A 143,029-nucleotide genomic window follows, 5' to 3' on the forward strand; every position below is an offset into this window, starting at 1 on the left:
TTTCCCCAAGGTTAAATTTCCTAGGGGCATGCAGTGGATCTCTCCATCCTTTCTCATTACCCACCAGGTATTTCCGGGCCCTTGAGCGAAAACAATCCCACGAATGGGTTTGTCTTGGCCTGAGGAAGGAGTAATCCAAACAGCCTTCCCTAACATACCTCTTAGATGGATCGCTGGAACTTTGTCTCCATCTACAGTGTGGAGGGATTCTGCTTGGGCAGGACCAGCTCGATTGACAGAACCTCTAGTGTTAACAAACCAGGTGGCTTTGGTTAAGTGCTTGTCCCAGTTCTTGAAAGTTCCCTCACCTAGTGCCTTCAGAGTTGTTTTTAACAGACCATTACACCTTTCAACTTTTCCAGCAGCGGGTGCATGATATGGAATGTGATATACCCATTCAATACCATGTTCCCGTGCCCAAGTGGCCACCAGATTATTCTTGAAATGAGTTCCGTTGTCTGACTCAATTCGGTCTGGAGTGCCATGTCTCCACAGGACCTGCTTTTCAAGACCTAGAATGGTATTTCAGGCTGTTGCATGTGGTACCGAATATGTCTCTAACCATCCAGTAGTCGCTATCCAAGTGTGGGTATAATCTTCGAGCCTGCGCTGTGGATTTTTTGGGTGAGGCACAGCATGCGCAGAACTGCTCTCACCTTTTACTCCTGAGGTTCATCTGCTAGGGCCTGTCGCAGACGTGGGAAAGCAGGGACACTCGAGACTGAACACACAGCACAGCAAAATATAGGATAGATAATGAGCTTATTAATATTCTGTAATTTAACTACATGATTGGTAAGAGCCCTAGAGGTCCAGACCGCCTTTATTTCTTCTTTGTGGAGACCCTCAGTTTTTCATTTTCCCAGGCTGTAGTAACAACAAGATCTTGTTATTGAGCAACGGCTATCGCTAAGAGATTAGCACGACCTTGCTTGGACAGCAGCTACACCAGCCGTGCTTAAAGTTGCTGAGGCGATACCCTCCCAGCTCCTGTGGGTCTGCATGCCTCTTTTCACGTAGCCAGTTCTCCACAAGGGCCTAGCAAGCTTGGATGGTGACAGCGAGGTCCTCAGGACATAGGTTTAATTAGAGTAACCTCCTCTTAGATGGATGAACTTACAAGGCTAAGCGAGCTCCATCTGCCCGGGTTTGAAATTAGAGTTGTCCTTCTCCTAGGAAGAAGTTGTCTCCTTCTCCTGCCCATGGACACATTTTATCTGACCCTTCAGTTTTGACCTGTCTGGCATGGGAGACCCTGCTGAAGGTATTCACCACTGCCAGCACAGCTCGCAACCTCATAGTGGCACATAAGCTGCTCCCCACTAAAATGATTAGGGCAAGCCTTTCACTCCCTATTTTGCCCCCCTCCCACCTCCTACACTCAAACCCAGGGACATTCCCTTGCCCTAAACACCCTTCCAGGACACTCTAATTCCAATACAAACCGTTTCTGGGCAGTAGCCACAGGTGAGCCAAAACAAATCGTTCCTGGACAGAAGCCACGGGTGAGCCAGACTCAGCACATCCCAACCTCGTTGCAACAATGCCGGAAGAGAAGTGATCCCAAACACACCTCTGGGTGGGGCGGGCACACACATAAGGTGACCCTGCACCCACCCGAGGCTCAGGTATCACCCATGATCCCAGCCCAGCCTGAAACCCCCAACCCCCTAGGAAAAAGAAAAGAAAAAAAAAAAAAAGAAAATAACCCCAAAACACTACCCACCCCAACCTCACCCTCTCCCCTCACCTGGTGCTTCTGGCCCTGGTTTGCCTCTGCTCTCCTGTGCCCTGTTCTGCCCCCAGGTCAGACCTGCTCGGACTTCATCAGAGGGCTTTGACCCACCTGCAGAAGAACCTTTTGGGGAGGAGGTCGCCCTTTCCCTCCTCTGCTCCCGTGTTGGCAGCGGTGTGTGTCCATCAACAAAAGGAGGGAAATCCCAGTCACAGCCAGCCGCAGACAGCATGAATTTCGTGGGAAGAGCCCCCTCTTCTCCCCCTTTCCCCTCTCGCTGAGGGGTTTGATCTCCATTTTCGGCTTCTCCCTCACACCGGGGCACCCCCGTGGAGACCGCCAGAGCCCAACAGCGCCCCCTGCCGGCCAGCACGGAGCAACTGCAGGGGCTGCGCCCCGGAGACCAAACAGCGCCCCCTGCTGGCCCTGGTTTGCACCAAAAGGCGGAAAGTACTGAACTGTTTCCTTTTTGAAGGGGATTTTTGGGTACAAGATTATTGTTTGGTTGCTTTTGTGTTCTTTTGTTGTTCTGCCAATACACATATATCCTTTAATAAAAGGCTGTTATTTTTTTCTTTCTCCATACTGCCTCAATTGGAGCCCCTTAATTTTGGGTTTACAATTGCACAGAGGGAGGAGTTTGGTCTTCCTCATAACTCACACCTGGCTACAACCTCCTTTTGGATAGTTGTAGAGAGTGATGAGGTCTCCCCTAAGCCTCCTCTTCTCCAGACTAAACAACCCCAGCTCCCTCAGCCTCTCCTCATAGGGCTTGTGCTCAAGTCCCTTCACCAGCCTTGTTGCTCTTCTCTGGACCTGCTGCAGCACCTCAATATCCTTTCTGAACTGAGGGGCCCAGAACTGGACACAGCACTCCAGGTGGGGCCTCACTAACGCAGAGTACAGGGGAAGGATCACTTCCCTGCTCCTGCTGGCCACACTGTTCCTGACACAGGCCAGGATGCCATTGGTCTTCTTGGCCGCCTGGGCACACTGCTGGTTCATGTTCAGCCTCCTGTCAATCAGCACTCCCAGGTCCCTTTCTGCCTGGCTGCTCTCCAGCCACTCTGTGCCCAGCCTGTAGCGCTGCAGGGGGTTGTTGTGGCCAAAGTGCAGGACCCGGCACTTGGCCTTGTTGAACTTCATCCCACTGGAGTCAGCCCATCTCTCCAGTCTATCCAGGTCCCTCTGCAGAGCCCTCCTGCCTTCCAGCTGATTGACACTCCCCTCCAACTTAGTGTCATCTGCAATTTGTTAATGGTGGACTCAATCTCCTCATCTAAATTATCAATAGATATTAAAGAGAACTGGGCCCAGCACTGATCCCTGGGGGACACCACTGGTGACCAGCCACCACCTGGATGCAGCCCCATTCACCAGCACTCTCTGGGCCCAGCCCTCCAGCCAGTTCCTGACCCAGCACATGTCTAAACATGCTCCTGTCTAAACCATGGGCTGCAGCTTTTTCAGGACTATATTATGGGAGACAGTGTCAAAGGCTTTGCTGAAGTCCAGATAGACACATCCACAGCCTTCCCCTCATCCACCAAGCGGGTCACCTGATCATAAAAGGAGATCAGGTTGGTCAGACAGGACCTACCCTTCCTAAACCTGTGCTGGCTGGGTCTGATCCCTTGTCCACCCTGTAGGTGCTGTGTGATTGCACTCAGGATGATCTGCTCCATAACCTTGCCAGGCACTGAGGTCAGGCTGACAGGCCTGGAGTTTCCTGGGTCCTCCTTCCAGTCCTTTTTGTAGATTCACCAACTTCCAATCATCTGGGACCTACCCAGAGAGCCAGGACTGTTGGTAAATGATGGAGTTTGGGGTGAGAGTCATATTTATATTTAGAGTGTGAGTGTCAGATAAGCGAAGTCGTGCATTGAAGGTTATGCACACACTGATGTAAGTGCCATAGGCACCAGGATGGGTGCACAGTGATTTTCAGAGTTCCTCAGAGAACAACAAGAGTTCTTGTTTAATAAAAAATAAAACCTTCTCAATGACTTCCACCTGCTCTCATGGTCTCACAACCTGTGCTGCCCCTTTCCAATATGCACTGCCCTTGGTAAGAAGTGCCAGGAATGAATTTGCAACGGGTCACTGTTACTAAAGCCAAATTCATTACATCCTCTACAAAAATCAGACATTATTAATCTGGAAAAGGTTTTACTGCACTGAACATCTATCTGCAGTCAATTAGGAACTAAGAAGGCACACTAATTGTGAGCAAATATTTTCAAGGCCTTATTTTACTCCATTGTATCCAAAACAGCTTTTCACAGTTTTTTGTGAATGGAGGCAGTAACAACTTTTCGTAGTTTGCACAAGCAAAATGAGAATTTCTCCCATCATTTATCATATACTGCAGAATAAAATCCTTGCAAGGTATTCTTGTATTTGATGACGCAAGTCTATCCAATCTCTTGCACCATTTAGGTCAGGTCACTCACTCAGGTAATTTACAGTGGAATGGGATTTGTTTGGAGAAGAGAATTTAGTTTATGACCAAAATGGCCAGCAATTGTCTGGACTTCAATTACTTTCAGTGCTAGGGAAAAAGTTACTTCCTAAAAAAAAAGACAAAATGAAAGTATTTGTAAGTAACTGACCTTGGAAAGCAACAGTTTTGAAGACTGTGATAGATGTCCTGAATAGCTACAGGAGTATCTTTGGCCATAAAATAGCATCATCTTCTCTAGTGCAAGCAATTAGTAGTATTATCTTTCATAGCTTATCCCTGCCTCCAAGGAAAAAAAAAATCACTGAAGGTCAACATTAGAGTGAAAATCATACTTACTAATATGCTGAAAACTTAAAGGTAAACCAGACTGCAAAAGTCCACAGTAATTTTCAGCAGCTCATCTCAAACTCCAGGCACTGCTGGGCAGTAGGTCACATTTATTTCCATACTTTGACACACTTCTCATGTTACAGTACTACACTTTTTATACTCTTCTGAAAAACAAACAAAGAGAAAAGTAAAGTCATTTGCTTCAATGACAAAAGACAAAACTGTGGATTTGCCACCACCAAACCTGGGCACAGTGCCCTTTCTGGGCAACAATAGAGACCCAAAGGTTACACCTTGTGAAGGGAGGGCTATACAGGTGTGTAGAGGAGCATCTCAGACACATCAGCTCAATGGAATTGTAGAATCACAGAATCCTTTTGGATGGAAAAGTCCTCTAAGACCCCCAAGTACAACGATTGGCCCAGCATTGCCAAGCCCACCACTGAACCACATCCCCAGGTGCCACATCCACTCATCTCTTCAGCACCTCCAGGGGGGGTGACTCCCTGGGCAGCCTCTTCCAGTGCTTGAACACCCTTTCCCTGAAAATATTTGTCCGCATATCCAGTCTAAATCTTCACACCATGGTCTACATTATACTCCTAGTATTGTGTCTGATACCTCAGGGTTTTGATTTTTTAAAATGTTGTCGATTTTAGAAGTAGTTATGTAGTGAATGTAGACTTTAAAGTAGCAGCACATTATCCCTTACCCTTTAACACAAGTAGTTACACATAGCAAACCCTGTTACCCATTCCCATATCAATTCCCCTAAATTCCATTAGCCTGTTTAGCCTCATTTTCAAGGTAGAATTGTAGAGAACACCCCAAAATCTGCGCAAGAAGATATAGCCATAGACACAACGACCTTCAGGCCCAGAGCTTTGGAAAGCCTCCAGGAACAGCATGTGCTCTGAGGAAGAGGAAGATGAAGATGAAGGGGTCCTAAAAGGCCCCCAGACCCAATTCCATGAAGGCGTGTCGAGGCGGGGGGGGGGGGGGGGGGGGGGGGGGGGGGGGGGGGGGGGGGGGGGGGGGGGGCAGAACTGGGGTGGCAGAACTGGGGTGGTGGCCGGGTGGGGACCGGGTGAAAATCATTATAAAAACTGTAAACACCTGTATTCAGGTGAGTTCGGTGGTGGTATTCCTGAAGGCCTGGGGGCTCATTAAAGCCTTTTAGTATCCTTATCTTACCGCCTACCTAACTTGGCCTGGAGTTTTTTTTCCTCTGCAGTTTTTAGGAAACATGTCCAAAGCTGATAGGGTGAGGGGGGTGTGATGTGTGGAGAAAACGCAGACTCTTACACTTCCGTGGGGTTTTTGCCCATGATTGCTTATCAAAGAGTGACTAAAGGCCTGAAAGTGCAGTTTTGCCTTTAATTTTTATCACAGCTATTAGCTACCAGTTCTCTTTGGCCCTGTAACTAAGTCCACCAAAATCCTCCAGCGCTCAGGACCGCGAATTCCTCCCCCCGTCAAGGGGAGAAACCATTACTATTGTTGTCACTGTTGTTATTATTTAAAACCAACAAAATAAATTCACAGGAGATGGGCAGAAAGGTTTCGGGGCGGGTCCGTGGGCGGTAACCTCGCCCCACCCGTCCCGGTCCCGCGGGACCAGAGGAAATTTGGGCACTACCGGCCGCCGTAGGCGGATCTGCCACCCGGAACGAACCGCTGCGTTGTTTTCGCCCAGGAGCGGGCGGGGAGATGGCGGGGGCTGGTGGGGCCGCGGCGCGGAGCCGGTTCGCGGTGGTGGGCGGCGGCATCGCGGGGGTCACCTGCGCCGAGAAGGTAAAAGGGGCCGGGGTCGCGTCCCCCCCCCTTCACCCCTTCCGCGCGTGCGCACAAGACCCCCCCACCCCGACCCTTCCCGCCTTGCCCGCGAGAGCGGGGGGCGCGAGGCCCCTCAGGGGCGGCAGCCATGTTGGCCCCGGGCCCGTCGGCTCCGCCCGGCTCCAGGCGGGAATTGTCTCCAGGCGGGAATTGTCCCCAGGGACCCCGCGGAGGGGCGGCTCCCTTGCCCTATGGCGGAACTTCAGAGCCCCTGCCGGCCCCATGCAGCAACCTGGGCCGGCCGTGCGCTGGTGGTACCGGGCTGTGCGGCTGGCGGGACCGCTCGGGTGTCTGCGCTCATTTAGAGACATAAATCCACCTCTCATACTCGCCTTGCGCGCTCTCATAGAAACATTTCGCTAGAGTTACATAGTGACTGCATAAGCATTCTTGTTTATGCAGTTGTTCCATATTCTGGCCTACCTTCCACCCTCATTTCTTACAAATATTTTGCCCCAGTTGAAAAAAAGCCAAAAGCCAAACCTAGTCCCGGGGCTGCAATGTTGTAATATAATCCTATCTATCTGTCCAGAAGTACTCCTCAAGAGGTTCAAACTGTGCTGCAAACAACCTGATAGGGTTATTTTGAAGCAGCTTATTGCTCCATAAAAAGAAGGCTAAAACTTCATAGGTGCAGAAAGCTGGCGTTCTGTTTGCTGGCCCAGAGCTCAGGGAGGTGTAGGAGCCCCGCAGGATTTATTCCATATAGCCATAAAGGACTCTGCTGCAGCCAAGGTGAAGGCAGCTGTGTTGCTCTCCTATTTATAAAAATAATGCTCAGTTTGTAGCAGATCCATGTTTTAGGGCTGTACACCTGTGGAGCTTGTGTAGTTTTGCTCAGCTCCCCGTGAGCAAAACCTCTAAAAATAAATTAGTCCTGTTCCTTTGTTTTGAGGTTCATGATGCCTTTAACGCAACAGTAACTGGAGGTAATTTTGTACCTACAATGTGGAATGAAATGTGCAAATTAGTTCGGTGAAGAGTGTTTTATCTATTGAAAGTGCAGAGCAGTATAACAATTGTTTCAGATATACCTGTTCTCTGGTGATGTCAGGGTCCCTCTGGATTGCATCCCTTCCCTCCAGCTGACAGCACTGCTTGGCTTGGGTTACCTGTAAACTTGCTGAGTTTAAAATGGGAACTCTGTCTTTGGCTTGGGGCCTTAAAAGTCTTGCGTTACTTAGTAGCACTCTGAAGGTGATAATCTGTTAAATAGCATTTAAAATACTCAGTAGAAATCAACATTTCATCTTTTAAAAACCTGTAAACAATTACTCACTGCTGTGCAATAAGAAAAATGTGTATCCAGCAACTGGGTGTCTCCAGACACCACATGATCATAGTCTGTTCTGCAGGGTGGCCTTTGGAATACTGTGGGAATAAAGTAGTCCTTTACACACCATGGCTGCAGTTCTTGGAAGTGTTTTTGTGTGTGAAGTAATTGAAATACTGGGTCTCCAAATTCTCTTCATTTCCACAATCTTGAAGTCATGTTTGTACAACAGGATTTTACAAGACTAAAGTAATGTATTAACACATATTACTTTTCACCAATAGTTTTATTGTCATGAAGTCAAAATCTGATGGTGACTCCCATCACTGTTTCTGTTTCTTTACAAGCTGGCCACGGAATTCCCATCAGAAGACATTTTTTTAATGACAGCTTCCCCAGTTATAAAAGCTGTAACCAATTTCAAACAGGTAAGAGAGATTTGATTTTTCTTATGGCAAGACCTCTTCAAAGTTTATATGTACAGATAATTTAGAACCCAGTTTGAAGATGCTCATGACTTTGAAATTGCTTCCACATTAGTGTGATTGCAGTGGTGTCAGGAGGACTGATGAGATGTTTTGTAGTTTTTCAGAATCATTAGTAACTGCTGAGTATGTTCACACCATTTGAGCAAAGGTTGAACCGGGTACTTACATGGTTGAAGTGTTTTCAGAGTTACTGAAGTTTTATTTCATTGCTTTGGTAGTAGGTACTCCATTTTAAGCACTGAAATGGTATCTTAAGTCTTGCCCATGGATCTCATACAGTAGTGTGTTTGAACCTGGGGCAGAATCAGACTTCTGACAGAGTAGCAAAAGAAGGGAGAGCCTTCTGGGAAGTTGCCTTGAGGTTTATCTGTGTCTCCAGCAGCTGGTGATTCAGTGACCTCTTCCCTGCTGGTTTAAAAAAGAAAATAAAATCCCTGCACGATTCAGATTTCTGGCCAATAGTGGTTCATTGGGCTAGTTTTGTAGACGTACTAAGATCTTGGAAAACACTGCTCTTTTCTCCACTCTGAAGGAACTTAATCTCTATCCTTAGGGTTAAAATTGTCTGTAGTACTTTGACTCTTTAACCAGGAATAGGCATGAGAATATTCTATATAGTAAAGGGAACTTTTAGCAGTAACATGATTACATGTTTTCAGGCAATATGGGCTTTATGTTGTGACTTCTGTACTGGAAATGAACATAAGACATTCTGTTACAAACTTTAGGAGAAGAGAGGGATAAATGATCCATATTTTTAAATACCTGTCTTTTTCCTACAGGTGTCCAAAACACTCGAGGAATTTGATGTAGAAGAGCAACCAAGTTCCATATTAGAAAAACGATACCCCAATATTAAAGTTATACAGTCTGGAGTAAAACAATTGAAAAGTGATGAACACGTAAGTTAGTATTTCCTTTTTATGTGGTTTTTCAAATTATTTGTATAAAAAATAATTTTGGAAGCAGTTGAGTGTTTTGGATGAGAAAATTCTGTTCAAGAACATTCTAGTTATTGAAGTGTTAAGTTACCAAAATTTAAAGAAAATACTTCCTAAATTTAATTCACTTATTGCTTACACTGTTTTTCAAGAAGAAGTATGTACAGGGGACCAAATTGTCCATCAAAAATTACTGGCTACTGTGATGGTGTTTTAGTTTAGGTCTCTGTGGACATAAATAATTCATGTATTTGGAGGATCTTTTGCCCAAAACCTTTAAAAACTATTTTTGTGCAAAACCACTATGTAGTTTCTAGTTTGTAAAACAACAGGTAAGGTCATAAACCAGTTACATTTAAGATTTTCTTTTTTTTCAGAAGGACATAGCTTTAGTGCTTCCCCTTTATCTTCAGCAAAGAACTGAATTTGCATTATTTCTAAACCGTGTCCTAGCCTATGCCTGGTTAACACAGTTAACTGCTGTTGAAGTGTTTAGAATGAGATTCTTAATTGCTAATATACAGCAATGCATAGATCTGCTTCTGTTACTGGAGAATAAAGTGCCACCAAGTGGTAAGCTTGGTGTTTCTTGGAGTGCACAGTGTACTTGCCATTTCATCGGTCATATACTTAAGTCTGTGGTGAGTGCTGCAAATAAATGCCACACAATCAGTGACATTTAAGGCTTGCTCATTAAGAAGCCAGTTACAGCTTTTAATATGTGCAAATTACTATGATATTAAGGAAAAAGAAAGCTGAAGTTCTCTCAGATGTCTTGATTTAGGGGAATTCTCTTAAATTAATTGGTTTTTCTTTTTTTAACAGAAAATTTTCACTGAAGATGGGAAGGAATACGTATATGAAAAGCTTTGCTTGTGTGCTGGAGCAAAACCAAAATTAATTTTTGAAGGAAACCCATATGTATTAGGAATCCGGGATACTGACAGTGCACAGGTAAGTGTGTTCTGGACTTAAAAGTGTTTAATGCAGTCCTGCATCTGGTGCAAAATACTAAAAATTGTTGTGGAGGAAAATGAAGAAACAGAAGATGATGTTTGTTATTATACATCCTTAAATAGGAACATTTTCAGTAGCAGAAAAATAGCCTTTTATAGATTAATTAGCCACTAAATTTGTTAAGTTTATAGATAGCTCACACACAGGATTTGTAACATGATAATACAGAAAAAAATTATATTTATTCGCCCTCCAGGCAGAATCCAGTCTGAAAATAGAAAGAGGAAGTAGGCACCGGTAGAAACTTCCCTGGGAAGGTGTGTCTGGTACATGGTACAAAGGGCTGCTTCTTACAGTGAAAAGCCACTGAAGGAACAGTGGGAGAGAGAATAGAATCCAGGATACTTCTAAAAGCTCTATCTAGTTGGCTTAAATGTAATTATTTAATTCCTATCTCAATTTGAGGCTTGTAAGGCTGTATCAGTTACTTCATCCCTTCAGAGGTTTCATGAGCTTCTGTTACAGATCTCAGCCTAACTAGATGTGTATCATTAGACTGCAAAAATCAAAGTAAGACTAGGAGCAAGAAAATATTGACAATGGTATAATTGATTGGTGTGAAGGAACGTGATCCAAGTTGTAATTGACATTTTTCCTTTCTTAATGCAGGCTTTTCAGAAGAATTTGGCTCAAGCTGAGAGAATAGTAGTGGTAGGAAATGGTGGGATTGCCCTTGAATTAGTGTAAGTAAACAGTAGAGACTTTGGAAGATACATATTTAAATAAAATCTTTAACAATGCAATGTTAATTCTAGTGAACATGAGTTTGGGAGAAGGATAACTTCCAAAATTGTAGCTCTTAAAGCATTTAGTAGCAAAACTGATTACAGCTATTTTTTTCTCAGTATAGTGGTGCCTACTGTCACATCAAACAGTGGTGTTTAATGACACAATTAGGAAGGCTTCCAAAGAAGCTTTGACACATAGATGCCAAGAATACACAGCTCATGTTCCATATAGTACAAATGAGATCCAAGTGTCTGGTTTTAGTAGTGGGCAAAAATGTCAGAACTTCTTTTACATATGGGGAGCAGGAAATAAGTAGTAGTAGTATTATAAATTTTATTGGCCTCCCCTCATCCCCTGCCCTGGTTCAGTCGAGGCTGTGCTCGTAAGAAAGCTTGATGAGTTGTTTTTTTAATGAGTTCCTTGTGTAAATATTTAGAAGTGGATTTAATAGGTTTGAAAGTCTTGGATCCCTTAGTTCTGGCTTCTGGGGAACTTTACACACTTCTAAACATGTTGCTTTTCAGGTAGCCTGTCACTTTATCCGTTTTTTAAATGTCCACAGGTATGAAATTCAAGGCTGTGAAGTCATCTGGGCTATCAAAGACAAAGCCATTGGGAACACTTTTTTTGATGCAGGAGCAGCTGAATTTCTCATTCCAAAGCTGACTGCTGAGAAACAAGAGACTCCAATCGAGTGCAAAAGAACCAAGTACACAGTGGAAGGTGTGGTGCTTTAGACTCCTAACGCTGTAGCAGCATTTGATTGATTCAGAGAGTCCTGAAATCAGTTAATTTATTAATGTTCTGTGCAGTGGAGGGGAAGTGCACGTCTGCTACCAAGCAGACATCAGTTTAAATATGAGTGATACTGAGCTACGAAAAACTGTCTGCAGTGGGTCTCCAGAAGCTGCTGCAGTTGGGGGCTGGCTGGCTGAGAAAGTCCACGCAGGCACGTAACAGGGTCACAGTTGTTTCAGAGACAGGGAAGTAATGAGTGGTATGAAGTTGAAAGGTGTTAAAAATACTGGTCTGAATTCTGATTTGTCTGCAAATTAATGTGGTTTTCTGGGATACTACACACTTTTGCCTTCCCTTTTGGCAGCCCAGTGGTACTTCTATTAATTGAGAATCGTTGTCGTGAATTCTGTGGGCAAGCAAGTGTGCACACTAAATCTGATATGCTCCATCTGTTTCCTTCAGGAAGCCAGGAAAAAGAAAGACCTGCAGCAGCATCTGACAAACTGGGCAGTGCCTTAGGACCCGACTGGCATGAGGGCTTACATCTTAAAGGGACTAAAGAGGTGTGGAACAGTCTTGCTTACACATTCATTTGAATGTTGCTTTAACTGGATGAGGACAGAACATGAAATGTCACATTCAGGGTTATTACAAAAATAAAATGTGCTTGATATGGTTCTCCTGTAAGAATCAAACGGCAAAATACATTAACACAAATAAAGTAAAATTTTCTGCTTCAGGAAAAAGGTGGTTAACAGGATCCACTGGCACAGTTTTAGCAAGTTCGTGTTGAGACTGAAACATAAATGTTGGCTTGCACATTTCTGAAGGACTGATGTCAATCCTAGCTATGATCAGAAGCAGTGGTACTTCTATTGTCCTGATTTTTAGCTGCCATATAAACATTTTCTTATGTGCAAAATGGAACAGTAGGATTGAACATCAGCATCCTGTCACAGCAGATAATAAAATGCAAAATCAGTAGTGGATATGGGCATTGCAAAGAGTTTCATGTTTGAAATAAATGAAAAATCCTCACATTTCATATTTTTTATCCATTTTTTTATTCATTTCTTAGCTGTTAGGTATTTGCATCTTTTTTGCTTTTTTAGAAATGACCTTTCAAAGGTGATCAGTCACAGATTCACACAAAGAAGTGGCTTTAGAACACCAACTAAAGGATGTTTAGGATATTGAGCAGCTTAATTGGTGGTGGTTTGGCTGTTGAAGGCTGTGGAAAGGTTTCTGTAGTGGAGAATAAAGCACTTCAAGACCGGAATCCACAAAATAGTTCAAAAAACAGGGATCTCCACCTTCTGTCTTAAGCTCAGAATAGGTGTAGTAAGTGGTTGAAACATGGGTTGCTGAAAAAGAATATATGTTTTTACAGCCTTTAGACCATAAACTTAATATTGTTAGTAGGATTTCATTCATGGTAGAAAAATTAAGTATTTGCAATCCTGAAAAACAGAAAAGATGAATTTACTTTTTTCTGTTCTAATAAGTTTTGAGTTCTCTTTTTGTAAGCTCAGGGGAACTTGAATATGTTTTCTGGCATGCCAGAAAAATCAGTTGTCTGAAAAAGCAGGTAAATTGCCATTGGTTGTGGTTAGATCTGTGCCAGAAAGAGGGAAAAGTGTGGGAACCTGGCTAATGTGTCATGCTTTAGGATAGGATATATGGTGGGTTTTTTTCCCAGTTTAATAATGTCAACTTAGATGAAGGTATACTTGCTATTAGAAATCTTGTTATTGCTAATCATTATGTTTAAAATTTTGTCAATCTTTTTTCAGTTTTCTCATAAAGTACATATTGAAATACTATGTGAAGTGAAGAACATACTCTTACAGCAAGAATTTATACAACTGCAGAGGACTTCTTTGACTTTTCCTAAAGAAGAGAAAAATGTAGAACCAGATCAGGGTAAGTGCCAGTGCTGATTAAAAATAACATGTTGAAGATAAAGCGGTGCTGGTGCATGTTTGATCTTGTTTGCGAGCAAATACAGATTTGGAGCATAAATCCTTTATCTCTATAAATGGAGTATAGTGACTTAGAGTATCGAGTTTATTGGCTCTAATTAAATTACAAAACTTCATGGGTCAGACTCTTTTTCCATAAAGTCACCAAAATCCTGTATGCAGAACATTCCCTCCTTGTCTCAGTCCAATAAAGTCATATTTAATAGTCTAGTTAAAATAGAAGAAAAAAAGCCACCAGCATTTTGTTTGAAAACTGAAGTAAACCTTGAAAGTAGAAGAAAATATCCCTTGTTTTATGAGTAATTCTGTCTATAAATTCCACTGAAAGAAAATTAATATTTTAAATACATTTTAATAGCCAGATACTTCCAGCATGGGATTCTAGGAAGTCAAATCTCTGATGATTTTGCTTTTGAGGCATCTGTAAAGTTACATGTAAAAGAATATTTGACAATTGCATACTTCAGAGAACATCCCAGAGGACACAGTATTTTCTCCCCACAAATAAGGGATTTGATTAAGGAAAATTTCAAAGAGTCTTAATAGTAGGAGTTGGAGCTCAGCTTCGAAATGTTTTTTTTTTTTCCTCTAGTCCTGAGCGAAGGTAAGAAATGTTATAGGTAACCTCTGATTTTTTTTTTTTTTTTTTAATTTCATTTTTGTTCTTCTGTACCTAAGCAGTTATCTCAAAAGGTTTTTTTCTTTTAAGACATAATTAATAAAATAATTTCTGTTGGTTACATTCTCAGGGCAAAATTTTCCCCTTTTTCAGTGCTATGGCCTGTATATGTGGAATTAACTAATGGAAAAATTTACGGGTGCGATTTCATTGTCAGTGCAACTGGAGTGGTGCCAAATGTTAAACCTTTCCTTGATGGCAATAATGTAAGTACACTGATTTCTTCTGGAGCTTAAGTTGCTTTTTAAGCAAGGTGAAAGAATAATTTTTGTGTTAATTCTGCACCATGTTCTTATCTTACAAATCTTAACTTTTTGTCCTGAGAAGGAAACAGCTATTTCCAATATTTTTCATCTGGAACACTGAACTATAACAGTTCTCATATTCACCAACGGAAGTCACACTGAATCAGCATCCAAACATAGAGAATGATTCCAGAGTTTGTAGCTGCCGTGTGAATTTTCAGGCCTTTGGATAATTCTGTGTCCATGTTCAGTGTCCAGTTTACCCCAGCCAGCAGCTCAGCCCCACCCAGCTGCTCGCTGGGTCCCCACAGAGGGGAGGGGAAACAGAGGCACAAGAGTTAAAAGTGAGAAATCTCACTTTGACATAAAGACAATTTAGGTAAAGCAAAAGCTGTGCTCACAACCAAAAAAATTTCATTCCCTGTTTCCCATCAGCAGGGAGATGTTCAGCCATTCCCAGGAAGGCAGGGTTTACAGGCACGACACTTAATCAGGAACACAAGTGCCATAATTGTGAATGTCCCCCTTTCCTCCTTCCCTGAGCTTTTCTTGCTGAGGACATCATGTGGCTTGGGGTTCCCCTTTGGTCAGTGGGGTCAGCTGCTCCAGCTGGTTCCCATCCCAATTTCTTGTGCAGCCCCAGCCTTAGAGCTGACAGGGCAGCAGGAGAAACAGAAAAGGTCTTGGGTAAGCTCTGCTCAGCAACAACTAAAACATCCCTGGGTTATTAACACCATTCTTATCCCAAATCCAAAAAATAGCCCCATACCAGCTACTACTGAGAAAATTATCCCAGACAGAACCAGTATGTTGGGTTATTTGGTGTTTAGTGGTTCCATCTGATTAGGAAATAAAATGCTATGCTCTGATAAATGCTGAAAACATAGATCTGATGTTGAGCCATGAGAGATTTCCAGGCCTGCATTCTAAGGATAGATCAGGAATTAGGTTTTTGCATTGGTATTTTCTCACCTTGGCAAAAATACAAAATGAAATCATGTAGTGTGATTTGAAATTTGGCAAGCTCTGTCACTTGCCTGCCTAGGTATGAGTAACAGTATTTTAAAAACCTGTGCTGTGTTCTAGAAATAATCTTAATGCTCTGTACCTTCCGTGGAGGTCTTGCCATTTGGGATAGTCTCATGTTAAATAATAAAGTAACAAAGGAGATGATTGCTTAACGTGGATGAATTGAATGACAGTTAAAATTATGACTTCTCATTACTGACCTGTGCAAATGCTTCAGTTTGCTGTAGGTGAAGATGGAGGACTCAAAGTAGATGAACACATGCACACATCGGTGCCAGATGTGTACGCAGCTGGAGACATCTGCACGGCGGCCTGGGAGCCGAGTCCTGTGTGGCACCAGGTACGTCCAACTCTACGAGTGTCTGAGACAGTCTGACCCACAGAGCAAATCACACACCGTGACACACTCCGAGGAGGGAAAGTCTAGGCAAGTAGCTAATCCTGGATGTGTTGATGACAGATAACTTTATCTGGGTGGCAGGAAACCAAGCTGTCCAGCCCTCCCGAGCATCACAGAAACACACAGTGAGCACTGAGGAGAGCAGGGAGTGTCGCTCTGTGCACAGCCACGCGCCTCTTGTGATTGAGATCTTTCCAATTTTCCTCTCCAGATGAGACTGTGGACTCAAGCTCGGCAGATGGGATGGTACGCGGCAAAATGCATGGCAGCAGATGCTTTGGGGGAATCTATTGATATGGATTTCAGCTTTGAACTATTTGCTCATGTTACAAAGTTCTTCAATTACAAGGTAAAGTAAATACAGTCTACTGGTCTTAAACCACCGGGTAACACATACTGCTAATTTATACTCGTTAACACTGAGCAGGTGCTTTAATATTGACAAAACAGTTTTCTTTATATAGTGATTAATGTTAGCTCAGATTGTCTCCGTTCTCACTAACTTTGAGTGCAGAAACTGAAAAGGGCAAAGATCTTTACAGATACATTACAAATTGCACTTGGTGAATGACACCTGATCTGCCTTGTATCCCTGTATATATTCCATTTCATTAAGGTTCTGCTCATGGCTAAATTCAACACAGTTCAGCATGATAACTGGTTTACTGTGGGGTTTTGTGTATGATATTTCAAGGTGAAGAGTTTTGAGTCTGTCATGGGTTTTGTTGTGGGAGGGTCCCTAAATACTTACCTGTTTACATTAGTCTTTTGAGGCCTAGAACTGTTGGCAGCAGAAATACTAAAAGCCACTGCAATGTTCTTATGAGTGCTTCTCCTTTCTCCTTTTCCTTCTGTTAGGTGGTGGTTTTGGGGAAGTACAATGCTCAGGGCTTGGGCTCAGACCACGAACTGATGCTGAGATGTACCAAGGGACAGGAGTACGTGAAGGTGGTGATGCAGAACGGCCGAATGGTGGGAGCTGTGCTCATCGGTGAAACGGACTTGGAAGAAACCTTTGAAAACTTGATTTTAAATCAGATGGATCTTTCAGCCTATGGGGAAGATCTCCTGAATCCAGATATCGATATAGAAGATTATTTTGATTGAACACAACCCCTTTTCCATTTTGTATAGTTTTGATACAAAGTAAAATTGTTTTCTCGGGATTACCAGAAATGAGGGATAAACGCAATTCCCTATTAAGATTTTGTGTTTATCTTGTCAAAATACTGGCTGGCAGCCTAATCTGTGTAGAAATGCAGCAACAGAAGCAAGCGGGTTGGTGTTGGCAAACGCTTTTTGTCTAGATGAACATATGAAAACAGCCTCAGCAAAGGCCACGTTTTAAGATGGTGCATTCACTGGAACATGAGGGAGCCTTTTTAAAAGCAAGAAAAACATGTTAAAACCCTCCCTTCCCCAAACCAGCCATTCCACCTGCTGTGGTTACCAGAGCCCAGTTTCCCCATGGCTCATTCCTGAGCATGTCCTGCAGCTCAGCCTGTGAGCCCCCACGGGAGCCAGGATGCCTTGATGGGAAGATGTGGCCTTACCTGCTGAAAGCTCCTCCAGCCTTGGGTGGGGTGAGTCCTGGCCAGGGTCAGGAAAGCCTCTGCTACCTCAAACCACGTGCTCAGGTGATTGTTTCCAAGCAGTCAGGCAGCCTGTTGCCATCCCACTGGCACCACTCCACTGCTTCCACCTGTGGGTGCCTGCCACAGCTCTGTCCAGTTGGGTCAATGAACAGTTCTAGGATATGGGGAGCTCAGAGCTCCAACCACCTGGAATATGAGCTGCAAATACACAGCAAAATGGATGCCTTATCCTTTTTTTTCCCCCCATAAGTTTATTTTTCAAACAAATGTATTTACTGCTCAGCTAAGTACAAAACACACATTTGGCATGATGAGATGTCAGGTGAGAGCAGCTTTTTAAACTGTTTTTCACGTTGGTTCTCCAGTTGTAGAGCTGCACTGGTGCATCCTGTCCCAGCTCCAACAGGACCAGTGGGCAGTGCACTCCCAGGAAGGATGATGCACCAGCACTGGCAGGGGTCTCCTGCAGCAGTCTTCCCTGGGAAGAGCCTGTGGATCAGGCTGCAGTGTCCAGGTAGATGGTACAAGATGCCATTTTGAATGGCAGTCCCAGATCCCGATGGGATTTGTAATTGGCACTTACTACATTTGCTTAATGAAAGTCCTCTTGGGGAATACAGATCCTGGTCACTTCCTGTCTGTTCCTCTTTACCACTGTCCTGCACATTGGTTCCAGGAAGAAATTTTTGGAATTTTTCAAGTACTAAACTCCAAGTTGACGTGATGTGATGGTAACTAAATTACAGCTAGTGACAAAAGATCTACAATTAAGTTTCCAGTGAGGGTTTAAGCTGTTCGTTTTCAATAGTAACTGGCCCAGTGGCTGCATGTTTAGTTACGCAAGACGCACTTTAATAATAGTGATTTGGCTGTACGGACCTGCTTCAACCAAGCTCCTCCTTTTTTACTTGCTAGGCCTAATTTAGTGCCTAGGTGATAAAGCCCAACAATTGAAGCTATTAATGTCCTTTATGAATTTCATAGGGTGACCCAGGGACATGGGTTGTTTCGTTCTGGCTTTTTGTTTGGTTCTGCAGTTGCTACTTGGGAGCTGCTGTTTATTTAGTGTCACACAAGGAACAATTTATTGTGCTCCCCTAACTGCAAAGGTTTCAGTACATATTGAGACTTCCCCCAGAAAATCACTCTAAAGAGAATGACTCTTTCTAATTAAATTAATTCCAAGTTTTGCAAAGGTCTCAGTTAAATGATGGATGAAATACTGAGCTTTAGTCACTGTCAAAATTTAATCAGAAAAATAAAGATGAAGGACATGTTCTTGATGATGTTTGTTTTATATTTGTTATACATGTAAATGTCAGGGGAGGGGGGGGAGAACCCAAATGCAAAACCCTAGAACTTAACATTTGTTAATGAGTTTGAACTTGCCTTTCTGATCTTTGGCTGCTAAGGCCTTAAAAGTAAGTGAATAAATAAAACTGAATCCAGCACCCAACCTCGTGTGTGCTGAGCAGGGCTTGCAGGCAGCAGTGGCTGGTGGATCTTTACCAGGTTGCCAGCACAGCCACTTGTTTCTGGAAACACTGATATTCAAAGGAAGGCGGCAGGGATGTATTTCTACAACTGGACAGGGGGCTGATAATCTTGTCTAGACTCCCTGTCCAGGAGGGGTTGGTCCAGACCTTTCAGGGTCCCTTCCACATGATCTGCTCTGTGCTTTTGTGTCACCTGAATGTAGAAAATTGGGAAGCCACAGGCTTTGCTCCTTGTTTGGAAAACATCACTTTCCTCAAGCTTACTTGCTGTATGAAAATGAGCCCTCTATTACTACAGAGCTTTTCCTTTACCTAGTACACTAAAGGCCCTCCTGTGTTCAGTCGCAGGCCCTGACAGCGTGTTCAACTTCAGATATAATTTTTCCGCTTTTCTTGGAGGACGGGGGGAAATCAGTTTCCATCTTAATTCCAAATCTCAAAATTAAAATTCCACCATCGTTTCTTAATTATCAAATTCCCACAACTTCTGAAGCATCTCGTGTCTTCTGTTCTACTCTTACTTGGTCATCCTGAGTGATTTTTTATCTTTGAGCAGGAGGTTGGACTAGATGATCTCGAAGTCCCTTCCCGACTGTGCGATCCTGCAATACTGTTACTGTACACTACACTTTCAAAAGAGTTATAAAGGCAACACAGTCATTATTTACATTCTGTATTAATTGCTGTATCCTAAAATAAGCACCAATTATTTTTATAAGACACATTTTTCCCTTCACTGGGAAAATGGACTTTTTCTAAATACTTGTTTCCCTGGTTGGATTTTATTAAAAAGAAGTAAAATAAATACCATTACTAAAGCACAAATGGAACATACTGCATTGTCCATGGAGAAGTAAATGTGATTAGATCCTAAATGTAGTCTGTGAAACTCAGTCAATAACCACTGGTTGGTCAACTCCACCTGCCTCAAGCTTAGGCTTCTTTGCTTTTAAGTCAGACCCACAGCCAGGCCGCTTATGCTCCTGTAACTTCTTCCCCACTGAATCCTGGACAGCCTTTGAAACAGTCTGAGCATTTTTGCTGCTTCCTTTCGAATTCGAAGGTTGAGATGATTTGGCCTGTAAGTTATAAACAATTCTGTTAGAATTCTAACATTGTTTTCTTTCTTTTTCCACGTTCCTACACGAGAGAAAATACTTATGAGGTCTGTTTTAAACCCTGTTGATTGCATTGCTACAAAAATACTTTGAGCAGATACTAAACTATTCAAATAAGCTATAATAGAGCAGATATCTACATTGCAAGTCAGTAGAGATATAAGTACCTTGTCAACACTTTTCCTGTTTGTCATCCCCTCTATAGTGATGACGTGGTCCTCGTTTTTCAGCAGACGGGCTTTGGGTCCCACCTTCAGGTACGAAATTGTAGCGAATGCCGTGAAGCTGAAGTCTTCCCTGCACGAATTAAATCAGTGTTACAAGGGAAGGTTGGAGACAAAGACAGGCTTGACCACGCAGGGGGAAAAATCACAGAATCATTAAAAGGTTGGAAAAGACCTCTAAGATCATCAATTCCAACCATCAATCCCAAGCACTACCATTAGACCACGTCCTCAAGTGCCACATCCACACATTCCGTGAACGCTTCCAGCAATGGTGACTCCACTGCCTCCCTGGGCATCCCGTTCAATCCTGACAACCCTTTCCATGACAAAAGGGACACACGAACCCTTCTGTTGAATGTTCCAAATACCAGCTTGGTTCTGCTTTATTTATTCAAGTGGACAGTCAGTTCACTTGCAGCCAGTCTGGTCAACACTTAACATAATTCGGTTTGTGGACCTTTACACACACACTCGGACACCTCTTGGAATACATGGAGGAAACTGAGGTAAAAAATTTGATTTGTACAACTTGTAGAGAAGACAAAACACTCACTGCCAACTTACAAAAGCAGGACTGTTATTCTCACTAGGCTTTCTTAACATTTCTGGGTACCACCTTCCAAATTTGCCAGCCTGTCCTGACTTAGACTTTATGTGGGCAACCCCTTTTGCTTTCCTTATGCATGGAATGTGAACAAAATCTATTATAAACAGCAGACTTGTTGAAAATGAAGCCTGCTGCAGACTTAAAGGTTTAACTTGAATATAGAAGACCCCAGCTTTTTAAAATTGCGTGAGATGCAGCATTTCAAATGTTCCTCCAACTTTTGAAGTGGAAATATAGTAATATGTGTGGAGATATAAAAATACATTAAATGCATCTGAAATAAAGGCTAAAAAACAAGACCGTGGAATGTATCCATGAATGCTATATAGAGGTAACAAAAGAGTAAAGAAAAATGACTACTAGAAGTTTAAAAAACTCAAACAAAACGAGTCATCTTACTTCAGATACTGCTGCAGCAGTAGATGGGCAATAATTCTCTCCAGTTCCTCTCGAGGGTGCTTTGGTGGAGTAATTTCAGCCACCCTGAACTTGGACACACCTTTCCCGGACCACGCATCGATTAGTTTCAGTGGGGTGAGTTTCTCACTCATGCTTTCAGCTTGCTCAAGTATCTTGATTAGATCCCTGCAGTATCCTGTTACATCCATCTTCTCACATGCTGCAGATAAAAGTGAAAGAATATTTAAATAGCAAGTTATTAATAGTTATTTCGATAGTATCCATATATACATGTATATACTTTTATATATTTATAGATAGATAAATACATATCTGCTGCATGATAGCAATGTTTGGAGTTTTTCTGTTGTACTTTTAAAACTGTAACTTAACAAATAAAGCTGCAACTTTCCCTCTGGATATTAGGATATAATTGTACTCACATCTATCTTCCTACTTCATTATTGAAACTCCAATCTGGCAGACATTTCTACTTGTATTTAATGTTACAAACCACATAGATTATTTTAAAGAAGCATTTACAAAGCATAGGATTTGCAAGGTGGCTACTATGTTACTCTACAGCTGGATCCCTTTTTCCTCACCCACAGTGTTTATTATGACAAGATCTGAGAGCACAGAGGGAGTGAAGAATATAAATGAGACATTTATTCTCTCAAGACACTTATGGACAAAATGAGACAAAAAAAAAAGTATTAATCACATTACAAAAATAAGCTTCATCAATAATTATTCTGAGCATCAACACATCCGTGTAGTACATAATGATCACCCTTCTTCTGCATGATCAGATTATGGCACAGAATTACCCCAACTGCCTCCTCCAATACTAAGAATTAAGTACTGAAAAACGAGTACGGCTGCAAGGTTTCCTCAGACCTTGCTTATGTATCAAAAGGCCCTGGGGGTGAACCAGCAGTAAACAGGATATATTTCAACTATATTTCATCACATGCCTCCTGTAAGCCTTGGGTACAAGCCAGTTCCATACTCTTTATCAACCTCTGATCCCAGTATATATTTCAAATAAACCCCATTTCTAACTGGAAAATAACAAGACATTGTCACTTGCATGATTTTGCAAAACAGTTTTATTATATAATTAACTGTATAAAGAAAAAAAAAAGTTAAATTTTTGTCTACTTTACATCCCAAAACATGTAGATGGAAATTAGGTCTAGTTTTGAGAACAGCTTCGAATACAGAGTTGTTCCTAAGTTTTTTCAAGTGTTGATCACTGTATTATCCAACTCCTTTTTGCAACAGGTATGTGATATATGCATCTCCTCGTGTTACAAACATACACCTGGTCCTTAAAGAATTATAAGGTGGTTTTGTGTGTCCAGTTAGAGACGCCAAGACCAACTTTCTCTCAGCACTACTTTCAGAGTTTCTAGCTTTTTTATAGGGTTTCCTACGTCTAAACCACAGTGCTTACTTTCTAAGTGCAGCAACAGATGTTTTGTGCACCTTTTGAGTCTTTCAGCTTTCTGGCGAGTATCAAAAATGACAATTAAAGCAAGAACGAGCTCCCCAACACACCCAGGATGTTTGTGGGCAAAACAGTAAAAAGAGCTGATGTCCCAGGACCACGTTCTGCTGAAATCATCCTCTTATCATGCAGCTGGTCTTGTTTCAGCTTATCTCCCAACTCCCTCTCTGCCTTCCCTCTTATGCTCCCAGCTTTTTTCCAAAGGAAGAGCACACTCTGGACAGACATTGTGCTGTTAGGGCTAACCCACAGCAAAGCCCTAAATCAGTGTGCTCAGTGTTCTGCACACCTGTCACGCACAGCCCTGACACACGTACATCTCATGAGTATGTGGCACTGAAATCCTCAGGGATTTTACCAGGGAAGTTGTGAGAGGATGTGCAAACTGTACCTTCTCACAGCCCAGATATGAACAGTTTGGCGTGCAGAAAGCAAAGGGTTCCTCCTCAAATAAACCTTTTACATCCAAACCCTAAAACAAAAACCCTAAACCAAAACCTGACTCCTTCCAGAACCTTCTGTAAACAGGTAAGCCAATCTCCCCTTCGCCCCAGCTTCCCTTCTGGAAACAGGTGAACAGCTGAGACTAATGGATACCAAAGTGTTTGGCAGAAAACCAAACCAGGAAGTATCCTACTAAACACCCTGAATCTGGCAACACCAAAAGCTGAAATGCATAAACAAAATTTGCACCGCGAAAACAGGCGGTATCACACGCACAGTTCACAAAATTTGCTTATAGTCTTCCTAAACTAGATATATTTCTTTAAGCCACCTTTTCCCATATTCTCTGTCCTTTACTCACCGTTCTCTCTGCAGCAGTTATCACACATTCTGTTGCAGTTTGCAGAATCCCACACCTCATCAAAGTGATGGGCTATGAGCACCCGGCGACACCTGAGAGAGCAGAGAGGGACTATGAGACCCAAGGGTTATAAAACCATGAAAATGGCAACAAGAGGGGCCCCTGGAACAGCTCATCTCTCAAGAACGGCATGAAGGATTGTCTCAGGGAAAATCAGAAAAAAAATACTGCAACACAGTACTCCCTGCCAGTTATGCCAACAGGAATAATGAGTTAACACTGATGTAGCAACACTTTGGTTAAAGCAGAAAGGTATAACCTGCAATTTCAATAGAATGAAAAATCCTAAGAATATGAACTCATTCTCAGACTGAGGCTAGCAAACTCCACAACTTGGATATAAGTGTTTTCCATGAAGTATTCCCAATAGCTCAGTGCAGTAGATGAAGCATTAAACACATGTGGATTCCTATATGGCCACTAAACACTGCCACATTAAAATAAAAACCAAAGCATTCCATATTTTTCCTCTGGGTGGGATTTGAAATCCAAACAGTGTTGGTTGACAGGTATTTCACTGCTTCCAAAATTTAATCCTGAAGCTGTCAAGTTTTTTCTTGTGGCTGGTTTTGTTTGGTGATGGGTTGGCTTTGGTTTTGTTTTGGGTTGGATTGGGGATTTTTTTTTTTTTCAAATGCTCTCTAAAAAATCCCCCCAAAAATAGCCTATTTAAAGACTAAGCAACCAAGCCACCACAGTAACTTACTTGTTCATATTTTGGCAGTAAGATACCATATCATAGAGCTTCTCTTGCCCCACATTTTCCATCACTACCATTGAGCTGATCCTGAATATATCTCCAAAGCCATAATACAAAATGCAGTCGGCTTTTTGGTCATCTCTACCTGCAATGCATTAAAATGAACAGAAAATTAAAATCTCAACCAAAGGCCCTTCAAGGTCCCTGAAAAGCTTTTTTCCATGTAGATTCAACTCTGCTTTTGAAAAAGTAATTATGCACAAGATCAAAAAACAGAACACTAACATTCCTTTAGCCATAACAGCTATTTATTTCTGCTATACACTGATCAATCCTTAAAATTTCCTGTTCCATACTCCCCATCCTACTTGTATTCTTGTGGCCACTGAAATTCATGCAACCATCTAGAGACAATTGGAGCAAATCACACATCCCAGTTGCTGTACCTAGGAAAATAACTAAAAAATCATACATCCATTTTGGTAAAAATCAAGTAATGAAAAAAGCTGAGTGAAGGGCTGAGTACCCAGTTACTCCTTGTTATACCGCAGTAGAGGCCTGAGATCATGAATGCAGTTTTTATTTGCTTTAAAGCCTCTTTACAGGGGCGAGATTGTCATTATACACTTTGAAACCTGTCTTGGAGACAAGAGACTTTGCTCAAATGGCTGAAAAACTGAAGTGCAATTTTACTGGTTTCAGGGATGTAAATGGCGGCCTCGCAAAGGCCATTTCCTACCTGCACGTCCACTCTCTTGGTAATAGTTCTCCATGGATTTGCTCATAGAATGATGAATTACAAACCTCACATCAGGTTTATCAATTCCCATGCCAAAAGCAACAGTTGCCACTACAACCTGAAAAAAAAAAAGAGATTAAGAAACCATCACAGTACCAAAACACAATTTGAATGAGATGTTAAGTCCATGAAAAGTATCTACTTAACCTGGATTTGATTTGCTGCCCATCCTTTATGAACTTTGGTTTTATATTTAGCATCCATGTTTGCATGGTAAGTCCCTGCCTTGATTCCCAGTTTCTGCAGACTCACAGTAACTTGCTCAGAATCCTTCTGAGAAAAACAGTAAACAATTCCTGCACAAAAGTGAAAGATGCCTCATTGTGATGCCTTGAAAAAGCCAAACAATCCCCAGTACCTAAAAACAATTGTGGAAGTTTTATTAACTTAAAAATAATACATAAAAACTATTATATAGTCTTTGTGCCTATTCAGTCTGCAGTATTTGTATCTGTGAAGGAAACTTCAATTATCAGCTTGGACTTGTAGGCTAAATAAGAAATATGGCTGTCAATCCACATAATCCTGGAAGTGTTCTATTAATGTTCATGGAGGACAATGCTTACGTAAAGGGGTGCTGTTCCTTATGACATCTGTGGCATCTCACCTGAGGTTTCAGATAAATCTGCTTTTTGTCATTAGTCAGTCTGGGCTTAGGCAGGGATTACACACAAGGCCATGTGATTTGTGATCATCTTGGCACAGCTCCTTGGAAGCTGCTCATCACATCCACGGAGCTCACAGCAGAGAGAGGGACAGGCTGTTGCTCTGGAAAACGAGGTTCTGTTGCCTTTGCAAGATGTCTCCCCTCTCAATTTGCACTACATAATTCATTGATTACAAGAAGTCCAACTTACACAGTTCTGCTTTTAACACAAATCAACCTATAACACCCATTGTGGGCACTGAATAATAGATGAATCTTATAATAAAATATAAAAAAGAAGCATCAAAGATACTAAGTCTCCTGACATATATTGAATGACACATGTACGATTGCTTTTACAATCTTAAAAATTCCTATTATTTCTACCTGTGTGAACATTGTTCTATATACATCAACGTTCTATTTCAATACTTCAGAAGATACAAGTAGGCAGTAAAGAGATTTAAACACTAATGAATGAGGAGAGAAATTGTTCAAGGTATGGATCTTATTAAATTTCATTTATTCTAATGCTGGATCTTTGATGTAATGTGAAGGTAGAATTTATTTCTCTACACATTTCAGGATCAGTTGAAAACATCCCAACATCCTTGTAGCATTCAAGATTATGAACAATAATAAGTGCACTTTTTTTTACATTTTTTACCTGACAGTCCTTTGTATCTTCCATTAATGGTCCTAACTATGTCCTCAATGAAATCTTCATTATTTGAAGGCTTATGTCGAACCTCAAAGGTATAATACACACATGTCAGAGTTCAAGTGGGCACACAGTGTGTCAAACAATCCTGTTACTCTATTCCTTACAGTATGACAAACAAAACTATTCTGCTATTTAACAAAAATGCTTTTTGTGTACAGTCAGACTACAACTCAAAAGTCTACAGAAAAACAAACCCGCAAGTTTTCCTCATCGAGAAAAATAAAAGGACCTGTGGCCAAACTGAAAATACAGCAAGCATGACACAATAATTGCTGTCATCACAGGACATATTTTCCAGCAGGTTGCAGCAATCTGAGCCTGCTGCCTGCCTCTCTCCTGTACACAGTGGTGTCTGCTAAGCCTTGCTTGCACGGACAGTCCCTCTGCAGAGGACAGCAGGTTCAGCAATGTGAAGTAATCAAGTAACACCATCATTCATTGAAAATCTATTGATTATTAAAATCTAGTCTAAGAAAATCTATTCTAAAGCTCATCAACTGTTACCTTACAGAAGGCAACATGACAGCAATGCAGCTGAACAAACAGGTATCGAGACCTACCTCATAGTACAGGTTGGGCCGGTTGAAAGAGGCAGTAAAGGTAATGCACTTCTCAACATGCAAAATTTTCTGAGCATCCTTTAAAACATGATTTGTAGCTGTTGCTGTCAGTCCAATCAAGGGAGTGTTGGGAAACTGTCTTTTCAAGATACCAAGAGACTTGTAGTCTAAGCAGGAAAAAAAAAAAAAAAGTGGAAATAAAGAGATTTCTCTCCACAAATACAAACTTTTAAAAATATATTTATGTAGATAGTATTCATTGGGATAACACTGCAGTTACCAAAATAGATACCAAAAATTCAGTTTTACAGAATCATAGAATCAGAGAATGGTTTGGGTTGGAAGGGACCTGAAAAACTACCTAATTTCAACTCCTCTGCTGTGGGCAGGAAGACTTTCCACTAGACCAGGTTCCTCAAAGCCCCATCCATCCTGGATTTAAACACTTCCAGGGATGGGGCAGCCACAGCTTCTCTGGGCAACCTGTGCAAGTGCCTCACCACCCTCACAGCAAAGAATTTCTTCCTAATATCTAATCTAAACCTACTCTCTGTCAGTTTGAAGCCATTCCTCCTTGTCCTGTCACTACATGCTCTTGTAAATAGTCTCTCTCCATCTTTCTTGTAGGCCCCCTTCGGGTCCTGGCAGGCTGCAATTATCAGACAATTCAGAAGGCAAAATATCTGGAAATAGAAGTTCCTAAAGTTAGGAAAATGTAGGTGGCATCACATTAACCTGTATTCAGGTTATTTTGCCAATCTGTTTTTACAAACAGCCTTTGAGTAAACACAGTTTTGCAAATAAATAAGCAAGGTGGAATTTGGATACACAGACCAGACTGTAATAAGGAAAGATTTTAAAGGCTCAATATCGACAATGACTTGCTGCCTTAGAGGTGCATATCCAAATGCCACATTGCCTGTTTAACTATCATGGCTCTTGGATCCGACAACACCTTTTAGCAAAACTGCCAAGGTTGACTTTACAGTTCATATTGCTTCAAATCAGGTTTTCTTTCAAAGGCAAAGAAACAGTAACCAGTAAGTAACAATATTCTACAACTGCCAAGACAGGAAAAAAAACTGAAGCACACTTTCTTCCCCTGCAAGTTAAGGGCATTTGTTTCCTTGCTTTAGAGGTGGTTAAAATATATCTCATGAATTTACAAAGTGCTCTACTTCTGTCGCCCAAAGTGCCAGGGAGCAGTGTACAGAATGACACTTTTTCATGTAGCAGTAGATTAAAGATAACTGTATATTAGAGACAGCAGCCAAAAATGTTGATTTTATGATGCTCCAATTGAAGTGAACTGAATAAGGAGTTTTTCAGAACACTGACACAAAAATCTAAGTTGAAATGATCCCTATTTGCATGCCCTTAGCTCCTGGGCAACAATACAGTCGTTTGTGAATTAAATTCCTCGAGCTAACAGAGGTCCTAAGTGATACACCAAGAATTTACTTAACACATGAAGAAAGCAGCTTTATTTCAGGCCCAGCTCATTATTTGCTGATGCCTGAATAACCCCGCAGACTGGGTTTCTGAGGAGCATACCAGGCCTGAAGTCATGGCCCCACTGGCTACAGCAGTGGACCTCATCCACAGCAACACGAGCCAGGCACCCGGCCTGGTAAGCCTTCTCCAGCTTGGACATGAACATCTTGCTCTTTGCAATCTTCTCTGGGGTCACATAAATGAGCTTCAGTTGTGAATTCCTGTTTAGCATTTCGCTATGGACCCACTTGACATGTTCCTGTTCAAAACAAAAGGAGACATCAGCGGGTAACAAACTGGGACAACACGCTCAAGTTGCTTAGTGCTAAGGCTCTTATAAGGTGATTAGCAATTCATAAGGGGTAATTAACAGAGACTGACAAACTGTTACACGGTATTTACCACCACTATAAATCTTTGGAGAAGATCGTTATATATATCAAATGTTCATTTTAATACCTGGAAAATCTATGATGGAACTTCGAAAAGGCTAAGTATTGAATATTGGCCTTTGCTTCATCATGTGGTGTCAGTATTTTACCAGTAAACTGTAACAGTTGGCAGTTGGGATAATTCTGTGCCATAACCTGATCATACAGTAGAAGCATGACCATTACAGAATCATAGAGTGGCCTGGGTTGGAAGGGACCTGAAAGATCACCTGGTTCCAGCCCCCCTGCCATGATAATGTTCCAAATATGCCTGAGGTACTACAAGTGTAAAATAATTTCTTGCACACAACTTTGGTCTTTATTGCTGAATTTTCAAAGTGCTCTGCCTCAAAGCAGGCTTCAAGTTTGCACACTGCATCAAGCAACAGATTTATCAAATGCAGTGTCATGTGCAAAGTTAATGATCACAGCCCCCTGCTAGTCAGGAAAATATATTTCACTTTAAAAAGCAATTGACTAATAACAGACTGGGAAGTAAGTTGCTTTTTGGCCTCTGGATCAAACAGCTTGACATCCTAAAGAGAGATAAATAGTTATGTCAAAGCCTGCAGCACTCATCATGTTACTAGTTGACAAAAACCACCTACTCTAAGTCTAGAAACCGAGTAAAAATTTACAAACACACACCAGCTGGATACTTCAAATCCTCTAAACAGTCCCAAGAAATCTGTTTATTCCATGGAAGCTGTTGGTTTACATGTTTGTTGTTGTCATTAAAACAAGAACATAAGATACTCACCCATGTTACCCATATCACAGCACCTTGCTGGCAAGATACTGCTGGCAGAACAGCATTAGCTGATAAATCTGCGTCATCCACTCAATATTCATAAGTAACACAGAGGTGAGACACCAGCACATACAGCACAAAAACTGTGAAGACTTGGCAGTTAAACATACCTTGCTGCTTGAGGCATTTAATAAAGCTGCAGAAATCCCAAGCTGTTCCAAAACCATGAGCTGATCTTCCATAAGAGATATCAAAGGACATATCACGAGTGTGAAACCTGTAACAATCAATCATTGTGCCAGCTGAACACTTCGTGTGTCACAAGTATCTCCTCTAATACTTTTTATCAATGCATCAGCCCTGCTCTCAAGAAACTGCCAAATGTAAGCTTAAGCTTCACACACAGCAGCAGATTCCCTTCCAAAATAGCTGGCGAGTGCCAGATCACACAGGGATAATTCTTATTAAATGTCCATCACATGCACCTCCTCTTAGGATCTAGACCACAAGAAACTGAACTGCAACAGAGTCTAAAAATTAATATACAAAGCAAAGCAAGTTGGATATCTAAATCATGAGATGCTAATTTACCTCAGAACTAACCAGTGGTAGGTAACAGTAAATTTGGTCTTTGTAAATAAATAAAGTTCCATGCAATTGGATGGGTTATGTAAAAAAAACCCCAACCAAAACAAAATCACCAAAAAAAGCTTAAAAAACTACAACTGCATACTTATTTTTAAAAATAAATATCCCAAATAATACTTCAGAGTGGAAGAGACAAATAACAGATATCCATACTTTAATAATTTACAGTCTGTGTATTGAATTAAAAAGGAAAGAAAGAAAAAAGAGTGACAAATTTTTTAAAAGTCCTTTCAATGTTTACTAATATAATGTATTGAGTAGAATCTCGATAAAATATGTGCCTTGGAGATATGATTTAGATTTAAATAATTTAAAGCTGCTATTGCTCCTTCAGAGAAAATAGAGTAAAGTAAATATTTCTATCAAGTCTATCTCATATAGTTGCTCTTTTTTCCCCCACATACTATGATATCAGACACCAACATAATGGTCATTCTCCAAATAACTATAAAAGAGAGAAAATACATGCAGTTCTTTATGTATGCCCTTTTTTTCCCCTTACATACCATCAGAACAGACAGCTGGTAACTGGTAGCAAAGGCTCTTGCCACCACCTGTAGGCATGACAAGAAATATGTCCTTTCCTGCCATTGCAGCATTTACTGTTTCAAGTTGCAGTGACCTAAACTTCTGGAGTTTAAATTTGCCCTGCAGTGCAGTTTTTATCTTCTCATACCATGGAAAATCTGTTAAAGAGAAAAAAAAAAAAAAAAACAAACAAAAACCAAACCAACAATAAACATGTTTCATAAGCAAGTTAAAATATAAGAAGGAAGGGTAATGTTAAGTCATTAGCCCAAAATTAACTGGAAATGAGAAGCCCACCCTGGAAGTAAATCAAACCAGACTCTGAGCCCTTAACAGTTGTCCAAATGCTTCCCTCATACAAATGCAGCTATTACAAATAGTATAATGAAGCAAGGATACCTTTTTTTTGCCCTTTTTTCCATCAATAATAAGCATTTATTAAAAAGAAGGTGGGGAAAATTTAATCTTCCCCAAAATAATCATCTTAACATGCTTTTAATAGTATTTTTTCTTCAATAAAGAGCTAAAGACTGTATTATTTTAAGAAATAATATTGTAAAAACTTAAATTTCAGAGGCAACAGGAAGCTTAATAACTATTTTCATACCATTAAAATTAAAATGCAGAAAAAGTATCAGTATTCTTACATATGCATAGCAGTTATCTCAAATATAAATACTGATTAAACTACAAAACAATTTCATTTTTAAAAAAAGGCAAAAAAAGCAGATATATACAATAGATACAGACATTTCCAAATTGCAGTTGAAGTAAAAAAGGAAGGGAAAAAATAATTAAAATATCTGAGTCAAATTTGGCAAGGCATAACGTGGTCAAGACCCCTCAACTATCCAAGACTTCAGCTAATGTTGAACTCCAAAGGCAGCATTTCCAAAAGGACAGCAGCCCTCACACCACCACAGGGCACTTGCCTCTTGCACTAATTCCACCATACTAATGTATTCTACATCAATTTGGCAGTCAGCATCCACCTAATTTGCATAAATTTAGAAAGACAGTGAAGCTGAATAACCCATGTCAAACATCACCAGTGTCCCACCCACTCAAGCAGGAAAGAACTCGGAGTGCAAAACTGTTATTCTCAAATCTTGAGACAATTCAGAGCAATTATTTTTAGAGCACAAAGTGGGAATATAAGTATTGCAACACCATGGAATCACAGAATATTCTGAGTTGGAAGGGACCCATAAGAATCGAGTCCAACTCTTAGACCTGCAATATAATTTAAGTACACAAGCACTGCAATAAAAATTTACTTTGGGATTCCCAGAGCAAATCAAATCAAGTTGTCACTTTGCAACATGAAAGGAATAGAAGTATTGTGACAAGCCATTCTTGTAATAATTATGCCCAGAACTCAGATTAGTATTTAGGAATGTCCAAGGAGTTAAGTACAAACATTACCCTATGTAGGATGGGAGGTCACCCAGCTGGTCAAAATTAAATAAGACAGTATCAGTATCCAAACAAAACTCTCTATGAATGCACTTTCCCCTACTGAATTAGTTTATCTTTCTGTTATAATATTTGAATTTGACTCTGCAAACCTTTTTTGTTCCATGCCTCGGCTGAGGTTTCAGTGCCTTTACTTCCACCTGCCTCCAAGTCTCCCGAGGACTGTTTTATCAGATTCTTCACTCTCATCTTCTTTTGAATCAGTTCCTGCTGTTTATCCACAAGCTCCTGTATCTGCATCTCCACTGCTTGCAGCTCATTCTCAATGGAAACCAGCACCTCCTCTAGCACTGCAGGGAAAAGCAAGGTGAGGGCACAACAGAGATTTCAGTAACGTGCTAACCCCAGTTTTAAATTGCATTTAATTTGTTGGTTGAGAACAATCCCAAACTAAACATAAACAAAAAGCACCTGGAGAAACAGACAGCCTGACAGGGACACTGAGAAGATGGTAAAACCTAACACTGTACATGCCATGTAAAAATACTTGTCAAAGTAGGTCATATATACACAGGTGTACTGTAGCTTGTCATCTCTAATACAGTGATATGCAACACTATCATTGCCTAATGTGTTGACTAATAGAGAAAAAAAAAATACATCAAAATCCAGTTTCTCAAAAGCAGTGCCTCTCCAGAGAAACACCTGGAATTATTCTCTTTCCTGCAGCTGCACGTCAAGCAGTGGAAAGCACACTGCAGCCTGATATTAAAGCTGCAAAAGTTCCAATGAAGACGAGGATGAGGCCAATTCCAAGGTGAGCACAACATGAGAACACCGTTAATAGAAAGCATTTACATAGGAAAAGCAGCATTAACCTCAGCAAGTTAAAATCTTCCGGGGACGGAAATAGGGACATTTAAAAAAGGTACATTTCACACACCAAGATCTCCCTCCCATGCAGAACAAAAGGATTTGCTGAACAACAAGGTTTGCATATGGAGAAAAAAAGGCATTTTTTGAAGACAAGCTACCCTTCACATCTGAAAAAAAGTGAGTAAATACTCCCTAAAATCTTCGGTTTCATAAGTGAATTGGCCTCTTTACCTCCTAATATGCGCCTGTGTGAATTACAGATTGCATTCTAGAATCCAGTCCTCAGGGTTTGAAAGAATAGTTAACACATACCCCTGCGGGCCAAGCGTGTATCACTGTTTCAGAGCCAGGTCAGAAAACCATTAGAAGAAATTATTTCCTCCCCCAACAACCCCCAAAATAAGAGATTTTGATTCAACCAGAGCAGGTATGATAATGTGCTTCTGGAAGCAAAAAATGTATGATATGAAAAAAGATATCCTCATTTCAAATGGCACAAAATGAGGACATTTGTCTTCCTAAATACCCACTGTTAACTCAGCAGGACTTAAAAGTATCTTAAAATATGAAGCATATCTCCAGAATACGGAAAACAAGTAACTTCCTTGACAAGCTTGATTTTCATCATAGATTGGTTGGGGTTAGAAAGTACCTTACAGACCATCTCATTCCAACCCCCTGCCATGGGCAGGGGCACTTCCCACTAGACCAGGTTGTTCAGAGCTCCATCCAACCTGGCCTTGAACACTTCCAGGGATGGGGCATTTTGTTTCAGTTTTTATCTAAGAAACAAAGCTATCCAGTAAAAGAAATCTTCCCTTCAAATCTGTAGTAGGATAGACCCCACAAACTCTTTTCTGCATACATTAAATTCAAACTAATAACAAGCAGTAACATCAGGAGACGGTGTCTGTTGGCTAAAAGAAAGCAAAATTAACATATTGAGTACTAAGTGTGGATTACCTGCAACAGCTGTCATCTTTGGAGATTAAAGAATGCTATCCCTGGGAGACCTTATTTAGCCAAGCAGCTGCCACTAAGAAGAAAATAAAATCAATAAATTTAAAACTGTATTTTGTGAGTAAACCTTCTAACATCGGTGTTAATATAACAGTTTAAGTACTGGTTCGTTTAACCTGCTTATGTAAATAGGCCCTATTAGATGACAACTGCTTTTTTCCTTCTGCAAAAGCGACAAACTCACAGCCAATTCCCAAGGGAACAGCCTGACAGCCTTCTAAATAAAATCCAAGTGATAAATACCCAAGTCATACATTTTCTGAGAGTCAGACACAGGCCAGTTACTCATATACCTTTGACCCCTCTTTTTATTTGTCTCTTCAAATACCATTTCACAGAAAAGCCTGAACAAACTATATTGATCCCCTTAAAGAAGCAGCCACCATTAACACCTAGGGAACCTCCTCGGAGGATGGAGAAAGGTAGTTTGGTTCAGAGAAGGAGGATTAGTTTTTATTAGATCATCAGTGAAATTCTATTTATTAACTCATTTTTTGAACAACATTCTTTGTCATATTATATGCTAACAATATCAGACTTAAAAAATCTGATGTTCTCTCTGTTATTGAATTCTGAACTGTTATACAAATGGAAGCCAAGGGAAGGTGAAAGGGAACAAATTCAGCAGATCCTCACTATCAGCTGATCCTACCATAACAAATATTTTACTGAATTCCTATAAATGGGGAGAAAATATAGATTAAAAATAACGTGTGAATAAAACACTGACTTTGCCAGAAATGGTTATGAGCAAAAATAAGTTAAAAGCTCACTCTTCAGAATGAAGTTGACTATTGTATAACTCAGCAGTGTCCAGATCACACACAGAATCTGAGCAACATAGTTCTGTCTTTATACCACGTGTCACTTGCACAAACATGGAAATTTTAGTGTCCCCAAAGTACAGAGCAAGCAGGGACATCCAGAAAAATCAGTAGGAGTGGCACAGACACACTGTAAATGCATGACACTGCTGCTATTGCCCCCAGTAAACATGAACCTCACAAATATCACTGGGCTGAGAGCCCGGGAAACATGAGCCATTTTGTTATCCAAGCAGTGGGAAAGGAATGAAAATTACATATGGAAGTTCTCCTCTGAGCTGCTAAAGCTCCACAAGTCTTTAATTTAGCTCCTGTCTCTAAAAGCACTAAGTCAGCATATCTTAGAATTAATTCTCTACCACCACTGCCAACAAAGACCCCCAAGTGCCAACTGACTCACCTGAAAACTTAATATGAGCTCATAAAACTTAAGTTGAACTCAGAGCTTATAAACCACAGCACAGGAAAGGCAAGTGGGAGTATCTTGCCCATCAGGCAGTTTTACCCCACTGTCAAAACCGCTCAGTTCCCGTGAATTCACCCCATTTCTAAAGAGCCCACGAGCAGGGAAGAGGCCTCTGAGCAGACACATGAGAGCCTGAGGCAGACAGGTGAGTCACCAGCATCACCTCCCACCCTGCACTGATGAAAAACAGCGTCCCAGCACTGGGAACCTTGTCACCTCTCCTTCATCCAGCCTCCACACCAAACCTCTCCCACCCCAACCCCGAGAAGGGATGATACCAGAGGGTTATCACACCCAGAACCCTTGAATTGCACAAGCGGGATGTGTCACCTTGGCCGCGGTTCAGCCGGGTACAAAAATCCCCATAGGGAAATCTGGGATGTCACCTTAAAAGAAAAACAACGAGAAACTGTTACGAGGAGGGCACAAAAGAGCCAAAGCGACGGCAGGGAGGTGTGGATACACGGGGATTGATGGAATACTGATGGAATACACAGGGATATTGATGGAATCACGAAGGTCGGAAGAGACCTTTAAGACCATCCAGTCCGACCGTCCACCACTGTAACCCTTAAACCGCATCACCCGGCCCCATATCCAGGGATGGCGACTCCACCATCGCCCTGGGCAACCCATTCCAGTGCCTGAACATCCACATGGGCCGTCTCAGCATTTCCCATCCCGAACATCAGCCGCGGGCACGGGAACGGCACGGCCGGGCAGGGGAGCACTGGCTCGGCGGGGAGGAAGAGAGGGAGGCAGGGAAGGAAGGAAGGAAGGCAGGCAGAGAAGGGAGGAAGGAAGACCGGGAAGGAAGGCAGGAAGGCAGAGAAGGAAGGAGGGAGGGAGACTGCCGGGGAAGGCAGGGAAGCACCTGCTCGGCAGGTGCGAGGCAGGGGGAGCGGGATGGATGGAGGGAGCGATGAACGCAAGGAGAAAGAGAGGATACCGGAGACAAGCAGAGAAGCACTTGCTCATGAGGTGCAGGGCGGAGCGGGACGGATGCAGGGAGGGAGAGAGGGAAGGATGGAGGGAGAGAGGGAAGGACGGAGGAAGGGACAAGGGCTGACAGGGCCGGGCAGACGGAGCAGGACCCGCCGCACCTCACTGCCGCTTCCTCCGGCACGGCGGGCTCAGCCCCAGCACGAGCCGACGCCGCTCAGCCCACGGGTCAGTGCCAGGACACATTCCCTTATTCCATTCCCTTATTCCAGTCCCCTATCCCGGTCCCCCATCCCGGTCCCACCTGAGCCGCCCGGGGCCCCGCCCCTTCCGCCACCGCTGCCCCTCGGCCAATCACCGCGCCGCGCCGCGTCCGCGCGGCGCTGCAAGGCGGCCGCTGATTGGCGGCGGCCCTGCCCAATGGGCGGGCGCGTCTCATCCGGCGGGTGCGTGTTTCCGGAAGACGTGGCCGCTCCCGCCGATCCCGATCCCGATCCCGATCCCGCCGCTCCCGGCCCCGCTCCGCCCGCTCCCGCCGCCACCATGATCTCCCTGTCCGACACGCAGAGTAAGCTTTGTCGGCAGTGCCCTGCGGGGCTGCGGGCGGCGGGGCCGGGGGGTCACGGGGCGCGGCGGGCCCTTCGTGCGCGGCGGCGGCTCCAGGAGCGGATCCCGCGGGCACCGCAGGGAACAGCGCTGGGCTGGGAATGGGCCCGAGCCGGCGGGGCTTGCCCGGCCGCACCCCTGCGCTGCGGGAGCCGCGGCGGTGCCAGGAGCTGGCAGGGAAGGCGGCGGGGGGAATGGGACGTGGGGATGCAGGGAAGGGCCGCGCCCTCCCCCCGGCGGGGCTCTGTCACCAGCGCTGCGAGAATCGCCGGAGGATTTGGGTTGGAAGGGACCTTAAAGATCACCTCGTTCCACCCCCGTGCCGTGGCACGGACACCTCCCGCTAGAGCTGGTTGCTCGGAGCTCCATCCAGCCTGGCTTTAAACGCTTCCAAGGATGGGGCAGCCACAGCTTCTCAGGGCAACCTGTGCCAGGGCCTCATCGTCCTCACAATAAAGAATTCCATCCTCATATCCAGCCTAAATTTCCCCGTTTTCAGTTAGTACCCATTGCTCCTTGTCCAGTCCCTGTAAATGAATGAATGAAAGTGGAGAGGTAAATAAAAGTATCACTTAGCTGGAGTCTTCCCGTGTGCCTCTCTGTGGGTGTCAGTGGGATGGAAACAATTAGGTGCTAGTGGCCTCCCTGCGTTTCTGGTGCTGTTACAACATTAGGTGTTTGCAGGTGACACTGACGGGGCTGCGAGGTGAGGACCAGACACTCCGTGTGATGTGGGAAATAAAAACTACTTGTATATGACTACAGTTTTGTTTTCAGCGAATAGAAGTACTTGGAAATAGAGATGCTTAAAGGGAAAGTACAAAGAAATCCAAGTAAAGAGGTTCGTGAGTGTGCCCTTGCAATAGACGGGCCAAAGGGATCCGGGGGTGCATTGGGAAGAGCGTGGCCAGCAGGTCGAGGGAGGTGATCCTGCCCCTCTGCTGTGACCTGGTGAGGCTCATTGGAGTGCTGTGTGCAGCTCTGGGCTCCTCAATGCAAAAGGGAAAAGGAGCTGCTGGAGAGGGTCCAGCGGAGACCACGACGATGATGAGGGGTCTGGAGCATCTCTAATGAGGATGGACTGCGGGAGCTGGGCGTGTTTAGTCTGGAGAAGACTGACAGGGGATCTCATCAATGCACATAAATATCTCCAAGAGGATGGTGCCAGGCCCTTTTCATTGGTGCCCAGGGACAGGACAAGGAGCAGTGGCCATAAACTAAGCCACAAGAAGTTCCACCTCAATGTGAGGAAGAGCAGCTTTCCACTGAGGGTGGCAAAGCCTGGCACAGGCTGCCCAGTGAGGGCATGGAGTCTCCCTCTGTGGGGCCATTCCAAACCCACCTGCTGCAGGTGACCCTGCCTTGGCAAGGCAGTTGATCTCCAGAGGTCCCTTCCACCACTGATAATTGTGTGATGAGAGAGTTTAAGCTGCAAGGTAAAGGAGACTGTTAGGTCTTGGATTTAAATGAACATCTCATGCGCGATGCATTCCTGGCACGATTGCCACAAAAGGGAAGGAGTTTGCTTGATAAGCACCACAGCATCAGTTACGAAGGAGGGTGTGAAGAATGTAGGGAAAAAAAAGCTAAAATAGCTAAGTTTGATAGCAGAATCCTGGAATGGAGGTATTGGTGAGCCAGTCAAGGCCAAGGATGAAGACAGGCAGCAAAGCTTAGCAGCATTCAGGGTCAATGATTTCTTGAGACATTCAAGTGCAGTGCTGTGTTACTGGGATGGGTACTAACCCTTTGGGTAATTTTTAGATTTCTGGTTGAGTAAGTTCATGTGGCTTTGCTTTTGTTCATTCCTTAACCTGTCTGGAATATCCATTGGGAAAAAAAAAAAAAAAAAGAAAAATTTATTCAGGAAGAGATTCACTGTTTCTTAGTTCCTCATTTGGGACTTTCATCTAATTCCAGTGCTGACACTCTTTGCTTTAACTGTCAGAGCCAAGAGTAGTAAATAAAACACTGTGAAGTTTAGGGGGTTTTAGGTTTTTTTTTCACATTTTTTATGAAATTCTGATGATTTTTCATCTCATATTTTTAAACTCGCTGCTGTCTGGAAAAATATGGAGTTATCCATAGAGTCACTGGTGGAGTAGTGTGTCAAATACCTGGAGAGAACCACTGCATTAGTTGATGCTTGGAAAATTAAATTTGCAGCTGTAGTCTAGGACATAATTTTTAAGTGATGTATTGAATGGTGTTATAAACCACCAGTAACTGCAAAAGAATGCACTTAGTTTTTCCCCAAACAATTTAAGTTTTCAGTACTAAGAAATGCTTCTAGCAAAATGATAATTAAACATTGAAACTTTTTGTAATCTGTAAACTCCAATAATTTTTTGTTTTCTGAGAGCCTGTAGTGCACATTTCCTCAAAAGGCAGAGAATGTGCACTACCTGCCCTGAACTTTCACAAGCAATGTAGCTTAATTTTAAGTCTTAATATTTACTAAGCTGTTTTGACACAGTGCTGCAGTTCTCTTGCACAGCTTATGGGATTTGTGCAGAAACACTGATGAAGTTTTACTCCCTCCTTCTATGAAATCATAATAATTAAAAATAAAAAAACTCCAGAGTAAATGCAACCTGGCTAGTGTGTGTGTCTGCAGTTATAGGCATTGAAATGTATTTGACTAATGTGGGAAAGCTCTTCTGGCACAGGAGAAAGCATTTAAAAATAGTTTGCTCCCTCTATAAATATTCATAATCCGTTGTTGAAAAGATTTTATACAAAATGCCAGCACTTTTTTTTTTTTTTAATTCCTCTGAGAACATTAGTCGGATATAATTCCACATTCTGATATGAATCAAGTAATACCTTCTGCTGAGATATTAGCAACAGAGAATAATAGTCCTGGACCATTCACCATCTTCCAACAGTTATTTTGGGACAATGACAACGGTGTTCCTTTTTTCCCTTTCCCTCCACTAACCAGAGAATATGGGTGGCTGCTGAAGTGAATCTGAATCCGTTGTAGCAGAAGTGATTGCAGAAGTGCCAGGGTGGTGATTGCAGCAGCTGTTGGGAGTTGGCCTCTGCCTCCCTGCCAGATCCATACCTTGTGCTGTGTCTGCGGGAGGAATGAATGCTCACTTCCCGTGGCTGCATATTTATCTTTCTGGCAGCTGCTAATTCCTTTGAGTCCTGCCTCCAAGTGTTTTCACTTCCAGAATACAGACTGTTTCTGCTCTTCTGAAGCAAAGAGTACTGGAGAAAAGGGCAGATTGCAATTGTTATATTGCCTGCAGTCAGCAGATCCGTTGAAAATACAATTTGCAATTCTGTTTCTCGTTGTAAACCAGTGCTCAGAATCTCAGCAGTAAGTTGATTGTAGCAGGTTACTTTGTGGTTTTAATTGTGGCTGGTTAAAATGCTCATAGTAACAGTGTAAAGTGACCTGAAATAATATAGAGCTACAGTTTTAACACCATGTGCCCTGCAGCCTTGTTGAAAACTGAGCCCTTGCAGGAGTCTGGGAAGTGGAATGTTGCTGTAACAAACCTCTTGGAGTTGTTTTGAAACGTTGGTGGGGTTTTTTGTGTGTTTCAGGAGAGACTGTGCAAAGCTGCTTGGAACTTCAAAATGCATATATGTACAGACACACCAGGCTGCCAGTGGTATTAGGGCTGGTGTAGAATTTGTGTGTTCTGAAGGTTTCTAAATTCTCTGGCCCCAGGGCTAGCAATGTAAGGGTGAGGGCATGGATAGATGCAAAGATTTTTGCAGCCGTGTTGCTGCTTTTCCCGGTTTTTCTCTCCCATTCGGTCTGTGTGAGAGTCAAAAGGAAGGATTTAGAGGTTTAAAATTAAAAGCAGGATGTATTTCTAAGTATGGTCTTCAGGATATATTAGAGGCTATTGTCAAGTGATCATTTTAATCATAGCTTCAGACTTCTAGTCCAGTTTTTCACACAAACCTTCCATTCTACTCTCTTGCCTTCCCAGTATTTCTCGAGCAACCTTTACAAAACTCAAAGATTGGAGAATTGTTTAGGTTAGAAAAAACCTTTAGGAACGTCGAGTCCAACTGTTAACCCAGCACTGCCCAGACCATCACAATATAAGCCAAGACATTAACTGCAAAAGGTAGTTAAAAAAGTCTACATGTTAAGATCAGATGAAACTATTATGCAACACTAGTAGTCTAGAGATAATGTATCTTATCAAAATCTAACATTTAATCATGGAAAATGAAATAAGAAACATGAAAATGATAATTGAACATTAGTCCCTCAATATTTAGTTAATCTACTAGTTTTGTGAAAACTGGCAACTGTCTGGAGACCCAGGCTAGTGTTTGATAGCTGTCAGCCAAGTGTAACTTTGAAAAATCCTGCAGGATTCATCTGAGTTGTGTTCCATCCAGAAACTGAGGGGAGTGGAACTGCTATGCAGGGTTATGGGAGGTGGAATGTGAGGTCTCAGGAGGATGGAAAGGACCAGGGTACTTATGTTACTGTGTAAAGATAATGAGATAAGAACTGGAAACAGAAAAGTTTCATCATCTCTTTACAAAACAATCCTTTTCTCCACACTAGAAACAAATCAAAAGGGATGTCTTTGCCGTATGAATGTATGCATGATTGCTGGTTGCATTCCATTTCAGCATATAGTTCCAAATATGGACTGTTTTGATGAGTAACTTCCAAAGATCTGTCTGGTTTTGAATTAAGTGATGTCTACAAGAGTTACTATATTTGTACCCTCAGGGAAGTTTTTAAATTTAAAATATCTTTACATTGGACATTCTAAGTTTGTTCACAATTTTTATGCGTGATTTTTTCCTAGTACCATGTTTTGTTACATGCCTGAATTTGTTTCTTTTTCAGAGATTGGAATGGGACTAACAGGCTTTGGAGTGTTTTTCCTTTTCTTTGGAATGATACTCTTCTTTGACAAAGCTCTTTTGGCTATTGGAAATGTAAGTGCCTTCTCTACAGTCCTTAGAATTAAGTATGTGATATATTAAAGATAAACTAAAAATAGAACAGTCTGTTATCAGTTTGAGGCTGGATCACAAGAACTGCTGTGGTGAATTTGGTGAAAAGGAAGAGTTATGCTGGGTGATGTGAGTGAATCATTTTTCCTGACTGAAGTTAGAACAGCTCACACTGATCTAAATATCATACCTTGGGTCAGGCCTGAGGGATGTTGATCAGACAAGAAGCAGCTTGTTCCACAGTTGTTGTGCTGCTGCTAATGTGGTTTTTAGATTGGCTGTCATTACTGAGGCCCTTTTTTGTGATCTTGTAAGATAACTGTCAATTTTAAGTATATATTTGGATAAGAATAGTGATGTGTTCTCTATGTGCTGGCAAATGTAGCTTTGCTGTGTTTCATGAGGAAAGAAAGAAGTATGAATTGCTGGTAGTCTGGGTTTAGAAAAGCCTTCATAATAGAGAGATTTAATATCTTCAGCTTTTACCAAATCAAAGTTGTTGCATAAAGCAGCACAGAAAATAAATCCTAGGTCTGGTACACAAAATTCCCAATCCAAAGCAAATATAAAATGAGAGGGTGTTTTCTGCATGTGATAATTAATCTCTGTGCCTCTGCTGTTCTCAGCTTCACCAACCTGCCCAAGAACAGCCTGGAAGACATTCACCCCCTCCTTTGCTGATGCCTAAAAGTTTGCAGGCAAAACTGATCAGGTTATTTCTGAGTCAAATACTGAGATTCACTGAAGGGAAATAGGAAATTGTGTATCTGACTTTGGGTGCATTAGCTGAAGCATTGCTATGAACCATCAGTCAAGTGTGTAGTGGAAGAGTGAAAAATAAAATAATGCTTATTTTTTTCTTTTCCTAATGTAAGGTGGAAATACAAGATCCTGTTTAGGGAAAATGATGAAAACATAGGTAGGAAGAGACAAAGACAGGCTATGTGGTAACCAAAGATAATGCAAGAAAAGGTACTGTATCCTTGCAGAAAGGTTCTTTTGAGTTTCTTTTAAAGAAGTTAGAAAGGGCAAGAGGTGATAAGAAAGTGATTTATTAAATAATATAAACTTAAACTTCATCAATAATCCTGAGTAAAACCTGAGATACTATCACTAGCACAAAAACGTTGCCCAGATTTGTGCTTAAAAGCTGAGATAATTTCAAGCCCTGTTCCTGCAGGACACTAAAAATAGTTCTAACTAGTTGGGACGAGCGTGATAGTGTTCAGTCTATACTGGAACAAATAAACAGTAGAAAGACTCTACCCAGTAAAAAAAAACGCCGAAACAACTGATAATGCTGTTCAGCTGTTTTCTTTTTTTGCCTTTGCACTATGTGTGGATCAGTCCAAGCTGTTGAAGAGGTCAGTGGTACTGAACAGAGGTGCTATTATGTTCTTAGTTTTTAGGAACCTTTCCTGTCAGTGATACTGAGCTGCAGCACCACTTGTGGTAATGATTGTGCTTATGTGACAGGACAGATGTAACTGTTGTCAGTAGGTCTTTTGTCCTGCGTGTATTTGTCAGAGACCACAGAGGTAGACTCTTCACTTTTTAAGCAGCTGAGAGCTACAAATGCTGTAAGATGGGTTTTACAAAAGAAAATCAATAGTAAACTCATTCTCACTGTCTGTCTTCTGGTATTAAAAGAAGTGGCGCAAGAGATGTAGTTTAATTTTGTAAAATAAATATATATATTTACGTCCTAAACTTGGGAACATAATTAGCTGTTTTCCTTCTCTGGTCTTTTCTAGGTTTTATTTGTGGCCGGCTTGTCTTTTGTTATCGGTTTAGAAAGAACGTTTAGATTCTTCTTTCAAAAACACAAAATGAAAGCAACAGGCTTCTTCCTGGGTGGTGTGCTCATAGTTCTCATTGGTTGGCCTTTAATAGGAATGATCCTTGAAATTTATGGGTTCTTCCTATTATTCAGGTAAGTCCTGTTTCAAAATAACTTTCTGTGTTGGTGTGTCTAGGAACAATTGTATTCATGTAGTGCTTCTGTGTTACAGTTGACAAAGCAGCATCCTTTAAATGTTTGTTTTGACAGATTTTAAATAAATCTGTTAATTTACATTTGCTAGAGATGGAAAGTTGATAAATATTTTTCCAAGACTCAAATGTGCTAATGTTTGTGAGGCATATGCCAAACTGACTTTGAGAATCTTGATGTCTGACCAAAGAATTGTAAAGCTTAAAAATACCTGGGAACCCAAATTGTTAGCAGTGCAAAGTTGAAATATTCCCTCATACAAAAAGCAGATACTTGGTATTTTTTTGGTGGGGAGTTTATTCTTTTCTTTAACAAACATGGCAAAATACTTGGTTATTACCATCCTTAGTTTTGTAAACATTTCATTACTATGGCAGCCCAGTGAAAAGGTGTTTTCTGTCATGTTTCATTATACCTGTGCCCTGGTAGAGTCAGAACTGCTGGTTTGGTTTAGTGTCATCTTGACTGAGTTAAAGAAAAATGAAAATTATTATCTTTTAAACAGCAAACTTGATACATGTTGTAACCTTCACAATGTGTCATTTAAGTTCTTCATAAATGCAACTGTAATAGTGAAAGAATTTGACTTGTTACAACTGGTATACATATCTGTATTTTTATCTTTATTTCCGTGGTTGAACTTCCGTGCTCACTACAGAACAAAGCACAAAATATGCTAAGAAGTAAAAAGGGAGGCTTTTAGTTGTTCTTGGACTTCTGTCCAGATGAAGACTGTTTCATTAGTGCTTATTGATCGAGTAACAGACCCTGGCATATTCAGCAATTGGCTAAATAATGCAGTTCCTGTTAACTAAAGTCACACCACTGTTATCATAGTGCTCTTTTTGCACTCAGTAAAATTGTTTGCTGATCTTCTATTAGTTTAGATTGCATTTTTTTAAAAAAAGTCTTAACTTGGCTCCTATTGAAGGCAGTGAGATTTCAGAAAATGAATTTTGCGTGTTTAATATATATTTCTTATTCTACTCTGAATTCTACCACTGCAAGTGCTTTGATAATCACTGTATTTCACTGAATACATTGTCACTTCTTGCCTGTAGCACTTGGGTTTAATCAGCCAGTACAAAACAAGTGGTTGTGTTTCCAACAAAATACCCTCCTTTTAAAGGATCTTGAAAGAATTATGAGTTACTGTGTCTGTGCAGGTGGGGTTAGGGATTATCTAGTGGTGCTATCTAGGAACTACAGAGTAAAATAATGTTGAAAGGTTTATAAGAGGTCATTAGTTATCCCTAGCTCACTAGGACTATCCCTTAGTCTGGAGAGTATCAACAAGGGATAGATAATTCCAGGTGGGAATGTTTATCTGATCTGTTTTGATTCAAAACATCTCAAGACCATTGGAGCCCAGTGGTTGGACTTGATGATCTTCGAGGTCTCTTCCCACCTTAATGGTTTTGATTCTACAACTGTCTTTTCTAGTGCTTAGTAGTTGTTAGAATCAGAATCCCTTGCCTCAAGGTTGGCTGGTAACTACTTCAAACAAAGCTTTTTGTTTTGCTTCAGTCTTGTTCAGGTGTTTTCAGCAACTTGTTCCTTTCTGAAGAAATTACAAATGGAACCTTTCCTCGAGCATCATTTTATCCGATCCCTCAGGATCCTGCTGCTTGGTTGCATAGCAGAAACTTCCCTGGCTGTTGTGGGACAGCTTCTCTTGTAATCAAAGCTCCTTTTGGAGCCTTGTTCAGATTACAAGCACCCAGAGTTATGGCTAACAATATTATCCTTCCTGTACTGACTATTCCTTATTCTTGGCTACACCAGCTGCTTCTATCCGCTACAAGCGGTTTGTGTGCCCTGCATCACAATTTGCTGGGCCACTGAAATGATCTAATCTTTAAAAAAGGAAAATCTCCAAGAAAAACTTATTGGTATTACCCAGCAAATATTTTTTTAGCAGTGTGGTGAAGAGGATGATGACTTGTCGAACTTCACTGTTTCACTGTGCCTGAGGTCTCACTGCACATTAGTCCTTACTGTACACAGGGAATGTATCGCTCGCCATGGGATCAGTGGGAATGCCACCCCCAGCTGAACGGCTGCAGTTGGCTGCAAACAGCTGAGACACTGCCACAGGAAATCTGTTTTCCTGCTGCAGAGATGAAGTGGACAGTGCAGGGGCTACACCGTGACAGCTATGACAGGCACCATCCCCTGGGTCATGATTCAAACCTCTGACTTTATATAAATTTGGGAAATAAGTGAATGCACAACTCTGTCGTGCCTAATTTTTTTCAGTTATTGTAAAGAGTACTATATATCCTTTTAATTACTCAGAACTAACTTCAGTTGTTTCTATATTGCGTCTTGCAAGAGTGTATTTCCTATAATGTAAAAAGAAATTATCTCAAAACATGTGTGGTAATTTTGAGGAATCAGTTGGGAACATCAGTTTTGTTGACATTAACTCCTGAGTTATTTTTTTATGAGCTGAATGAGAGTTGTCAGCTATGAAGGAAATTAAGACAATTAAAAAATAATGTGTTTCTTTGCTGGTTGTCTCCTTTCTCTGCTGAATGTTTGTTGATACATTTGATAAACTAGTGAGCTGCTAACAAGCTGCAGGATTTTATGTAATCAGGGTTTAAAAACTACCTGCTATTTTTTTCATGTTATAGCAATATGAGAATGGCTTAATTACAAAAACTAATGCAATCTTCTGATATCTTCCCTAAAGGGGGTTCTTTCCTGTGGTGGTTGGCTTTATTAGAAGAGTTCCAGTTCTTGGATATCTCTTGAATTTACCTGGTATAAGCTCGGTAAGTGTTCAGTACTTCATGCAACAATTGAAGCTTCTGCTGTGTTTTATTCCATTCATACAGCACTGACAGAAATGCATCAGAGATAAAGCAAATATAACTTTAGAGCAATGACTTTGGGTGCGTTCCTGTATGGTTCTTGCACCACACAGATCACATTGATTCCCAGGGAGAGACTTCTAGATGTAAAAGGAGCAAAAGGACACGTTTGCAGAAGCTGCTTACGTGATGTGAAGCGGGAGGAGCCCTGGCTTGTGACCTGGAACTCTGGTGTTCTTTCTGCTTCACTCTTGGCCCTGGGTGACCAGATTGGCGAATCCTGACACTGTCCTGTGCCTCTCCTTTTGCCCTTAGAGTGAGGAGGACGCTGTTCCTCTTTGTGCAGTGTTTGGATGTATTTATGAAAAGTGGCCTGTAAAAGCAAACAGTAGAGAACAGTGCTAAGTTTCAGCTTGTATGGCAAATCCAGAAACTCTCATGATGCATAATCATCAGCAGGTATATTTATTAAGGTTTACTGCACCAGGCTACGTCTTGCCATTACTGCAATTTGTATTTTTTCAAATGGAGGTTTCCATGTTCTTAACTAAATAATCAGGGATTTGAAGACAATTAACATGTGCTGGAAAGATGGTAATCTAGGGTGTTTCAGTCAACTACTTTTACTGTGCTAATTTCTGTATGTTTTGACAGAAGCATTTTTAACTTTAGTTTTGAAAGCAACAGTTTTAATAGCTGCTACTAAAAATTAATGGGGGAATTTCTTAGATGGATAGTCTGGTTTTTTAAAAATGAGTGTTCAAGATCATCTGTTTCAGTCTCACAGTTAGGCCAAGTTCTGGCTCATAATTCATGATCAATTGAGTGTTTCATTTGTCAATTGATCTCTCTTAGTCATATTTAATTTGATCATAATGGGGTTAAATCTTGTTTTAAAAAGATAATTGTTAATGTTTTATTCAAAGCCTACGTAGGCTCAGAAGAGAATCCACAGTAATGGTCAGTTGAAATATCTTCCTTGGTCTACTAATGCATGTGTGGCTGAGACTGTATTGTTTTGTTTTAACCATTAAGCTGGCAGTGTTATCTGCATTTCTTCTATTTCCTTTCTCATTCTGTTGCATCCTCATGTTGCACTGTTAATGTCTATATTGAGAAAAACATGTCATGCAGAAACACAATTGCAATGTAAGATTTTTAATTTTCACAAACCTAAACCATGAGACCTCGGTGAGTACTACTCGACTCCCATTTCCAGTCGCATACTAACTGTGCAAGTAGCAAGTAATATTTGAGAGTATCTTCACTGTACGTAAATGTCATCGGCTTAAAACCTTTTTGTCTCCTTTTCTACAGCTTGTAGATAAAGTTGGAGAGAGCAACAACATGGTATAATGACGAGAGGGCCGAAGACTGATTCTAAACTTACTGTATTATTTATAAAATCCTTTTGAAGAATACTCAGCACAAAGATTAAGTTGTGTACAAAGGAAAAAGCTTGTTACATTCTTTATATAACAGTTTAATTTAAAATGTATAGTCAACAAAATACATTAGAAAAGAAGCTCGGCAAGTATGCTTCTAGGAAAGTCACTCCAGAGTTCAGGAATTAAACTGAAGAGGTGAAAGTCATGGAATAACCCATGCTACAACTGTTCAAGACTATTTTTGTTGGTTTTGGAAAACATGCTAGAGGCAATGAACCCTTGTGGAATTGACGGTGCCTGTGCTTTACCTCCTTATTTTGAAGGTGCAGTAGAGCAAACAGGCCTACGTTTTTTAAGGGTGACCCAAATTTACCAACCCTCTGCTTGCTATCCTCAGAGTGCAAAAAAATCCAACAGGAAACTTCTTGTGTAACAAGAGATGCATCTTTGCATGAAGGTTAAGATGACTATTCATCTATAAGTGTATTATGACAATAAAAAGGAAACCCTCCACAGTCCTGTTACAAACATTTTTGTAAATATGTGGCTGAAATAAAACATTTTTATCTTAATGTTTCAAAGCCAAACGTCAGTTGATTGTATTTGCCTTCCGTTTTGGAATATGCAAAAGGTCAATCTTTAATAACTTCAGTCTTAAATTGGTTGGTTCTGAACATGTAGAGCTCAATAGGGAACTCTGGAAACCGGCTTGCATTCCTTCCAGGTTTGTTCTCCGTGAGTCATGTTACATGTGCATCCACAGGAGAATGTAGCCCCTTGTTAGTAACATGAAAACTGTGTAAGATATGCTTAGTTCACAAAAAAATGCATTAGGTTGAGGTGCTGATGTGAACCCTGTGAAATGTAACTTATCAGAATTTGGACCTTTGTTTTTAAACAGTTTGAAACTAAGGTTTCTTTGTTTACTCTGGAACTACACATTGACTTTATTTTTTACAGTAATAAAATGAAAACTCAAAGTTCTGTGTACGTGAGTCTCTGGGGAGAAAACTGAGCGACTGGGGCTGACTAAAGGTCAAGTGCCAATCTCCTTATATTTGTAACTTGTCACTTGGGTTATCTTCAAATAACTTAAAACTTCTATTGGTCACAGCAACAACTTTGCTGTTACAGAGGATTCTTGGCTAACCTGGAATAAATGTCCCCTACTAATGCACCGGTCATGTCATTGGAATGTTAACGTTGTGCACTTTCAATAGTTAGTTATGTAGTGTTCTCACCTAAGAAACCATGATTGCTCAGTGAACTGTATTTCTATAGGCCTTGGGGGGGTTTCTGTTGTTTCACTGTCTTTTCAAATATAATCCTAAAACAAATTACCCCAGGGTAGTATTTCGAGTAGCTATGTAGCCTTACAAGTCTAACGACTGGGGGTTTTTTGGTGTTTTTTTTTTTCTTTTTTGTTATTGTGCAATTAAAATTGGAATTTTCCAAAATAACTTTTAACTTAAAAAGAATCCTCATGTATCAACCCTTTTGAATGTTGCTCTGACATTTATTTGTAAGACATGTTTTATTTTCATTACAACCATATAAATGTCCTTCTCAGACACAAAATTATTCAGTAAAAAAAGAAAAAGTGGTTATATTTACAGTGAATGACATCTGAAAAAATCAGTGGGTTTATTCTATAAATAACCAAAAATGTCTACATTTGCCTGATGGCATGTGTGTTATAGTTTACAGACAGGACTAAATATGATTTGTGGGCTCTACCTCAAGAGATAAACCATTTTGGATAACCCAGTTTTAACTGCTCCTGTAGATCTGTTGTGTGTTACAGTGACTACAAGATAACACTACAACAGCTTAGCAAACTCATCCTGTTTGTTCTGGTAGGGCACTTGTCCGTGCTGTGGGAGCCAAGTGCTGTTTAAAGCAGTCAGAGTTCATCATCTACTTTATAAGTCAGCCAGAAGTTTTGTTCTTGTCTCTCAAAAAATGATGTGATGGGAAAGGTGGATTGCACCACATGACTATGGAGCTCTGGCTGGCAGCAAATTGCTTGGTAAGCTGACGTACCTTCATCAACAGGGAAGCTGATGATGTGTTTCTGAGGTGATTAATGTGTTGCTGTATATGATGTTTTAGCTCTCTGAAAATCCAGGATGTAGGCAGGTCATCTCACTTATATTTAAGTCATTGTTTTAAATCAGAAGTCAATTTTTTGTCACACTGTTTTTGTGAACTGTTGTGAAAAGCATCCAAGGGCACAGAATTGTATGTTGAATTTAGCATAGTCTTTATCCCTCAAGGTAATGTTGTCTTTGAGACGGTTTTGCCAAGACAAATGTGGGTGGCAGCAAAGGTCAAAACAACTTAGCCTTAAAGTGTTTCTGTCCTTGTAAAAATATCTCTAACAGAAACATGCTTGGAACGTTTCCCCTTTTAAATGTAATTTATAATTGCTGCTTTAAAACTCATAAGGATGGATCCTATTCTGAGCAAATGAATACTGTAAATATCCTTGTCATACCTTGAATAAATGGGTACCTTTTTCTATAATTTGTCTTCGTGTCTCTTTACATGCAGACTTGACAAAAGTGTTTTGGTAAGCTTTCCTTTCCAAGGGGGAGGAGGTGCATGCTGTTAGTGCTTGGCTACACTGTTGTGACTTTTACAGTAAATAGTGTCTGGGATTAATCTTAAATGGAAAGGTTTTCTCTCTTTCTTAGAATAAACCTTTTACATAAACATACCCCTAGTTTTTCATGTTCCAGTTTCAAACACATCGCAACAAAATGTGGAAGTTACAGTTATGTTGGGAATAGTTTCTTTATTAAACTACCTCCTTACCAAGGAAATAACTGTGAAACTTCAGGAGGAAAAGGGCACGTGTCTAGAAGTTAGAGCAGGTTTTCAGTTTAGTTCAAGGATGTGACCATGACTTCCCTATATCCTAGAGAGTGACCTGATAAGCAGGTTTACCATTCCATGGTGCTCAGCAAACTTCCAGCCCATTGTTGAGGATTTTCAGAGGGAGCAGAACAGCAAAAGCAAGGATTTTAACTGGTTGTTGAGGTGGTGTGTTGGTGTTATGGGCCAGTTACTGCCCTAAAAACTTACTCTGACTCAAGTTCCAGCCTCTCAACTAACCTTTACCAGGTTTGTTCCATGGTAAGGATTCCAAAGAACTGGCACTTCCTAACATAAAAGAAAACAAATTCACAGCAATGTCTGATTACATTTGTTAAACTGTGAGAGGTATAAGGTATAATTTTAATCTGTACATAGCTCGTGGCCCGTTCCTTTCAGTGACTAGAGGCCATTCATTAACCAGGAATGCTTTGGCCTTGTTACTGCTCACAGTATGGTGCCACAGCAGTTTAGAGTCTCCGTCAAAAGCAACGTAAAGAAAGGAATCTTGCCCCTCTGGCAGATGTCAAAATCAAGGTTTTATGGAATTAATTTAAATTGTTGATTCACCAGACTTCAAGGCACAGACTCATCTACTTGTTGCCTGTCTGATTCTCTTGATTATCAGTCAGGCTGGAGAGTAGAGTCCATGTCCCTAAACCAAACATGTGTCTCCCAGCTGCCTCTTCAGAGGTCACTGCCAGCCCTTGGACTCCTGTCTCTGTCTGGCTGCCACATCCTGGCTTGCTCTGGCTGTTCAAATTGCCATTACCAGCTGTGACATCACGAGTGTGTCACTACCAGACTGATTTACCCAGCAGAATTTGTCCTTTGTGGCCCATTTGTTCTAAGTTTTACCCCTCTGGTTATTGATCTTGGCACATTAAAGCATCTTTTAGAAGACTTGGATCTTATGCTGAGCCCAACAAAGAGATTCTGCAGCTGCTGTAATCCCTTGCCAAGCCTAGCTTCAGCACAATTATATGGTAAAGCATCCTCCTCAAATATATAACAATTTACAGAAAAATGACAGGACCGACGTGGTGTAATTTGGTGTGGAATTCATTATCTCAGATTAGGTGTTATGACTGATAATTTGGGATGTGGACCAATATCAGTTTATAGAAATGCACTTAGGTGTTGGTTACGAGTCATTAATGGTAGTTTAATTAATAGTTTACCCCCAGAGGTAGCCCATGCCCAGAGGTGTGCCTGCCAAAATCCATCTGCACTCCTGTGGGCTTTATAGCAGGTACCATTTTCCATTGAGCACCACTTTTCTGGGGAACGTGGTGGATCTATGAAAATATGTAAATCGTATCACTCATAGAAGCATTGAGTTCCTGGCTGGTGATGGTCCTGCGGTCAGGGGTCTGCCCACCGCCACCAGGAGGAGCCACAAGGAAGTGAAATTCCCGAGGTGAGGGTGGCGGGAGTGGCCCGGGGACTTGGGGGGATCATCGGCTCCCTGTGAGCACCAGCACGGTGCCAGCAAAGCCTGGGCGAGGGGTCATGGGTTGATGTCTCGTATGCTCAAGGACAGAACATACCTTTTATCACCTTCCTTTGCATCAGCTGCACCGCAAGCCAACAGCTCCGGATCCTGTTGCCGGTAAGTGGGATCTGGGAAGCAGCTTGAAAATTCCTGGCTGGTTTGTGGCTTCTGGAGCCTTTCTAAGCTTGACTTAATTTAGACCGGGAAATTTCAACGTGGCTTTAAAGCACAAAGAGGATGTTGAGCTTTTTATAGAGAGCCGTCGGTGCCGGAACGCTGTGTGCCAGCCCTGGCTGGCAGGATTTGAGACAGTCGGGTTGTCCTTTGGAGATCGGGAAAAGCAAGCTTCCACTTGGCACAGCTCAGCTGCCTCCTTTTTCTCCAGGCACTCCGCAGTTCTTCCAGAAACGTCAGAGAAATGAAGATTTCACATTGATTTCTGCAATTTAGTTCTACTTTGAAATAAAAGGCAGTTTTGACCCCAAGTGTTTTACACCACCAAAACAAACAAACAAACGAAAACACACAAGAAAAAGTACCAAACCCCCACATTAGGTCAGTCTCCAAATATTGATTTAGTTTTCACCTTGAAACCAAGCAGTTCTGCAGTGAGTCTTCATGTGCCCTAGCTGAGTGGCTTTTATCATTAATTACCTAATTTTGGGCATCCAGAGGAGGGTAACAGAGCTGGGGAAGGGTCTGGAGCACAAGTCATATGAGGAGCAGCTGAGGGAGGTGGGCGGAGTTCAACCTGGAGAAAAGGAGCTCAGGGGTGACCTTATCGCTCTCTACAATTGTCTTACAGGAGGTTGTGGTGAGCTGGGGCTCAGCCTTTTTTCGCAGTGATGGGACAAGAGGAAATAGTGTCAAATTCTGCCAGGGGAGGTTTAGATTGGATATTAGGAAAAAACTCTTCACTGAAAGGGTTGTCAAGCCCTGGAACAGGCTGCCTAGGGAAGTGGTGGAGTCACCATCCCTGGAGGTATTTAAAAGACAGGTGAGTGTGGCACTCAGGGAAGTTGTTTAGTGGTGGACTTGGCAATGCTGGGTCTCATTGAACTTAAAAGGCTTTTTCCCACCAAAACAGTTCTGTTATTCTATGAACTTGTGTGGAGAGTTATCCTCAACTTGCTTCTTTCCCCCCTTAAAATAAAGCCTACAACAGCACAAAACTTCAGATGTTTCCCTTCTCTCACTTTTCTGCCAGTTTTTGAGCAGGCCTAAGTGGGGGACAAAGAAGTGACTTAGCAATTACGGAATCTTCAGAGTGACCTGAGATGGGGAAAATGGGCTGGCAAAGAATCCTGGTGCTTCCCTTCAAATGTGAAAGAGTGGGTTGATTTTGATGAGAGCTCAGGATTTACTCACATGGTCCTGGTGCTTAAAGCCTCAAACAGGAGCAAGCAGGGGGTGGGATCTCCTCTGCTGCTGCTCGTGGCATCTCCCCGTGCCCCCTTTCCCACCTCTGGTAAGTGCCCTTTGAAGGCAGGGAGGGAGTTTAGATGCCTTTTGAAGGCTTTGCTCTGCAGTGTGACTGACACTTCACCTTCTCTGAAGTGAAGGAAGCTGAGCCCGGTAGTGCTGAGGCGAGGAAAGTGCGGCCACACAGAACCTTCTGGAAGAGGCCAGTGAGGAGGCAGAGGAGAGGAGAGGTGAGGTGAGGTGAGTAGCTGGAAAACAGAAGCCTGGAAGAAATGTTGGAAACAAACTCTGTTCTTGGTTAATTCCCAGAGCACAATGTTTTTCTTGCCTCTTGGGGTAGAAATAAGTGACACATTCACAAAGTGCTGATTTAGGAAGAAAGAGTAAAATGCTGTTTCCCTGAGAGGGTGGGAATGAAAGGGCGGGAGACGTTGTGTTTATTTGGTTCCAATTACCCTCACACACGCAGGACTTTTCCTTTCAGCCTTTTTTTTTCAGCATTTTCCTGGTTGTCAGATGTTGTGAGGCTGCCTTCCCTTTTATCTTTTCTCAACTCCCCTTTTTTAATGTTTCTTTCCACGGGTGTAATTGTGCAGCCCCTACAGCTTTGTGAGGGTGCCAGCTGAGACTCTTCGCGCCCTTTAGCATCTACAACAATCACTTCCGACTCCCGGCCTTTTTATCTGTGGTTTTTACACCCAGATCCCTCTGCTAATCCGTTTTACAGCAGAGCCCACACACAGTGGAGTTGACGTGCCCAAGGAGATGGAAAAATGGCAAGAGGATGGAAATGAGCACCAGGAGAAGGTGCAGCTGCAAAAAGGTCTTGTCTCTCTGTAAATAGCATCCAGTGAAACTTTGCATCCCACTCGAGCCTTTCCACAAGGTGATGTGTGCCTGTGACTACGAGACAGGTGACAGTGCCTTCATCTTCCTACACAAGAATTTTAACTTTCCTCTTCCAAAAGGAGGACTAGTAATTGCAACCATCACTTGCTGTGTATATGGCTTATTATTTCAGCTTCTCTCATCATTCTGTTGTAGCCCCAAACACTTCAAGCCCCAAGACTTCAAAGGACCTGTCCTGCTCTGAAGTAAAAATAATTTTAAAAATCATCTTCCCCTAGTACTTTGTATGTATATACATATAATACTTACACAATATTTTTTGTCTGTTAGGAAATTTCTGCAGCACCAACCTGATTCTCACCCAAAGTTTTTTCTATCCCTCACTTTAGAAACTTTCCACAACTATGTTCCCAGTTCTGCAAGGCAGCTATATGGAAATCATATCCTGCAATTACCTTCTTAATTGTTCTTCTAAGTTTTAGTTTTGTGGCTGAAATCAGAGACAGGCTTTCCCTGAAGAATACTGTAGATGAAAGTTCATGTTTCCTTATTTTAAATTTTGTGCCAATGCATTTACATGCAGTTGTAGAAAGTATGCAAGACTGTGTTTTAGTACAAAAGCTGAGTAGAAGCAAAGTATTTCAGAAAGATCAAAACATAACATTCTGATTTTTTTGAAAAGATGTATTTTTTAGTAATTTTGGAACACATTTCAAGAGGGCTTACATTACAAAGAGCTTTGGAAGTTTTTAAAGATCAAGATCAAACTGAAACACAGATTTTGTTCAAAATTATACCTTTTGTTTGAATCAAAACTGGTTTCCCCACATTTTACTGTGGAAAGTTTTCATTCCATTTCAGAAGGAAAAAAAAATTCTCAGAATTCCAGCTTTCTCTTAAATGGAAAACCTGGTTTCTACCCACCTTCACCCTGAGTTCTTTATGCAGACCAGGGTTGTGAGAGGACACCCTGGAAAGTGTATCAAGAAGGGTTTCTGCCCTTGTAGGATTATGGAATTACAAGTTTCCTCTTTCAAAATTCCTCCTTTGGCTTTATATTGTAGAGCCTTTTCATTTTCACAACAGCAGTTCCTCGTATTTCTGTGACTTAAAGGTGAGTTTACTCAGCTCTGGTTTGGATAATGTGCACAACTCAAACTCTTCCCCTTGTGAATCCCTAGAACGTGTGGAAATACTTTGGACTTGGAGCATATAAATTGCCTAATTCTCTCATATTTGTGAACAATTTACTCATTAAAACTTCTGAAGTTTAACAGCGCTGTCAAGCGTTCACAGAATTCTTGGTGTTAATGGAAAAACTGGTGTTGAAATGAACAATGGCTTGTTTTATGAAAATTACATGTTCAGACTGGAGAAAAAGTAAGTTCTTACTGATGGATCAGTACAGCTGAGGGAATGTGTAGAGGTAAAGATGCAATGCCCCTTGCCTTATAACTTCTGGAGTGTTACATAAAGAGGTGTAACTAGACCAACGTAATACAAATCAACACTGCAAAAATATGTCTGTATGGCACATTAACTGTAGCAACATCAGGTTTTCATATATTGCAGCAAGATACAAGTTTTAAATTAAGTTCTGTAGCTTCTCTGAGTTTTGTCTCCCTTTTCTGATTTTTAATTTGCAAGTTCAGGGCCAACTTGACTCTGAATAAAATAAAAAGATCAATAAAAAAAATCTCTTTTTATTACATATCCCAGGCAACTTGGTGATTTGGCTTTGCACAAATCCTCTGTAAGTCAGGTAATGTTTCTTCTTTCCCTTTCCTTTCCTTCTCCTGTTTCTTAGTTTTGCCCAGGCCAAGGATTCTGCTCTGTACCTCAGGAGTTTAAGGTAGTAATTCAGTGATAACTTGAAGTGTATCTCTATGGTGGAGCACATCACAGAGAACTTAACAAGAAAAAAAGGCTGACAGCACAATAATGTTCAGACTGGCAAACTGAGCTCTGAGAGCAGTAAAACTGCACTCAAACAGCTTTTCTTCTAGAGGGATTCAGGATACTGAAGTGGGTCTGGAGAAAATGTGCAGCCTGTAAAAAGGAATGCAAAAAGATATGTGGATAAACATCACGTTGAGGAGCAGACTCAGCATGACTTTTCTGAAAGGAAATCCTGACCTGCCCATCTAGAAACTTCTTTGAAGGATTCAATGAGTGTGCAGGCAGGAGAGGTCCAGTGGGTACAATCTGCTTGAATTTCCAAAGGACTTGACAAAGTCCCTTACCAAAAGCTCGTAGAAAATAAGCTCCCACAAGAAAGGTGCTTTTAGGGTTGCTCTCATTAATGGGTTTAAAGATAAGAAACAGAAGAGAGAGCTGAGAAAATGAGAAATGGAGTGAAATAGAGAAAGGACAAAGTTGCCTATGAGATTAAAGCCTTCAAGGAAAGGTTGTTAAGCAATTTAGCCAAAATAGAGCTATTTGCAGAAGGACCTTGTGGAATTGAGTACACAGTTGTCAAAAAAGCATATAAAAATGCCTGTAAGTATAAAATTATGCACATGGAAAAAAAAAAAAAGCTAAATTTATATAAACAAGGGTTATGAATGACCTGTTACCTAGAAACATTGGAATTAAATAGTTTGTAAATACATCAGTTCAGTTTAGTGCTCAGGAACAGTCAAATTAGGAAACAGAACTATAAGCACTATGAAAAGAAATGTGGGGGGAGGAGGCAAATTAGAAGTAAATATGGTGACCTGCATTTTGAGAGTTTTGTGTACTTTTATGTCCCCATCCTAAATCAAGGACGATGAAGGTTACTGAACTGTTTTATAATAAACAAAAAAGGATGAAGGTCATTCAGACTCAGCCATCAGACAGAGGATTCAACAGTAGTCTGTAAAATAACAAATGACATAGAGGGGGGTGAACTGATCTTTGTGTTTACAGTCTCACAGTATCAGAAAAATGGAGAATGATGTGAAACTTTCAAGTGGCAAGTTCAAAACAAAGAAAAAGTTATGTGTTCTTCCTCAGAATAGAGCTAAATTGTGGAACTCATGAGCACAAGATCTTATAGATACCAAATTTTACATGGCTTCAAGGAACAAATTAATAGACAAAAGTCCGTGAGGAACTGTCAAGCCCAGAGAATTCATCTTTCAGGAAGCTGCTGTGGTACAAATCCCTTGAGGCTAAAAGAGCATATCAGAAAAGTGCCCCTACGTGCTTATTCTTTTCTTGAAACTCTTCTCTAGGCATCATTATTGTCTACTGCCAGAGACAGGGTATTGAATTAAATGGCCCCTTGGGCTGACCCAGCATGGTTATTCCTACATTATGATTGAAATCTGAAGATATCTCATTGTGAACAGATTGAATTGCTCACATGAGCACTGAGTAATAGTGCCCCTGATTATTAATTGTATCCATCTGATGCTTCTTTGCTGCCTTCTTTGCCTCCTGTTTTTTGCTCCCCCTTTCTTCTCTCCTAAATAGCCACTAAAACATCACCATTCACGTGAACTTGTGTTTTGGGTAGCGTAGTTTACCTGTGTTTCTTTGAAATCCAAAACACTTGTAAATCCATTAAATGTCACTTTCTTGCCTGGCTGAAGAGTGGCAGGAACAAAAATCTGCTTATACTTATGTAACCGGTCTCTGGCACTATACAAGAGAGAATAATTCATGTACATCCTGCAAAGCAGAACTTGGCACTGCTGACACAGTAGCAGTGAGATGAAACAGCTTTCTACAACTACTCTCAAGCAGATCAGAAGGGAAAAACCTTTACAAAAACAGTAGTAAAGGAAGAACAGACTCAAACGTAAAATCAGTTATGATGAAAGCAATAAGCACTTTGTGAACATTACACCGTGGTTACAGTGGGATTTTCTCTTAAAAATTAATGATTTTATTGTATTATTACTGTGCACTTTCACTGGCAGCAGCATGGGTAGAACTAACAGAGTAGACCAGCCTCTGATGTTTATTCTTCTGTCTTCAGGTGCCGGTCACCTGCCTGGCAGGTACCTGCACACAGAAATCAGCGGTAGGGGCTCGGTGTTGGCCAGCCGGGATGTGGAGAGCTGTGAAGGTGCTGCCCAGCAGGAGAGGGCCCAGACCTCTCTGTGAAACATCAGCTGTCCCCAAACAAAATGGGTCGGGTGGGTCCCTCCCGTGTTGGGTGGCCGTGCTGGAGGACTCGGCGCGAGCCGTGGAAGTAGCGGTGGATGGGGAAGGCAGCGGGAGAGCAGGAGGCTTTGCTGGCGATGGGAGGGGTAGCTGCGAGGTGTTGGTGTGAGTACGCCAGACAGAGGAAATGACTCAGAGACCGAAAGCGATGAGTTTGGTAACGATTGTTACGGGAGAGAGGGCTGAGGACGTGTCGCCCTCGGTACGATTCCCAGCAAAAGCACTTAATTATCGTCTCCGCTTGGCAGGAGCGGCGCGCGGCGCGGGGCCCATTTTAGGGACGGGATGACCCCGCGGAGAGGTGCGGGCTGAGGGTCTGTTCCCCCCGGCGCTTCCCGAGGTGGGCTGTGGGCTGTGCCGGTGCCCGCGGGAGGAGCGGGGCGGGGCGGCCCCCAGCCCCTCGCCGAGCTCCGGCAGCGCCCGCCGAGCGCGCCGCCCTCCCCGCTGATGCAATCGGAGCCCGGCGGCGGCAGCAGACACAGCCGCGGCAGCAGCTCCATCCCCGGCAGCAGCTCTATCCCTGGCAGCAGGAACCCCATCCCCGGCAGCAGGAACCCCATCCCCGGCGGCAGCAGCGGGCGGACCGCCCTGCCCCGAGCCCGCCCAGCGCCGCCGCATCCGCGCCCGGGGCTCGGCGATCCGCCGGCTCCATCCCGCCGAAATCCCGGCAGGAACATCCCCGCCCCGCGCCTGCCAGCATGATAAAGGTAAGCGAAGCGGGTTTCCTGCCGAGATCCCCTCGTCCATCCTTCCGGCGATGCTCAGCTTTTCCTTGGCAAATCGCTGGTTTGGTATTTACAGGTTTTAATGCTCACAAATGTTATTTGTGCTTTGCGAAGGGGGTTTCTGTCCCCGAGAGATTTATTGTTCGAGGTTCAGAAGCAGGATATGTATTATTGTACCTCTTCCCGTGCTGTTTCTTTGCAGACAGCGTGTGTGGAAGAGAAGTAATTGTGTGGAAGAGAAATAATGAGTCGGGATGGAGAGGGGGGGAAGGGAAGGTGTATAATTTCCTCTAGGAGGGGATTTCTTTCTGTTTATTTATAACAGAGGACTCTCAATGATTAAAAAGAAAACAACAAACCAGCAAAACAAACCTGCGAAAAGGGTATGGTGTCCTGGCAGACATCAAGGCTTTCTATGCCTGTGAGTTTATTAAAGGTCTTATGCTTGCCGTTGTACTAAAATAGACTACGGGTAAAACCCAGTAACATGTGCTTAGAGGTTTTGAGTAATTTCACAACTAACTTTAAATGATGGAAGAGGAGTTGTCGGTAGCAAACACTGATGTGGCAGATGAGCATTTGTGGGGACCATCCTTTTATAAATGTCACGTTTATTACGTTCTTCTGCTTAGTGAGGCTGATCTGGGGATTAAAAAGAAGTCTTCCTTGTCAAGGCAAAGGGCACGGAGATAGCACGGCTGCTTTTCAATTAGAGTGAGGGAACATCACAACCACGTTACACCCTGTGGAACAGCTGCACTAAAAATAATTCTTGGGTTTTGAAGAAGGTCTGTGCTGGGCTGACTGTCAACTGCACAGCTGCAGCCTGATGCCAAAGTTAACAGCTGAGGTAAAAAACCAAGACTGAGTTATTTGCTTTCCTTGGGTAACTACAGCAGATGGAATATGGGCACAACAGGTACGTGACTGGCAGGTGTCTCCCCAGCTCCTCTCTGCCGGTGATGGCAAGTGTTACTCACATGTCATCCTAGGGCTCTCCAACATTGCTCTCCCTTGTGTGGCTCTGGCACTGGTGGAGGTGGCACTGATGGTGGTAGGGCTGGGACGGACAAGCCCCTGGAGAAGCCTTGGAAGGGTCCTGTAGCCCCATTTGCACTCTCTGCAGCTGGAGAGGGGCAGAAAATTGGTCTGAATCATCCCCAAGCAGCTCCCACAGCCACAATGCTCAGAATGGAGCATGTCACAGAGTGAGGCAGACTGTGGTGTTCTAGATCACATCTGATGTACCTGTTGTGTGACTGGGAAGGAAGGCATGACCCCGGTCTCTAGGCTGTTGTCCAGCACCTGGCAGGAATGCTCTGGCATGGCCTTACAAAAAAACCAAGTAGCTGGCAAGCCATAGACCAACCAGCCTGTCTGCTCAAAGCAACACTGGCGTCTCATTTGAGTCTTCTCACCTGCACAAACTATTTTTACTGTAGAAAACACAGAGGGAAGCAATAGCTACAGCAGTGAAAGTACACTCTTGCCGCTTGGAAATGATGTGGCCTTGAGCAGGTCAGCTCTGTCTGAGCCCTTTCCCTTTATTTGCCTCCTCTGTTCAGACTGTCTACTCTACTCTGTCACTGTGTGTTTGTAGAGCAAAGGTACAGAAAATTATGATTTGATTTTCATATTTTATGCAAAACCTGATACATTTATAAAAGTATCAGTAGGCAACAGCATTATTACACCTTCTTATCCCTTCATCTCTCTCTTCATCATTTCCTGCATTTAGTCACAACCCTCCATTTTTCCTTGGAACTATTTCCAGCCCAACCACATCCCTCTCTTTCTGTTCTGTTTAAAGTAATGTTATGTTTAAGGAATGAATTATGCCTCTGGTTTCTGCAGCCCTGCCTTGTCCACCTAATGCACTGATTGTTACTGACAGGCCTAGCACTCCTAGCATTGTGTGATCCAGTGGATATGCTGATTTTTCCCAAGGAAATTGAGCACTGAAATCTGCTGCAAAGTCATAGGTAAAAAAGAAGGTTGCAAAGTCATTAGGTAGCTGGCATCTTGCTGAAATAGTCCACAGGCCATATCCCTGGTAGAATTTGACAGGTGAAAATAATTCAAATGGATTTTATTACTCATTAATTTATCCCTGGGACGGTAGTGTTAAGAAAGGAGATAAATCAGTTCATTATTTGTGTAAACACTCAGGTGCTCTGAATTTATTCACCCATTTTAAAACAAATTATTTGATGTGGGCATGCTAAAGAATCAGAACAGACCTTATTTTCATTGCTTCCCTATGCTATGCTATTTTCTTAAATGAATAATCGTAGCTGAATATACAAGGAACCGAAGGTTATTAGTAGGTTTTAGGGCAGGACCTTCAGTGTTAGAATGAAGGAAGTAAGATGTAAATTCTCTCTGCAAAATTTGCATAATCAACCTTCTCAGGCCACACAGGAGGACTGGCACATTCAGCCAGTGACTTGTTACATACTTCGTGGTGCCAGATAAGCCCATCAGAGGCTTCTATGAGTTCAAGGCACTCAGTACTGATGTGGCTTTCGATAATGAATTGTGGCCATCCAGCTGCCACTATCGCTGTAATGGAGAGATTAAATGCCCAACCTTCATTTTAAATTTCTGAGTTTAGGTGGTAGTCGAGCATAAATCAAAGTATTACATGACCCTAATTTGTTATTCATGGTCACTTACATGCTTGCAGCTTGAAACCTCTGATTCTTACATATGGGGGGCCCCATTTACCTTGTAAACAGCTTCATTGCTTTATGACTTTAGACATTAAGGGGGCAGGGGATATTACATCATGAAATAGAGCACCTGTTGCAGAAGGGCAATTTAGCAAGTGTAACCATATGCTGTTGCAGAGGAAAATCCAGTGCCATGCTTATGGGAAGTTCTAATGTTGCCCTTCAGTGTGTGTATCAAATGATACGAAAGTTAAATGAGAGTAGTTGAAACTATCTTTGAAATGACCAAGAAGTTATACTCATCCATTTCTTTGTGCATCTTGGCCCATAGTTTATTACTGGTTTTGCAAGCTAATGTCATAATACCATTCCAGCAGAGTTACTCATTTACTTCCCTAAACAGTGTGTTCCAAGTTTTATTTTAGATTATACCTGAAGCATTAATGAAGGGCAACATACGACTTCTCCGTAGGTACACAGCTGCTGCTAATTCACTTTGCCTATTAGAGCATTTCCCACACAATATTTGATAAAACCACTCCTAGTGAGCACAGAAAATCGATTGTTTTCCTTGGTGTACAAATAGGGTTTAATTCCACAAGGTTCTGGTTGTATTAATTTCCACTAGGATTTGGAGAGATCAGTACCACACAAGTCATGTCCTCTTGTTTAATTTCATTTAGACTGTTGTCTCGATGGTTATCACTTTTGTAATAAATGTTTGCATTTGCATTAACTTTTCCGAGAATGAGCTTTCTTAAAAACATTGACACCGAGAGTCTGAGGGAACTGGGTGTGTTCAGTCTGGAAAAGAGGCTTTGAGGTGATGTAATAGCAGCCTTCCAAAATCTAGAAGAAAATTACCGAGATGGGGCCAGGCTCAGCAGTGATGTATGTTAGGAGCACAAGAGAAAATGGCATAAATTAAAATGTACGAGGCTCAGATTGGATATAACGAAAAAATTCTCCCCACAAGGACAGTCAGGCAAGGGGTTGCCAAGAGAGAATGTGCAGTCTCCATCCCTGGGAATTTCAAGACACAACAGGATAAAGCCTTGAGAAACCTGGTCTGAGCTTAGAGCTGACCTTGCCTTGAGCAGGAGGTTGAACTAAAGACCTCCTGAGGTCCCTTCCAGCCTGGATTTTCCCGTAGTCTTGGAAAAAAAAAGCTTAGAAACCGATTTTTTTTTTTTTAAATCCAGTTTTATTTTTTGTCACAGTGATGTCGACCAGTACATGTTTGTTCTAGCCCTGAATGCTTGGCTTTTAACAAAACTAAGAACTCTGTGCAAGGATGCTCTTTAGAGTCACCACTGTAGGTAGATTTCTTTGCAGAAGGTATTTTCTTTAACGTGCCAGTATAGTAGTAGTATTTTCTTCCCTATTATCTTCAGGAAGTCCAGGTGCTTTACAGAAGAGGTTGAACTTTTTTTCTCATAATTAGGAATACATCCTAACTTTGCTGAACTTTTTTTCTCCTCATGTATTTAAAGAATAATTCTTTAAACGTGAATTACCGTCCCAGTAGGTGCTGTCCATGGAAAAGAAAAAAGGTAGGTCAGAACTCCTAGGGAAATTACTGATATCAAGGGAAAGTTAAGGGGATATCTCAGAGATTCAAACATTGTTATAAAAACACCAACCTTAAGAAAAATGCTGTCTTTTAAAAAAATAACAGCTTCTTTTGGTTTTCGATTGAATTCACCAGGTCTTCTTTTTACTTCTTTTCAATGCAACTGACTGCAAGTAAAATTCAATTCACAGTTAGAATCCTTGCAGCTTCTGCAAAGGTTCTGTCTGGCAGTTTTCACTCCTGTAATGCTTGATGTTAAATGTTCTACATTGTGGAATTTTTCCTTTGATACGTGGGAAATGAAACACTGGAAAAACTATATGAAGCACTGAATAAAAGAGACTTTTTGATTTTATAGAATAGAAAGTTACATCTCAAATGTAATATGTAACCTTACCATAGAAAATTGCTTATTCTACTGTTACAAAATTATGAATTCACAAGGCTTTATCCAACTGCATATTATCATGCAAGTCATTAAAAATCATATAAAGCCCACCTAAAATCAGCCATAATAGTATATTTTCTTTTTTATATCTTATAGTTTCTAGTTAATGTAGAGAGTCTCTTGCTTTCCAATAAAATAAAGGAAATCCTTAACCAAAGCAGTAGGGGAAAGAAAACTTCACAGCAGTAAGACTTGTGATATTCTCAATATATTTATCAGGCTAGCCGTGAAGCAAGTTTCTTACCAGATGTGTGAACAGATTTTATTTCCCTGATTCTAAACTTTGAGGAAACAGGTATGGAGGTTAAGTTTTTGATCCTGGATGAATAAAAGCCAAAATAATTTTTTTTAATAGGATCATTAGTTAGTTTGTTATAAAGTATATTTATAGATTTGTAGTTTAGGAGTACCATAGTTTGGGTTTGTTTTTTTTTTTTTTTTTTTTGGGGGGGGGGAACAGAACACCAAGATTTATTAATATCATCAAATTATCAAGGTCACAGTCAGTGCTGGTGTTGAGAGTCAAAACTGTGAGTCTTGATTTCTGCCCTGTACTGTGGCAATGCCTACTTACAACCTGACAACACCTTTCTTAACTGCAAGAAAGTATTGCCTGAAGTATAGAGGTTAAAAGCTAAAAAAAAAAAAAAAAAAAAAAAAAAAAAAAAAAAAAAAAAAAAAAAAAAGTGTCTTAGTATAAGAGTATAATGTGAACCAAGTTTATTCCTTTCACAGCATGAAGTAGAAGTTGTATCATAGGGTTTTATATAGTGGCTACACAGGCACCATTTTTGGCACAGCTGTACAGCTGCATGTGCACATGCATGCCAAAAAAGTCATATTGTATTCATATGCTCATATATTTGAGACATTGACCCATCATGAGTATATCATTTGGGGAAGGGGGGAGTAATATTTTTAATATTATCTTTTGCCTTTCAACACTTTTTCAGAGGCAACTTTTGGCATTTACAGTTTGATTCTCTTCTTGATACCTGGACATAGAAGTTCAGTAACATCAGCTTTTTTTTTTTTTTTTAATTAATGTGAAAGTCTAGCATTTACGATTTTCCTTTTGTATTTTTTTTTTTTTTGGGTGTTGTGCTGTAGCCAGCAATGTTTTTTATCGTGCCAATTGGAAAAAATATTTATTAAAACATACATGTAAAATGAATACTCTGTCCTGCCTTTTCCAGGTGAACTGGATTTCAACAGTGGAAAAATCAGATGCAATTCTAAACTGTTTTAGGGTGCTTCCAGTTAGGTGAATACATTCAGAAGTGACAGAGATGTTCTAGTCAGGAGCATTGATGTTCATGCGGACTGAAGCTGGACAAACCCCCTGGTTCATGGGGTTTTTACAAGTCATTTAGCAATTTAGATTTGTGGAGCTGAGCTGGGCTGTTTGAACATTAGCACAGATGTGGAATTGTAGGAAGACAAGCCTACATTACATGCCATAGACTTGTTTATTATCTTCATTACCAGTGCCATTTCTTAGCATGCCAAAGTTACTAATTTTCTAACAGAGACTGCATCATTCCTTATTTGTGGTGCCCTTTTACCATGCTATAATTTGGGCGAAGGGCCTTGTGTTTTTAATGCTGACATCTCCACAAATATTTGTGACTGCACTTTTCCAAGGCCACTTTTAATGTGCTGGGTGATATTTTGCTCTCAAGTTTCCTGGGCAGCATCCAGTTTGTTCTGGGCACTGTCAACAATTGATAGGGGATTTCAGATGAAGGGCTTGCTCACAGGTTATTTAGGAAAGACACAGAGCAAGTGTAACGCAACTCCCAAATTTTGGAGTTTTGAAATCCATGTTTTTATCCTGCCTTAGAATTGTTACACAGTTGAATATATACCAAGTATATATTGGATATATATGGAGTACCTGTTTTTGTCGCTGTTTTGAAACATTTTACCTCTTTTGAGCAAATATCATCATGAAAAGCAGCTTCTTGTGGTTGTTATCTTGGTGTTTGTCCACGTTCACGGGAGTAATGTGTGGCACTGTACAGTGATGCTGTAGTTGTGCCCTGCTTTTCCTGGCCTGTTAGTAAGCTTCCATGGGATTATTTACATTTGCTTGGTGTGGTGGATTATGCTTCTTACCTTTTGTTGCACCCACTGACTGCAACTCAAAGACTGTAAAGCAAGGAAGTTTCTAGAATATTCTGAGCTGCACATCTATCACGCAAATATGCTCCATCTCTGTTGTTATTTGAACAAGAGCATTACTGGAGATGCTGTCCTCAAACAGGTCCCAAGGATTTTCCTTTGGGTTAGCTCTGTTCCTATTGCCCCTTATATCAAGGGGAAAGCTTCAATTTCCTTTCTGCTTTGTTGAATTGTATCCAGTTAAAACAAGGCAGTGTTTGAACACACAGCAAAAAGATGCGACACAAGGATATAATCCAGGCTTTGGTAAAAGCCAGGGAGAGATCTCCCATTGCTTTAAACTCATTATGCCAGACTTAAAACCTGCAGAAGCCAGTATAGGTGGGTCTTCTGCAGCTTGCATAGGTCAGCTTGTACAGGTGAACAGCCAAACCCCCATCAGTCATTTACATTTGATCCTTTTCCCTGATAAGAACTGTAATGGATTGGATGGGTATGTCTCTCTAACAAAGAGGAGCTATAGATTTAGTTCCTGGGGAGCTGTGCACGCCTCATTCTGGCACCTGTGGCCTCCCAGTGAATTCCCTGAAGCAGCTGACAGCCAGGGTGAGGTGTATGCCTGAATTTCCTGTTTGTAGAAGGGACAGATATTTCTACCTTCCTTAACTTGGGTTTTGTGACTGTAGAGCTGGGCTTCCAGGTATTACAGTGAGAAAATTCATTTAAAGCTTACAAACAATGAAAGTCTTTGTTCTTTATCTGGAACAAACAGTTCCAGCCCACCATCAGAATCCAAGAGCATTTCCAACACTTCTAGACAAAGCTTGCTGTCTTTCTCTTGTGGTTTGTTTTTTTTTTTTTTTTTTTCTACCCTGCCTTGCATTATTTGTTTAAAGAGACCTCCTAGATCTCCGTAAGCCTTGAAAGCTCAAGGCTGGGTCCTTCTACATCTCTGTGGCCACATGCCCAGACAGAACACACATCTGGGTGTACACAGCCTTGCCTGCAAGCAAAACCCAGGGGCTTTGCTCAGCCACTTGAGAAGACCAGCACAGCAAAGAAGCATGTTTGTAAGGAGTGCCCCTCTGACTAGTGAAGCAGAGTGTACCTGCAGACCTGAGCCCATTCAGATCCCAGGTTAGATAGCTGCTGCTATGCTCTATCAGCTTCATCTGTTGGACACTTCACAGATAAACCACCTGCTTGGGGAGCAGGGAACAGGGAATAACTGCACTGGCAGCCAGCACACTACAGAAAGTCATGCTTCTTGTGCCTTTGCACCAGTGGCACTTGATACTCAGTGATGAATTAAATAGGCCATGCAAAGTTATCAGGGCTAGATGTGATACGAAGCCAGCCTGTGTCTGCCCTGTGCAGACCAGACACCACATGTGCAATTGCATAGTGTTTTATTATGCTTGATGTTATTTGAGAGCCAGCTGTGTAAGTTATTGTTTTATTACCTCTAGTAGGACTGTACGCAGGACTCATGGTGAAAAAAGTAGCTCTTTCCTCCTCCAAAAACTGTTGTTTTTTTTCTTTTTCCTCCACAGAGCTTTTGTTTTCAGTGTGTGATTCATCTTTGCTCAGCAAAGGTCTTATGTAAACCTTTATTCCAGTGCAAAATGGAGTTAAATGGGACACGGTCTAAGCACTCTGAGAATAGCTACAAATGACCCCTTATACAGGCCAGTGATTCAGGCCTGACCCTGTGTTTCTCCTGGTTCTGCTGTAGTTATGAGGGAGCTTGCAAACAGGACTATGTCCTTAAAAACAGGATTTTGTCTGCTAGCTCTTTTCTTTAAGCATGTCAGTTCTCATTTTGGAATCCATCACTGTCTCTGCTGTGGTTTGGTTGAGTTTTTTTTTTTTCTTTTCCCCCCAGGAGTCTATAATTATTTATTTGCAAACTGCAGAAGCTTTGGTCTCCTGCACTAAATTGTCTTGTTTCCAGTTCTAAACCGCCAGACAATGACTTTATTTATTTCTGCTCTCTATGCTTTCATGTTATTTATGTTATCATTGGGTAACCACATCAAGCCAATTGCCTTGGTCATCAGCTGCAGGATCTGTGTGGTTTCCACCATGAGGCTATTTCACAAATAAATTGTCATCTATATTTTATGCATCTTTAAATCAGGTCTGTCGTTTATCTCAACAACTGTTTCAGAATAAGAAATACAGCCACTGCAACTGAATCTTTGAGGAAAATAAGGAGATTAATTTTTATTATGCTTAGGCTCATCTTTGCTGGTATAGCGGTGCAGTTAAAAAATGCATCCTGGTTAACTTTACTATAAAATCTTAAAATGCTGATTTAGTACTTGGCATTATAGAATATATGGGCAAAGAGAAATGTTAGGGAAAATATAATGAAGAGAAGCTTCCTTGTAGTAAGCAGCGAAGCCCTTTTAGAATGGTAGAGAAAACTATGTAACAGTATTTATACCCTTTGTTTCTGGCAGTTTGATGTAAAAGATCACATATCAAAGAGAACTGGGCCTAAACACAATAAAACCATGGTGACTTTTCAGAATTTTCACTTATTTTGTTTGTGCAATCTCCATATCACAGACCGTGAGACACTGTCTGGTTAGAAAACAGGCAGATGAATTTATAGGTCAACTAGATCCAGCTGGTGGCTTTAACATGTTTTTCTTTATGCCATTCTAGCAAACAATGCACTTGTTAAAAACCTAATTAATGCTAGAGCAGACAAACAAACCAACAAAAGAGTCACTTAGAGGCACTGTTCATAGGAGTTAGAGATGGAAGAGCTCCCTTAGGTCATCTGCCTCTTCCCCTAATTGTACGAGGCTGTTTTCCTCCATCAGAAGGGAAGAGTCGGTAAACTGTGAAGACAGAGGAAACAGCACTGGGGAGTGAGAGCAACAGGAGGGTCATGGGAGGGAAAACAAATAAGAACAGTGTGAGCAGTGGGCTTAGAAGTCAAGGTTAAAGCACACTGCATTTAGAGGTCACTCGTGAAGAGCATTTCTTTAGGGTACTTGCCTATTTCTCTAAAGAAATAGGAAGGACAATTGTATGAATGTGCAGGAAATGTATTAAGACAAAACTAGCTAATGCCTAAAGGGGTACGATGAGGAGATTACAGCTGCTTTATGTCCTGTATTGGATGGGGCTGGTAGTAGGTTTTCAGTGGTTTTCAGTTGGCAAGGACCACACTTTAGGCTCCATGTTGTATGGGTGTAATTCACAGCTAATGCTGCAAATGTTTCTGGCAAAACAATTTTAACCTGAAGCTGAATAGATCTCTGCTCATGTTCTCCTTGGAGTCAGTCACAACAAATTAATCTGTCTTCTGTTTCTGGTGAACTCTTTAATTTAGGTTTCTTGATAATTAAGTTTGCCAAGCACACAACCTTTATGGATTTCAGAAGTAGTTATCTTTCACCTTGCCTAGCCTTGCTATCTTCCAGGTGAACTGATACAAGCTTTCTTGTACAACAGGTTAGGCATTACTGAACTGATTCAAATATTATTTTAAGCACTGAGTCAGAAAACTGACATTATTTCCATGAGAGGTTTCTCACCTGAATGCTGACTGAAATTACTCTTACATTGCAGCATTGTCTTGCGTTTATTTAATTTCATTAACCCAACCTGGTCTTTTTTGATAGTTGCGATATAGTTATAAATGTTATTAAATAGGAATCTTGAAAGAGCTAGCTATATATTTTAATTACTTTATGTTCTCTGTTTTAAGATTTTACTAGCCAATAAGTTAGAAAGTGCTCATATAATCTGAATTGCCTTTTTTTTAGACTTAATAAAAACAATGATGCTTGTTTTAAGAGGAGCTTATTTCAGTTTTACTCAGACTACTTAAATTGCTTTAAATTAAAGCAAATAAACTCTTCATGCTAGAGCCACAGACAAGTGCTTGCACAGTCTTTGGGACTAATTTAATAATAATCTATTTCAATTCAACCTTTCTTTATGCGATGCAGCCTTCTTAGACAAAGGAACTCTTGTGTGTTCTAAGCCCTGATGCCTTTGTTCTGATGCAAAATTATCCTTAAGTAGTGTGGAAACTTTCATTTTCTGCTGTGCTGGTTGCCTTTTACTTTCCTTTGTTTTATACTGTTATTGCACTGCCTCACTGTTTAACCAGCGTTAGTGCCAGCTCAAGGTTGAACAAGCAGCCACAATAAGGTGATAATGTCAAGCTGACAAGGCATCAGGGCGGATGTATGTTAGGAAGAGTAGTCTTAAAAAACCTATCGAAAGTGCAGAAATCAACACAAATTCTCGGGAACCCAGTTAAAAACTACACACTGAAACCACTCATAACAAATTGTCCTTTTTTGTTTGGTTGGTTTTGGTTTTGTTCCCCCGCCCTCAGTGCTGATCTTTGCATGCCCTGAGGTGTTTCACTGGAGCTGCCCTTGATATTGTGCCGTACACCTTCTGAATTCGTGTTGAAGAGTGGCAAGCCAATGCTTGGAGAGTGCCCCAGTCTAACAAAGATGCCTCAAAGGTCTCTGTTTGGCTTGATAAGTGGTTAGAAATATCATTTAAGAGTAAGTCATCTTGCTTCTTTCGTCTTGGTTTTGAAAAGAGCAGCTTTAAAAGGCACTGGTGGGTAAGTTGTGCTGCTCAGTCACGTAAATGACCCAGCACAACGAATATACTTGGAGACACTTGCACAGTAACACATATATAGGTGTATGTTCCTCTTCACATACCTGTAATATAAAGACAGAATTAAAATATTTTTATATCATGCAGCTACTCCCATGACAGCTGAGGTTAATGCGCCTCATCATTCCATAAATGAGCTTCTTCAACTCTGAAGTCTTTCACAAATGTCATTAAATAAATATATTTTTTAGTTGATACTAAAAATAGTATTATAGGACTCAACCCTACAGCAATTTTCAGAATTTATCTCTGTCTGACAGTGTGTGGATTCTTTTTTTTTTTTTTTTTTTTTTTTTTTTTTTTTTTTTTTTTTTTTTTTTTTTTTTTTTTTTTTTTTTAATAAGCTGTGAACATCATTACTGTTCTGTTTTTCTTCAAATTCATCTTTTATGTGGTGTGGCTGCCAACACATATTAACATCTCTTTGGGACAGATGAAAGCTGTTTTGAAGTCGTGGTGGTGCTTTTATAAGACTGCAGCAATACACAGAAAATATGGCATTGGTGCACCTTGGACTCTGTTCTATACCTGGTCCAGAAAGACAACTCTGATTTGTGTGGCTTTGAGTGACAAAGTGCTGGTCATCACACCCCTGGCAGTGCCATAGTGTGAGTTGTGCACTGAATTTACTGATCTGCTGCATTCCTGCAATCTGATAAGTATTCTAATTTCATTATCCTTCCAGTGCAAATTAGAGCACGAAATATTTCTCAGACACTTAGTAGCCGGAAACAAGCATGGGAAAAAGCAGTAAAGACAATGTTTTAGCTTGGAGAAATGTCTCAGGAAGGACTTTCTTTATTGAAAATTGTCTTTCATACGACTTCAGAGGAAACTCCCGCTCCAGCTTTGCTGGGGCCTGATGATTGCTATAAGATGGTCCTGTTTTTAAGTTTCTCTGCATAGCAGGAGATGGAGTTGCCTTGGTAGAAGGAACCCTGTGCAGTCACAGCTGTGCATCTGTCATTTATTTGCTTCTTTAGGTTCTTGTCCTCCATGAATAGCCAATGTTTGCCCAAAAAAAGCACTGTCTGTGATTCTTTCATGGGCACAAAATTGGGTTTTCAGATGTTCCCTGTCAGTGGCAGTTCTCTACCAGGGCAGTGGTGCTGCTGATGAAATTCTCACTCAGAGTGGAGGCATCGGAGCTGTCTGTGGGCTGACTTCTATAAGCTGACTGGTGAAACAAAAAAAGAAGACTAAGGATTTTCTGAAGCTGCAGCTCTTGAATTGTTTTGAAAAGTGGCCCAAATAATTTCCTAGATGAAAGTGTGAAAAGGGAAAATTAATGAGTGTGGAACTGATTAAAGAATTAGTTTTCTTTCAAAAAGGTTGACGAAGTACATGGCACATAGAGGTAACTGCAAAACTTGTTTGAGAAATGGAAACTTTTTAAAATTATTATTAATTAAATGATCTCATGCACTATAGATAAAGAAGTGCAGTTTGTAGCTTATGCTTACAGTGATGAAGTTTCTGATAATCTTCAGTTCCTATTTCATAACTGAAGGTGAACCAGAGAGATAACGGTGTATCTAAAACCCAAGCGCAGTGGTTTGACAAAGCATCTGTTGGAACTGCAGTTTACAGAGCAGATAGTCCCAAATGAGAACAAGGAAATTGGTGCTCACAGTGGGTGTCTCAAAAGCCACTAAATGTGAAGGCACGGGAAAAGCAAAGGCAGATTCATGTATTCTAGGAAACCTAGGGAATTTGGGGAGGAGATGGGTCTATTATTGCAGCAGAACGGCCTTTTAGCTGAAGGATAACTAACCTGACTGAGCAGAAGAGGTAGAGAAGGTGTGCCAAAGACAGCGGGGTAGCCAAGAGACAGGGTCATGATGCTAAAAGACGTTGAAAAAATATATATCTAAGGTAGTTTGAAGACCAAATACAGGAACTGAATGTCAGGGTTTGGGAAACCTCTAGCAGAAGTGCAGATGACAACCATTAGGCATAAAATTTAGTAGAATTTCACAGTGATAAAATGACACATAACCCTCTTTTTTTTTAATAGAGTTTAACCCAATGTAATGCTTTACACTTTTTTTTTTTTCTCCTATAGGCTTTACAGGAATGGTAAAATGAATGTGCATTTTCAGTATCTTTGAAGGAAAACTTTGAAATACTGTTCTATTTTCAATCTAGAAAAAGTAGTTATATATACCATAGCTCTACAACATGACATAGGAAATGCGTCGTGCTTGTGTACAACTGTCATGTTTGTGTAATTTCATGGCAAGTTTATACAGTCTTGAGTGACTTTTAAGAAGATGTTAATCCAGTGACTCAAATGTATCTTTAGGATAACATCATTGTTTTAATGGATGCACTTTTAAATCTACCATGCTATTAAACACAAAGGGCAGATTTATGCTTGGCATACCTCCCTTGGCAATGCTGGTACTAAATCAGGGAGCAATTTTCCCTATTGCATTTAGCATGTTTCAGATTTATAAGCCATGGAGCCATTAAAATATGACTCCATCAATTAGAAAGTAATTGTGTTATGCATTTCTAGTGCCGAGGGATTAACTCAATTTAATCTCAATGCGGTTAACAAAGGCAGTTAGCTACTTGCTTTAAATATGAGTTAAATCTGTAAAACATAATGACTTCATGGAGAACAGGATTGGCCCCGTGGCACATGCCCAAAAATTGGGCTGTTTAATGGGAACCTTGAACTGAAAGGGCAACATGATTGAGCCCCCAGGGGCTGCTCCTGTAGGTGGTCTGTACTTGAAATTCACGTAATAGTTTGGTATCTTTAAAGAAGATCATAAAAGAGGATATTAAACTGTATCCAGCTTCAGTCCTCTCTGTGTTGATGCCAACACTTGCTTTAGGGCAACTTCATAATAAAGGAGACACAGGAAGAAACTGAAGCATAATGGTTGAGCATTTGTCAGTATTTGCTGTCACCAGTAATTATGATTAGAAAATCCAACTTGGCATGCTAGATATTAGACAAAAGCCAGCAGTGGAACTGGAGCTCCTTGAGACATTCTTGGTCCTCAGCTGGCAGTTCCCATCCGTGTTAGCTGGTAACCAGCACGCTCTCCATCCTAATTCATTGCAGTGCAAAGAAAAAATCAGTTGGCTTAATTAATCTGCAGGGTACTTAACTATTGTTAAGTGGTGGTGTCATGAAAGCCTTCTGGGAATTTTACCACTGAATTTGGAAGTATTTGAAGAATCACAGGGAAAGCAAGGACATACTATTATTCAATGTCCCTCAGAGAGTCCCTCGATTTGGATAACACTTCGGTCCTGCTAAGGTCTGATGTGAATGCCAGTGAACACTCTATCAAAGTCTTGTGTTTCTGGAGCAAAATACACTAAGCTTTCAAGCTAAAACCCTCATATTTTTAATAAAAGGTAAAACATATTGGTACTTTGTAAAGAGATTTGTGATTTCTCTTCTTTAGTGGATAGGAAGGACCCTTTAGCCATGATTGTCTGTCTCTCTGTAGAGGGTTAAAAATAAAGAGGAACAGAAGGGTTAAAGCTGATGCTGAGAAGGCAGGAGGGATGCTGTGGGCTCCCTGGGGCCTTGGGGTAAGGGGAGAGGAAGTGAGATCTGCTGTGCCTGGGGGTTTGGCTTTTTATTTTGTTGATAGCAAGCCTGCAAGCTGTCGAAGGCCCACTGAAGATACTACTTTTCTTTTTATACCATATCCCCATGACGTGCAAAAAGGGAAAATGTTATTTGCCTTGTGTGTGTCATGCTTCAATGCCCATGATCCATGTGGTCCCAGCCTTGGTCACACAGTTTGGTGGCTGCTGTTTCCCTGACACAGACATCCACCTGCACACAGCCCTCCTTGTAGGTGGGGGCTGCTCCCTGGGTAAGAGCTTGGAGCAGGGATCTCACAGGCAGACCATGGAAGGTTTCCTGTGCATCTTTCCTTCAGGGGATTATACCTGTGTCCTGGGACTTCCCACCTAAGATGCAGCAAGGCTGAGGGGTGGCAGGGTGGGAAGTAGCTGCTAAGAGGTGAGCAGCCACTGCAGGGTCGCAGGAGGGCTTTTCACTTGGAGGGTTGAAAGTCCCTTGCTTGTCAGCCCTGACAACAACATCCCTTAGTGTCTCTGTCTGTGTCATCCCTCTGCTGCTGAACAGAAGGATGCCTGGAACTAACACTCCTTTTTTTGTTGGTGGTTTGGGTTTTTTTGTTGCAGTTCCTTTCTAGTGTAGTCAGTGGCAAAAGCCTGAAGTTTAACACAGTAGATAATTCAAATTATTCTCATTATTTATTCGTATAGGTGAGCATTCCTTATCACTGTCTTTGTTTAATGAAGGATTTAATAAAACCAATTCTTTCTTTTTCCTTTCATTCTACCTACTCAGGCTTCTCTGAGAACAGGCAAATGTAGAGAAAACTTGACTCTGATAAAATTGTGTAAAAACACTATTATCTAGCTTTGAATGAAAGACTTGTGATGTTGTCCATATCCTTCTGTGCTTCAGAGTAATAATCTGATCAAGGATGTTGTCTCTCCTAGAAAACCCTGAAACACAGTTGTGCAAAATAATGCAACTGAAGCAAAACTGAAAACAGAGAGAGTAGGAAGTTGTGCTAAGAAACTACCACAAAGTTCTTGCTAATATATTTACTGATGATGAAGTCTGAATGGTCATTCAATGCAGTCTGACCCTAAAATGAGTTAACTGAATGCGTGTATCAACTTTTCTGCAATGTGCATTGAATTTGATTTCCTCTGGTTTTATTTCTTCCAGGGCTGTCAGAATGAGTGCACAGGCGGAGGATGTTCAGAAGAAACAGCAAAGCATGTGACTGACTCTTTCAAGGTGTGTTTTTTGTTAAAAGATGACCGTCTGAAGCATTTCAGCGGACGGTACCAGCCAGTATCCATAACATGCTAATTGTTGTTGTGCAGGCTTTCAGAGCTACTGACATGCTTGACTGTCATAATTCTGTAAATAATTCTGTAAGTTGCTTTTGCTGAACATGTTTTCAATGTAGAAGTTAAGAATGTTACAAGAAAAACTTTATTATAGTTTCAGGTACTAGCTAAGAGGTTAGTAATTAAAATTTAAATGGGATAAGTGACTTTAATTTTAACTCTTATCTGCTTCGAATACAATAGAAATAAGGATTTATTTCCCCCATTAAGGTCTTTTCCCAAACAACACTTCTGTAGCACTCTATTACTTGTTAAACTTTGGCATTATGAATGGTGTTCAAAACAAGGTTTATTCCATCTAGTCCCAAAGTTGCAGAGCTAAGGATCTCAGAAGGACTCCAAAGCACTCTGCAACTCTGCCACATTATGAGCACTCCACAAGCAAACAGACCCATGATAATAAGGAATGCTGAGCAGCTGCCGGGAACTGACATGAAATTGCATCCCTTTTTTTTTATTTTAATCTTATGCTTAGAACTGAGCTCAGTTAAGATATCATTCTTTTCTTCTTCCTCCTTCCTGAATGCAGTGCAAGTAACTAAGAGCTCATTTTAAACACTGTATGAACACAGATGTCAAATTCCAATTTTCTGTTGGAAATGTGAAGCCTGTCAGCACGTGCTCCTTTGAATTCTACACTGTGCTCATTTCCTTTTTTCATGCCTTTTATATTTCTTTTTCCTTTATTCCTTATGTCACACATCTGTAATTCTTTCTCTTTCCTCAGATTACAGCCTTTAAAAAGCCTCTTCTATATTTTGCAGGCATATAAAAGTAGCACCCAGAAAAAGGTGACCTCACTTGCGCTTTTTCAGCAATCCCTTTCCTGTTATTTCTGACTACTGTCAGCAGTACATGAGATGAAATTATAATTATACACTTTGTCATGTTCTTCCTGATTTTTTTGGGTGGTGTCACTGCTATGCAGTCCTCTGAACTATGCTAAAGTAGCTATTTCCCTTTCAGTTGTCAGGCTTTAAGCAGATAAGTGGAATAAATGTTTCAAATTGGACTCCTTGGTAAGGTTTATTCCAATGTTGGTGTCATTGAAAACAGCAGGGAATTCTTGAGAGTCCATGACTACGGAATTTCACCGTGTAGCAACATGCCATTTATTTTCTGTTTCCTCATTCTCAGCCCTTCCCAGTTCTTCTCTTCCTCATTTCTTTGAATTGTGTCTCTCTGGCAATTCTGCCAAAGTAGGAAAATTTAGGATGATTCAGAAAATGCTGACAAAACCAGGCATGCAGCCAGTTTTGAAACCCCAAGAGTTCACAAGTGACAACTGCAGGATTTTGTGAATTCACCTTCAACAAATAGACAAAATAAATCTGATGGATCTGAGAGCAAGAATTGCTTTAAGGAGAGGAGACTCTTCTGTAACAACACTGAGCAGGTTCTTTCACTTATTCAGGCAGTGCAGGAGGAAGATAAAGTGGCAACCAACTCTGGTGGTGTTTGGGTCAGAGGTGAACTGGGCATACACTAAAGAAGACTTAAGGCAGATTTAATTATACCAACAGTCAAGCAGGTGCCTTACCAAAGCTCCAAATATTAGGTAGCACAAAGTTGGATTTAATCCAAGTTCCTTTCCAATTGGCACTTGTATGTCAGCCAGGATGGCAAATCATTGTAGTGGAGAGTGTGTGTGAGGGGAAAAGTGTATTAGCAGGTGGGACAGATGGTCATAAAGGGAATAATGCTAGCAAAAAGCAGCTGGCTCAGGCTGAAGTCTAATTTATAAGTCCATTCCTGCCTTATGGCTCTGTTTCTGAAGATTAGTTGCAGTCACCAGAAAGGGGTAGAGATTTCTAGAAAATACCATACTGTGGGAGGTGTGCATATGGAAGTTGAGAATATAGGTACTGGTTGTAGTGTCATGTGTTATAATAATTATTTCCAGTCTTTTTAACTCCATTGTCAAATTAGGAAGAAAAACTTTATTTGAAAAAAAAGGAAAAACCAGCACCGGAAAATGACAAATTAAATAGCCTGGATTTGTTCTAGAAAAATTCATGAGCTTTTCTGTGGAAGACAGTTATGGTTAAAATTTCAGAAACTATAGCTTGTAATATTTCAAAGGAATCAAGTTGACCCATGGGGCTGACTGTCCTGAAGAAAGCTACAATTTTGTGCCAGTAACCTAAGTAATCCAAGATTGTGGGAATGTAGAAAACAGGGTATGGTTTTGGTTAACGCTTACATAAAACATATTGTTTACAGTGGATCATGTCCAACATTTGAATGCCACATTAGTGTTTGAAGACATTTCTTTTTAGAATACAGAGCTGTGCTTTTTAGGTGGGATGAGCCTCCTTGAATTTCACTGCAGTTTCTGCCTAACTGGGAAAGGTGGACTCAGAAACTCCCTGTACAATGTGAGGAAGGGAATGAATGTTACCTACGATTTCTAGCAGGCAGTGAGCCCCTCTGCTGGGTCAGAATTGTCACTTTCTTCACTTTAACTGCTACTAAACTACCTTAATTGCTACTGAAATGCCTTAGTTTGACTCAATTCTGCAGTTAAAAATCTCATCCTGACAGGTCTGTGATTTACAGGGTATTTAGTGTATGGCATTAAAAGTTGACACGTGATCAGTGATCTTGGAACAGCTAAAAACATTGACGGAAATAGTGATTATGCCAGAGTTTCCTGTATTGTAGAAAGTGTCACATCTCCAGGATTTATCTACCCAGCTCCTTCCACGAGAGTGAAATCCTTCTCCCTCCCTTAACTGTTGTATGCACATACTTATATATTTGTTTATTTAAAAAACTGATGGGGATTTGTGACCAAAACCTAAGAAGTTATCCTTGTAGTTTTTGCCTGTTGTCAGCATTGGAACTCTGTGAGGGGAATCTGAAACTGCTAATAATGGAAAGTGCAGTCACCCTCTGTAGGAATGAATGCTTCTTGGAGAGTTGAATCGAGAAATGCATGCATCTGGATTTGTTCTTATACTTGCATTCAGTAATACCACAAAATAGCACACAGTTATGTCTAAGGCACTTAATTTTTACAACTAAAAATCTGGTAGTTTCTTTAATGCCTTCATTCTGCCTATTGTACTGTCACAAGACAGAAGGAATGTGGTTTGTATAATGTGGCACTCTATTTCCATATGTAACTCTGATTGGGTTTCTTTTAATGTAATGTGTGAATTAGCTCTGACTTCTAATTCTGTGAATCTGTGATTGCCATTTCTTTCCCTCATGTTATCAATCCATATCCAGAAAGATGATTTTCTTTTTTGCTGGAATGTTTTGTCGTGGAATATGTTTTCTCTTTGGGACTGATACATGGAGCACTTTAAGAAAGTATTGCCTACTCTTGCTATGTTTCTCTGTGTTTCGGTGATCTGAAGCTATGGAAAGTTAGTTTGGCATCTTAATGCTGCAAAGTTCAGTTCTTTTGTTTTAATTTTTAATGGCCTGTTTAGTGTGCCAAAGTGGTGCAGACTTTCTAGGAAATACTGACTAGTTTGCTGTGCCGAAGCAGAGGAGAGCAGCTGCAGTTTGCAAGTGGATCTGGGCTGACTTGCTTATATGAGGCTGGTGGTGGTAGAATGAGAAATGTGCAAGTGGAGCTTCTGTATCTGAACGGCTCTTCATGCTACTCTAAATAACTGTGAGTGTTTCTCCAGACAGACTCAACCTCTCCAGGCTCCAGGCCAGTGGGATGTGAGCCCATGGCAGACTGGAAGCCGTATAGGCAGGTTAATGCAGTGCTGTGCTTAAACTGATGATCCCTGTCGGGATCTTGGACTTGCTAGACTGAGTGCAGTGCTGTGGTAATATGTTTGCAAGGCTTCCAGTTTGAAGCCAGCTCATGTCTAGCTGTGAGAGATGCCAGATATGGTGAATTATCTATAATCAAGTATTTTTAGTATTTGTTTCTTGCATTGCTGTAATGCTTCAAAGCCCAAGCTGTGAACTAGCTGACACTGTGCCAGATACTGCACAAATTAGAACATAAAGATTATTTCCACACTATATGTATAACCTGCAGAAAAACCCAACCAAAATATCTGACAGTTTTTCCACAGAATCTAAAGCTGTAATGTATTTTACACTAGGAAAAAAAAAAAAGAAAAGAAAAAGAGAGAGAGAAAATTTATTTCCAATGCAGGAAATCAATTTGTGGCTCAAACTGAGAGATTGCCAATGCAAGTTTTACATTACTGTGATTTGTAACCATGTTTATACAAATGAAACTATATAATGAAAAAGTGGGTTATAGGTTTCTTACTCTGAGAATTGGGAGAGAGACTAAGCCATTTTAAGATAATAGACAGTTTCAACTTTTATTTTAGAGAACTATTCTATATATAAAAATGTCAATTACAATGTGACAAATGATAATAACAAATAAACAATTTTCTGACCCTGTTTTCTTTAAAGAAGGAAACTGTTGCCTCACGAAATTTTCTTGCTTCCCCTTCAATGCAAAGATCAAAAATGTGTAAAATACAGAAGTCTAATTCTTAAAACATCTTTTTAAAATCCAAACTAATTGTATCACATTGTCACATTAGCATGACCTGGTGAAAGTTCCACTCCTTGTAGAGTTCAAGAAGTACAGAGAGGTTTTCTTGTGATTTTATTTTATACGAGCAGTAGGTAAAGTTACTGACATGCTCAGAGCATATGGATCAAGGGAACACTGAAATGTTTTTGGAACGAGGAAATACATGCATTACAGTTACCACATTACATACAAGGCTGACAAATATAAACCAGTTTACGTGGTTTATATATTTTCAATCTCTTTCCAGCTTGTACCAATTTGTAATTTCCTACTGGCATCAATAAATTACCTACCTGCCAAAGCATAGGGGCACTCAGTGAGACTTTTTGTTGTCTTGAAGCTGCTGAATCCTCTGTGAGTTTAGGGTTTAGTCAGGATTGTTGGGAGAATACCCCGCATTGCCATTCTAATTTCTATATTAGACCCCATTTTAAATTTTGATTGATTAGATAGAACATGTCCTTTATGTTAGGTTGAATGGGCAAAACTTTATTATAGAAATTTACCAGTATCTTGATGTTGTGATAAGCAGTAACTCCTCTAAATATGTATACAGAAAAATCTGCTTTTATATAAACTGTTTTGAAGAAGTAAAAGAGAGGTGATCAATTGGATATCCGTGTGTTTGTGTGTATAACATTACACAGTAAGGCATCTCCAAATATTTTTGTCTTAGAACCTTAGGCTATCTAGTCCATTCTCCCACTGGAAGTGGTTTATATGTCTGCTGCTCTCTCTTCAGTTATTAGGGAAGAATTTGAGATGTGTGGCAGCTCCTTTCGGCTTCAGCTTGATGGCAAGTGGTTCTGTGTTTCTCCTCAAGTGGGTAATGTTCTTCAAATAGTTGCAGGCTTTTAGGAAGTAGGTTTCCTAAGCTGTAGTTGAGGAACAGATTGTCCCATTATCTGAAGCTGAAGGATTTGCAAATAAAGGTAATTGTCTTCAGCAAATAACAGGAACTTTTAGCCAAGATAAAAGAAACCTGCTAGGAAAATAGTCGGGGGACAGTTTGGCTGAGTTGATTTATAGCACACAGAAAGTGATGTTTTAACTTCTTTTTCACTAGGAGCCTAAGATATAGTTGGTGTCTGTAGAAGCACAGAAATTGTACCAGAATTTTGGAGATTACATTTAACTTGTATCGTTTTCTGGATTTATTTTTCCCAAGGTGAAGAATCATTTTTAAAACACAAGGCTTAGCACCAGCCAGTGATTCCCAAAGCAAATTTATAAACTGACTCCAAAACTTATAAAATCCATAGTGTCCACAGCTTTTTCCAAGATTACTTAAATTTTAATGTCACTGTGATATCAAGTCCCCAGTTTTGATAATAAACATTCTCTTTGCTGAACTCACAGGAATAGAAAGTACAATTTAGGAAGAGAATTTAGTCCCCCCCTTTTTTTTTTTTTTTTTTTTTCCCCAAATATATACATAGTATTCTCTTAGTTATCTCCATATCCTAACTCTTCATGAACCGCCAGCCTAGTGAGCTGGAAAGATTTATGTTAATCCCGTCTTTAGTCCCTATTTCTAAGAAAGTACTGAGCCGAAAGAAATGGCAACTGTGGCAGTTTCAGTTTCAGATCAAACAATGAATTTCATGACGATTGGTAAGTTTACTTTCTTTCTACCAGTGTGAGAGAGAGATGGGATAAGAGAAAAAGGCAGGTGTGGTTAACTGAATGTTTGAAATTATTCCCGTAACCTCTCTGAAAGAGACTGTGAGATAAAAGCGTTTTATATTTCCAGAAGGTTTTGAAATTCCACATGAAATTACGACTGCTGAATGTCTGCATTCCATGAATCTACTTCTTGGCATGTCTACAAGCTTATTAAAATCAGGGTAAGAAGATTTCATTGCAACTGCTCAGGACTTGGACATGTGAGATTAGGATTCTATTCTTGGTTACTCCACATAGCACGTTTGTGACTGGCCAGGCTACTTATGGGAAATATTTCCAACTTGTTTGTCTGAAATTTAGGTTTGCAATTCATGTCCTCCTTCAACATGGATACTCTTTTTTTGAGAAGCTTAGATGTAAATACCTCATTTTTTGTTTCACTTGCTTCATGTGAAATAGAAATGACTTTCCCCAAACCAGGAGACAGTCTTGTCTTAAATCTTGGTGGACCAAATTTATAAGGTTTGTTTTTGTACAGCATTATTTTTACACCTAAAACATTGTGCCACTGTGCAAAGATGTGTTATCAGTGAAATGTCAGAGATCTCTTTATTCCAGTTTTGTGTCACGGGCCAGTGTGAACCCTCATCTTGTGTTAGACTCAAACCTTCTCCCAGGCAAACTCTTTCTAAAAATGGAACGTTGTGTTTATGCTATAATGCAGAAATACAGCGGTTGTGAGGCAAGGAGCAGCACAGCATCAGGAATTGCATTAACCAAGCTGTCAGATCTTCTGAGAAGAAGCAGTATGTATTAAGAGTGAATCATGTGAATAAGGTACTTAGTTAATGTATTCCATTAGTGAAGAACGGTCCTAGTTGGTTTTTTATGGAAATGTTTGCACATGAGCCTGTGAGAGGACTTCCTGCTATTACAGAAATGCGTTCTGTGTTTCCCTATATGGAGTTGCTTCTTTCTTTCTAATCTAAAGCCCAGGTATATCTACATTGCAGACATGAAATGCAGTTGGATGGCCAAGGAGGTTTCTTATCCTCTTTGGTAACAGTGAGCTACAGCACTGTGTTTTTCAGAGCAGTGATTGCATTAATGCCTGCTCACACTTTCTGATCACCCTACTTAGTGAATTGGAATAGCTGTTAGCAGACAGAAGTGATTTAAAGGACTGAAATGTGATAATGTGTCTAGGTTTTGTCCCCATGTTTAACAGTCTTATCAGCATCCTGGTGGTCTGAATTTTATAGACGTAATCCTATTTGAAATATTTCATATAGGTTTTTGATAGATGAGACACAAGATGCCTGTTTTTCTTAAATCTGAAAATAATATTAACTGGAGTGGAGTAGATAAACCTCATTAAAATCAAATAGATGCTTTCCTTAAGATTTCCTAAGTATGAGGTAGAGGGTTTCCTGAGGTTTGTATGAACCTCATTCTTGCACCTTTCTTAACTTTAAGAACATGTCTTCTGAAACGTGTCAGTGGAGAACAGACTAATAAGTAAGGGATAAAAAAAAACCCCAAACCTAACAATGATAAATCCATATAATTTTCCTGAAGTGGTAGAAACGGGTGAGGCTATAAACATTCAGGTAGTTTTGCTTCCCTTAGAATCCAAATTCCTACAAAGCTGGAGGAAGGGGTCTTGATTAACTTAAATGGGTTTTGGATCAAATCAGTGGGAAGTTGTGCAAGCAGCATTTCAGCAACATATCGAAAAACTCTTAAAATTTAGTTACTGTTATTGAAATAAATGATATTATGCATTACCCATGTGCTTGAGTGTTTTCTTAGGAAAAATAAGTTTCTTCAATGTTTTCTCTATAGTCTAGCCTTGTTGCAGCTTTCCAATGTCTTTATTTCCTTTCTGGTATGTTTTGGGAGCTTCAGACTGTGTTTTCAGCTGTGCTCTGCCCTTTTCATTCTCTAAGGCAAGAAGTTTATGTCAATTCCAGACACTTATCTGTTGTCTTGTCAGAGCAAGTTTACTTCTCTGCCTGCTGCTCCGGATCAAAGATTCCTGCATCAGAGCTGGGGCATCTGTCAGATCAGGGGAAAGGTTAAAGAAGCCAGCAGTATGCTGTGCCGCCCTTCTTTTCTTCCCAATGCTTTTAATTCTTTGGTTTGACAAATATCTGATAAGTATCTGTTATGAATAGTTTAGGTTGGATGCCTTGCAGAGAATGGACTAGACAAAGTCCTTCCCACCATGTTATATGTTCTTTCCATGACTGACTTTGCAACTGATTCAGAGCCTTGACTCTCTTTTGCTTTGTCATTCGTTCTGTGGTTTATTACCCAGTGTACAGTCAACCTGATGCAATGATTCCAGGCCCCCGTCCAATTGCATGTGCTAACATATTCTCGGATGAAGTCTCAAGGAAACTTTACATTGAAAGATTTCTGGATATTCTCCCTGAGACTGCAGAAGACCTTTTTTCTTATATTTTGTTTCTCCTTTTTTTTTTTTTTTTTTTTTTTTTTTTTTTTTTTTTTTTTTTTTTTTTTTTTTTTTTTTTTTTTTTTTTTTATAGTAGGAAAATTAGGGTTTTCTTCCTGTTCAAATCTTATTACATCTTGGCACACTTCCCATTTTCAAGCCTCAGGCTCTGCTGTAAATCTAAAATAGTATTGATGGCAAAGGGATTATAGGATAACTTACATTAACATTACTTTTATAACAACAAGCTAGTAATAGATTTCTAAGGATTTATTTGACTCTGTTTTATTCTGTTCTGACTTGATAGAACTCTTAGTGTTCCTGTTATTTTTATTATAGACTTTATTATCAGTATCAGAGCCATAGAGGCATAGCCCTATACAGAAAGGGATGGTCTCTGCCCCAGGAAACTAACAGTCTTTTCCAAAGGAGGGGATGGGAAAAAAACAAACCCACAGACCTTGGTTTACTCGAGGCCTGTAGGACATAAATATCCTCTTTTTTTACTGAATTAGGTGCTGCTGTGGTGTCAGCTAGTGATTAGTGGATGGAGCTGAGAGGTAGTAAGTCAGACAAACTAGAAAAAAGTAACACCTGCTAGAAGAGGGTGCAGTTGGTTTCATCTACTGTAGCAGTATTCAGCATTTCTCTTTCTAAGAAAAGGTCTCAGAACAGGCAGAACAGGTGATTGCTTATTTTGTCCCAGTGGAGGAGGAAAATACCGGTTGCCCTAACACCACACAGTCTCCATAACCTTTCCCTATTTTCTAGTTGCACAGCCTGGCTCTGCTGAGATGCCACTGATGGAGAAGATGGTGTGTCACCCCTGATTCCTCTCGAGAGTTTGGCCCAAGCCATTTTTTGTGCAGTAGTAGTTATTAAGCACAATTCATGACACTGGACTGCAGAAAACGGGCCCATGAGGTGGAAGGCTCTTCCTGGACCAATTTGCAATTCCCTGTGGGCTGCTCATAGTACCTGCTCTAGAGAAGCAATTATGTCCAACACAATAGCTTGAATCCTTCTGTATTAGGCTGCTGAGCTGGAATATCTAATGGATGAGCTTCTCCAGCCAGATAAGAGCGCTGCTCAGGTCAGCAAGGAAATGGGGACAGTCCTCTCTCATCTGCAGCTGGACATCTGAAAAACAACACAGCTGAATTACAGGAGAAAGGTGGCATCTTGCTCACTGGCTGCAAGGCCAGAAAGAAGCCTCCTGAACAGAAAAGAGCTTCCAAAGGTGAATTAGTAAGTGACTTTGGCCAGCCTAGTATCTACAACCTCCCAAAACTGGCAGTGCTGCCCAGACCCAGTGGGTCACAGCTGCCCTGAGCCCGGGCTGTTGCCATGCTGTGGCAGCCGGGGCAGTGCCTGGTTCAGGCATCCCAACTCAGCCAGAGTAGAGAAAGGAGTCCAGAGCAGGCAGTCTGAGGTGGCCTAGGTCTGCTGGCAGCCTCACCATCAGCCCAGGTGTGCTCCCTCTGCTCCCCAGGACATGGTAGGACATGTGCTCCCAGTGCCAGGGCAAGGCAGAGACTGTGGGGGCAGATGGGGCTCAGACACATGAACACCCTACATGGGCAAAGCACTGCTCCAGAGTGGTATCCTAAGCATGTTGAAGACCAGGATCCATTCAATGTCCCATCAGCATTCCTGCCACCAGTCTGCACAGGTCTGCTTCCCACCCTGTCAGGCACTCAGCCACAACTCACAGCAACCCCAGACAACCCTCCAGCTGTGGGGAGGAGTGGCTGGGAATCTGACTGATAGAAAAAGGTCTGGGGGTGCTGGTCAACAGCAGCCAGACGTGTGTGAACACCAGTGTGCCGAGAAGGCTGATGGCGTCCTGGCTTATGTCAGCAATAGTGTGGCCAGCAGGACTTGGGGCGTAATCATCCCTCTGTACTCGGCACTGGTGAGGCTGTGCCTTGAATCCTTCTTTCAGTTTTTGGCCTCTCACTTCAAAAAAGACACTGAGCTGCTGGAGTGTGTCCAGAGAAGAACAACACTGCTGAGGAAGGGTTTGGAGCAAAGTTCCCACCGCTGGTTCTCCTTGGCAGTGCAGACCTTTTCTCCTCAGCCTGTCATATAGGAGGAGGCCAGGTAGAAGGTGCTGTGGGGCAAAAGTAGCTGCTCCATCAGAAAGAATGGCTTCCAGGGACAGAGATATGTGTGCTGGGGAGGGCCCAGAAGCAATAATGAGGGTGCCACAGTTGTAAGGACTGAAAAGCAGTAAAGCATCCTGATCCCTGGAGCCCTCCTCTAAACCATTCTGTCTAGTCCCAATCTCAGTCTCTCCAGCTCCTCCCAGCTATGCTTTGTTACCTTTCCCCTTTATTCCCCACGCTCTTTGTAATCTGTCTCTTCTCCAAATTGGCTCCACCGCTGCAACCACATTTTGCCGTTCACAAGCACAAGGACAAAGCAAGTTACTTGTTTTTGCCTACGCTTCCTTGTTTATTATTACATCAGAAAGCCCTGATCTTCCATAGGATATGCTTACAAACTCAGCATAAGTAATAAAAAATAATTACTGCAGTTGCTTTGTAATCTTGAATGAATCACCTTGACTGGATTTTAGGGAGGTTGCTTCAGAATAGATTACAGTCAGTCTCACTGAGTGGATGTCAACGTGTGGAGGATCTCTGCTGAAACTTGCTGCTTTAGTGAGGTAACCTGTAAGCTATTTTACAGCTGAGGCTGCCATGTCTGTTTTTACTGAAGTAAGTGATAGAAATGCCTGGCCCAGCACAGCATTTAGAAAAATGGAAGTATGTCAAATGTGTTACACCTGTTAGAGCTGCCCAACCTGCTGCTTGTGGTCTAGTATTTTCAGTGCAGTGAAAGTAGCTACAGCCAAGGATCATTTGGGAAGGCACTGACAGAACTTGGTGGAAAGAGTAGGACAAAATATGTGCTTGCCATCTGTACTTTTACCTGAGACAGTTGTCCGGTGTGATAAAGGTAGGAATGGAGTAATGACAGTCACAGCTCTGGCCAGGGGCTGCTCTCAGCTCCAGAGCCACTTAAGGGTATTGCAAAGGCTGGGTAGAACAAGCATTAAACTGACAACTTGGCTAGAGGCACCAGAATGTCTTGTTGCAGCTTTGGTTAGAATTGACACTGACCAGCACGTCACTTTTAATTTGACCCAACTCATAATTGAAAAGATCTGTTTTGATCAAATTATGAACTTCAGCTCCCGGAGGTCGTGTTATTTCTTCTGTGCTTGGGCTGGGTAAAGCTTCGCTCCGGAAGATGTTGCATTGGAGTCAGCAGGCATTTTCCAGATGAGGGGCTTTTCAAAGGAAGTGTGTCTGTGTGAGCCAGTGGCTGTTTGAAGGTATACTGTTGCTAGGAAAGCCTTGAAAATCAGCACTATCCAACTGGCTTCCCACCACTCCCTAGACAGGCAGGGAAGTCTGATTCTTCCTGTTCCTTACCAGAGTGCCTTTGGCTGGGCCATAGGCACATACATCTTGTATGTGCTTTCGGCTGCAACCCGGAGAGTTTGCAGGCCTGGAACTATGTCTTTGTCATTCTGCTGTAGGCAACAGGGGCCAAATAGCTGCACTCAACAGACCATGTGCCACATCCGCTTCTTTTTTACCTCCTTTCCCCTTTTTGTTCTGCTTTTACTGGTTTTCCTTCCAGTTCAATGGTTTTTATTAGGCAGCAGCATCAGAAGGTGCTTGAGAACATGTTGGTAAACACAGGAAGCAAAACACAAACCCAGCTGAAAATTCCCCTGTGTGTTGGCAGTACAAACAGCGGAGATGTGGATGGGTGCTAATGCCAAACCTTAATGCATCCTCAACATGATGCTTTCAGGGCTGGGGGAATGTGGGCAAATAAAGAAATAAATTGCTGTTTATAAAGGTCAAAGGTAACACCAGGGGAGCACTGTGGTGATTTTTTGATGAGTGATAATAATGTAAAAGGCATTGATACTTAATCAGTACCCCTGGAATTAGTCATCTGGCCTTGCTCTGCTCCCCTTGTGCAGGTTCAACAGAGTGTTGAACCTCCCTGACTTCAAAAGAGTGTTTGGTTTCCCTCCTGCTGGTGCTGCTTGATCAAGTGAAGCTAAAAAAAAAGGCTCTATGAGCCAGGCAAAGTGTTTGTGTAGGGAGCCTTGTTACTCAGGGACCTAGAAGAGGTTGAGGGTGGTAGCAACATGTGGTGCAGACCACACTGTGGGGGAGAGTACTCCAAGGATGACTCTCCAACCCATCCTCCCAGCACATCACCCTCCATGGAAAAAAAAAAACATTAAATGTATTGCAGCACTTGATGGTGTCTTGGCATGAAAAGCATTGGAATTCTGAAAGCTTCAGGTGCTTTTGTACACTGTTAACTTGCACTGCTTGATGAGAAGAAGGAGAAAAGGGTAAGGGGAAAGAGCCTTAAGAAAGTAATGTCCAAAAAAATCTTAAGTGCAGCTTCTCAGAGTCTTACAGCATTAAAAAGTTGAGAGAAATCTGCCTTTTTGCCTGTTGAATCATAGTTGCCCTACTGCTCTGTGCACTTTAACCTAAATCTGAGGTCTTATACAGGGTGTTCCTCCTGTTGTTTGAAGGAATTGTTATGGGTGAAGTGCTGTACCTGACATGGTTGAATCAGGTGTTGGCACAATTGTTGAACAAAAGCTGGTTTTCCTAAATGCTGAAGGAGATAAGAAACAGTAGTTGGTCTCCTTGTTCAGAGTGTGCAGCTCCAGGAAGCTCTGTGCTCTGGAAATTATTTGCTTCTTTTCTGGATGAGCATCACACCTGCTTCTCTACACTTTCTGCCTTAAAGTGACTCAACCTGAAATCCAGTGAGTGATTTCTGCTTGTGACTGCAGAAAGTCTCCCGTCCTTGGGGCTGAGAACTAAGTAGTGTGGGCCACTGCTCTGAGCAGTCACTTGAAATAGTGAGGGCTTGGCCAGCCTCTTGAACCCCACATCTCCAGTGGGGGGAGAAGTATCTTTGGTGGCAAAACTGGAGCCCAAATGCTCCCAAGTGAGCATGTTTTGTCGCTTGTGGCTGCATCTTGCTGCTCCCTCTATGTGCTTGCGGGTCTGTAAGAATAGCCAGGATAAAATCCTTCCCCGTCCTCAAATAAAAGCTATTTGTTGACCCCAATGAGCTCAGCAAACAGTTTTGAAGTGCTGCCTTTCAACTAGTTGTGCCTCCGCCACTGAGGAAGTGGCAAACTGAGGCATAAAAGCAGAAATCAGCACACTGATGGGAGTTCTAGGTGATGAGACTCCATATGATAATTATGGCCCCCAGGCCAGCTTATTGTAAAGGTAATTACCCCAAGGAAAATGACCTGAGGTGAGGCAGAAGCCTGTACTCCAGGGTGAGCTGTTGATACCACTGGAAGAAGTTCTTTTGAAGCTGTGATTGTGGGCAGAGAAAGCCCCACTAACATCCTGCTCCTGCATGAGCATTTTCCTGAGCTGAGTCTTGTGTTGTGGATAATTGTAAAAACTCCTCTGTGGCTTTTATTTTGTTCCATGTTCTTCTGTGAAGTTGTTTGTTTTTTTTTTTTTTTTTTCCTAAATCATGTGGTACGAGGTTGCCAGGTAAAATTAATTTTTCTTTTCAGGACATCATTAAATAGTGCTTTTCCCATTGCAGCATTTACTTTCAGAAGAATAAAGGGAAGAGTTAAGGAGAGTAATTGTTGTTTCATCAGATTATGTATAAGTCAACAAGGCTAATGCATTGTAATATCTAGACAAGCCCTATAATTGGAGAGAGTTTGAAACAGGCTTTTAGCAATTCGTGTGCTCCTGCTCTAAGTTAATTTCACATCTAAGCCAGCAAGCAAAGAAAAAAAAAAACCCAAACCAAACCTAAACCAAAACAACTAATCAATAAAACCCAGGCCTTTGTTCATTAAAATTATCTTGAAAATTAGGTTATTTACAGAGGCAGGAGTGCATGTGTTCTTTTGAAAAAGCTTGGGACTGGTTTTATCTCATTTTGCAAAACACGTGCTGGGTTTGAGAAGTCCAATTCAGTGACGTGTCTTGCAGAACTGCCTTTTCAGTGCGCTTGCAAATCATTTTAAAAATAGTCTGAATTACTTATGTTCCAGTCTATTCTATATGTACCCAACACAAAGGAGCAAGATTTCACTTAGAGGTCTGTAATAAGGGTTAGTGCTTTCTGAGTTCATGTTAGGAAGGAAAATGGAGCTCTGAATATGATTCTTTGAATTCTCCCTTGCCTCTGACCAGCACAGTTTAAACGCTCAGATGGCCTAGAAAGAGAATGGAGAGGGTGGATCAAATCTGCCCACTTCGTAACCCTCTCTAGTTGTTTAGCTCATACCTGTGTATTAAAGGGTAGTGACATACCAGAGATCCTGCTTTCCTTCCTTACCTACTGTTCTTTAGGATGATTCACACCTTAGAAGGTACCATAAAGAAAATTAACTCTATCCCAGACAAAACCAGCACAAAACCCTGAGGGTGCATCTCTGCAGCTAGTCATGTCCCCCTCCAATTCCTCATGCAGGGAAACATTTAGCCTCTTGTTGCTAATGGGATCTTTCTAGGAAAGTAAGAGTGTGAATGAACAAGTTGTGACACAGGTAATCTGCTGACTGTTGGCTCTGACCTCACATTGGTTTTATATATTCATGGAAAGTTGGCATAACATCCACTTAGTTGTGAAGGGGATTAATTTCTGTTGATCAGCTTATGATCTGAGGTACAGCAACTGGGTGTTTCTGGAACTTGTACAGGTATGTTAACCTAAGTGTCCAAGAGATTTTCATCTGATTTCTGGTTTTGCACCTTGTACTGCTTCCCCAGCTTAACAGAGTTTCAAAATATGCTGCTGCTTGTATAACAGCACTGTGTATAATATGTGTGTGTGCACAGTGTGAATACTTTGCCAGCTACTTTGAGGTTATCTGCCTGGAACCATTATGTCATTAAATGTCCCTACAGAGAAAATATCAAAGTTTTTCCATGTTCACTGATGCAGAATCATTTTTAAATCAGTCTGACTTAATTATTTTGATACGCTTCATTTTTGTCTCCATGTTCCTTCAGGCTTCCGACTTGATTATCACGCCAGCTACAACTTTCAAGGAAAAACCAGACCCCAGTGGTTTGGTATTTGGAACTGTGTTCACGGATAATATGCTGACAATTGAATGGTCCTTGGCTTCAGGATGGGAGAAACCCTATATTAAGCCACTGGAGAACCTTTCATTGCATCCAGCCTCCTCGTCCCTACATTATGCTGTAGAAGTGAGTAGTGAATTGATTTGGAAACCACTGTTTTGTTTTATTAGCTCTTGAAGCCACAGCTTGGTAACACAAGGACTATTACTGCCTTAAGTTTATTAGTATTGAGTTATGTTTTGTTTTGTTGACTGATGTGCTTCCAGAGTAATTGCATTGTTTACAACAGGGTTATGTTTGTGTTAGTATAACTCAGAAGGAGCTCTGGCCTGTGGATTCTAGCTCACTTAACATAGTGACCTAGGGAAAATGAGCCCTTTCTTGTGTGGTGACAAATTCATTTGAGAAAGCATTCTATTTTACTGATGGTGGATAGGTCCAGCTACTGTCTCTGATGTAACTTAATGAAGCACTGGATAAGACCGCGAGAAATTCCAGGAGCAACTTTAGTTTGGGGACTGAACAGGCACCTTTTGAAAGTTATTTTAGGCTGATTTAAAGGTTGATAGGCTGGATTGCAGAACAGACTGGACAGGTGCTTGTTTGAAACTCTGAACAAGTCTGAAGAGCTTAGAACTGCATCTGATGCATTCAGCACATGAGTGTATTTAAGCAGAGAGTGTACAGCAAGGGAACTTTGGGAAGTGAAATGTTAAGTCGGAAGCCAGCGTGGTTAACAGTTTCTGTGTTTAGCTGCTGCTTACTATCTAAAGCTGCCCTTTGTGCCTCCAGAGCAGCTTTGGCTGTGCTCACACCTGTGTGGGAGCCTCAGGAGGGCACATATCCTAAAATGGAAGCCCACTTCTCCCCCCACTTCTGGCTAGGTGGGAGTGTCTCCACTGAAGTGTGTGGAGTTGCTTGTGCTTTTTTCTTTTTTTTTTCTTTATTTTATTTTTTTATTTTAACCTCTAGTATGAGGGAAGGATCAAGCTTTTTCCTGCTTGCTGTCCCTGAGCTCCTGCCTTCACTGTTTTTTTTTTTTTTGTGTTTACTGACTTTTTCCCCATCTAGTCACCAAGCCTTCAAAGGTCCTGTGTAAATTTAAACAGGCCCCCATGACTAAGGCTGCAGCTCTTGATCTGCCCAAGAAGTAAGAAACCACGCTGGAGTCCCAAATCTATATTTCACTCATAGTACCATATTGCATTAATGCTTGGCCTCTGGCCCAGTCTGAAATCATTGCTAATATGAATATGCTCTTATTTTTTTCCATTTTTTTTTTATTCTTTTATCCTTATTGCATCACGTTTCCTCTAGCCAAGAGGACAGACAGAGGAGAATCTGGTGTCATTGCTGTGGCTCAATGAATACACAGTGGGTATAACAAAAGTGATGAATTTGGCATTCCCTCCCCTTCCTCCTTGCCCTCCATGATGCAGTGTGATAATCTGGATCTGCTGAACTCCAGATCCAGCTCCCGTGATGTACAGATGTCAGATAATACTGTTTTCACACCATTGTAGCAACCAACCATCAACCAACCACAACAGTTGCTTTTATTCAAGTTAAGCATTTCTGGAACACATTACTATCTTCCTTTTTAATGAGTGAAAGGTTTTACTGAGCTCTGCAAGGTTAAAAGTATTTATTTTTGGAGAAAAATATTAACATCTTGTGAAGGCTTTGTGTTTCAGTAATGACGTGATTCTTGCTTCTCTCAAACCATTGATCAGATCTTAGTAGTGGCATTCCTCCCTTTTCCCTCTCATTAAAAGTTCTGTGAATGTGTTTGGGAGAAGGGTGGGTGGGGGGCGATAACAGTGATAAGAAAGTAGCATTCAAAAAATGTGGCATTAGTTAGGAACTGGCCCGATAAAAATTGTATCCAAGTATCATCCCTATCGCCAGATATGCCATCCTTTTATTAAAGATACAGATTTTTTCTTGTAGCTACAGTGTCTACATTGGGAACAATTTCTTTTTTCAAAACTGTCTGTAAAGCCTTTAGTAAGTATGGCATTGCTATAGGAAGAAGTTAAATTTTGAAGGTAAAATGTTCTGGGGTTTAATTCTGGTTCTGCTACTTAGTTGGCACCATAGCCTGAGGAAAATTGCCGGGATTCCTGCAACCCAGTTACAACCCAGTTAAAATTTGTCATGTGGAAGGACCTAGCTCTGCCATGAGACTGCACAAAAGCTTTCTAAACAATGCATTTCACTGACCCTTGCAGGAAGATATTAAACAATTTAATAATAATGAAACCTGGAGTATTCTACTACATTACTTGTACAAAAATACAGGATCTTTTTTTTCCAAATAAAAAAAGCTGCATGAGTAGACTTCCAACCACATGGGATGTAGTTCCAGCCACTTTTTGTGGAACAGTCAGAGGAGGAGAAGCCTGAGGAGACTGACAGCAGTGATGCAGTTAAATTCATAGAATTTCTGAAATGCTACTGAAATTCACGTATAAAGAAATGCTTTAGAAAATAAATTCTAAAAGTCTGAACTCTTGCCTATAAGCATAAGTGGCCTTTAATACTTAATCTAAATAATATGTGTATATATAATATATATTAGTGTGAGCTTATAGAATACATGTGGGTTTTGTCCATAAGTATAACCAGAAATTATCAATCTGTTAAAATAACTATGGGTATTTATTTATCTGAAAATAACCATGGGTGTTTTATGGGCATATGGCTTTTGCTGTGATGAGGAGATGCTGTAGGGCATTCTACTGGGAGGGCACTGATTGTAGAGGGGTTTCTGGTAAAATGATGGTCAACACCAGTCATCTGGATTCTGCAATTTGATAGGATAATTATGCTGAATTAAAGTTTCCTGTAAAGTATATGAAGAAAACATTTTCATGCATTTTTCCTCTAGTGTAAGGCTGATACATCCTTCCCTCATGCAGGCTAAGCCCCCTTCCACAGCATAGGGATATACAGGGAAATAAGTGACTAAGATCTTGCTACAACTACAGCAAGAACTTTTAACAGAATTCTCTTCATTACCTTATACTTGGTACCAAAAATGTGCTTTGGGCAGAGCTCTTAAAAATTATTAAAAATTATTAACTTAAAATTCTATAGATCCTTTATGTAAGGGAGAATATTCTTTTGGCGCAGTCATAGGTGTCAGTCAGGATGTAAGGGAGTTAAGTCAAACACGTTACAAATTTTAATTGCTGTAACCAAATTATGAAAAAAAAAAAAAAAAAAGGTTATCATTAAGTTCCCTGACAGAGAAAGACACACCTGAAGTATAGGCAGGTCATCTTCATAATACAAACTTCATAATCCTATCTCACATGAGTGTATTGCCAGGATTCACTAGTTAGCATTTGTGCTTTGAGTACTGTGAGCAGGGAAAGTGAAGTTCTTTTGTTTCCAAAGGGTATGCTCTGCATTTGCACAGATCCTTGTGGGATGACACGTCTCAATCATTATTTGGTTTCTTTTCTCTCCTTTTTTTTTCTGACTTGGTAGTTGTTTGAAGGAATGAAGGCTTACCGAGGAGTGGATGACAAAATCCGCCTGTTCCGGCCAACTCTCAACATGGACAGGATGGCGCGGTCAGCAAGGAGAACAACTCTGCCAGTACGTACCCAAGGCATCTTGCCCTCCCTAATCAGAGCGTATTTCCATTTTCAGAGTGCAAACTTGTGAAACTTTTCTGTTTATCAACCACTGTAACTCTTTGATAGTCCAGTTAAACTTCGTTAACAGATCTTATTCAGTGAAAGAAACTGTCTGAACTTCTTAAAAAAAAAAAAAAAAAACACAGAACAATCTTTTGCTTTGTTGTTTCCCTGCTGTTTCAGGTGTACAGTTTGTTTCTGAGGAATGATGCAGGTATTTGCATGCACACAGCTGATTGTTCTGTTCTGGCACTAATGGTCTTCCTTTTCTTCTTTCCACTTTGGTTAAGTCATTCAGGCTCTGACTTCCTTCGTTTTTGGTCATGCCAGCAACTTAATACCGCTTTTAGCAGTTGTACCTTGGCCAGTGAATTTCCTCCTAGGCTTATTAGCTCTAAGAACTTGGGAACTTTGTAAACCTGGGAGATTTGCTGGCCCCCTTGGGTTGTAACCCAAAGCACTCTTCTGCAGAAGAGGTGGTGCCGTAGCTTGCTGCACGCCAAAGTGAAGGTGTTGGCTGCACAGGGAGTTCTGTCCATGTGCTTTGAAGGCAAGAAGGGTCAATGGCTCCTTTTTAGTATCTCCCCAAATCTTCGTTCGCGAAGCCTAGCCATGATGATGATGATGAGTATCTCAGGATGCTACTTTGGACCAGAGGAGGACATGCAGAATACTTTATAAAAAGGCACAATGACCAAGACCATGGGATCTTTAATTCTGTAAAGAATGAACTAAAGGAAGATGATGTATGTAGGTCCTGTGAACCTCTACGGACTGTCACTGTTACGTTAGTTGATGAAGTGTTCCTTGCGGCATCTGGATCTGTAAAGACCACAGAATGTTCTGGCTATATTTCTCCATTTGCTTTTCTCCCTTTGCTTTTCCTTCCCAGTCTTTTGACCAGAAAGAGCTGTTAGAGTGCATCCTGAAGCTTGTGGAAGTGGAAAAGGAGTGGGTCCCATACTCAACCGCTGCCAGCCTGTACATCCGTCCTACCTTAATTGGAACTGAGGTGTGAAACACTTTCTTCCCCCTCTTGACCTTTGTGTATTTAGGTACGACACAAAAGCCTCCATCCATGAAGAGAAACATGCAGCAGTCAGTAGATGACAGGATTACAGTTCGGAGGCAGACTGGTTTTGTGTTTTTGCTTCTGAGTTCCTCACCTGTAGCGCTACTGCACGAAGTTAATGTTGACCACACTGCCACTTAGTGGGCACATGGGTTCAGAGCACAGAAAGTAAACTTGGATTAACTACTCGTAATGTGAACGGAAACATTTACATTAACTTAAGGTTTGCACTGAAAGGATAGTTATTTGTGGCATGCTAGGATATGCCTTTAAAATCCTCATAGTCTGGAGAAAGCATGAGGGAACAGAAATTTTCTGTGTACATTTTGTGATTTAAACCCGTACATCCATCCTGACTCAAGTGAAGTGATTTCGGAAGATTCTACCCGGTAAATTAAGATGGCTCTTTTGAGAGACACTTCTAACAGAACTGAGGACAAATTCTCATGTCAATTCAGCATAGAACCCAGACAAACCTGGCCTTAAAAGAGCTCCTTTGGTTGGTTGGTTGGTTGGTTTTTTTAACACTAGCAAGAGAGAAACTTATAATGGCAGAGCATTGGATAGGGCAGCTGAAGAATGTAGGGTTCCAAACCAGGCAATTTACTCTTTAGCAATATCCACGTCTGTAAGTAGTTACCACACTTGATCATTGCACATTTCATCTGTGTTCTAGGATTCCATTAATTTAACACTTGTAGACTAGTTGCAGATTTTCGAGTGGAAGAACCTTATCGCAGAGACTGTAATGTACTGATATTAAACATTGAATTTTCCCCTTTTTTTTTTGGAAATTCTTTTCCTGTTGAGTTTTTTTTCAGGTTAGCCAGCACATCTGGCCTTTCCACTCTGTCATAGGTTGTTTCCAGATTGTATGTCCTACTAAACTTTTATGAATCACCACAATTAGAAATCAGGTAGCAGAATCTTTTGAATGATCATGTAAAAGTCAGGAAAAGTACTGAGATCTCAGTTAATCTTGTTAGAAGCCTTTCTGAAGGAGTCAGGTAGACAGAAATCAAAACAACCCTTTCAGTACATGGGGAAGGCTTATTTGAATTTCCCAGTGGTTCCAGTATTACACTACTATTTCCCGTCCCACCTCCCAGTTTAGCTTCATGTTCTTTGTTTAGCTTTGGTCCTAAAGATTTAAGTTGAATAACTTTTTCTCAGTGAAGACTTAATCTTAGAAACCAAAGATGAGCTTGTTCTTTTTACAAGACTGGTTTCTGTGAGTGGAGAGAATATAGTAACCCATTCTGTTGTACAGAAGACCCTAAGAATCATGGGCAACCAGCTGTATGTAGCCCTGTTTGAGCAGGAGGGTTGGACAAAATTACCTTCAGAGGTGCCTTTCAACATAATAATTTTGTGATTTTGTTGTCAGTCCTGAGCTTTACAGAATCAGAAAGTTAAGCAGAGTCTCCTACCACAGGCTTCAGACTCTGATCAGTACCAAACTTCACCTCCACCTTCAAGTACTGATGGTGATGACTTGCAGTATGAGAAGCCCCTCAGAGAGGAGGAGGAAAAAACCCCAATACATCCCAGGTTAATTCCTGTGCTGTTGTGTGAACTATTTTCAGCAGGCAAATAATTTCATTTGTCACACAGTCATTCACAATGCCAGCACTCAGCTCTACCAGTGCCAGTTCTAAGTGGCCCTGTGTAATTCTCCTCACTAATGCAGCTGACAGTGGTTTCTCCCCTGTTGTTATTGATAGCAGTGGTTCTTGCCACTCCTTCCCCTAGAAGACTTTGAACACTCCTGCTGTGATTAATTCATATAATTATATAGCCCCTTGTTAAGCTAAATTCTGGATTCTCAAAAGGTTGGAGCTCTTTGAGAAGATTAGAATAGCATAATAGGTAGATGGAATGCTTTAAGTGAATGGTGACAGTACATAAAATTAGGGTTATTATGTTGCTTGGTTGGGGGGGAAGTTAAAAAAATATTTTCTCTTCACTGCAGCACTTTGTCCTGATAAAAGCTCTCATGCTGCAGTTCCACTGCAAGCAGTGTTTCAAAAGCACCTGATGTTTGAAGTGCACCAGTAACTTTTGATTTGTTTACATTCCTTATTTTCAGCCTTCCCTTGGAGTGAAGAAGCCGACTAAAGCCCTCCTGTATGTCATACTGAGCCCTGTAGGCCCTTACTTTGCAAGTGGAAGCTTTAATCCAATATCCTTATGGGCAGATCCAAAATACGTAAGAGCCTGGAAAGGAGGAACAGGGGACTGCAAAGTGGGAGGGTAAGAAAACATTATTCTGCATTTCTCTACATAGCTCACAAAGCAGATGGGGGTTTTAGTGAAGTACCTAATCCAGAAGATGTAGAGACATTAAATGCAGTAGTTAAACAAACAGCGTGCTCTAACAAAGATTTCAAAATCATACTTCGCAAATATTATTTGTACAATGCCGTTGCATATTTTTGCTTGAATATTACTGCCAAGTTGATTTTTTGCAGCGTCTCAAGCCAGGGAACTGGATCTGGAAGGTGTCCATGTAATACTTTCACTCTTCCCCCTGGTGCAGTTGACACTGAAGACATCAGTTTAGCGAAGCATCATTCAGTACAGTGTCCTGCTGCCAGCAGGGCAGGGAGCAGCACTGTCTGCTGACCTCCTTCCTTGGCGGGTTGTCCCAACTAGCCATCTGCACTAAGCAGAGGGAGTCTGGGGGGTTAAGGCAAAGAAGAGAAAATTATCTGCATTGACTTCAGTCTGGCAGTTTTCTGCCGAACTAGGCCTAAGCATTTGTTAAGTAGAATCACAATTGTGAGTGCCCAGGTACTCGACCTGCAGTGTGAGGCTGCTTAGACCTGACTGGAGCAAGCAACTTGGAGGTGACTAAATAAATCCCTCGATTATGCATCCTTGGTCTTTGGTTTAGACAAAGCTGGCTGTCCCTACCTGGGAGTTTCTTCACTAGGCAGGAAGTTAGGAACTGTCAATTGCTGCTCGGATGAGCTTGCAGAATAATCAGAGGGCAAGAAAACAGCTTTCCCCTGTCCAGTCTGATGTTTATGAGTTATCACTAATTTTTAGAAATGTGTCATTTCCTGTGCATCTTTCATACATCAGCTGTGAAAAATAAGGATTAGTCTGGAGTCACTGCTGACTTGATTTATACCCAGAGGTGAGAGCTTGACTCCAGTGTGGTCAGCCTTTGGGTCTTCACGGTTGTTGAACATCAGAAGCAAAAGGTGTTTTTTTCCCCTCAAAGCAGCTAGAGAGTAAACAGGTATTATTCAGTTGGATTCCCTCGGTAGGCAGCATTTTAGGAAAACATTTGCTCCTCAAGGATATGGAATTCATCAAGGCCCATTTGCAGCTCCTAAAGATACTAGTTCTGTGAACGCCTTTTACTAGAAGAGAAAAAACTCACCTCTGCTGATATTTGTTCTTCAAGAGATTCATCTGATATATATTACTCATCTGTTAATCTGATATTTATGAGATGAGGTAGATGATTTTTTTTCTTTGCTTTTTTTTAAGCCGTGAGATGGAGGGTAATTGTTGCTCTCTCTCCAGAATGTCAACTGCTAAATAAAGATAAATGCTTTCCTATGGTGTTTAATTGCAGTAAGTAAAATGTCCAGAATATGGAACAAGAGATATTTTTTAAGACAATTTGGATGGATATGTTTGAGCTGTTGATGCTGTTCAGCCCTTTGAAGTTTTGGGGTTGTAGATACAAATGATCTACTGGTAGAGGACTTCCAATGAAAACATCCCAGGGACAAGCAGTGACTGTGCAGAGCATTTGCTTATAGATGTACACAAAATCTTGCTGAAAAATGAGAAGATATCCAACCAGATAGTCATAACTGTTTGCTCTTTCTTTTTGTTTCTGAAGGAATTATGGTTCTGCTATTTATGCCCAGCAAGAAGCCCTGGAGTTTGGCTGCCAGCAGGTTTTGTGGCTCTATGGAGAAGATCACCAAATAACTGAAGTTGGAACAATGAATCTGTTTCTCTACTGGATCAATGAAGATGGAGGTACAGTAGCATAAAACATGAAAACTTAAGCAGAGTAGACAGCTGGGACCATAATCCACAAAATGATTATTAGAATGCAGATCATAAGCTTTTAAATTAAGATGATTTAACAAAAGGGGTTATTGCTCTCTTCTGAAAACTAATAGGTGACTGTTAGTTGTATCGCTGTGAATGAGGAGATTCTGGAGTAGATGTAAATGCTACCTGATGATAACATGAAACTGCTGGGTCAGTCCATGTGCTCAGAAGGGCCGAGTCTACCCATACAGAAGGTGACACATCAGGCTTGGTCTCAGCTGTTAACAGCTTGATCTCTGAGGAGGTGTTGGCTTAGAAACAGCACAGAGTTACTAAAAGACAACTTGTGGCTGTGCCTCTCTTCAAATTCTGTGTCTTAGAGCATGAGTGGCTCCCATCATCACTTTCTGGCAAGTCAGATGTTCCCAAAGCATAGCCAAAAGTATTTCAGCATCCAACTGATAAAGAAACTCTCTTTCTTCAAAGAATTTGAAGTTCTGTCCAGTGGTGACAGACAGAGAGAAATATGTCAGTCAGTGTTCCAGATCACTCATGCTGAAATGATGCTTTCAAGACATAGCACCATTCTTGAAGTTATTTTTACCCCTTTGTACCCATGGTCATCTCTGAGCAATGTACATGCTGATTAGAAAACTATCTTGTTAATGAGCTGCCAACTATTTAAACATCTCAAGAACACCCATTGCTATGCATATATTCAGAGCTTGAGAGGTGGTAGCCGCGCCTGATAACTGGTTTGGAAGACTGTATGACTCTTCAAAGGACTGAGCCAATGTACAGGCAAGTGAAAAAAAGGATACCTCTGGACTTCCATGAATGCTGTCCCTCGGTGAATATGAACTGTTACTGAATTTTTGCATGATGCAGCAGATGCAGGGTTCAGACTCAGATTTCATTGTACTGCCATGGGTACCCTTCAAAATTGCCATTTTTTTGACAGTGCTCAGCTGCAGAGTACAGAGGCACATTCTGTGGGGACAACAGTGTGATTCAGATAGTGTAGGATAATAGGGATCCAACTACCCGACTCACCTCTAGTTTCATTGCTTGTTCTTCTGCAAAATCTTTACCGCCTTTTTTGAAAGGGGGATGATACTCCCTCAGTGTTGAATGAGTCCATGATGTTTTGTGAATGAAAGAGTAAATATCAGAAATTTTCTTGTCATTATAGCAGCAGTAGATTTGTCAGTGTAGATAGATGGCCAAATTTATGCCTTGTGCAACTTTGCTGGAGAGACATGAAAATAGATTTTGGCTTGTTCTGCCCAGGGAAAGGACACTGAAGCGGGAACATAATTAGAATTCAATGTTCTCATTGTGCTTAAACCAGGAATATGCTGGAATTATCCAGCTGCAGCACCGTACTGTTCCAAAGATCTGCCAATCACTGTGTTACCAGTGCACCAGTGAATGGTAGCATTGTGAGGTGGCCGTAGCAAACAACTTGTAATTCATGCCACCCAAGCAGGCTGTGTGCTGGCAAACCTGCCATCTCAGAGGACACGGCAGTGTCCCCGCTGGAGCACTTCGCTGTGCCCCCCGTGTGTTGAGTAATGCTTAATTTAGGGGATCTTTGGCTGAGAATCGCTCCTGCTGCCAGCCTGTCATCACATACCTTACCTATGGCTTTGCACCGGCGTGGTTTAGAAAGTGCTTGTCATTGTGTTGTGTCGCTTCACAAAGGACACTCACTTAGGCTGCGGTTTGGTTTTGTTATGCAAATGCTGCAGCTGAGAGAGATCAAACTGAGTGAGGCAGAAATTGCAGATCATCATGGAGAGAAAAATGCGTTTCTTTGTTCTGAGGTCACTGCTGAGTAGCCGGAACTGCTCTCCTTAGTTTATAGCCAGAGACCCATCCCAGTAAAACCTAAACCGGAGGACATCCATGCTTCCCGTGGGAGTAGGCTTTTCTTGCAAGCCTTTGCTGTATATTTTAATCACAGCATTGTGACTGAACATCACCTGTTATCCTGGGTGGCAGGAGGAGCCTGAAAAAAACGTTTTATTTGTAACATCCAGGGGGGAGTAGGGAGGGAAACCACTCAGTTTCTGCTAAAATAACATGACATGCTCTATGCAGTTCTTGTATTCCCACTGCTGCCCTGGCATAGGCTTAGAATATGACCATACCTGGATATCTGCTGTTGCATAAATACAAGAGTCTGACATTTCATTCATCAAATCCTATTTACAGTTTGTGTTCACCAAGTGAAAAATCTGTTTGCCCTACAGTCCCTTCCACCTGTCTCCTCAGAGCATATAGCTATCCCAAGAAACTGTTGACACTGAAACTCATTTCCTGTAGCAATGTCAGTTCTTCTGCCTAGCTTGGCTTTATGGAAAATCTTAGAATTTAAATGTATATCCAACCTGAAGGCAGCTAACTGTGAAATCTGTGTGCACTTTTGAAAAATTCAGTTTCCTCAGGTGATCTGGAGCCATTTGGGCTCCACTCCTAACTTTAATGTTAAGATATTGTGAATAGCATTCAGGAATTACTTAATATTTTAGTGCTGCTATTAAAATGGTGATTAATAATGCCCACTTCAAATTTTCACAAATTGAAAAATAGATATGTGAAAAGATTCTCTGAAAGGGGTAAAATTTAAGCTAAGTTTGCTTAGTGTTCTGTAACTGGAAGGTTATTTGTGCTGCAGAAGTATCGTGTACAAGAAGACTACAAAGAAAATAAAGATTGTACCTTCTGCTCTAGCAGAAAGCCATTGCAATAGCATGGAGGGAAGAGCAGTAAATTAATGAGATGGCAGACAAAGGAAAGGAGGAGAAAGTAATTGAGGAAAGCAAATTGACAGAGACACAGAGTGACTGCATGAGGGAAGAGTAGAAGAAAAGCCTGATGGGAAATAAGAAGAAAGAAAGGTCCAGAACAAACTGGGAGAGGAAGTCAGCTGTTAATGATAGTGAAAAAAGGGTTTCCTGGGCTCTTCTTGACCCTGAAGTTCACTTGGAATTTGTTATCATTTTGGTAAAATATATTTAGGTGAATTTCTCAGCATTGTTGTAGTGTGACTAGTACTGAAGGCATCCCATGTTTGCAGTCTTATCTGCTGTATGTTCGTAAATGCAGGTGTGTAAAAAAATTGAAGGTGTATAATACTCCAGACCTCACTTTCAAAAGCCCTTCAAAACACTCTGACGGAATTCCATTGTCATATCAAACCTATATTATGCCTGGTTTAAAGGGGCACTGGGCTGATAGTGCTACTGCTGCCACAATATAACAATAACAGGAGAAACCTTGACATTTTCCTTCAAATGCCTTTCCCCCACCCTCTCTGCAACTGCACATTTTAAGGCTTTCAGCCCATCAAAATAACTCAGAAGGCAAATGGAGTCTGTGAGCTCACAGTCTGGTTTTTGGGAGATGGACAAACTAATGTCATATGGAGCCTGGTTTGGCATCAATTCACAGAGAGGATGAGTTTTTGGCATGCCATGTTGGATAATGTTATCATCTCTGCCGGGTACCAGGGGAGCAGATGTTCCCTGGGTGGCCCCAGGCTGGTAGTTATCATATGTACACTTGACAAAATTCTACAGAGCAGGCTGTTTGAAACATTCTGAGACTTCCATGTCCTGTCTGTTCAGTGCTGTTTGGTGGCTGGTTTGGCCTGGCACCTTTTCAGACTAGCTCAAATCAATTAATATATGTTATTGAGCTTAAACCTGTCCTGGACAAGATCTATGGCAACATCACCAAATAGAGAAGAGTAGTGACAGTCTTTGGTATCAAAGTCCACAGTATTTGAAGTTTTCTGTTAAAGAAAGGAGTCCATTTTATGTGACTGGGTCACAAATGCCAGACATCAGGTTTTCAGTGTTCAGAATCAAGTAAACCCTGTGGTTCATGGAAAGTTTTAAAGTCCTCTTCTTTTAAAAGTTGTGCCAGAATTAGGGCCAGACATGCATCATAATTAGGAGTGACACTATACAGACTTTTAAGAAAGGAAAGCTGCTATTCTTGACTGTATGAGAAAGAAGAGATCACTGCTGTGCTTAGGAGTCTGGATAGGTTAGGGAATGGCACTATGGGTTAGTCAAACCAGAGCAGAACAGGTAGCCTTTCCTAGGGCAGCTTTCCTATACATTCTGGCATGGCAGTTCACATCTATTACTTATGTGTGTATGGATCCTCGTAAAAGGAACAAGGAAGCATAGACAGGAAGAACTTCCAGTCCAAATTAATAAATCCAGGGCTGACTGCATTGAAAAGTAATGGCTATTTCCTGAGAAAATGGTAAGTTGAGTTGTAGATTCAATGAGACCGATTCCATTTAATTAACCTCCATTTCCCCTATCCCACCCCAGCCCCAAAGCCCTCTCTGGCACAGTGGGGAGAGCCTATGCCATAGTCAGTCTGGAGCTGTGTGTGCTCTGGCTGGCAGGCAGTGTTTGTACGTGGAATTATCTACTTGAGTGCTGAAAACAGAGTATTGAGCAGTTGAGCTCAACCTGCTCCCACAGTCCAAGGACAAACACTGTGTTTCTCTCTTCTACCCATCTGCAACTTTTCACAGGACTTTGACAAATATTTTAAAGACAGCTTCTCCTTTGAGAGGGTTCAAACAGGCCTGGGTTCATTGATCTTGTTGTGGTCCAGGGAGATGGGGACATAATAAAAACATGAAGATACATATCTTTTCCTTTTATGTGACCTAGGTAAAAAATAAGCAAAAAGCTTAATGGTTTGTGGATATTATGAGAAGGGTAGTTTCAAGAAAGAAAGTGGATTATCACTGGGGAAAGAAAATGGTTAGGAAAAAAATATGAAGAGTATTACTGAAAGACTGTGGATGTCTTGACTTCTCAGTGCAAACTTGAAACTGTCTTGTAAGTCTGTGTCTGAAAAAGAGTAAATGATCAGTATTGTCTGGTAATAGAAACCACCAAGTATTTTAAATGTTTATACTCATTTTAAGTGTTGAAATGTTTAAATGTTAAACTCTGTTTATAATGAAAGAGATAGTTTAAAATGAAAAAGATTAACCCTGATTTGCTGCAAAGATCAGATGGAAGAACAAAGTCTACCTACAAACTTCTGTTATATCTCAAGTATTTTCCAAGTATGGATTATTTACCAAGTGTGGGTTACCATTTATCTGCCCTTTCTTCATGTTAGATGAATATTTATCTAATGTTCTTTTTTCAAAAGGAAAGAAGAAGCAGGAGCTAACAAACCAAACTAGTTGAAGAACTTGCAATGTTCTTGTTGGAATTTTCTTAGGACTACTCTAATTTGTAAAGACAAAATTAGCAGGGAAGAAGGGATGTCTAACCTACTGCAAAAGATCATTAAAGAAGTCTCTCAAGGGGGGTTGGCAAGGTTTCCATTGCTTTACCAATTCAGTAGATGGACTTCAAAATTTTTGGTAAATGTTTCACGTTGCTGCCATGAAGTAGGTATACCAAATCCCATATTCCTAAATTAAGCAAAGCAGTTCAGGGAAAGTCATGATCTGCCCTGGGATTATTAAGTATGGCTTTCCTTCTACTTCTCTCTTCAGAATTTGAAAACTGAACCACTTGATGGTTTCCAGTAGTTATACAGTGAACCCATAATACAATAAGAAATAAAACCTGCTACTAGGCATTAGCCACGTACATATTAATGTATGAAATACATTTTTTCCCCACTTACTGAAGTGTACTCAAAAGGTTCCAAACACTGAACAACTGTTTATTTGAATGGATTTTCTGTAATTTGTCTTCTTACTGAGCTCTGATATAAGCTGCACCTTACTGGGTACCACAGAATTATGGAATATGCTGAGTTTGAAGGGACCCACACGTTTGGTGTAGTATCAGTAAACATGTTTTTCTGTTACTTTGGTTGGTTTTTAACTGGTGTTTCTATTTCTTCTGTATTTGACAGAAAATGAACTGGCAACCCCACCTTTAGATGGCATCATCCTTCCAGGAGTGACAAGGCAAAGCATTTTGGATCTGGCACGCAACTGGGTGAGTGTTTTGGCCTTGGCAGTAATAGTTTCAAATGTCATGTTACAATGTCAACAGAAATATACATTTCTGGTGCTCAGTATCTTAAAGTTCAGCTGGTCTGGTTAAATCATGGAATCATAGAATAGTCTGGGTTCACAGAATCATAGAATGACCTGGGTTGAAAGGGACCTTAAAAGATCATTTTGTCCCACCCTCCTGCCATGGGCAGGGATACCTTCCACTAGACCAGGCTGCTCAGATCCCCATCCAACCTGTCCTTGGAAAGAACATTTAAAGGCCCTTTTCCAACCTCCCTGCTATGACTAAGGACATCTTCAACTAGATCAAATGGCTCAGAGTCATATCCAACCTGTCTGAAAATCTACTTCCAAGGTCCCTCTGGATGGCATCCCTTCCCTCCGGCATGGCAACTGTGCCGCAAAGCCTGGAGTTTCTGGCAAACTTGCTGAGGGTGCACTCAATCCCTTAACCTAAATGGGAACTAAGGGCACGCAAATTCATAGATTCCCAACAACATCAGGATACCCACACCTGTCACACAGAACAATACCAATCTTGTTAAAGTAGCTCTGTGTAGTATTTAACATGAAAATTCCCATTAAATCCACTGGTACCAGCAACTTAAAGCAAGGAAACAAAGAATTACCATGCATGACCATTGATATACTTCAGTCATCAGCACGCTGTTTCTCCATTTAGTTCTCATGCTTCCAGCCTTTTTTCCACTAACTAGCATGCAGCCTAGCTAGCCACAGTCTTGAAGTCATCTGTCTGCTTCCAGTTCCTGTTCTGTACTGTAACCATCCAAGAACTTATTTGGACACTTGGGACTACCTCATATCTTGAAATGCAGCAATCTGTTCACTCTGCCTGTACTGCATTCAAAGGTTTTACTGTGTCTTGGGTAAAAATAAGGGATCATCACTCCCAGTATCCTGTCTCCTGGTTTTGGCCAGGTTTGTGTTTAGGGTGGAACAGCAGGAATAACGCAGGCATGTGTGATACTTTCTCCCCGGTATTAACTCAGCTTCCAACCACACGTGTCTGAAAGACTTCCAGAAACAGAGTTCACAGTTATATCACTTAAACCAAACTTGCAGTGAGGAGTGCTGGGCATGTATTTCATGGCTTATGTGTGCCTCTGATGAGCAGCCCTGAATTTTTATGTATCTTTATTTGTATTTGCACTCCCCAAGTGCAGACATGCACACTGGTCAGTCTTACCTTACAAGACAGGCAGGCATTTCCAGCTGATAGGGCTTTTTTTGTGAGATGCCAGATTGTCACCTTAGTCCTTTTAAATAATCTACTCTCACCTTAGTCCTTTATTAAATAATCTACTCTCACAAAGGCTGTTCTCTTCTTCCTGACATCTGTTCCCTAACCTGTCTGAAACCCTGCCTCTCTCTCTCCAAATGCTGTCCTGTCCAGAGCTAATCACATTTTCTGCCATCATAAGCATCTTTGTTTCATGTTAAAAAGCTTGCACATAAAACAAGGGCTAAGCTTTAGTTTGGTCTGATAGGACAGTAATGTCCCTATAAATCCATGAAATAAAAATATCAAAGTTTGATGTTTATTTTTTTCTTTTAAACACATCACCTCAATCAGTTGCTATGCATTCTTCAACACTTCTAAGAGGTAAAACACTTCCAGTATTAAGACTGCCCAATGTGAATTGCTTTACTCATACCTACAGTACAGTTAATTTTTGTATGTGACAACTGTGTGCGTGCTACAGAGTCAAATTTCACTAGGGATTAAAAATATATATCACATCTAGTTGGCCTTGCAGGTGGAATTAACAGAATGTATTTTGCTTAGGAATCAGTGATTCTGAGGTGGGCTGCAAAGACTCTCTTGATGTTAATGAGTAATTTTTGGACAAAGTCAAGCATGTTAGACTCCATGAGTAATCAGATCCTATGTCACATAACAAATGACAAATTCTTTGATGTTACTTCCTAATGTGATTCTGTACTATACTGTTATTCTGATATTCTGTACTAAAACAGAGGGAAGTGTCACTTAACCATCAGCAATTTGTCTGGCAAACCATTATCTCTGTTGAAGGTTGTTCTTTTGAATAGAGTTTATGTTGTGTGATTGTGGGAGGTTTGAAAAGATCACAAGAGCAGAGCCAAAACCTGACTGATTGCCACTAGGCTAATAGTTCTATTAAAGATATTCTTAACATGGAAAACAAAAATGCAAACGTTTTAAAACTTTTTACAATTTTTATGGTGGATTCTTCTTGTGCAGGGAGAATTCAAAGTGTCTGAGCGATACATCACCATGAGTGATCTGACAGCTGCCTTGGAAGAGGACAGAGTAAAGGAGATGTTTGGTGCTGGAACAGCTTGCGTTGTATGTCCTATCTCTAAAATTTTATATAAGGGCAAGGTAAGAAAATGTCTCTTTTTTTCCTTCCTTCCTTCTTTTTTCAGAATGTTATCATAATTAATTGCAGCTGAAGCAAAAAACAAGGGAGATAGAAAAGGAGTGCTGCCTGAAAAGATAAACAGCGTCAGTATGTTGTTTCCCAAGAGAGTTACTGATGTGTTGTCAGAAGGGAACTTTCTCTCTTGTCTTCTGGGTTTTTTTTTAATAAATAAAACCACAAAATTTCAATTCCATGGAAAATTATTTAAAAAAAAAAAAAAAAAACCAGCACAATTGCCACCCCCCAGGTTGTTTGCAAACACAGACAAATACATTCTCCTATGTTTCTTTTACTGAACATTCTTTTCCAAAGCTAAGGCACCTGGGAAAGGTGAGGAGAGGAAAGACTTTGACAGGGAACCAAATTTCTGGGCCACTGCAGTGTTTCCTTCACAAGTTTATCTCTTCTTTACCCCTTGTCGCAGCTCTGACAGAAGAGCTGTTTCAGGAGGGTGCACAGCTGCTTCCACCTACTATGGATGTTTGGGAGATTTCTCCTGCACAGGTGGAACTCCACAGACATTCCTACTGTTAAGCTGACTTGATGGTATTTAGCCAGCACAGAGTTAGTTCAGAAGGCTAAGAGAATATGAGAAACATCAAGGTGCTGATTGGTAACTTCGACAAATGCAAGTGTTATATTTCTACCCGATATACTTTGAAATGAGATACTGGATATAATGTTACTACTCTTGCCTATACAATATTCCCTCTGTTTTGGACAGATCTTTTGGAAGGCTTAGATTAGCCTTTATTTAAAAAGAGCATAACAGTTCAACTAATCTAACTTTTCACTGCTTCAGCGGGCCCTCCTGTAAAAAAACCATTGCAACAACCTTTGCCTACTCATCAGGAGGTCTAGACAGCACGATAAATATTTATTAAAATTGTTGGCAACCATAAGGCATTCATATGTACATAAGGCTACTATTACACGTTACTCTCTTTTTCTCTCCCCCCTCTCCTACTCCTTTATTCCATGTCAGCATTTGCATATTCCAACTATGGAGAATGGGCCTGAGTTAACAACTCGTTTCCTGAATAAACTGAGTGATATCCAGGTAAGGTGTTTCCTCTTCTGTAACAAGATAAAATAATAATAGGTGAACATTTGAAAGCATTGGAAAATAACTTTTTGTAGTGGTGCTATAGAAAGCATTGTATAATAATATAGACTGTTTTGTTTGGTGTGATTATTCTATCAATTTTCTTCTTTTTTTCCTTTAGAAAATATAATAAGGATGAAATGTAATAGAGTTTTAACCTGTTCATCTTGGAAGCTGGATAAGAATTGCAAGATGTCACTGTTATCAGTGAAATTTAATAGTGTTGTTATAAGTTCCTTTTCAAGGGGAAAAAATAGGATTATGAAGCATCTTAAGAGGCTAAATCAGTAAAGAAATGGGTGAAGCAGCAAACACTCACTGGATGCAGCCAACTGATCGCTGCTTCTCTTAGCATCTTTCCAATCACACAGTCACTTCTTGTTCTTACAACAGTTCCTTTCTCTGTGACTTGCTAAGTATCACAGTCTGTTTGGAATCTGTGCTTTATAGCTATATGCTATATCTGGGCATAGGAGCCAATACCATTTCAGGTAAAGTCAATGATCAGCATGTGATGGCCCTTCTTATTTTAGTTGCCTGTTTTCTTTTCCTTATTTAGTGTTGTTTATGGTGCACCTACTTAAAGAATTAGGTCTTGACAAGTTACAAGCCCCTTTATTTAAGATCCAGCAGCAGTTGCTTGGCAGTGCTGTCAGGATTTCTTCAAATCAAGTCTTATGGTTTCCGTTCTACATTCTTAGCTTTTGGCTCGGTATGCTAGATTTGCCACTAAAATTTTTAACTTCTTACCAGTAATCCTGTGATATGTGTCTTTCTGTCTTGCCCAATAGATAGTGACTGTCTTAAGACAAATTTATCCACCCTGCTCCATGCTCTCCCTGTTCACATAATCACAGAATGGATCAGGCTGGAAGGGACCACAGGGAGTCACCTGGTCCAACCTCCCTGCTCAAGCAGGGCCATCCTAGAGCACACTGTACAGAATTGCATCCAGACAGTTCTTATATTTTTCCAGTGAGGGAGACTCCACAAGCTTTCTGGACATCATATTCCAGTGCATGGTCGCTCCCACAGTTAAGAAGATGTTCTTCCTCATATTTGGGTGGAATTTTCTGTGCATCAGTTTCTGCCCATTGCCTCTTATCACTCTGGTTTTCCATCATCAACCAAGGCTCAAGAGGAGGCTGTAAAAGTGTAGATTGTTACCAAATATTATTTTTCTTTGACATTTTCACTTTACAACTGTGCATATGGACCTTTTTGCTTTCTGTGTACATACCCTGTGTTCATTGGTTACATGCCAAGAGTAAATTCGTTACTCCTGGACTATTATGCATATATTTACTTCTGAGTTCTTGTCCCAGGCCTTCCTTGGGCTCTTATCCAAATGGACCCCAGGATGTCATACAGGAAACAGTGCTGCAACACACAAAATGGAATATCTGATATTCTTAAAATGTCAGGGGAGTTCGTAGGATCTTTGACCAAGATCTTTTATGTTTTCTACCAGGAGGGTAAAAATAAGAGATCTCTGCAGTATCACTGGACTGTGGTCATATCATTTCGACAGTTTGAAGCTTGAAAATTCCAAAGAATTTTCAAGTTTTCAAGAATCAATTTCAATGGGAATTACAGCCAAACATGGCTCTGGTCTCTGTGGTGTTGCCTGAACCAGAGCAATGTATCCATTTCATGCTGAACAACAGACATTTGTAAAAAAGTAAAAATTCTCAGCACCACCACTGTCCTGCATGTGAACTTGTGACCAGGAGAAGCAGGCTCTGTATCCAGTATTATTATACCAGTTCCCTTGTGTACAATGCATGCTTTTTTAACATTTTCATACTCTCTTCATTATTACGTTTCCAACTCTGTTCTCATGCTGCTTATTGTTCTTTCACAAGTCTACTGTGTTCAGCAGGATTTCTTTGGGTGTGAACAGCTGTTCAGTGGAACTAGAGCTGCAGTGACAAATTAGAAACTCATGGGCAGAACTAATTCCATTTCTCATGCCAATTGAGAGAGACAGTAGTAGAACTGCAATACATATTTCCCTTCCTATCACTGAGTAGATATCATGATTACTAAAGGCTGATGAAGAGTTCAGATTAAATCATTTACATTGTATAAAGTAACGGTGTATTTATGAACAAATTAATCATAGCAAACTGACTTCTATAACTCTTTGAGTTAGAGGATTTAGGGATAAGATCCTTTTCTCTGGGAATATACTCACTGAAATACTACTTGGGTGTTTCTGTGGGGTTCCATTCATGCTTTGAGAATAAACAAACTCTTGCTATACCCTTTAAAACATAGATTAAGATGCAGCTTGGAAGGGTTGGATAGAAAGTAAGATGTGTTCCTTATGCTGCATGATAGAAAATATATGTAAACGCTGCAATCAAGACAGCAGTGAACAGATATTTAGTCCACCCCATCTTTCCTCAAAGTTGCACAGTCTAAATGGATAGGCCACTGGAAAACAACCAAGGAAGGAGAATGAATGTGTTAATTCTTATAAAGCAAGACTTGGGTGTGGTGGGCAGTGTAAGAGGGATGGGATTGACAAGCCTGAAGTCACAAAGTCTTTGACAGAATTAGAAAAGGAAGATAAAGCTGCTTTTATTTTCAGAATGAAAACATCTTGATTGTGGTATCACATTTCATTCCCTCTTTAGTTATGGAAGCAGGTGCAAATTGTAGTCAAATGGCAACCCGGACCAATCCTTGCAATTTCTGGTCAGCGTTAGAGCATTACTTGATACTACTATTTAAAACCAACAAAATTTACAAATAATGCCCTGGCCTTTGCCTGCTCCCTGGTTTGGAGGAGGTGGGGATGCCACCTTTTCTCTGGGAGGCAGTGATAGGCAGGTCAAAGACATTCTCTTTTTTCTCCCTTTGCCCCCATCCTCAACAGAATTGCCTCACGTGAAGGTAATTTAATGTTTTGTGGTTAAACTAATGATACATCTGCTTTGCCTTGGTTATAATTCCCAAGGCAACCACACTGACTAGTGGAAATATAAGAAGAAAATCCTTTGAACAAGTAACTTGAGCAAGGTCCTGTGTAGCACCTGACCAGTGTTAATGAACCACATTACAGACTGAAGAAGACGAGCAGCGAAATCAGTAGTGAAAAGAAAAAGTAGATGTGACACATATGAAGGTCATGTAGAGGCTTTACCTGCTGGATTAAACAGTAAAACACAAGCACAATGAACACCACTCCTATGTGGATCTAGAAGTGTGTTTTTTCTGGTTCATCCTGATTTGGAGATGTTGTCTTCTCCCTGTCCCTTTATCTCCTCTCCTGATGATGTAGAACCTGGATTGGAGGATCTCCTTTTATCCATTCTAGATAAACTATCACTAAGTGATCTTTTCAGTCAACATAAAGCCTCTAAAATCAGTCTTTATTTCTTGGTTGAAAGTGTTTTTAAGCTCCCTGAACGTAGCACTATGAGGGAAAGAACTCCCAACTCACATCTGCCTCTCAGTGGGTGTTATTTACTTAGTTGAGCTCTGTGTGTGTTTTGGGGTCTCTCTGGAGCATTGTGTACAGGACTGGTGAAAGAGCTTTAGAACATGGAGCCTATTTAGCAAGCAAAAGTGTTTCCTTGGGACTGTATCCTTTCCTGGAAGGATACAACTCTATGCCATAGGTTGCCTTTGTTTCTGCCTAGTGATCCTGTTTGTTTGTATATGGAAAGATGACTTGTTTTATTTTGGATTACAATTCTCTTTAATTGTACTCTCTGATATTTGTGATGGCTTTATTTCACATTCAGTCAGAATGTTTTAATAAAAAGCCACCTTGAAAATAAAAAGAAATAAAAAGTGTTTGTTTAGTGGAGCTTGAGCAGGGGCTTACTTAGGAGAGAATTAGTGAGCAGGCCTCAGGGAGTAACTGCATTAAACTGATGGAAGTGAGGCAGGACTATTTTTTATCATCTCCAGTTAGTATCAGCATTGCCCCTTCCTAGTCCATCCACTGGAATATGGTTAAAGCTTCAAGCTACTTTTAGGCTATGCTCAAATCAAAGGCAGAAGTAAAGACATAAGAAATAGTGTAAACTACCATCAGAGCAGTGGATATGAATTTTTCTGAGGACAGACCTAAGAATTTATCGTAATTGTACACTGTTTCTTTTAACTTCTATTCTTAAACTCCATTTTTGCTTTGTTTCAGTATGGAAGAGAAGACAGCGATTGGGCGGTGCTGGTGTCATGAAGGTGGACGAGTTCAGACCCTCCAGACAGAACAGACACAAATAATGACAACTTCTGTAGCTGCCAGTGCGTAGCATAGTTTAGGTATCAATTTGCTCCCCAGGATGATTGTTTCCACAATCCGGCAAATGTGAACACAATCATTTTGATTTCTACTGTAATGTCGTTGGTAGAAGCCTGTCTTCTTGGTAGAGGTGCTAAATGTTAGCAATAGAACTTTCCTAATGGTTTTCTTAGTGCCTCCTTACGTACAGTCTGAAAACTTGTAAAATGCTCTTCAACTGCTCTTCAGTTTGGTTTGTTTAGCTGCCATCACCAGCAGAACACGTCGTGTGACACGAGGACATTGCCTGTTTGCTGCTCACAGGGTTCTGTTGGCATTATCCTGCCTTTTGCTCCGTGTTTGGGAAACAAATACATTTAGCCATACGCTCTTTCCTTTCATACTCTGCTTGTATGGGAGATTCCCGAGTTTGCATAGCCCTCTAGATCCCCTCATGCATACTCTGTCAAATAACTCTGTCCTTTGGGCCAAAGCTGTAACTCAGTCTAGCCTGCAATATGGTCCCTGCTGGCCTATTGCCTTTCCCTCCGAGGGGATACGCAGTGGCTGCTTGGACAGTGCATACCTCTCTAGTAGTTGAATACATTCCTCCAGACATGATTTGAAGGGCTTGGTCAGGCCCTGCTGAGACAAAAATTCCCCTTTGTTAGGGCTAGTACGGAGCTGGGAGTTGCGGACACAGTGTTGCCTTCCAGCCGAATGTCTAGAAAATAAGATTAGGCAACTGTGGCTGTGAAAATTCAACCACTCTTCACAGCCATCTAAACTTTGGATTAAGGAATTTCTTTCATCATCCAGTCACGTAATTTAGATCAGCAAAATGTTTTTCTTGTCCCCTTCACTGCTCACTGTGAAATGTATCCAGCCTCCGTTGACATATGTGTACTGTGGAAGGGCTTTCCTATTAAGGAACAAGCAGTGTTGTCAACAAGAAAATGTCTAGCACAAGAGGGAAAGAGCTTTCATTCAAAACCCTGGTGTCGGTCTGGTTAAGCACATAATTCTCCATTTAATGTTACTCTCTCACATGCAGTCTTGATACTTTGGAAGCAATACAGAGCATGTAGCCCCTAGTTAGGGAGATAACTTCTGCAAATGTTCACTAACAATCATTCTGTAATATTTATTAGCTATCTCCTTTTGCACACAGCTTTGCTGAACAGCTTTAAGATCTCTCTTGCCAAAAAGGATCACCATGTTCTGTATCAATGTTCCAAAGTGCTACTTCAGTGTAAAACTGGTGGAACTTTATTGACACTTTATTGGAGTCCTATAAGAAGCAAAAGTGTAACATTTCTTGTCCTAGTTTGCAGCAGAGATGCACCAGTATTAAGGGAAACATTTAGCACTTTATTTTTTTAAGACTCAACAGTATCTCTCCCATGCTATGTAAGTCCGTTGTAGTTACTGGTATTTGTTAATATAGTTTAAAAGGCAAAATATAATTTAAAATAGACCATCCATGCCTTATGCAACTGTTAAAGAATAGCCTTATGGCTTTCCTGTTCATTTTTTGTCAGATTTCAAAGACAACCCTTACTTAGCCATTTCTTTCTTTTGTTCCCTCAAGTTGGGACTTCTCCTATCTATCACTGCAATCCAATCTGATCTTTTAATGAAGAACAGTTGAAGGTTCTCTCTGACAATGTAATCATTGTTAAAATTTGTTGAATAGTTTTTTCTTTAGACTACAACTGCAAGCACAAAATGTTGTTTCACTTACAGTAGCAATAGTATTGTGTGACTGCTTTTCTGACCATCTGAATCTGTACCGTGTGCTGGTCTTCGTTCAGTATCTTACTGTGAATTACAAGCTGCTGGTAGTCTTTCCTTTTATTTAGTTACATGGCTGGAAAAATTACATGGGGAATATGTCAAGATGCAACATGGGGCAGGAAGTTTTATCTGATGAAACCAGTATCGTAACTAAAGAGTGCCTTTACCTAGAGCATGGCATGGAGCTCTCTGCAAGATTATGTAATGACCAACCACATGTGGCTTCCTCTTAACTGAACTATCTAATCTGTCCCTTATGTTCATCTTAGATTTAGCAGCAAAAGGTAAAGTCAAAATATCTCTTTTTCAGGTGCATGGCAAAGTGGTTGTACAATACCTTAACATCTCAGGGTGATGTTAGGATTGACAGTTACCGGATATCAAAAATCCCCATGAAGTCCTCAGTATACCAGCAGTAATCTATTCAGTAGGCAAAATGAATAAGGACCAGTTAGAAGAATTATTTTACTGCAGTGTAAACCTGAAAGTTGTATAAACCTCTTAAATTCTTTGCAAGTAATTTAATGTGAAGAAACCAGATGGTTTCATTTGCTGTGGTTTGCACTGTTTCCTGCACTGACCAGGGAGACACCTTTCCTTTCACTGCACATTTTGAGCTGATGGAGACTTCAAAGTTATGAGAATTGAAACTGGAATGACCCACAGAAATGCATGGTCTTTTCTTGCAGGGAAGAATGAAAACATGTAGTGTGTGTATGTTAACTGTTGTCTTGAAGATCTTGGTTAATTGCTTTACTCTGGCTGTGTCAACTCAAAGTTGTGCTTGTTTCCAAAGGGCATCCAGGGGAATAGGTTCTAGATTTTAAAATGTAAAACCTAAATAAGGGAGCTGACAGCTCAGTATAGTACAGGAAATTCTTCTGGTCTTGCATGCTGTCCTACTTTGAATTCCACCACTGCTTTTTTATCCCATCAACCAAAGGAAAGAAATAATATATGTAAGTGATAGAGAGTATTTGGTATTGCATTCTCCCTGTTTTTGCTTGTAAAATTTAGGAGGGAACTGTGGTATTTCCTGAGCTAATAATAGATTGTAAAAGAACATCTGCACATCTTTTCTCCATGTGCCCTATTTGTTTAATTGCAACAGATTTACATAGAAAGAGTATGGTACATCATAACTAGGCAATTATCCATTCTTCATCACTTAGTTATGGTTCTGGTAATTGATCATTTAAGACATAAGATAGTCTAACATTAGGAGAATTTGAGACTGTTCAAAAAAGATCAACAAATTAATATTGTTGTGTGATATTTGCATAATTGGCTGCAATTATTTAATGTTTAATTGGGTTGATCAAATGAGATTCAGCCTCTCACATGCTTATGTTTTACAAACACTGGTACTTTAGAAGGATAATAATGAATTCTAATTTTCATGTGTTCTTTCTTCTCCCCTTCATTCTTTTGATTATTATTTTCAGTATTGAGCATGTCCTTAATTTTCAGTTTGGTGAGCATGATTCATGCATAAGAAAGAAGTCCGTCAAATAAGAGAATTTTCAGGAAACTGGCATTTCATACAAGCTGTTCTGGTGCCAAGAGTTATGGCTTCAGCAACTGGCATTACTTAACTAGATTCTTAACTGCAATGAGGACAAATTCCCTGAGAATTTACAGTGATAGATGCAGGTGAGAATGCTAATAAAGGTTCCTGGACTAGATAACCTGTTCAGTCCATAGCAGTGCAAAGCAAACATGTTTTTTCTGGGATATAGAAGGGAAGTCTGGTAAGACAAAAGCAAGGTAGTGAGATATTCTCTGCTCAGACATTGTTTACACCTGTTCAACTATCTCAAGCCAAAAAGCAGTTGTCCTCCACTCCTCCTCTTTCTACATAAACTCTTTGGGTTTGCCAAATTCAACATAGAGATATCACAGATCCCCTCCTGTACACTTATTTTATACTTATTTATCATCACGCATGAAGACTGGTAATTTGGAAAAATGTGATTTTTTAAATTAATTTGGAATTCAAGTTATTTTAAATGTCTGTATAATACATGGCATTCCAAGGAGGTAGACAGAAGAACAGCTGGGACTGATTTTATAGCTGCCTAATTAGAGGAGGAACCCTCTTAAATTCAATAGCCTCTCCAGAACAATCTACATAATCTCAACAGATTTCATAGTGTGAACTGTCTGTTGATAGTGCCTTGCTATGGAATAGAATATAGAGGTGGTAGCACAGCCTGCCAGGCTCCAGTTCTCATGTGTTCGTGTCAGGCTTCTGTCGTGAGAGGTGGGCAGGTGTAAATGATGGATGAGCATGTCCTGCAGTGGGATTTCCTTTGCTGTCTTTCTCTGCCTTCCACGTGGACTTGCAGCTCCTTTTCCCCAGCCTTCTGTCATCATGACACTTAGTCTTATACCTAAAAGTGACCATTTAAGCAAATCTTCATTCCTTTTGCTTTTAGCAATAGTGGCAGTTAAAAAACAAACAAACAAACACCCCCACCCCCCAAAAAAAATGTTTTGTTCATATTCCAGGTGTTGAGGGATCAGAATTGTGCTTTACTACCCATTTAATACCCTAACAGACTGCTACTGTCTTTGTGACCCTGGACAAGTTATCTAACCTCTTTGTAAGTGTAGATTAATAGTACTACCAGTGATACTGCTATTAACTCTAACCAAACTTCTGCATAAAAATTATTTTATTACAGATCAAATAAGCTTTCCAGACAAAGCTTTTTAAGCAGTGAGAAAGATGCCATGTAGAGTCCAATTTTTCAAGGATTACTTTAGAGTAAAGCCATTTTGATCATGGAGGAGAAAAATGTTAACTGAATTAGAAATACATTTAAGATCTGCTGTATGAACCCATAAATGAGTAACAGGCGTAGTTCAGAATACAAAGCAGCAGATAGAAAGATCCTGACAAGAGAATTCACCTCAAACAGGGCTATGCTATTTCAAAGGGATGCTTGAAGGAAGGATTATACCTCTCAGTGTAAAGTCATTAGCATGGGACTATTTTAGAGGTGCACTTAGTCATGTAGCACTGAGACAGACTTCTTTGTCAGTCTTGACAATGGATTTTCTGAACTGCAATTTGGAAGTGTGGAAGAGCTGTGTTTTACTGTGTTTTGTCACTGTCCTCAAGATCTGGAAAAATAATTCATAGGTCCTAAATCATTTAAGCTAAATAACTTCTTAATAAGTATTTGTATTTTTAGCCATTAGAGCAGAAGCTAATTACTGGCATTGCATTGGTGAAAAACACTTTTGTAGTAGTCCTCCTGTCCTTGCCTTGCTTTGAGCATGATGCTTAGTAGGAACTCCAGGATATTTTCCCTGACTGGAAAAATCTGAGTGCCATCTACAGCACACTTGGCAAATATATCCCCAGCTCCATAAACAAAACTAACCTGGTCATTACCTTGAGGTAGAACAGCCAGGTTACATTAGGTCTTAGCAGGTGAGGAACAATACTGAATTTGAACAGTCAAGCCTTAGATTTGGAATAAAGTTTTGGAATAACTAGCTAAGATAAAAATCTCATTAATTGCACTAGCAAGGTTAACCACACCCAAATATACTAAAAAATAAGGTTATTTATATTTACTAGTAATAACAGCTTGGGTATATTCTTATGCCTCTCTCTGAACATTAATTTATACTGCTTGCTTATCTTGAAAGTTAATTTATTGTGTCTGATTTCTACCACAATCCTGAATTTTCATGCCATGCTTTAAAAAAAGACTCTTAAATTTCATGTTCATAGAAAGATCTTAAGGGAGGATTTAAGACCTTGATGTAGAATTCTGAAGTCTTTAAAATGCCTTGCTGGGTAATGTTAAGGTAGAAACAGAGAAGACAACTTTGTGGAAGTATTTAACTCCAAGGTTCCAAGTTTTTTCAACAATGGTCATTTTTGGTTTTTACCAAAGAGGTATGCAGGGAATAATAGGTAAAATAAGTGTATTGCTTGTTTTTCTAAGAAAGAGTTGGGAAAGTTTCTTAAGAGCTGGTTCTCTTAATAACGCTGACTCTTCATAGGTTTTGATTCTGTCAGGCTTAGAGCAGTCATTTCAGGGTGAGATGCAGGAGCTCAGAAGCTATCTCAGGAGGTACTGGCTTGCAGAAACAGATTTTCTTTCATTTTATGATCAAAGTGATCGAGAGATGAACATGGAATCTTTGAAATTTTGCACCTTTTTATAAAAATTTTGCTTTTCATTTTAGAATTCTTATACAGTGTTGCTGAACTATTATCTTATACTATCATATCTCAGTACCCTCTAGGAAGAAAGCAAACATCCTTATTCTTTATGGAATCACCTTCTTTCTGTATGCCAAATTCCCTCTCCACTATGATTTGGTTGCCACTAGAATCGTGACCACTTCAGGTGAAATAGCAGGTTTTTCTTCTCTACTGCACCCTACTAGTGCACTCCTCTGGGGCTTTAGTAAGTACTAAGTGCTTGCAGCAAATGCCAGAGCAAAAGGTAAAGTGGAAAGTCTCCTGTATCCAGAACAGTTGCGCCAGGAGTGAGAGTAAAAACAGTCAGTGAAGGCAGGAGGTCAGAAGAACGTCATTACCATTCTCGTTCGGTCCAGGAGAGAGAATACCCAGTGATACCAAAAATCTAGCAGGATAGTAGATGTTCTTACTCAGTTGCTTAAATACCTACATCTGTGCCTACATTTTCATAACTTGGGCCCTCATATCTTAACTGAAACCTGCACCACACTTTTATATGTTGTAAACCAGTAAAATGTTAGGTCAGAACAAACACGTTATGCTCCAGATCATCTAACAGGTCAGTGGCCTATTCTCTGCCCATAATTTGTATTAATTTTCTAAATAATTGTTGACTAGAACTGCAAGTAGGAGACAAATGCATCATTAACACTATTTCATAGTTGAGGACATTGACAAAGAGCTGATCTATTCCCTCCGTCTCCAGGGAGAGGGCTTGGCCACTAAGTAGAGAGTGACAGAATGAAAAACGTTCTTTGCCATAATGGAGACCAGTAAGAGTTTTTTCTGAAGCTATTTACCAACAATTTCTGTCGAAGCAGAAATTTGGAAAGACAGATGTCCTGATCTACTTGACCTTTGAGGCATTTAGAAGGGTGCAGTAGTAGTTATTGAAATTGTAGCATATAAGCCATGGGAAATTAGCAACTTACAGAGGGAGAAGTAAACACCTCTGAAGGGTCTCTGTTTTCTCGAATGTTTAAAGTTAACTGGGAATTTTACAAGGATCTGAAGCATATAAAAGCAGTAAAGGACAGATGTGTGAAAAAGTACTGGATAAACTAAAGGAAACTCTACCTCATTCTTCTCTAAAGGTTTTGTAGAAGCACAATTAAGCTCTCCTAATGGCATTGTTACGAACCGACCATCTGGCATGAAAGAAGCACTATATTTGTATGTCTATAAATCCTGTAATAACTGTATTTTGCTGGCAGTAGAAACAGTCTATACTATTTGCAGTTTTCCTCATCAAATCTGTAATTATGCAATGTTTCTGTCTCCAATAAAGGAATATAATGGGCACCTGTTTGTCACATGTTATGAAATCATCACTGTTGACAACAGCTCAGCATAATTATCCCATAGATGGGAGCACCTATGAAACACATTCTTGAAGTCTGGATTAGAAGAAAAAAAGGGGTTCTGAATGAATTGGGGCATGTAAGAACAGCAAAGCAAGACTCAAGTGGTCGACATGCATCTACCCTGCCAAGCCTGGAGGCTGAGCCAGTTATCTCACTTACAGTAAGATACTGGACAAATTAAGCAGCAAAACTACCTACCTGCTAACCATGTTGTCGTGAAGCAGTTTTTAATATGCCAGGACTGTGTAGCTGTGATTGAATACAGCTCCCATTCTAAGGGTTTGGGGGCGATGAACCCGGGGGAGAGAAAAACACCAGAAAACAGCTTTATAGTTTGAGCACTTACTTTACAGGGCAATTTTAAACAGTCATTACTCTGAAATATGTCAACCAATGGGAAGCCCTTTGAAGATGGAAAACACTGAAAAGTGAGTGTCATTAAAATCCTGACATTTGCCATGTGTGGTGGTTGTATTTACCAAAAAACTTGATGTATTCCCGCTTTTCAGTGCAGGCAATGCTGTGATTAAAGGTAGTACTGACCCATGCTGTGGTAAAATAAACACCAGGATACATTTTCCACCTGGTTTGGTTCTCAGTGACCAGGAAAGCTGGCATGGATACAGGACACTTTAAAGAAGCTGTAGATAGGTAAGTACTAAGTTATTAATTACTGCTGGGAGAATGAACCTAACATGTCAGAATCAGACTTTATTCCTGTGTTTTGGCCTCTCCACTTTCACCCTAAGGGAACCTTTCTTAACTGTAATTCTAGCTTGAGTTCCAGCTTTCAAAACTCACTAGTAATAAAAAACTGAGGACTTCTCCTACAAGGTGCTAAGTGGGTTTCAGAAGCAGACCTGTGCCTTTTAGCTAAATTTAAAAAGATCTTTTTTTTTTTTTTTTCTTCTTCCATTTGAAACATCTCTCAGTAGCTGGCAATAGTTCTGTCCAATAAAGCACTTGGAGTGTCACCACCAGCACTGTGCTCTTGGGGATGGAGAGTACCAGTTCTGAGGGCTCTGATCTGGGATGCAAACTCTCGTGAAGATGTGACCAAGAAAAAACAGTTTTAAAAGAATACAAGGGGAGCACAAAACAGAAGGAAAGTAACTTGCACTGTGCACTTATAAATAGGACAAGGAAACAAACCTTGGGGATTTCAATATAGGCAGTCAATATTAGAATTATAAATGCCAGTTTTGAGGGCATATTAACTGAAATGTTGAGAACCAGTTTTTTTTCTTCATTTACTTTGGCTCAGTGTTCTGATATTGTGGCATCACAGTGGTGTTTCTAACAGCTGTTAAAGAATTGCCCTGTTGCATAAAGGAGCAAGATTTTCTGTAGTGGCACCTTTGCTGTTCTAAATGCTTCTCCAGTGAGGAACTTGTAAAAGAAGATACAAGAATGTCGAAATAGTCTATTTCTCTCTCTCCCAAGGGAATGATTTTTAATGCGAGGTAAGAGAATGTTTGTCCTGCTCCACCTGCAGGTGATGTTATATTGTATCTGTACAAATTTGGGATACTAAAGTTTGAGCCTTGCCAATACCAGGTTATATAACAAGACAAAGAAGCTCATCTTAACTCATATAAGTTCTCGTGGGTCATTCAAAGAAATTGTGTTTTGACATTGTTTTATAACTTCCCCCCCCCTCATTTTGTGCATGACGTGATTCTTTTAGAATTATGAGCAGACCGGCCATCTTCAGTACACAGCTTATATTCAAGGAACCCTCAGGGTCTGCCCAAAGGCAGATGTAGGCAAAGCCCTGGTCTAGGTGGGGCCTGTGCAGCTGAAGCTGTGGCCTGAAGCGAAAATGTTGTGCTTCACAGGATTGTTAAGTGTGAGAGAGGTGATTTTATACCTGTCCTTTATAGATGTACAAATTAAATACATGCTGGGAGGCTTGCCACTACCGGAAACACCATCACCTGATGAAATCCATCTAGTGTGCCACCTCTAGACTGAAAGTCAAGACTTGTGATTTACCTGCCTTTTAGGTGAAGTTTACATAGATCATCACCAAGCAGAGACAGTGGAAACTTCAAATTCAACTGGCTGTAGCTCAAACCCTAACTTCAGACGACTTTTATGCTCTGAGTATGATGAAGAAAACACCTCCACTCTTCTTACTTCCAGCTGCTCTATCATGACCTCCCCTTTGTGGCATTTCTGGTGCTAGAGCAGTTGCAGAGTAACCAGATCACCACCTGACCACAGGAAGCCAAAAGCATATGCCCAGGAAGAGTAGGACTGCTCTTTTACCCACAGCAGCGTTTCTAAGGAGTTGAAGCCAGTTAAGAAGTCACGCCCATGTGAAATGTCAGGGTTTGAATTTCTCCCAGGTGCTACCACATTTATTATGGCTCTTACACTTTTATGCAGCAGACCTCGCTGAAGTCATTGCTGAATTCTGTGTTCATTTTTAATTTTACCTTCCTTTAGCTCATACAGACCTTGTGCCTGAGCAAAGTGTGCCATATCTGCTTTCCTGTGAAGTTCCAGGTTGGAAAACAAAGGAACTTATAAAGATTTTCTATCTTGATCATGAGGGCATGGCTGAAAACTGATTAAAACCAAGCTAGTGAAAAATACTCCCATCTTTTTAGGAAATCTTCGTGCTTTCAAATTTGCAGAAAAGTGCCATGCATCAGCCTGCTCTCCCAACATCTTTTACTTCTAGGGATGGGATTCTGTCCTTCCCATTGCTCTGGATCCTACCAGCAAAGACTCACAGTGCTTATAAGTGTAATACAATTTCCTTCCTCCGTTGCAGAGTCTGTCCTTACTTGTATTAGGGAAAGAGGTTTGTCAGTCGTTTATATTCCTGTAATGAAAATCCACCTCCACAAACAACAACCTCTAGGCCTAACTTGTAGCACAGGTTCCCTTTACTACTCACTCCTTTTGCAGGTGGAATGTTTTTTATGGCTCTTGAGGACAAAAATCGTTGAGTCTGATCTAAATTCAAGGTTAGAAATACTCCCTAATCTCTCCTGTCAGTCACTTTTTTTTACAGAGGTTTCTCCCTGTGAAGTGGTAGGTCAGTAACTCAGTGGCGGGACAGACCCCACCTGTCCTCAATTTGCTGTAATCAAGGTGTGTACTTCGTTGTCAGGTGGCAGCAATCTTCACACACTTCCACAGCCTGGCCAAGTCATTATTAGGCTTGTGAAGCTGAGGGAGGAGCTGGTTATCCAAGGCACGTTGCTTCCCTAAGAGAAGTTACATTTTCTTTTGCACTATTTTTGTATCTTCTTTTACCATCGCTGACCGTGTTGGGCTGGGAAGTGCTAATAGCTGCTGTCACGTGAGTCACTAATCCAAAGATCTTCAGATTTCTCAATGGTTTTGCCAGGGACTTTTCAGACTGCTGAGTTTGTAGCCTCTGTGCGTGTTAAGGTGGAGAGCAAAGTTAGTGTTGTGCATGTTTTTCTGAAAGAACAAGCAAACACTGTTTTGGGAGTGTAGGGTTTGTTTGCCTGGCACACTTGAGGAAACCTGAGCGAGGAACTTGCCTTTTGCTATTTGGTCCCATCACATTCCTGAAATGAAGCTTCTTTTTAACAACTAAACAGGGTGAAGACATGCTACCTTGATTGCCTGTATTTTTGGTGTCATGGGAATAATCTTGTGAGCCCCCAAATGCTTTACTCTTTTTCCCTCCTGCAGTATAATTTCCAGAGAGGCAAAGGGCAATTTGTTTTATTTTATTTAATTCAGGGAAACAAGACTGCAGTCTGCCAGCCTGGGCAGAGGCTTATTTAACAGCATGTGCATGAAAGCTTTGTAGCTGATACTGCCATTATCTGCATGAACCAAACCAATCAGCACATTTTTTTGGATCAGAAAGATAAATGTTATTGAGTTTCTACCTTGCAACTTCTCACCTCTGTTAAGGTGAATCTTAGGAGTTTGATTGTACCTTTTAGTGCTGTTCAAGGCTTAGAGTCCCTTGGAAGCGTTCTCTTTGTTAGTCTACACACCACTACATGCAACAGCACAAAGGAGAACTCCTTATTCCACATTTCATTTCATGTTCCACCAACAATATCAACATTTGTACTATTTCCCTGTTTTTGCATATGTGTAATACTGGAAAGTTTTTTCAGCACCAAGATAACACAACTCAAAAGTTAACAGAGATGTCAAGAAGGCCACATTTCAGGCGGACAAAAGGAAAATTCCCCCATTTTTACAGGATAAGATGATATTAAAATATACCAATTTTATTTTCTGAACACATACGTATCTCTGCCAAGCCTCACAGCCTCTTTGTGGCAACTTTTTCCTGGAAAGAGAAAGTAGCATGAACAAGGCTTTATTATCTGTTACTGCAATTTAAACAGCATGAAGGAGAGCCAATGTTTGCCTCAGTGAAACTCTCATCAAGTTATATATGAAGTTCAGGGCAAAATTCATTTGCTGTGGAGTTATTTAACCTGTTTTTTTTTTTTTTTTTTTTCTGATAAAATACTTATTATCGGGAAGAGTAATTTTGCTTTTGTGTAGAGCTGGTAGCTAGAAAGTGTATGGGTTTCATTTTAAAAAATGAAAAGTAATTTTTCAGGGAAAAAAAAGATCATGACCCACAGATCATCAGTAATCAGCCCAAGTATATTTTAACAATTACTGTTTTATTCAGTCATAAGATGATCCGTTTGAGATCTTTCACAGGAAAACTGAAAATCAAACTGCAATTACAGTAAATTGCCCAAACTGTGTTGGCTTGTAGCGGATTTATTTTTAAAAGATATTTCTTCTCTTGGTGTGCATAATATGCACTTCTCCGCAGTGCATAAGATAAGTTTATCAGATAAGTGATTTCCATTAGGGAAAAATTATAAGCAATCTGGAAAGGAAGAAAAAGATGAGCAGTTAGCCTCAATCAATCCCTTTCTGTGCCTTGGAGCAAGGCAGGTAACTCTCCTAGCTCCTATTTTCCAGCTATAAAAGGCAGGTAATAGTTCCCAGCAAACAGAGTGACTCCTGCGAGGGTTAATGCATGACAGGCTGTATGATCAATGAGCAATGGAGGGCCATATGGACCTGAAGACAGATTCCACCATGGCTGCCTTCTCCACATTAATTTGTAATAGCAGGCTTATTCTTTCAATTAAACCCTACAATCACATTTCTGCCAAGTTCAGTGTTGCTTCCAGTTTCAGTGAAACTTCACAAGCTGGAACATTGCCTACAGCTGACAGTGACATTTAAATGCAAGAAAAATCGGGCTTATGCATGGCCAAACCTTCTATAATTCCAGGCCCTGTCAGCCTATGGTATGGGTTCTGGTTTAAACAAATAAACACCCTAGCTCATTTTCACCTAACCTTGGAAGAGTTTGCACTGCCTTAATGTTCTGCTCTGAATCCCAGGTGATACCTTCTGGGATCGTGAGTGCAAAAGCAAATTAATTATACCAACATCAGGCATCTGGGCACAGTGCTGTGTTTTTGCATAAGAGTGTGTGGCCAATTTAAGCCCTTCTTCTTCGTGCATGGGGACCAAACACAACTTGATCCTCAGGGGAGGGAGGCAAGTTGCAATAAGAAGGACTTTGGAGACTGTACCAGAAAGTCAGGTCTCTGTGCCTGCGTGTCTAGTGGCCATAATTTTTGCACATGCGTTTTTCCTAATTGAGGACCAGCTGTTTTGCAAGTACAAAGTTCTTTTATGTTACTAACCAGCACAGAGTAAAAGAATCCACACAGGTGAGACTTGAAGCATTTACTGTGTTTATCTTTGTGACCTTGACCCATGCCCACACAACCAGGAAACCGCCCCCCCAGCCACCTGTGGAAAAAACAACACCTTGGTTATTGCTTCGGAGAGAAAAGATGGACTTGAGCTGCAGTTCAGTGGCTTATCCAAAATCTTCCAGCTCCAACACTGGCTGGCTGCATGTGCAGCTGTGTGTTAGTGAAGAATGGACCATTGTGGCCTCTTGCCATGTGGTCAGGCTGACTCTGCTCACTGTACCTGCAGGAGAGTCCTGTCCACAAGGAGGTCATTCTGGAGCTGCCTTCTTGCTCCTTTATGTAGCACCACGTGTATTTAGCTGACCAGATAATCTTTGAGGGTACGAGACGTGGTAAGGTGGCTGAAACACAGAGCAAGACCCATGTCTTGCCTCTTCCTTCCTGCTCACAAGTGAACTGTTTTTGCTGCTTAAACGCACTATGTAGTGCTGGTTTAAAAGAAAAAAAGAAAAAAAAAAAAGAACCAAAAATATTTTTTCATGACCTCCACAGCAGAAGTAAGAGCTGACATCTGCCCTGGAGCCACTGCAGTCAGCATCTATTACATTCATGTCTGTATCTTTTCCCTACTTTGGCTTTTCCAGGTTAATGCGATTTTTGAATGCCTGAGCTGCAAGAACATTCATTCCCTGATAAAACACAGAGCTTCTAACTTTTCTTCCTTCAGTTTGTGCCTAAAACCTGCGTTGTCTCCACCAATCATGACCCCGTGATGTCCACGGGCAGAATGACTCCAGGTTGTTTATCACAATTCTGACTTTCTAAGCAAATTATTCTTTCATATTTTATTATGCCTGATTGGATCTTTCTTCCTACCTGAAGAAAGAGGTCCATCAAGGGATATGTGCAGTTCTCCCCTCCCCTGGAAATCATACAGAATGCAAGAAATGTTGTTGTTTTTCATGCACAAAAGAAAAAAAAACAAACCTTGCATATTTTCAGTTCACAACAGCTTCCTCTGAGTAAACACAACACTGCAAAGAGAACAGTAAAGCCTCTGTGAGGAAGCAATGGATTTTTAGACCCGCTGTGCATAATCAACCTTCAACCCTGCCTACAACCTAAGTGGGATATTCTGTGCTCTTAGGTCTGCCCTCAGGGGCGTTTCACCAGTGCAGACACAGGGCTGCAGATCTGCCAGTGAAGCTGCATTTGGTGTTTGTACAGTAAGACCATACCTGGCCATGGCCCCACACAGGAAAATTGTACAAGGAAAAACGAAATTTTTTTTTTTTTTTGCTAGAACAACGGAATCATTTGGGGCTTCGCTTGGCACAGCTATGCTGGGGAAATCACAATTTACCATGCTCCTAGTTGGCATTGCTGTTAGCAGAAGTTTGGAACGGAGTCCTAGTCTCACAGGACTCTCATAGCTCAGGAAGAACAGATTGCCTTTAAACTTACTGATCCCAGGCGACTCGGGTCTTTGGTGTTTTCTTGACAGCCCTGGGAGCTTGTGTGAGCTAGAACAGGCTTTTGCAGAGCTTTTGTAATGTACCATGATTTGTTTTAAACTAGAATATCCTTCCTTCATCTGTAACTGCTTCTACCACGTTACTTTTCAGAGCAGATTTGAGTACTGCTTTCTCCAGAAGGTAATTTGTAACCATCTTTACTTTAACCCATAACCACTTACTTGTCTGAGATGAGAAATTTTCTAATAGGTAGGGAAATTGGATCTTTTTTCAGTTACCTTCCCAGCTTTAGATCTGGTGCAGGAAAAAAAAATAGGTGAGCCCTCCAAACATCCAACACTCTGTCCTCCAAAAAAAAAAAAAAAAAAAAAGGCAAACCCAAATATAGAGAGCAGAGGCAGAGAGTGTATTTCAGCATGAAACCTTCTATATCAGTCCTGCCAAGAAACACAACAGTATTAATTAATTTTGTACTTATTTAAAAGCTTTAGTACTATGTTTGGTCCAAACCAAACAAAAACTGAAATAAAATTCCTCTTATGCTGAAATAATGTACAAAGGGGAGCATTTGGGACAGTCCACCTAAGAGTGGACCACAACCATCATCATCTTAATCCCCCTGGGCTCTACTTTACAAGTTTAGTTTCTTACATCACATTCTCTACTTTTCCATTAGTTCTCTCCAGGTCATTACCAGTTGTGTTCAGATTCATAGCAAAGTAATTCTTAATTCTTTGCTGTTTGAATTTCAGCCTGCTATTTGCTTTTCAGCCCTCATGCTGGTCTGTTCAGTGACATTCTGCTGGGGGGAGGATGCCCTTGGTAGACACAGGGCAGTTTTACTGCTCCTGAACCCTCTGTGCTTCTCTTCCAGAGGGGTGATGGATTGGCCAAGTGTCTTTGTACCCTGGCTGTACCTACCATGTGCCAGAGCTGAGTGAGTGTCAAGGTGTCCTGTCAGGCACAAGCTCCTTTGCTTCAGTTTCTCTTCACCCCATGCCAGAGCCTTTGTACAAGGGCAAATCCACTGCTGATTTCTTGAGTAGAAGGGAGCAGCCACGAACAGATTTGAACAAATCGTCCCCCACTGTCTGTCTTGCTTTATCCTTTACGTTGTTCTAAATCAGACCTGGCCAGTGGATGGATCAGATCTGGTCCATAATGAAGTTTTACTCTCCTCTCCTCCTGGCACAGCTGGCAGCACAACCTGATTGCTGCCACTGCTGTAAGGCTCTGGGAACAGGGAAAGAGATAGGGATACAACAGAGAGTCAAAGTCAAAGTTGTCAGGACAGGCTCAGCAGCAGAGCCATGTGAGCCAGGCCATGCTCTCCTAACACATAATGGGAAATGAAAGTGGTCTCCACCTCCTGGGCAGCAGTGAAAAATTATCTGGGCTACAATATATTAAAAGTGAGGGAACGGCAGAGTCTCAAGGAGAGCATACCTGAATTTGAAGTATTTAATTCTCATTTTGATTTCTTGTCCATCCTTCTGTTGCATTGTGAGGAAAAATACTTGTTATTCTTTTATAAGGAGCATGCTGGCTATACAGTTTATGTTGACTTCTTGGAATCAGTAGTGAAGTCTAACCCAAAATCATGAGCCAGGTCTTAGAACCCTCCATGACAACCTTAAAAATCCCAAGCATATTTTGCAAAATGAACCAAACATTTGGATCTCTCTTCCTTGGCTTTTCTGTTTTTAAACTGCCTGATACACATATTCCACCTTTCCTCTCTGTCATATGTGCTAAAAAATACTGTTTAAAAATATTTTTTCCTGTCAACAGCATGTAGAGCTTTAAAGAAAAAAAAAAGGGATCAGGTATTATGGAGCTCACAACAAAACACAGCTGTTTACACTGTATCGGGTATTTTTTCTAACAGTTTGAAGACGTCCCAGCTTTACGGCTAAAGACACTCTGAAGTGGTGTTGCTCATCTTTTTTTGTCATCTTTTACCTCTCCTTTTCTTAGGAATGCTTGCAGCCATAGCTGTCGGACATCAGAGTTAGAAAATATGATTCTGGTCTTTGCAGCTTGTGTATAGCAGCACTTTGGTTTAACAAGCGTTTTCAGATCTCTACCCATCAATCCTACTAACTTTGTTCTCATCACAAGCAGTCTTTACAGTTTTTTTGTGGAAAAGATTGCAATATCAGTAGTTGCTTCAGCGAGAAGGAGATTAACAGCATTATCATCTGGTGCCAACATGTCATACAACTGACACACATCACTTCAGATACATTCAAATGTTATATATGGGGCTGTGAAAATACAGCTTTTGCTCCTGTCATGGAGATCTACCCACGTTACTCTCTAACCTTTGTCTCTTGATAGGATTTTCAGGATTCCTGTCTCATTAGGGATGTGCATTTGTAAATTATTTAATCCCATGCAGGTAAAAATCCCAAGACCTTTGACAAGAAAATAACCTTCATCTTCATTAATGTCTTTTCAGAAACACATTCCCCTCCCCACCAGCTGGCAATGCTGACCACTAGTCTCCTCATCCTCAACCCCCAAATTCTTGAGGAGTTTATCAGCTCAGCTGAGCCTGGGGGGATGCCTCTACCCTTGAAGATTATTCCCTTCTTTCACATCATTTGCTCACAGTTGGAAAGGGGCGACCAGCCAGTGTTGCCAAGGGACTACAAACTGTGAATAAAGACACTGGCTTTATAGTTTGCCTGTATTAGATATAAATACCAGGGACAGATTAATGCCATAACATTTCAGAACAAACTTAAATTACACAATTTTACAAATATTACAGGAAAGCTGGTTGAACAAATTAGCTAGGGGCACATCCCAAACTTACAGATGTATTTCCTGGAAAACTGCTAGGCTTTAACCACCTATTCAAACTAGAAGAGTTTCTGGCGGCCATGAGGATGGTGCTGCTGGATTGCAGGAATCCTACAGCCCGGGCTCCCTTCGGGAAAGGGCTGCTCTCCCATCCTTACCAAAGCAGCCTTTTATTAGTTAGCAATAGATGGCGCTCAGTTTCCACCTGTCCGACGCCGTCAGGCAGAAAATGTATTTGAAGTAATTAGGGCTGCGAGATAACACTTAAAAGGGTTACTGCTGAAGTTGATGAAAGTGTGTGGGCATGGAGAGGCAGGAGCGCCAAGATGCTTCACCAGCTGGAGAAGTCTTAGGTGAGATAGTCTGGCTGCCAGAACAGGCTGCCAAGATAGTCAGAGGGAAGGAGCCAGGAACTGGAGAACGATTTGCAAATTCTTGAGAACAGCTATCGCGATCCCCGAGCTGGCTGGGTCAGGTAATGCCTGTCATTATCAGCGATTGAGGATCCCAGGCCAGACGTGTTAAAATTCCACTAGAGATTCTCAGTCTAGTTGGTGGTTTGTCACAAACTCCTCTCGTCCTGGGATTAACCCATTCCCCAGTGCAAGGGATATGCTTAAACTGTGTCATTTGGAGTGAGGATGGTCTGGCAGGACCAGAGCAAAAGGCTTCAGCTTCCTGACAGTCCTGCTGGCTCATCATCTCGTGGCTCTTGGTGCTTCCAGGTGTGGGGAGCAGACGTAGTCATTTCTCACCTGAAGCAAAAGGGACAGGGAAGAGGCTTCCCTGCTGAATTTTGTATTTGTTTTTGGTGGCAGCAGGGAGTGCCTTCATAGCGCAGGGCTCAGTGCCTTCAGTTTTCATTGCACTGGCTTTTTCTTTTGTATGATAGCTCAGCAACCCGGGGGTGACAGGTATATGTGAGGAAAAGGACAGGACAGCTTATTGCAACAGCGAATTGCTCTTGTGCATGCTGTGGAAATTATAAGAGGAGAGGCTGTCCTGCTGGGAGCCGGAGCACAGCTGGTGCCATATGGCCTTCTCTGTGCTGTGCCGTTCGCTATCCTCACCTGGCCACGCCGAGCAGCTGCCTGCAGTCCCTCATGGATTTCTTAATGCTGTGCAGTCTGCCCTCACACAGGATCATGCCCGAGATCCCTGCTTTTTAAGGTACAAACATGGAGTTACTTAGACGGGCGTGGAGTGCGTTTACCATTAGGTGGGTGTATGTGTATCGTGTGCGTGGCAGTTGTGGGTACCAGTAGCCCTCAAATGCTTTGCCAAAATGAGATGCTTCATGAAAATCACTGAGAAACTTGCTTTCTTAAAGAGTTTCCCCACACACATACTGATGCACCTAAACGTAACTTGCAGGGCCTTTTTACTTCCATCATGGAAAAATCTCTTTCTGGGTTTCCCAGAAGGTTTCTCCTCAGAGCTGCTTTGCATAACGGAGTGAGCTAAGTTGGAGTGTTTTGTGGATGATGGCTGCACTGTGCACGCTTTGCAGTACACTGGCTTCTTTATTAGGTGAGCAGGAGCTGGCACTGCTGGAGCCAACACAAGTAAGGGTGTGCAGGAAGAAAAGGAGTAGCCCACAAAATGAAATCCTGAGCAAGGATGTGAATCAGGCATGGAAGACACGGAAGATACAGAAACACAGTGTTCAGAGCAAGGGACATGGGTAAATTTTGCTCAGAGGCGCACCATTTGAAAATTAAAAGCAAATGGAAATCTTGCATCAACTTTACAAAATCCTCAGAATTTGTCAGATCTGACTCTAAGTCCTATAGCTCACCAGGAAGAACCAGACTGTGACTTGCCTTGTGTGAGGAAAGGCATTCAGGTTTGTGAGGCTCATCTGGACTCTGTCCTGCATCGTCCAAGCCAAGTGAATGTTGCAGTATCTAATTATCCTCCTCCTAAATAATGCCTGTTGTTTTGCAATACGACTGTTCACCGGTTTTGCACCATTAAAGCAAAGTGTAGTGGATTCAACGCTTGAAATACCGAGCCTAGAGGTTTAAATGTAGAAGCTCTTCTGCCCCTCTCCTTGCCTCTTATCCCTCAACAGAGCTTTTCACCCAGGACTTTGGTTCTCTCTCCCTGTTCCTCTGATAGAACTCATCTTACAACAGTGGTGTGAAAAGGATTGGTTCCATCTCTGATCAAAGATCTAATGAGAGGTGGTATTGATATTACCATTATTACTGCTGTTACTACTACTACTGCTGCTGCTGCAATGGTATCTCTCTGCAGTACTTTGAAAGTGAAAATATTGACATAGGTTAAAGACAGTTAAAGGAGTCCTCCTGCCATCAACCTGTTGTTCCCTACCTGTGCTTGCAAAGCTGTCTTCTAGAAACATCCAGAAAGGGCTTCCTGTCCTTTTTGGCAAAAAACCTTAAAAACCCCAATGCCAAAGGCTCTTAAAGGCTCTTCAGTGGCAGAGTTTTGTTTATAAAGATACCAGGAAGGCTGTGGTGCTTATCTAAGACATTCTGATACTCAGCTGGTGTCAAATATGGGCCATTTCACTTTGATTCGCTGGGCTGTGGCTTCGGGAGCTCTGCTGAAGGGTTTGTAAATGCTCGTCTTCAGGGTGGCAGCTCATGTTGTTCTGAGGAGACAAGAGGTGGCTCGTGCCACCAAGCAGCAGGACATTCCTCTGCTTTTTTTATATGGTCAGACAAAGGGTGTGGAGAACAGAGCCTCAGCCCCATAAATCCAGTGTAATTAAAATACTGGTCGTTAACTGTTAAAAGTACTCTGAACAAAAAGGCTCTTAAAGAGATATTAAAAAAAAAAAAATCAAAAAACCACAGAGTTTTCACTTACTGCTAAATGAAGCAATAAATGCACATACAGTCAGTGATGAATCCTAATTATTATTCTGAACTTCTGCCTTATTAGTAATATACACTGGCTGGTGAGCACAACAAGCTGCAAGAGGCAGAAGGGATTCTCCAGTATCTCCCTTCCTCCAGAAGGTGTTGCTATTATACAGCTCTGTTACAGACTCACAAAGTCATGTAGAAAGCAGGGTGGAATAAAATGTGGTAAGGCTGGATAAAAAAAAAAAATGTAAACCATACTTAGTATATAGAATTCAGTCACAAGGATTTCTATTATGCAGGGAAAAGAGAGCCTTTAGTGTAGTATGTGTCCACTGTATAAATAGTTCGGCAAAATGTAAACACCAAATATTTCCACCAGAGATCTTTGCAACCTCACATACAGTAGCTCTACTTTTCTTTTTCATTAAGGACTTCTCTTAATAAAGAGGCTTTTGTGGACTGAATTGGGAAAAATAGCAGCCACCTGTAACTTTTTTTTTTAAGCCTAACAGTACATACAGTACATCTATCAAAAGCAGAGGAATTTGAAACCTGCAGACTTTTTAAAGAAGCAAGTTCCACACATGATATAAAACAAATGCCATGTGTGCACCAAGCCAAGCAAATTAACAAAAGGGCAGGGGCACTTCCAATATATTGCTTAAATAACTCAGGCTTCATAATGGGCTCTTTTCACACAAACTCACAAAAGCTGAAATGTGTTTAAGAAGAAAAACATGCATTTTTATTGTATTGTGTGGCAAGAACCCTGATTTTTTTTTTTTTTTAAATTTTTATTAAAAGCCATTAGCCTAAGCACACGAATTCTCTATGGGGTTTTTGCCAGTGAATGTTGCACCGTGGTGTAGAGCTGTTCTCTGTGGATAAAGGGGAGAGACTGGTTTCCCTGGACTGTTATATATGGCTGGTTTGTCAGAAGAACTCTCTTGAGCTCCCTTCCCCACCAGATAGGCATCACAGAAGTCCCCTGAGTGTTGCTTTGTTTTCTGTCAATGTTCAGGGAGAAGCCAGGTGTTGTGTGGGTACAGAGAACGATGAAGTGCAGAGGCTGGTTTGCAGAGAGGCAGAACTTGGTCCATTACTGCTAGAGGCAGGTTGGTATCTTTGGACAGCAGTTCTGTGTGTAAAACTGTGAAATGTTCCCAAAGGTAGCACCTTTAGGTCAGGGCAAATGTATTCAGCTAAATTCTTCTTTGGAGCTCATAGGTCCCTTATTTTTGAAAGCCCTAGATAACTTACAAAACCCTTAAAGTTTTTCAGCTCCAGCTCATGGTGAACCATGGTGGTGCTTTACAGAGATCTAGAGTCATTAGGGTTTCCTTAAAAAGGAAAAAAATATTTTTAACATGATCACGCTTATGTTTTTCAGTTCAGTGGAGAGTGACAATGAGACACCAAAGGACAAAAAGATACCAAAAAAGTGACTCATGCAGGAAATTTAAAATTACGCTTTGGTTGATAAAAACAGTCCTTTGTATAGAACTGTTGGGCCCCATCTTCATTGGCTTTGAATAAGCAATACATGTCACACATTGCTTTTCCTGTTGGCCTTTATTTAAACTTCTCGATTTCCTGTGGCCACATCAGCATTAACAGGTCTTGTGCATAAGATGTTTGCCACACTTCTACATAAAAAACAAAAGACCTCTGCCACAGATCCCCCAGAGATGAACTTGAGCTCCTCTGTCCCTGTGATACAGAACTCTCTCTGATTACAACATTGAAAAATCACTGTCTTTTGACTCCAGCCCTGTCTGAGTGTGTGCAGCCTGAGATTAAGGACTGAGACATCGCTGTGCCAATGCTATACTTGCCAGGTATCTGGAGCTGTTGATGGCTTGCTCTGTGTCTCAGGTGTTACAGAGGCTTCTGCACCAACTGCTCGAATGCAATTGGCATTCAAGAGATTCCAGAAATTCTCCAGAAATTCTCCAGGTGACATTTTGTCAATGCCAGGGGCCAAAGGTGTGAACAAGAGCCATCTGCACCCACTAGAGACTGTATCGTGGTAGGGGAACCTTGAGAGTCAGACAGGCTTTGTTGTGGTCCTTTCCTGCTTCCACAGTATCAGCCAAGATTTTCCCTCTAGTTAAAAGTGCTTTGCAATCATTAAGAAATAACTATGTGATTTAAGATTTTGTTCCCCTTTGGAAAACAGAAATATGTCAGAGAAGCTGAGAAGACCAAGAATCACAAAGTCACAACAAGGATGTGAATAGAAATGATTAGCTCTCAGTTCCTCTTTTTCCAGCCATGGGTTTTTGTTGTAATTTATTCTTAGTAGTTTCCTATTGTCTTGCCATGAAATTAGATACAGCTTTTTGAGACAGGGGCATCACCTTTCTTTTTGCCTCTTACAGGCCTCACTAATTGTCATCTCCAGGGACATAATGAGTATCATGAGCATTACTGTTGGACTTTCAGCTGCTTGGCTATGTGATTTCAGTGAGCTTGAATTAGAGCCTGAACCTCTATTCAGCTTTAAATGCAACAGTTCAGAGGTACAACCATGTCATCCTGGATCCACAAGCTGCTGTGCATCAGCTGAGGGATGGCAGGTTGGATGCTGAGGCCCCATGCTGTACCAATTCCTCAGTTTTGCTGGTCACTTCAGAGAGATGTGTCTCCATGTACAGGCTACAGTGGCATTTCCAGCTTACTTTAAGTGCAGCTGTTACTGGTATTCTCTGCTATCATACTAAAAAGTGACTTATTTTTGTTAAGTATCTTTGAGGCACCAATATTTGTTAAACTGAATAGCTTAGTGAAATGTATGTGTTTGCACATCAGCCAATATAACTAAAGGGAACAAGCCATTATCTTTTTTCTTTCTTCACCTTTTCCACTTTGAATAGTGTTGGGTTTTTGGATCCAGCTGTGGCAAAGAAGGTAGATTGTCATAATACAATTCAAGAAACAAGATACCAGACTTTGGAACAAAGTGCTTCAGCTCTGAAACAGGTTATGCTGTTTCAAGCAGTGGCTCTGAAGTGGGGCTGTTTGAAATGTGGTTGATTTTCCACATTTATTTATTTGTAATTTTTTTAAAATCACTTTTTACAACAAACAACATAGAAAAAAGATGTATTTTTCAATTTACTCAGAAATAGATGTTCCCCAGCCTCTCCCAATGTTCTTATTTTTCAGTACAATAAGGAAAAAAAAAAAAGAAAAAAAGAAAAGGGAGAAAATCAAACAGTTAACAAAATTGCTTTAAACTGAAGACTCTTTAAAGAGCAGAGCAGTTATTTCTAAAATAGTCCAATTTTTAAACAAAAGGTGGTGGGGTTTTTTAAATACCAAAACAGCCTTCAGGACAAAACGTTGTAACCACCTTTACTCAACTGCTATCTACATTGGTGCTCTTTTCCCTGACCTGGCTGTGCATTACTTGCCTGCCATAATAAAGTATAAAACCATTTTTAGTGAATGTAGAGTCCCCTCTCGTGGCTGGCTGCTTTCTTGACCTGATGTGTGGTCTGGTTGAAGATGAGACAGCTGAAAATAATGACTGCTACAAAGCGACAGTAACCCCTTTCTGATCATAGGCGACCCCTCAGCTCTCCTGGGCAGGCAAGTCCATTCTCAAAAACAAATGGACTGGGCATTTCAAAGGCCTCTTCTGGGCAACTGTCAATACATCAATTGGATTTCAAAAACAACCCCTGATCTACCTGTAGCAATAAAAATGGGCCCTCTTGAATATCGCAGGAACAGAGAAATCCCTGATCTCCAGTTCGGTCAGCACAGGTCACTGTTGTCTATGTTGTCTGGTGAGGAAGCTTGTTATGCCACCAGCTGTAGAAGCCAAAGGAAAACAATTGCATCACACAGGGATTTTTTTTTTTTTTTTCTGCCATGCAGGAAAGGGCAGGCTATGCAGCAGTCATCAAGCTGCAATCTGTAAGGTTTTGTTTTGTTGTTCAGTGCTGAGCAATGTGGTCAGACACCAGCACTCAGCCACTGAACTCCGTGTGTCCCAGTGCCGGCTGTTTGTGGCCTCTGTGTCTGTCTGCTGGTCAGTGATTTGAGACTGTGTGCTTTATTGCTCTCCAGGCAATCTATATTTTAACAGGGCTCCTCTAGGGCTCTTCCCTTGACTGTTTCAAACATAACCCTCACAGACAGAGGGGAGAGTCATATCACCCTTCCTCCTTTACCCCACACCCCTGTGGCACCTACAGAAGGGCCAGCTTGTTGTTGCTCTCCCTAGCACCAAGGAGCATCCTGGTTGTGTGAGCTTTCCTTGTGTCAAGGAGAGAGCAAGGGAAACCAGGAGGAAATTCATCTGTGATTTTCAATAAACAGACAAATTTTGCTGGGGAAATGGCCCTTACATGGTTTACTGGCTGGATTCAGCAGCAGGGGGGCCCACAGTTAATGAGCTCTGCCTTTGCCACTGGGTTTTACAGCAGCTGGAGCCGTGTCCCAGGGGAGGCACAGATGATTCAGCTGCTGGACAAACAAGGAATTAACACAATAATATTAAGCAAGAAATATCACCATGAGCTCCTACTTCTTTGCCCTCTCCCCTTCCTCCCCTTATGTAAGGCTGTATTGAAAAACAGACCTTGGCTGATGGTTTAGAGAGAAATGTTTGACATATTGAGATGGATAATTTGGGCTAGTGTTAGGGCTGCCTTTGGCCAGGGCACAGTTGGGAAGGAGACATTGGAGCCCCCTCAGCCGTGCTGGGTGCTCATGCATGGCCAGAAGTCCTGCCCACCTCCAGCTTTTTTGGCATGCCATGCCAGAGAGAGCTTGCTGTGTGTAACCATAGCAGCATTCTGGGGGCAGCCCGAGGAGGAGTGTACATTTGCTCCTTGTGTGCTCTGAGACCTGAAGGGAACAGCTGGGGGGAGGATGGTTAGATGTGCCACAGCATCACCTCATCCCAGTGGGGAGAAATCCTTCCTGAGCCTGAGGGAGAGCCCTGAGGGAAGTGGCTCCTTCTCCCTGCTGCCCCAACCCTCGCCCCTTCGCAAGCAGCAGCTGAAAATCTGCTCAAGGCCAAAACAGTGTTAGTGGGAAGCTGAAAAACGTGCCAATGGACGATCCCTTTGCTGGCTTTCAGGTTCTCAGTGCACCAGGGGTCCATACTGCTCTTTAAATTGAGCTGACCCTGAAAAACTTCTTTGGCTGGTAAATGAAGTGAAGAATATCTCAACCTGTCTGCTTAGGAAAAAGGCACAAGAGGGACACCTGGATTCCTGCACTTTCCTTCTCAGTCCTGACAAGTAAACGACTGATGAAGTACCTGCATATTGTCTCTCCTTATGTGATCCAACATGCCACAGGATCTGCTTTTCACCTGAATTATGAAATGGCCACCCCAAGGAGAGAGATTTTACTGAGGAAGCAACCTAAGATGGGGATCCCACTGAAACAGATTAGGGAGCACCTCCAGCATCAGTCCTTTTACATTCAGGTCCGATGTGAAGCACCTGCACTGGACTGAAGCCCTTCCTCATTCAGTTGATACTGACACATTAAAAAATACATCTATACCACGATGGATAAGAGAAATGTGCCGGCTGTTCATATAGGCAAACATGAGCCATAGAACAATGGTCTTCAAAACAATCAAGTTATTCTTCCTACCAACAGAGCTGGTACAAAGAGAAGTGGACTGCTGTTGTTATCCAATTAAAAATGCCCAGGCAGCACTCAGATGAAATCCTATGCTAGATAGGATCTGCGTTTTCAAAGATCAGCCCACTATGTCAGCCAAGAATGAGATGCTGGGCATTTGAACAACATGCATTGTCCTCACAATTGGAAGGAAATTGTTTGTGATCGTAGTTGTCCTTCACTATGCCTTAGTATTATTTAATGCTCCCATTTCAATAATGCCCTGAGGCTTTGATTAAAAACTGGCAATGAATAGAGTGCAGTCCAACTGCTCTTGCTCTTACTGCAGTTGTACCCTGTCACTGGAGAAAACACCTTTGCCTCAGATGCTCTCCTTCTGCAGGTCTTCCTCTCCTTTTCCTAGTCAGCAGGCGTGTTGGCAGCTTTCCCTCTGAGGAGTGGGATGTGCTTCCTGGACACTTATCCATCACCTCTTACATATCAGTCACAGTGTTTATTTTTGATTTGCATGTGCTTTTGGAGATGCAAAATGCTGAGCATATGCTAACTGCTATGGGTAGCGTAAAGGGGATGGGAAAAATAATGTTGTTCTTTGTCTAGAACTTCACAAATATTAAAAATTGAAACATGTTTTTTACATTTTATTCTTGTTCTGTAATATCATTAAGAACAGATATCTATCTTGGGACTTACTACCTTGCTTTGATTTACTATCCTTGTCACATCCACTATGCATTGTATGTTTTATAATTGCCAAGCCCATTTGTTCTGCCCAGCCATTGATCTTGAAATGAAATGTCCCAAACCTTGATGTTTACTCTTTACCCAGTAGATGCTCTGGTAGAATGTGGGATAGCAATAATCCAAGTGATCTCCTGCAATTTCTGTAAGACAAAACTCTGCTTAATCCAGTCAGTAAAAAACCAGTACAAATAATCAGAAGGTATTTTAAAAGTAGTAAAGCTCGACACAGCCTGCCTGAGCCTGACCACTTGAATGAGAGAGGGGATCTCTCTGAATATCAGTCTTTTCCTCATGGAAGTTGTCAGGCAATTGCTCTTCTTCAGATGGAAAAATGGAAAGAAATTGGAAAACTAGTCTTGGTCAGTTGATCATCTGGACTTCAGGACTGACAAAATTGGAGGCATAACTTGCCTGAGCCAAGAAATCAGGATAGATTCAGTTCCTTCCCCAGAACTCACTGGTTCTCTTAACCGAGGCTGTCAACTTGTCCTTTGTCCTCTGTGGCCTACTGTTAAATTAAAGCAGGACACAAGAAATACACCAATACCTGTGTAATATCAACCAGTGAATGTTATTCCAGTGCAGCCCACTAGTCTTCACACTTAAATAGTTGAAAGAATTGATCTTTCTACCACTACAGATAAACATATGATATTCAGTGTCCCCAGGGAGATATAGGTCATCTGTAACAGAAACACTTTAAAAATCTGAAGAAAAGAAAAATGTTATAAAAGTATCTAGGTTAAGGAAAGTGGAAAATTTGATGGAACACGCAGGACAAAGTGTTTGAAATAGAAAACAAATAAGGAGATTGGGAATATCGATTGTAATTCTAGGAGAGAAATAACTGGGGCTTTTATTATTGTTCAGTCTCTCCTAACAAAAATAACTGTTGCTCAGTTGGTTAGAGCATGGTGCTAATGACACCAGGGTTGTGGGTTCCATCCTCATATGGGCCATTCACTTAAGAGCTGGACTCAATGATCCTTGTGGGTCCCTTCAACTCAGAATAATCTGTGAAAATCTGTGAAATCGCACAGAAGCCCTCTCCATTTGTAAAAACGGTTTGTTTAATTTACAAGGCATTTGTGAAGCATATGATCACTGTGGAGTTATAATGCTCACAAACACCACCTGTTGAAGAAACTAAGTGTTAATATTTCCTAATTTCACAGGGAGAAATGGATAACGAGGAGCTTAGACTCAGACTGGAAACTGAAAACCAAGCATTTCTGCTTCCTGTGCCTTTGTCTCCAGTGTTACTCTGTGAAATGAAGATGTCCTTTCCTCTACAGAGAACATAGGATGCAATAAAAAAATTCTGGAAAAGTTACCGATGGCAGCTCAAAGAAAAAATACACTGTAAGCTGTAAGTAGTTACACTCCAGTGTTTTCCGTATTTTTCAGTATTATTCCCATGAATGTATGCAATGTTTCAATACAGTATGATGTCTTTCTTTAGGCTCCTGAGAAAAGTTTGGGATCTTAGCAGGAACTCTTTTTCTTTGTTTTTGTGGGGGGTGGTTTTGTTTTTTTTTTTCTCCCATGTAATACATTAAAGCTAACTAACTTGTTGAAAACTTTTCTGAAACTCAAGTCAAACAGTTAATTGAATTATGCAGGTCAAGGAGCTTCTCCCTTCCCTCACATCTTAGTTAGCAACTTACAGCTGCTGTGAGTAGGTGAACAGGTCTTATCCTGTAATATTTAGATACTTACTTTGTTGTAAGTGATTGTTCAGTGTGAAGTGTGGTGAAAAATCAGATCTTCTCTGAGCTTTGCTAGGATGGGCACTGGATGGTCCTCCTCTCCCCTGGTAATAATTCAGTGTCATATTTTGAGTAATCAGTTTAGCTAAGTGCATTCTAATCAAAGTTAGCAGGAAAATAACTATCTGTTAAGTTAGATGTCCATTTTTTTTTCTTTTAGTGGTAAATGTTGGAACAAATAGTATCCCATA

At 41.1% G+C, this 143,029-nt stretch overlaps 4 protein-coding genes across 9 annotated transcripts; 3 read left to right on the plus strand and 1 right to left on the minus strand.

The window, feature by feature from the left end:
* Window positions 1-6,224: 6,224 nt before the first annotated feature.
* Window positions 6,225-17,205, plus strand: PYROXD1 (pyridine nucleotide-disulphide oxidoreductase domain 1). Of its 3 annotated transcripts, none has more exons than XM_027905176.1 (12): window positions 6,225-6,323; window positions 7,986-8,066; window positions 8,909-9,028; window positions 9,893-10,021; window positions 10,694-10,767; window positions 11,376-11,536; window positions 12,014-12,114; window positions 13,345-13,474; window positions 14,306-14,418; window positions 15,704-15,826; window positions 16,098-16,235; window positions 16,745-17,205. In XM_027905176.1, the coding sequence occupies exons 1-12, from the start codon at window positions 6,240-6,242 to the stop codon at window positions 16,991-16,993; spliced, it is 1,503 nt and encodes a 500-aa protein (XP_027760977.1). In that variant the 5' UTR covers window positions 6,225-6,239; the 3' UTR covers window positions 16,994-17,205. The 3 variants fall into 3 exon arrangements, with proteins under 3 accessions (XP_027760977.1, XP_027760984.1, XP_027760994.1); XM_027905183.1 differs by lacking the exon at window positions 6,225-6,323 and adding an exon at window positions 6,655-7,100; XM_027905193.1 differs by lacking the exon at window positions 6,225-6,323 and adding an exon at window positions 6,655-6,937 and having other exon boundaries at window positions 7,984-8,066.
* Window positions 17,206-17,242: 37 nt separating this feature from the next.
* RECQL (RecQ like helicase) lies at window positions 17,243-36,625 on the minus strand. Of its 3 annotated transcripts, none has more exons than XR_003573671.1 (17): window positions 36,539-36,625; window positions 35,920-35,975; window positions 34,243-34,312; window positions 32,556-32,753; window positions 30,966-31,145; window positions 29,982-30,088; window positions 28,690-28,888; window positions 27,136-27,302; window positions 26,519-26,600; window positions 25,353-25,501; window positions 25,146-25,263; window positions 24,413-24,551; window positions 23,647-23,738; window positions 21,329-21,548; window positions 20,263-20,392; window positions 19,813-20,056; window positions 17,243-17,679 (listed from the first exon to the last, which is right to left on the minus strand). XR_003573671.1 is itself a non-coding variant. In XM_027905164.1 (16 exons), exons 3-16 carry the CDS (start codon window positions 34,256-34,258, stop codon window positions 19,868-19,870), a joined length of 1,986 nt encoding a protein of 661 aa, XP_027760965.1. In that variant the 5' UTR covers window positions 34,259-34,315; window positions 35,920-35,975; window positions 36,539-36,625; the 3' UTR covers window positions 19,763-19,867. The 3 variants fall into 3 exon arrangements, 1 of the variants encoding a protein (XP_027760965.1); XR_003573669.1 differs by having other exon boundaries at window positions 34,243-34,315; XM_027905164.1 differs by lacking the exon at window positions 17,243-17,679 and having other exon boundaries at window positions 19,763-20,056; window positions 34,243-34,315.
* Window positions 36,626-36,971: 346 nt separating this feature from the next.
* Window positions 36,972-49,260, plus strand: GOLT1B (golgi transport 1B). 2 transcript variants are annotated; one of them, XM_027905204.1, is made up of 5 exons: window positions 36,972-37,099; window positions 41,975-42,066; window positions 43,839-44,017; window positions 46,776-46,857; window positions 48,214-49,260. In XM_027905204.1, exons 1-5 carry the CDS (start codon window positions 37,075-37,077, stop codon window positions 48,250-48,252), a joined length of 417 nt encoding a protein of 138 aa, XP_027761005.1. In that variant the 5' UTR covers window positions 36,972-37,074; the 3' UTR covers window positions 48,253-49,260. The 2 variants fall into 2 exon arrangements, with proteins under 2 accessions (XP_027761005.1, XP_027761014.1); XM_027905213.1 differs by lacking the exon at window positions 48,214-49,260 and adding an exon at window positions 47,823-48,187.
* A 10,409-nt stretch (window positions 49,261-59,669) lies between these two features.
* On the plus strand, window positions 59,670-118,514 carry BCAT1 (branched chain amino acid transaminase 1). Its single transcript, XM_027905224.1, has 11 exons — window positions 59,670-59,789; window positions 76,031-76,102; window positions 91,886-92,086; window positions 95,456-95,566; window positions 96,500-96,619; window positions 98,769-98,932; window positions 100,542-100,684; window positions 106,619-106,704; window positions 108,970-109,110; window positions 110,136-110,210; window positions 114,412-118,514. The coding sequence occupies exons 1-11, from the start codon at window positions 59,781-59,783 to the stop codon at window positions 114,451-114,453; spliced, it is 1,164 nt and encodes a 387-aa protein (XP_027761025.1). The 5' UTR covers window positions 59,670-59,780; the 3' UTR covers window positions 114,454-118,514.
* Window positions 118,515-143,029: the final 24,515 nt, after the last annotated feature.

Source organism: Empidonax traillii, unplaced genomic scaffold, assembly GCF_003031625.1.
Source record: "Empidonax traillii isolate 1590-97213 ecotype Southwest subspecies unplaced genomic scaffold, ASM303162v1 scaffold25:size3598162, whole genome shotgun sequence".
In the NCBI taxonomy this organism is placed as follows: domain Eukaryota; kingdom Metazoa; phylum Chordata; class Aves; order Passeriformes; family Tyrannidae; genus Empidonax; species Empidonax traillii.

Excerpts from the sequence above, each read along its gene's own strand:
- BCAT1 (XM_027905224.1), top strand. Across the intron at positions 92,087-95,455 it reads CCCTACATTATGCTGTAGAA|TTGTTTGAAGGAATGAAGGC; the intron begins GTGAGTAGTGAA and ends CTGACTTGGTAG. Across the intron at positions 110,211-114,411 it reads ATAAACTGAGTGATATCCAG|TATGGAAGAGAAGACAGCGA; the intron begins GTAAGGTGTTTC and ends GCTTTGTTTCAG.
- RECQL (XM_027905164.1), bottom strand. Across the intron at positions 27,303-28,689 it reads GGGCCATGACTTCAGGCCTG|ACTACAAGTCTCTTGGTATC; the intron begins GTATGCTCCTCA and ends TTTCCTGCTTAG. Across the intron at positions 25,502-26,518 it reads AAGATACAAAGGACTGTCAG|GAATTGTTTACTGTTTTTCT; the intron begins GTAAAAAATGTA and ends ACTTTTGTGCAG.
- GOLT1B (XM_027905204.1), top strand. The coding sequence starts at position 37,075 with ATGATCTCCCTGTCCGACACGCAGA. Across the intron at positions 37,100-41,974 it reads CTCCCTGTCCGACACGCAGA|AGATTGGAATGGGACTAACA; the intron begins GTAAGCTTTGTC and ends TTTCTTTTTCAG. Across the intron at positions 42,067-43,838 it reads CTCTTTTGGCTATTGGAAAT|GTTTTATTTGTGGCCGGCTT; the intron begins GTAAGTGCCTTC and ends GGTCTTTTCTAG.
- PYROXD1 (XM_027905176.1), top strand. The coding sequence starts at position 6,240 with ATGGCGGGGGCTGGTGGGGCCGCGGCGCGGAGCCGGTTCGCGGTGGTG. Across the intron at positions 12,115-13,344 it reads ATCTTAAAGGGACTAAAGAG|TTTTCTCATAAAGTACATAT; the intron begins GTGTGGAACAGT and ends ATCTTTTTTCAG. Across the intron at positions 15,827-16,097 it reads CGAGTCCTGTGTGGCACCAG|ATGAGACTGTGGACTCAAGC; the intron begins GTACGTCCAACT and ends TTTCCTCTCCAG.